Consider the following 144179-nt stretch of genomic DNA (forward strand, 5'->3'; position numbering starts at 1 on the left):
GAAACAATTATCCTAAAAATGTAAGTCAAATGGATCCGAGCAACATAACAAGAGATTTAGTTTTAAAACAAACAAAAACCCCACAGCTTTCTGAAGAATTAGAGAGCTGGCTGAAAAAGTTGTGCTGGTTTGAATAAAACAGATAATTTATAAACTATGTGGATGCCATATGAAGATTGGTGAAGATTTTTAACTCTTTATGATTTGTGGTATGTCTTTGCAACTGCTGAGTGATTTGAATCTCAGAAAGTTTGACATATAAGTTCTCCATGTCGGTACAGCCATATATGCCATTTGCATAAAAGTCTGTGTGAGAGTGGTTAAATACTGGAATAAGTTGCTCAGAGAGGTTGCACAATCTTCAATTTTCACCTGGAGTTGAGTTAAACTCGAACAACCTGATCTGACTTTGGAGAAGGAGCTCCTCTCTTTCAGAGGTTCACGCCAACCTGAATTGTTTTGTGATTCTAAGTCAGTAATAAAATTACTATGGTTGCTAAAAGTGGTTAGCTAGCACAGTTATTGCTAAGAGGAGAAACAGCTGATGTAACAAGGAGTTCTTGGAAGCTGCTGTATATATTTACCTGGTATGTAAATCTTCTTCCTCTGAATGTAGTGGGATCAGACAACACAAAATGATTTCCTTACTATGTTTCATGTTTTTGGTTTTTTTCTGGGAGAAATTTATGCCAAGAAGTTTTATCTTTTGATTTTCTTCTAGGGGTGCAATATCATCGTTTCCTTGGCAACTTTTGATTTACTGCAGGTCTTTATCTGCCTCTCTGTAATTCTTTCTGCTACTCTTTTTATATACACATTCTACTGAACAATAGCCAGCCCTTGAATTTATGAGTCACCCTCCCTGAAACACTTCCACTACCAAAGTTAGATTGTTTAGTGAATCCTCCATATTTTTGGTAATTGCTGCTATTTCTTTTAATCCATAAAGAAAATGAACTGGTGGGGGGTTTTTTGTTTGTTTTTTTCCTAAATGCAGAACATTCTTCCACATGTTGTGGTGCAAGAATTGAAACAAAAACCTCAGGAACAAGAGACTAAGGCAGAAGCAGCAACAAACCAGCATCTGAAGATGAGATTTACAGAAACCTTATGCAGGACACAAAGCGTACCCATTAACTGTCCAGTTTCAGAACTCTTACTTTGAGGGAACTTCCTTTGTCAAAGCCAATTAGTCTAGATCATTTAATTATAATCTTCAGGTTTTTGGCTGCTAAGTTATGCTTCCAGTTACAAGTAAATTGCAAACCCTGTTTCCACAAGGATAGCTTGTCTTCTGGATAGGTTTACTAGAGATTTCTCTATTAGGACAAGAGGTATTATAGTAATTCTGGATATGCCATTTTTGTGATTAATACTCAAATGCCATGCACAAGTTCCAGCTCCATTTTTTCCTGGAGAACAATAATGTACAGAATGCTGTAAAAAAAAAAAGCCACCAGAATACTCTAAAATATTCATTTATGCAGAAAGATTGAAGGACTTCTATCCATTCGTTTAACAAAATGAACATTACCAGGTTATTTGCTTCTAGTCTATGCTGATGCAGAAAACAGAAGCTTGATTAGAACAAAAAAAAACCCAAAACAAACAACTTTTTTCCTGATTTTACTTTTGATAGAAACAAAAACTTAGGATTTGTTCTTCTACAGATTTAGACTAGAAGAAAGATATAATAAGATATATGTGTTTATTGACCATTGCCATGACTTACTAAGTTTCCATTGATCTCTTTAGTCATGACAACTTCTAAAAATAATTAGTTGGTTTTCTAGAAAATATAGAGCTGAAAGAGTAGTTCCAAAAGAAGTTGTATCAAGACAAATTTATATTAGATGAAATAATATAGTTAGTGGCAAACACTGATACACACTTTTAAGCAATTTTTCAGTGCCTAGCTTGATTAATCAGAAAGGTGAACATGTGTACCTCTCAATAATATACCACTGCTGAGATGTCATATAAAGAATAACCGTTCACTTCCGACAGGTTCTAACCCTCATGAAAGAAGGAAAGAAGAAAGGAAATAGAAGAAATATATTTTAAAATTCTAATACAGTTCATAAATATTTGTTACTTAATTTTTTTTCATTAAAATAATTTTTTCCAGAACCAAATGATGAATTTAAGACACAATTCAGGAAATAGTGTTATAGAATGGAGAATTCTTTTAGCACCTTCTAATGCAATGTTTTAAGACTATAAACTGTCACATAGGTGTCTGAAAGTAAAGCTAGAAAGAAAGCCTATCCTTAGTTTGAGTGAGTTCATAATTATATATGAATTGTTCACATAGCTGAAATTTTTACTATTATGAAATCCACAAATATATGTTATTCATTATGCAGCTTCATTTTTTATAGACAGGAATTAACCCCTAGTTGCTTCAGGCAGACTAGGTAAAATTGAATTTGGCTTGAAAACAGCAACATAATGAATGGGAGAGATATACCAGATGTGTCAATTTCACATGTTAGAGTATGGGTTTATATGCTGTAATCATCCACTCCAGTGTGTAATTAGGAAACATTTTGTTCATATATTAGAACTTACAGAGCATTCTTGAGATTACTGACAAACAAGCTTTAAATGGTTTAGAAACTCCTTTGAGATAAGTACTATACCTTCAGTCTAGTAAGGTCAGCAGTAGAAAACAACTTGTGCAACAAATGACAGGCATAAAAAGAATGAAGGATACTTCAGGAAGTATGTAGGAGGTAAAAACCCCTCTTCCTATAATTTAACTTTCTTGATTCTGTTTTTGCCAAGGGAACAATTTCCAATAGTAATGTTACAGTAGTAGAAGATATGAAAATTTGTACAAAATCTAGGTAACGGTGAAGCTAAAATAAGTGGCCATCCTTGAAATTATGACTATTCAGGAAATATGATAAATATATAAATTATGTATTTTATTTATCTAATTATTTTATGTTTTGAAGTCTTGTGTTTTAAGATTGTGCAGGTAATTTCATATAGAGTCATACTGTAGAAAACTGTCTCACAGATAAAAAAGAATAGCAAAGATTATTTTAGGGTGGAAAAAAGTGTATTATATAAAAACACATTAGTGTACAAAATTTGCCAAAACTTACTGAACATCTACGAATTTTAAAATTCCCTCAGTGTGTGCAGATGACACCAGACTGGAGGAGTGACTGATAAGCCAAAGGGTTGTGCTGCCATCCAGAGGGACCTCAACAGGCTGGAGGAATGGGCCGACAGAAACGTCATGAAGTTCACCAAGGAGAAATGTCAAGTTCTGCACCTGGGGAAGAGCAACCCTACGCACCTATATACACTGGGGGCCACCCAGCTGCAAAGCAGCTTGCCAGAAAAGAATCTGGGGGTCCTGGTGGACACCAAGTTGAACATGAGCCAGCATTGTGGCCTTGTGGCAAAAGCATCAAATTGTATCCTGGGCTGCGTTAGACAAAGTATTGCCAGCAAGTCAAGGGAGGGGATCCTTCCCTTTTATTCAGCACTGGTGAGGCTGCATTTGGAGTGCTGTGTCCAGTTCTGGGCTCCTCAGTACAAGAGAGACATGGACATACTGGAGAGAGTCCAGCAAAGGGCCACAAGGATGATTAAGGGACTGGAGCAACTTTCCGATCAGGAAAGGCTGAGAGAGCTGGGACTGTTCAGCCTGGAGAAGAGAAGGCTCAGGGGGGATCTCATCAACGTGTATAAATACCTGAAGGGAGGGTGCAAAGAGGACGGAGCCAGGTTCTTTTCAGTGGTGCCTGGTGACAGGACAAGAGGCAATGGGCACAAACTGAAACACGAGAGGTTCCCTCTGAACACCAGGAAAGACTTTTTCATTACTGTGAGGATGACTAAGCACTGGCACAGGTTGTTGAGGGAGGTTGTGGAATCTCTCTTCTTGGAGATACTCAAAAGCCATCTGGACACAATCCTGGGCAACTGGCTTTAGGTGACAAAGCTTGATCAGGGGGTGTTGGAGCACATGACTTCCAGACAGCCCTTCCAACTTCAATCATTCTGTGATTCTGTGAAATCTTCCTTTTTTCATAATTCAGGTTATTTTATATATTTTTCTGTTTGCATAGAATTTGCAGCAAATCTAGACAGTTTGGTGACATAGAAAAAAGTTCTGGCAGACTTACAGAGTAGGGTAGGAGAAAGTTAAATGTTGTGCTTGTCTGTAGAGTCAGTCGCAAACACAAATTTCAGTCTGCTTGTTTGAAATTTTGTCACCCAAACATCAGTGCTGTAAATTAAGTCATTACAACATGAATTCAATAATTCAAAAGAAAAAAATAAAAGCATAGACCTCTGAATGTTTGCAATTTACAGAAAACACGATTCAGATTCAGGCTCAGAATTTCAACTGGTTCAAATTATTTGGGATATATTTGTTAATAGTAAATCCTGTCTTCCCATTCTTTAGTCACAGAGACCTTTCTACACAGAATAAGTAATCTACAATAGCATTTACTTCAAGTTAATGTCATACAAAACTTATGTGTGCGTGCATCCATGACATGTAATTGACAAAATATGACAATTGGCTTCACCCTTTTCAACTTTCACTTTAAACTGTAGTGCCACTAAACACTACTCTCTTCGGACAAAACCAGTAACTGCTGTTTTCCTTTTGTCTTTAATAGGTAGTTTGTCATTATGGCCTCTATTGTTAAGATGCTTGAACATATGTCTTAAAGTGCCTTAACAGATAACTTGGCACAGAAAAATGCTGTAAAAGTGCAAAGGATTGATTTCACTGGTTATCTCCTACCTCTCTTCTGACATAATGGACTGACTTGATTAAAGCTGTCAGTTATCCGTCCCAATCATCTGCCATGCTTCATATCTCTATTTCTAGCCTGGTAGCTACAATATGTATAAAATCTATTTGATCTATTTGGAATAACCATTCATATGCCTGAGACAAACATACATGTCCTGAGCTGCAGTTGAAGCCTTCCTGTAAATTACTGCTTATAATTCCCCTTTCTCTTCTGGTAATCAGATATTTTAAAACAATATGGCAACTGAAGAATTACCTAGTTGTACCATTCTTACTTCTAATAAGTATCTCAGGAGCTGAATAACAGACAAAAGAAACAAGACAATTGTGCACCATCCCCTCCATTTTTGCTGTACTACTGGTACTCTGGTACAGCAGATGAATGACCAGTTATTACAAATGGATGCTGTAGTCAATGGAGCTACATCCCTGGAAGCCAGTGACTCAGACTGTGTTATCTTTGCATTAGAGAAATTTTATCTCCTCCTTTAAGTTTTTGCTTTAAAAGTATTTATCAACTCTGAGATAAGGCATACGAAACCACCTTCTGACAAGCTTAATGCATATTCTAACAAGGCCTGCTGCTTTAGAAGTAAGCAGGTTGATGGCCTGTGTCTTGTAATATGAACCCCCAAAAACATTTTGCACAGTTGCCATTGGTACCAGCGATAGTCTTTTCCATTCATTACTTCTGCTTAGCATTGAAAGCACTTCAAAGATGGTCAGCACTGACTTCATTCATTCTTGTAGTCCTTGAGATGATTTTCATTCATCTCAAATTGTCTTCTCCCATCTTCACTGCAGAAAGAAATAGTCTCAAATCTGGACTCTAACTTGGAATAATTTGACATATTTGTGTAATACAAATTGCGTAGTCCAAGTGAAATCCTGTATGCTGGACCCACATGCTATTTTGCTTACTGTAAATGTGATAGATTAGTTGACTGAGATTCCTTACAATGGGATCATAGATAATCAATATAGCTGTTTTTCATTCTTTATGCTCAGGACTTGAGCCTTGCCCTGTTTTGAACTTCCATTTGTCTGCATTTGGCCTATTAAGGGAAAAACTATAGGACCTTTAAGTTAACAAAAAAGTTCATATAGATGAAAGTTGAGAGTATTTTGTTTGTTGGTTTGGTTATTTTTTTAGTGTTATTAGATATTTTTTAGGTTCTCCTACTACATAAAAGACTTTAGGTATATGTCCTTAGTAAAGTTCTGCAAAGTGTCTTAGGTACATTGAAAGTCCGAGTCACTGAGGCCCAAACTGTCAGAGGTTTTTAAGTGTCAAACCTCTGCTTGCTTCAGTGACCAAATGAGACAGAAAATGCCTTAGCAACCAATACAGTAAGGTTTTCTGTAAATTTTGCTCTTAGTGTCTTCAGGTACTGAGATGAAGTACTTTATAGACTCATGGACAGATATGCTCAGACCTAAAGAGTAAGAAACAAGACCGGGAGAAATCTTTATCAATTCACTGTAGCATTCTTTTCACAAAGACTGAATCGTATCATTTAAAGGAAATATGCTAGTGCAGGCTTCATCCTTTACGGATACTTTCAAAAATTATATACACTTACTTGTTTTAAAGGAGTGCAATAAAATCATTGCTTTTGTTACTATATCTTAGTAACTGTACTGTGGTCATTTAATGAAGTATGCAGATACATTTTGTGTTATATAAACTGTGTTTTATAGAGCTTCTCTTGGGGAACATAATCGGGCAAATACAATTTAGGTGCCATTTGTGTTTATTAAGAATAATGAAAAGGGAACAAGCTATCTCAGCAATTACCCTTCTTCAGCATTTATACTGAAATTCTTACAATAATTGAGTCTCAAAGCATATAAACAGCAGAAAGAATACATTGTGAATTTTCATTTTTTTTTGTCTTGCGTAAACTTGTATATATTTCACAAGTACAGATGTGAAAAAATGTTTCCTTTATAGATATATACGCGCACAGACACACACACATACATGTATGTGTATATACAGATATATATGCCTGCACATGCAATATTTAACACTGTGGTTCACGGTAGCATAATACCACATTCTAAGAAAAAAAATTAAAAAAATAGAGATAACCTTACTCTGGGTGGGTGTGTGCATTGATAAATTGGAAATAAAACTGTTAAAGTACATAAAGCAAAAAAATTATATATTTTAATGTTATGGCTAAGACTTGTAATCCACTGTCATTGCAGAGAGTATACTCATGAACAAATAAGAAACCCAAGGGTTATCTGACTACCAAAATAATGTTGACTCTACGCTGGATGTCTCTTTGTAAATAAGATACCTTCTTTGTTATAATCAGTTAATTAATATAATAATGACAAAGCAGTATGACTATTACAATAATTTTAAAAATGTAATGTTATATATAATTTCAATATTTTATATATAAAGTATTTTCCTACTATAAACAAATACATTAATAATAGCTTTTTTTACAGAAAATGGGTTTTTAAAATGCTTTATAAGTATAGCTTTCATATGTATAATTTTGTAGACTTCACCACCTTAGATAAGGACTCCTTTGATGCCATTCCAGAAAAGTGTTAAAATCCATGCTTCACTCGAGTTAGACTGAATTAGAAGCCTCTCATCAGACAAGAAAAAATGGGAAAAAAAAGATTTCAAAACCAGAAAAAGCTGTACAAAGTTTTGATTTATTTACCTTTGTAGTAATCATATTTGTATTAGTATGCAAGTAGTATACTGTCCAATAAACACTGCAAATTGTAGGTGCATATTTTAGCCACATCTCATGATTGTTATTTATCACAGCTGCAAGATCTGTCAAAGATTTTTACAAAATGAAATATTATGCAAATCTGACAATATGTAATTTATGAAGAAATACTTCTGAAGAAGTAAGAAAGCGTGTTCACAGAGGTGATTTCACAGGACAGCAGCACAGCTCAGAATACTTGGTATTCAAAGCATCTTCCTTTCAGTTGCATGACATTTGTCCTGCACAGATTTGTTTTTATTTTTAGTCCATTGTGTCTTGCAGAAACACCAAGCCATCTATCTTGAACAATATGGTTCTTATTATCAGCACCCTCTGGTACTTAAAACTATTCTTGCTGAAGTGAAATTAACCTTAAATACCATAAGAAGTATTAGGGACTAGATGCCAATTGGGAACTAGGATAAAAAGTAAATTGATCAGTAAACACCTACAATACATACAATTTTCTCAAGCTAGACTGCATTATTGCTTTGGAGACTTTGAGCCTTATGAGTTGTGGCAGAGCACTTTGCAATATGTGGCTTTCACTAGAACTAAAGATGGGGGTTTTTTTCTTGCCCTTGAAAGATAAAAAAAAGTCAAATCAATGTGATGTCTAAGTAATAAATTCTTTCCACTTACTCTTTAAAATTCTTGGTTACATGGATCAGACTGCCAAAAATCGTGTCTAAAGTCGCTTGTGTGTATTTATTTCACTGGCATGGATTTGTATGAATAACTTTACAGAAAACATTGAGCCATTGACTGTATGAATATGGGCTTTGGTCTTCAAGGCACTGAAAGTAATGGCCATGAAAGTTTCCCTTTGATTTCACTGGAATTCTGAATTCATCTGATTGTACTCTACTAAAGTACGGTCACTGAGGACACAACAAAGTGTTACCTGCATGTCAGCCTCAGGCGGTTCGGACACTGTGGTCCTTACTAGCTTTTGTGAAGCTAAGCCACAAACGAACTCCATTATGTCACATTAACATTCACAATCTGGCTTTCTTTCGATTTTGTGTTTATTTTTATCAGCTACGAGCAAAGGGCAAACTCAGAACTAAGGATAATTGCCAAGAGTTAATACTGAACTGTTGTGCCAAATGTGAAACACAACCCCATCTCAGAGACAGACTGTTTCAGCAGGACTGAAGGGTGGTGATGTTGGGTTTTGTGTTTGCATATGTGTATGTGTGTGTGTACAAAGGAAGGAACTAAATGGACCTTGTCGAGGCAAATATATGTTGGTTAATTTGATTGAATTATGATGTGTCAGCATATGGATTGATACTGTGGGTATCCAGTAGAAGATCACTGACCAAACAAATGTCTTTCAGCTGAAGAATAATAACTGCATGAAAATATCTTGAAAGAAAACCTGAAGTGTTGGGATGTCCCATAAGACATTTGAGGCCACCATCACCATGAAAACCATGTATATCTGTGTTTTTCTTTTTCCTATAAAACTCAGAAGTAAAAAGTAGCATGACTGACTGACTGACTTCACTGTGTTGCTGAAGGTATGGCCCTGTTTTGAAAGAGTGCCTTGGAAAAGGTAAAGGCTTAGTGTGATGTGAGAGTACATGGGGGAGAAAAGGTCTTGCAAGGAGAAGATATAAAGCCCAGAAAAAAGCCTGCCTTAAAAATTTTATGTAATTTCCCAGTCTTAGGAGAAAAGATACGTTTTATTTCACATTTAACTATTTTTCTATGGGTGACATATTTAAAGCACACAAGCTGATTCCAATAATTTCTCACCTTATTTCTTTTAAGAAATTAACATTCTATTTGACAGAGACAATTATTTTGCTGTGATAGTTTTGTAAATGATGTTGTAAGGTCACCTTAAAAAAAACAACCCTACACCATTATTCTTCATTATGATAATGAAATGAAACAAACAACACATAGAACAAAAAGTCATTATTTGCAAAAGTTTCATTTTCTTGAGGAGGAATAATACTCTACGAAACTTTTTATTCACTGGCTTGAGAAAAGACATCATCAATCAAAACCAAGGTATCATTGCTTCATAATGCTAAAAGGTCCTTTAGTTTAAAAAGCCAAGCATTCAAGAGGTAGGGAACGCCAAAATTTAACCATTTTATAAATAAATATCAGGATTTTTATTTCATGATTGTATTTTTTTCTGTTGAATTTCTGAAATATTCACATTATTTCACTTATTTTTAGATCTTCCATATTCAGAGCGTATTTCCATGACTTACTTATTCCATCCCTCAATAATGTGAATATGGCAAGCACAGAAACACAGAAGCACAGAATGGTTGAGCTTGGAAGGAACCACAGTCCAAATAGTCCAACAGTCATCAACTCCCCTGCTCAAAGGAGGGTCAGCTACTGCAGTTTACTCCAGACCATGTCCAGTCAGATGTTGAATATCTCCACAGATGGAAACTTCAAAACCTGTCTGGGCAACTTGTTCCAGTGTTTGACTACCCTCACAGTTAAAAATTGTTTCCTGTGTTCAAATCAAATTTTCTGTGTTTTAATTTGTGTCCTTTGCATGTTGTCCTGTTAGTAGGCACCACTGAAAAGAGCCTGTCTCTGTCTTCTTCATTCCCTTCCATCAGGTGTTTATACACACTGATAAGATCACCCCCAAGCTTTCTTTTCTCCAGGCTGAACACTCTGTCTGTCTTCATATGGATGATGCTCCAGTCCCTTGATCATCTTTGTGGCCCTTTGCTGGACCTTCTCCAGTAAGTCAGTATCTTTCTCACACTGGGGAGCCCAGAACTGGACACAATATCCCGTATGCGTCCCACTAGTCCTGAGTAGAGGGGAAGCATCACTTCCCTTGACCTGTTGATAATGCTCCTCCTAATGCTGCCCAGTATGTTGCCAGCCTTCTTTGCCACAAGGGAACACTACTGGCTCATGTTCAACTTTGTGTCCACCAGGATCCCCAGATCCTTTTCTGCAAAGCTGCTTTCCAGGTGGTTGGCCTCCAGCTTGTATTGGTATTTGGGGTTATTCCTCCACAGGGGCAGGACTTGGCATTTCTGCTTGTTGAGCTTTATGAGATTCCTTCCAGTCTGTTTCTCTAGCCTGTCAAGGTCTCTCTGAATAGCAGCATGACCCTCTGGTGTATCAGTCACTCCTCCCAGGTTTGAGTTGCCTTCAAACTTGCTGAGGGTGCACTCTGTCCCATCAACCAGGTTGTTAAAGAAGTTGAACAGGTTTAGCCCCTGGGGTACACGAGTAGTGACTGGTGGTGTACCCCAGGGGGTTGTGACCAGCTAGTGACCAGCCTCCAGCTGGATTTTGTGTTACTGACCACAACCCTCCAGGCTCGGCTGTTCAGCCAGTTTTCAATCCACCTTACTGTGCACCTGTGTAACCCATACTTTGTCAGCTTGTCTATGGGGATGTTATGCAAGATGGTGTCAAAAGTCCTGCTAAAGTCAAGGTAAAAAACAACAACTGCTCTCCCCTTAGCTGGGCAATATCCCCTCTGCCTAACCTAGTCCACTACTTTTGTTGAAACTGTAGATGTCTAAGGAAACAAGTGCCCAAGTTCCTTATACAATTTAAGTAAAGACAGGGAGAACTGAAGGCCATTAAGGGGCAATCCTGCTGCCTAAAGTTGGTCACTTGAACTAGTCCAAAGACGGCAGGAACTTCCTAAGGAATCTTTCACTGGGTACTGAAAATGAAGGTGTGAGACAGGCGCCCAAGACAAATGGACTAAAGAACACCTGACATTAAGTTTTCTCATGTGTAGTTTCAGCAAAGTCATTGCTGGAACATGTCAGAGTCTCAGAAATTAATAATAGTAGCCCAGTCTCAAAGTGGAGACATTGAGAATTTAGCTGGCGACCTCTCCCAATTTTTAAGTAAAGAACATCTTTGAATATATTTCTAATTTTGTTTGTTCCGAAGAATGAAACTACTAGAGTTTCTCAGTGTAAGAGATGTATAAATACGTTTTAATATGGACAAATATAAAGTATTATTTCCTGCTTTCAAACAGAAGTATTTGTAAAGTTTTAAATAATTTAAGTGATATGAGTGATTCTCAGCCTATAGCAAGCACCTGGCATAAAAATTTCAGCTCAAAATACTTAAAGTCATAAGTTATAAGTAACTTCCAATGGAGGTAGTTGGCAATATTAACTATTGTCAATGCAGTGCAGATTGTAATGGGAACTGAGTGGTTGCATTTCCTGTGGCAGAAAAGTTGGCACTGTAGCAGTAACAAAACGCTGTGGTAATGGAAACCTTGAGGAAGCAAAAAGATCTCTCTCAAAAAGCTTGGGGGAAAAGAATATATCTTCAGGATATCATTTTAGAAGCCTTAATAAAAGTAGCAATCACTATAAATATAAAGGCTACTTTGTACAGAGTGGAGAAATCAATGAATTAAAACACCACACTCACTAATAGCCAATTCAAGCACACACTGGTACCCATCAGTAACTTACCTATTGACCAGTTTAAGTGTTTGCAAGGCTGCAGCCTTTATAAGAAATTGAAATTTAAAAAAAACACTGCTATAAAACAATGGCAAAATTATTCCTGTGTACAAATTAGTTTAAACGAAAGCCTCTGAAACGTTACCTACTTTAATCATGCATCTGTTCGACTCACTAGTCCATGCATGTCTTCACCTTCCAAAGTATTTATATGGTTGAAAGTTAAGGGATCACTATTCTACCTCTGTCTACACATGTAATACCAATGAGACATCGAGACTACAAAAAGATTCACATGATCCTAAATGATGTACAGCCTATATTGACTTTCATTAGGAATATTATTTATTTATTTTTCTGACAGTCAGAACATCACCCATATCAATGAGCTCAAATGCATGAGGCTTCATGTATTTTAGACCTAATTCTTTCTTTTTACACTATCAACTGGTTTTATAAAGAATGTGATTCAGGAAAAAAATGTGCATCACCATCTGTCACATATGTATTCTTTAAAAAGCTATTTGTAATTAAAAAAAGAAAACTGCCACTACCTCTTGCTTAACATTCACAAAGGATGCTGTCCTGATGACAAGTTGAGTAAGGCTCAATCCTGAAAGGTTAGAGTAGCAAATCCTCCTCCTCCTTTTCCCCTCCAGCTGATAAAACAAGAAATCTGGAGGCTTGGGACGATTAAAGCCTCCCTTTTACCTTGAAAGCATGATGCAAAATTTCTTGATGGACATTTGTAAAACACTGAACTCTACTGGGTATAACTAACAGCAGGAATTTCAGCCAGGAAAAGGAGATCAGTGAGTCCTAAATATATACTGGAGGGAAATAATTAGTGAGGCTACAGTAAAGCTCTGTAACGAGGATCTCAGGGGACCTGTGGGTCTCATTCTTTGTAAGTCATGGTAAGGAAAGTACAGGTTAGAATCCATCCAACATCCAACATTAAACAGTAGCAACTCTACACTTTAAGGACTCTTGGTCATCACAGTAACTCTGTAGCTTTTATTGCTGAGAGGGAAGATCAATTCTTTTTCTATTTTGCTTTCATATGCAGGGTTGAAAAAAGTAAAAAAAAAAAAGAAGAAGAAGAAAACAAACTCACAATAAACTAATAGTCAAAGAATGTAAAAGGGAATTTGGTTTCTCAGCTCTGGAGCAATATCCTGAGGACTGCATTATGCCATGTTTCTCTTTTTAACATTTGATCAGATTCCATTCTGAATGTTGAAATCTTTGTACAGGTAAGTCTATTAAATTCATTATGTTTTTGCAAATACTATTTGAATGAATCAATATTTTTTAATGCTTTGGATATTTAGCACATCTCTAATTGCCACCAAATTACAAATTATAAAAATTAATTCTTTCATATAAGACATTTTGTTCTCTATGACCCTAACTTTTTCTCACATGGTAAAATCAATTTCAACTTGTGATTTATTACCATTTGTGGAGAGCAAGATCAATGTATGAATTATTTGCAAAACAACAAGCAAACACTCCTAAATATTTTATCCTCAGTTACAAATTTCACTGGCTTTAGTGTGGGTTCTTGCATTGTATTTACTTTTGTTATTTAGAAGACTGTAATGAAATCAAAATAAATAAAAGAAATAATCACAAAGAACATCAAGTGTATTTTCTGATTGTCAGTGGGGATTAACATTATTTATTATATCAATGTGTATGTGTGCAGGGATGAAATCTAGAGTCCTTGTGTTCTCTGTCCTACTCAGAGACTGAAAGACCACACACCTAAGCACATTGAGAGGATTCATTTCACCTAACTTTAGTTGCCTACAATGTAGGTGTGGGTTGTCAAAGTGACCACTGTAGATGGTAGAGATATAAACAACAGAGTAAAAGTGAGACAAAAGGTGCTATTTATCTGAACCAAAGTAAGTACCTTTGTGGGGCTGAGATGATTCACTGCCGAAACTCTGGTAACCCTATTGATTAGTTCTCCACTAAATATAAGAGCAGCACAGTGTATCTCTGCTCAGACATATCAGAACAGGGGCAGATGTGGTTGCCCACATTCTAGAGGAATCTTATTCAAAATGGATATATGAATATTTTTCATGTAAAGAAACTCTAAATGAGTAGGTTTCATATTGGAACTTGTACATTTCTATTTTGGCCACTGTGAATGTGTTTGTATGTAGACATACACATGCATACAGATTTTTATATATAAAAAATCTGTATATATATTGTACTGGTTTTGCCTGGGATAGAGTTAATTTTCCTCACAGTAGCTAGTATGTGCCTATGTTTTGGATTTGTGCTGGAAACAGTGTTGATAATACAGGGATGTTTTCGTTATTGCTGAGCAGTGCTTACACAGCATCAAGGCCTTTTCTGCTTCTCACCCCACCCCACCAGCGGGGAGGCTGGGGGTGCACAAGAAGTTGGGAGGGGACACAGCTGGGACAGCTGACCCCAACTGACCAAAGGGATATCCCATACCATGTGACATCGTGCTCAGCAATAAAAGCTGGGGGAAGAAGGAGGAAGGGAGAAGATTCACAGTTACGGAGTTTTGTCTTCCAATTAACCGTTACGCGTGATGGAGCCCTGCTTTCCTGGAGATGGCTGAACACCTGCCTGCTGATGGGAAGTAGTGAATGAATTCCTTATTTTGCTTTGCTTGCTTGGACGGCTTTTGCTTTACCTATTAAACTGTCTTTATCTCAACCCACGAGTTGCCTCACTTTTACTCTTCTGTTTTTCTGCCCCATCCCTCTGGGGGAGAGTGAGTGAGCAGCTGGGTGGTGTTTAGCTGCCTACTGGGGTTAACCCACAACACATATACACTATATATACACGCACACACATGCATATATATAATATATAGATATTCTCTCTATATAAAAACATATATTTCTGCATATATGTGCACATACACATATGTATATTTTTGTTTGTTTACCCTGGCAGAAAAACAGAAAATCCATAAACATGCACCAAGACAAAAACTTAACTTTTTAAAGGCTGAATTAGAACAATAGAGAAAATTACTATGACAAAGGAGTTAAACATTTGTAAGTGCATGTTAAACTTCAGTATAGTTTTAGATAAATATTTTCTGTCATAAAAAAGACTGAAGTGAAACCTCGTATTTGGACATTTGCTTTGTTATCTGCATAATTAAATTCCTGTCCTCTGATGACTTATGCTGTTATAAGCACATCAGAATCAAAAATAGGTGCAAGAGACTACCTTGATTTCCATTCCCCTCTTTTAGGATGGACGTATTTTAAACGTGTTTAAATGTTTAATTGAGTAGAGAATTAGTGATGATCTGGGATCAAAATGTCTTCTTTTTTCCTCCTTTTGGTACTAGAGAAAGCAAGCCAGCAGTGATGTGATAACTGCAGTGAATAATCTTATTTCATATGAACTCAAATTGATGCTTCATTGTCTTTGACAAGACGTGATGATTTTTGAATATAGTCAAGGGCTAGAGTATCAGTTTCTGTGGATGACTCCTTTGTTTTTCTAAGATGTATGACTATGTGCCTGGTCAGATGATTTTTGCAAGGCAAATGTGACAGAGCATGAATCAAAAAAAACCCAGATATTAGTGCTGCATCCTATCTGCTGCACAGAAATAATGATTTTTTTTAACCGGATGAAGTAAGTTACCTTCTCTTTGAAAGTTGCCAAAGTACGGGAAGTATATAGTAGACTTAAAAGTACTTACAGAACTCTCTTCTGTTACAGTTACTTTTTTTTTTAATTCTTTTACTCTCAATGGTAAAGAAAATCAGAAAAGGAAGACCATGGGCCTGAAGACTCTGCTATACCTCTGTACAACCATATCCAGTAGCTGAGGCTTAGCCATGTTATTGCCTTTTGTGGTTATGGTGTCAGACTAGCCTGGTAAATACTAGAAGTTAAAGCTCTGCTGGTACATGGGCATGGAGAAGAGGAAGGAAGAGTTACTCCTACAATCTTATTTTCTTCTCAGTTTTCCCTCATTATGTGCCTGGGACTTTATCTACAATTTTTACCTAAAATCTAATAAATATCGCACTGGCAGTAATTTGTTTATTCATTTTGACAAGAGAAAAAAATTGAAAAAGTTACTGTATATTTCATGCAGTGTAGAGATGTCATCATGTTCTCAACTTTCACAACAGTCCGGGTCATTCAGTTACCCTGATATGAAACTGAATGAGTTGAGCTTGAACCATTTATGTACATTTAGTTTGCTCATGATCTGCACTTAGCTATTAGCCTGCACTCAAGTACACTTAACATACTGGCTTCTTGGCAGTATAGAGAGATATGACACTATAAATGAATATAGTGTTCACATTTCAAAACTATAAATAGCACGCATTATAAGTGTCTTTCTGATATTAAATAAGAAACATCAATAACAGGAGGAAAGAATCCCTAGTGCTGGGTTTAAGACAGCACCATTGGATCATATTTATATTATGAGCTAATTTTTAAATTTCTTTGGACACTAATTAAAAATTCTTCTCCCCAAATTGCATAAGTATTATTCTAAAATTATGGTAACCTTTATATGGGAAAATCATCTGGATTTATCTCTACAAGGTGTCATAGAGATACGACAAGACCATAATTCTTCTCCTATGTCAACCAAGTTACAAACTTAGCACTAAAAGGATGCTGTTATGAAGTATGCTGCTGTTAGTTTTAAATACATGTGGGCTTGCCTCACAAAAGAAAGGATGTGCAAGAGAATGTCCAGAGACTCTAGAAACAACTGACAGTCTGGAAATAACTATGAGCTTGCTCACCTTTTACAGATGTGAGCTACATAGGAAGTTCATCTCATTGCAGTTCAATAAGCAGAAACAAAATGTTGCAAAAGAAACAGCACAAACTTAGAGGGCAGGTGAAACACAGAGCTAATTTTGAGCGGCAATGCTTGTATGATTGCAGTTCTTGACTCCCACATGAAACTTGTAAAATTCAGCAATTGCTTCATTGTGAAAAAGACAATGAGCAGAAACATTAATGGAAAGAAACTTGTTATAATTATAGACTTCATTATCATCCAGACATAATAAAATATAGGAAAAGAAATCCAGGAAATTTACATCCTCAATGTGTAAGCCTTATTAGTGCCTACTGTTCAATTATTTTGCATGATCTGGATGAAGTGCCTCAGGCACAGTTCACAATCATGACAATGAAGTTGTCACACAGGAACAATTCAAATTGCTGAGTATCAGAATCAGACTTCATCACAGGCCTTAGGACAAGACTATTATTATTCCTCAAGCCCTCATGTAGCCAATACAGGCTAGAAAAAGAAACAATGCTACTAATGAACTGAGATAGTTCGCTATTATACCCAATCTGCCCATCAGAGCTAGTGAGATGGAAATAAATGCTTTTCTAGATGTAGGAGTCACACTGTATCACTTCTGAAGGAATAATAAAGCAACTAGGAATCATATATATATATTACTGAGCCAATTCTTACTATTTCACAATTCCAGGATGTTACTAATCTTACTGGAATATTAAGCAGCAGGCTATTTTGTTTTCAATAATCCAGTACCACAAGGTTTTTTAATAAACATCTTGATAGTATTTAGGAATTTTGGCAGGGATGGTATGATATTTACAGAAAAACAATGGGATTTATCAGTTAGGAATCCTGGTTTGTATTCTGCTTCATGCTGAGATTTCTTCTAAGGATAAACAATCTGACAAGCATCCCTACTAGCTATCATTACAAATATTTCACTTTCTGTCTAATACTAATCACTGGCATAAAATTATCTGTCAGTAATTCATTCTCATAGGTCTGTTCACTAAAAGTTTTAGGAACAGCTATTCAAAAGGTATCAATGTGACAAAGTCAAATTCCTGGTGATTGCACAACATCATTTGCTTGAAGTATTTATTTATATAAATTTAATGCCACTTATATACTATTATATAAGCAATGTACTCTTACTTTTTTGTTGCTGTTGTCATGAAAAACAATTATTTGGAAAACTGACAAAAGCCTGACAAACTGTACTACAAAAAGGAAATTGAACACAGGTTTCCAGAAACTACTAAAAACTTAGAAAACACTAAGGAGTCTTGATTAATGTCCAGCCACCTCCTGAGAGTCAATTCAGTTAGTCTGCTGGGCAAGTAATGTCTTGCTGGTGCAATACATTAAAAGTAAACAAACCAGACTTTCTTATTCCACAATTCAAAATTGAATGTCTTCCATTAGAAACAGAAAGTCTCGTCCTTGCTCTCCCTCCATGGTACAAGATCATTCACAGAACTTTTTGCTTTTTCCTTTAAAAAAATTCTTCTCAAGTAGCTTTAGAAATATGATAAATTTGGTTGTATTCTACGGATTGTAGATCTATAGTGTTTACTAGTGTTACAGTGGGATTAAATAATAGGTGAGAAAGATTAAGTTGTTTGTAAGGGAAAAAGTATTAAACATATAATCAGCTGACTATTCTTTTTCTGGCAGGTAGTATGTCAATGTATTGGGACTATAATGTTTAAAACACCACTGCCACTAAGTTACCAAGTAATGATGGAATGTGATATCAGAGTTGCATTTGCTTATTGCAGTGTAGTCATCAATACTTTGATGCACCTAACTGAGAGCGAGCTCTAGTAATAGGAAGCATATTAATAGAGGCTGTTGCTTTGTGTATTGCAAGAAAACCAAAGGCTGGTGAGTAGCTGTGGTTGTTCTCTTAAAGCAGCACCTATTTCTTTGTTGAATGAAATATACCTGAGTGAACATAAACATTCATGAGGCTAACTATACTTTAAAAACCTGCTTTTCTTTTTTTCTTTATTATGCATTTCTGACTGGACAGCTTTAAAACATGATGTTAATGAGATTTTCTTCCTCCTGTTATGAAATCCTTGACCCATATATTTGACATAGTTTTTGTAGTTGAAGTGTAGAACTGTTCACTCAAGGCTTCCATCTAAAAGATGCTTATTTCCCAAATGATGGATGAACTTTACAATGTCCCACTTTTAGTTCAGATGTGTCTTAAAAAAATGTGAATGAACTTCTGTGCTGATTAGTTGACTTTAAACTTCATAGAACAGAGGAAAGGAAATACCGTGAGGTAATATTTCTCATTAATAAAACATCAATGCCTTGAAAAATATGAGAGAGGGGAAATATAAATCACAATCCAACTATTTCTGGTGTAATTCAAGGCCAAGCTGAAGACCAGCTCTGTCCAATCTTTCTATCCAGGGAGTTTAAGATCTCAGAATATAGCTCAATTCAAAGATGTCCTTTCAGCACTGATTTCCTTACTAACAATCACAGAAGACTTTAGATATACAAAAGAAGTTGTGCAGAATGAAAATAATTGTTCATAATGTATTACTCAATGATTGCTATTCTCTGTTCAGAATATGTACAGTATCTTAGTGGATAGTAATGACAAAATTTAAAACATTCAGAAACATAACTAAAATTTGAGTTGAAGTCTGAAAGCCAGATCATCAGTCTTGTTAATATCTACCTATGGTTCTCTAGTAGAATGAAGAAGTTGAGGTCGTGGTTCAACTGACCATTTTGTAAACAGGAATCTGTAGGCCAGAAGATAGTATGAAGACCTTAGTTTACACATTTTCTGAAGTTAAGATTACTAAATGCCTCTCTCACTGAAAAAGTCTCCCTTTACGGAAACTCACTGCACACCTTGCTATCATTCAATATATGCAAAAGATTGATTGAAAAGGGAAAAGGAAGCTTTTGCAAGCGTGTTTCTAAATGTTTTAATCAGAAGGAATTTGTTCACTGCTAAAAGGATTGGTTACATTGTATTTGGAAAGAGAAATTTAACTGTATCATAAGCAGAAATACGACAATACAAAAAGTTTGATTAATAATATGTCTTTGCCCTTTTATAATATGTTTTTAAAGTTTCTGTCTGATCAAATGAAGTGGCAAAGCAAGATACCTCGTTACTTTGGTATGACAGACTTTGGTTGTGGTGACTAGCTTATGCAGCATCTCTGCAGATGAAGTCTGCACTGAGGTCAAGAAGCAAGATGGACACATGTAATTTAAGACCCAAATTCTCTCTAACTTCTGCTCTTCCTTAACAAAATTTTTCTGATGGGTTAGTAGAAATAGCATAAAATGACTGTGGCCAGTTGTGGCAGGACAAAACACAAAGGCAGACCAGGAATGCTTATCAACTGTCATTAGCTTATTTATGTATGGAGCTTACTGTTCCCCATTGGCTTCAGATTAGGAAAACTAGAACAGTAATGTAATAATATGCTTTCATTCTTTCTAAATCACCTGTTTGCTGGCACTGATAATTTACGATGTGCATATCGTAGCAGGAAAACTGAGATTCATCCATCGTGTTTCTCGTTGAGCCAAAGAGAGATTAGCCTTAACGCTCCTGCAAGAATTCATAAACCTGTACTGGGAAAGTTTGTTTTGGTTATGACCGAAATTTGTATTTCCCTCATATTTCTCCATCTTTTTCTTTCCCTCTTCAGAAAAAATGCTTTACCATTTTTTCAGACTTGAAAACATTCTTGAAAAATTATAACTCAGTTTCAACATGCCTTATTCAAAGGTGACCTTGATTTGAACCATAATATATGAGGATCATTCTGCTCAACAGGTTTGGATTAAGGATTGATCCATGGAGAAGAATGTGAGTTTTCCTAATATGACTTAAAGAGCTAGAGCCTTTAGACTGCAGATTCATAGCCACTGTGCAGTTAAATGCAGCAGAAATAAACACATGGGCAGTATTAGGCAGGACTGGGAAACAGTAGTTTGAGTTCACAATTTGTTCTCAGGCAACACAGACAAAGAACTGATAGCAGAAATTATTTACTGAATCATTTCAACAAATGGATACAGTAAAGAAAAACATAATGAAGGAAAAATGATACTACAAAGAGTAACTCTCACAAAACAAAACAAAACAACAAAATATCCCCCCATTTATCATCAGACATCATTATTTTCCACTGGAAAATGGGAACATACAATCTCACATGAACAAATACTGCATTTTAAATTATGCCTATTGTATCTCCTGTAGCTTGAGTTATAATGAACAATCAGACAGGATTTTATAAGTAGTTCTACATTAATTTTAACATTTGAGGCCATGAGAGGAATTTAGAAATGTAAAATCATGGAGTCACAGTCCTCTCTATATTGAATAGCCAACACAGCAATTTGAGCCAAGCAAGTTGGATGATCCAGAATTGCTACACTCCCAAGAAATTTTTAATCCTTTCTTAACTTCCCTTGTTCAAAAAGTTCTGATCTTTAAACACTTTTTATCAGAAACTTCTTGTAATGCCTATACTAAAGACTTTACATCTATTCGTAGTTTAAATGTATTTATCTCATTTCCATGAAAAACAGTTTATTGCATCTTAAATAATGAACACTCTTATTTAATTTCTTCCCCATCTTGTCATTTCTGGGCTAAACAACTTCTGTTCTTCCAATCTTTCCTCATAAATCATGTTTTCTAAACTCTGGTTGATCCTCTTTTTCCCTTTCTGACTCTTTCCAGTAGGTCCATGCCGTTTTTGAAACAGGGTAGTAAGAACTGGGCACAAAACTTCAGCTGAGACCTTATTATGAGTACTTCACATTTCTCATATGAAACCTTCCTGTTCATTCATCCCAGTAAGATCTTGGTTTTTTCACAGCCCTGGGGGCTAGGTGACAGATGTCACTGATAGGTGACTGGGGATCATTATACTTTCTTGATCTAAAAAGTATTTATATGTCAGCTGTGTTACTACTTGAAGAACTCAAAAAATGATTGCTTTTGGCTTCCTGCACACATATACACAATGATAACATGTGCAATGACTGTGGAAGTTGCACCATAGACCCAAAGTATTTATACCACATAAAAAAAAGTGATAGCGTTGCCTAGCTGGCAGCAAAATACAGGCACTATTCATTTCTTCTCTGGAAGAGGAAGAAGGACAGAATCGGCACTATGGTGAACTGCTGTTGGAACCCACTGGCAGCAACATCATGTACATGAAGCAGGATGTGTCTTGAAAAGGAGAAAAACAGTAACAGGTTTTAAAAAAAAAAATTGGTTTTTATTCAGGAAAAAAAATACCAATTACTCACTTTAACAGCTGTATATACTGATTTGTATGATCAGAGATAGTATGTGTTTCATTGTAAGCTGTATATTTTGTTAACAGCAATGAACAGCTAGAGCATTTTCTTTTCACCTGAGAAGTCAAGCTGACACATGGAAAACTAAAAATACTATTTAAAATTACACTAAAAAAATACTTAAAAATGACCATAACAACATGTGTTTATATGAGTCTATAAAGACTGCTAAAAGAGATTCCTTCAAACATTTATTCATTACTTCAAAATTCGTAATGGTACTATTTCAGAAATTTCAAAAATGGAAAAGTGAGAAAAGCTATATGGAAAAGTTCACAGAGCAAAGACAGCAACTGAATTATTTATGTTTGCATGAGCAAAGCATTCTAAATATATATAAAGTTTTGGTGGTTTTTTTTCTTTCCCTAGTTTATATATTTTTAGTCCTGAATGTAAATCTGAAAGAATTAGTATTACTATAGCAACCAAGATCCAGCCCTGCATATATACTCCACAGAGAATAGTAATTTTTATCTTAGTGAGTGAAAATCAACAATACCTAACCTGGATTTAAGGTGGAATACAGGACACAGGAAATGGATTTTTTCATAAATAAGTGCGGACATCCGAATTAGTTATCAAAACACCCTTTATGATCATAAGGGATAAGTAGCCATTTCTAGAGTCTGATTCAGCGTATACTAAAAGTACCTCAAATAGATCAGCTGCACTGTGTTCTAAAAATGTTTGGGTTTTTTTTCCCTTGCAGTTATTGTAAAGAGAAGCGATGGTGGCTAGATGTGGAGAGATCTACATTGTCAGCATCTCACCTCAGCTAAAATGAATCCCTCCCAACGCTGTTCACACAGAGAGACTGGTTAAGTAACCACTTTATTGGTTTTCTAAAAATGCACTTATGAACTGTGCAGGTTCTACCTGAAGCTGGATTTTCATCCAGACAGAGAAAATAATGGCAGTGATGGCTCAGTCATCTTCACAGGTGCCGTACGTGTGCTTGAGTGCTCACTTGCACTGTGTTGCGCACAGCACGGATGGACTGCCGCTGGACACTCATTTCTGTGAAGTACACCTGCTTTCGTATAGAATTAGTACCAGGTAGATAGCACATAAATTAATGTGCATTGTATTCCCATTGAAGATCCTGTAAATAATATTGGCTTTTATGTCATCAGATTTGAATTCCATTCCTTCATATGCCAGGGTGTCATAATGCAGCTAATTATAGGGCTGTCGTGGTTTAACCCCAGCCAGCAACTCAGCACCACGCAGCCACTTCTCCCTCCCCCCTCCTAGTGGGGTGGGGAGAGGAGGGGAAAAAAAAAAAAGTAAAACTCATGGGTTGAGATAAGAACAGTTTAATAACTAAAGTAAAATAAAATACACTACTATTACTACTACTACTACTACTACTACTACTACTATAATAATAATAATTGTAACGAAAAGGAATATAACAAAAAAAAAGAAATAACACCCAAGAAAAGACAAGTGATGCACAATGCAGTTGCTCACCACCTGATGACCGATGCCCAAGCAGCGATCCACACCTCCTGACCAACTCCCCCCAGTTTATATACTGGGCATGATGTTCTATGGTATGGAATACCCCTTTGGCTAGTTCGGGTCAGCTGCCCCGGCTTTGCTCCCTCCCAGCTTCTTGCACACCTGCTTGCTGGCAGAGCATGGGAAACTGAAAAATCCTGACTTAAGATAAGCGCTACTTAGCAACAACTAAAACATCAGTGTGTTATCAACAGTATTCTCACACTAAATCCAAAACACAGCACTATACCAGTTACTAGGAAGAAAATTAACTCTGTCCCAGCCAAAATGAGGACAGGGGTGATGAATGACTACCAGCCAGAAATCTCTGTTCATGGTGTACAAAAGTCATGAGGGAAAATGAAAAATATATTGTAAATAATTGAAATAAAATTATAGGTTGGAATTTTAGGTTGAGATAATATAATTACCTAAGGTAACATTTTGGCCAGGAAACCTCTTACATCATTTTTCACTGTGAAATTAATAAGCCTTGAGAAAGCCTTTACAAGAAATGAAGTAATTTCACAAATTCATAATGTAAGAAAGTTCCTTTATTTCTTCCAAGAAAATTATTCAGGGCAACTCCCAACAGATTTTAACATGTCTTTTCCTTGCTATCATTGTATAATATTTGAACATAATTCTCTACATGATACAAAGTGGTAAAAAAAACAAAACAGATAAAAAAATAAAAATCCAGGTAGACTGAATCTTACCTGTACTGTGAAAGAACCAGCCTTTCACAAATGAGGAATGATCCACAGCTGAATGGACCTTTATTTATAAAAACCTCTGTTTGTAAGGAGTTAAATGTAGTCACATTGATCATACTAGAGCACTGTTCCCATCAGTAGATTGATCAAAAAAATAATGAGACTCTTGCCAATGAACTAGATTTGAAGTGCAGAAGCCAGGAAAAATAGTGTCAGTTGTCCATTGGGAAATCTTATGGGAAGTATTAGATCTTACTTTTACTAGAATTTAAAATACTGCACAACACATCATAAAATTTATGAGGCAAATGTTTATATATCTTCTTTGGGTAATGACATAGTTCTTGTTCTCAACACAACTAGAATATTTTTTACATCCATATTATTATTCACTGTACAGAAATACGCTTGTTTCTTGATTCTCAAAATAATATAGAAGATGTCATATTACATACCATAATAAAACTATTTGGAAGCCATTTATGGTATAAAAAGGCTTATATTAGAACATGATTTGGCTATAGACCTCTTCTAGGAGCTGTTTTAAATAATACACTGTCAATTATAAAAAAAATAAGAATTTTAGAAATCACAAATATGCAGAAATATCCAGAAAGACCACTTAACTTACCACACAATCTACATTTCTGAAACATGTCCACAGGCATCTGACAATCCATCTGTACTATGAGGATACTTATTTATGCAAAGAATTACTTGCATTTATTTAGAAATTTAAAGCTCTTATAATTTTCTAGTTCTTTAAAATTATTTGAAAACATTTCTTCTTGCGGGGAAGGAAGGGTTGAGAGCCCTGATTCACACAGGGAAAAAAAGAGGATTTTTTTTTTTTTAATTTGCAATTGCCCATGAATTGAAAATAAGTTCCAGTTGTGGGAGCACTGTTTGAGCTTGAATTGCTTTAACAAATCCAAAAATGAGCGTGATTCACCAGTCTTTAACATCTTTTCTTTTTTCATTTATATAATATTTTCCATGTTGTTATATTAAAAAACAAGCTGAGATATTCAGTGACTTGGTTGAGCCATAAATTCACTGAAAGACAAGGACCTTAATTAAAGACAAAAATTTTCTTTGTATGATGACCAAAATGAAAAAAACCACAAATTTCACAAAGAAAAACCCTTAGAATGTGTTCCCACTTCATATGGTTCGAACAGGGGAAAAAACCCCACCAAAAACCTAAACGTTTTTAAAAGAACATTTTATTTAATTGTTAAAATCTCAATACAGTAATGCTTCTCGTAACACCCTTTTCTCCCTCTCTTGTCGAGGATTATTTTGGTTTTACTTTTTTTTTTTTTTTTAATTTAAATCATTACTCACCCTTTCTTTTCCCTTAAAACTTTGAAATTAATTAAATCCTGAAAAGAACCCTTCACCATCAGAATGGGTGTAACATGAGGTATCCTACCAGGTATTAGCTAGCGACTATAGCTTCTCTGGATTGCTTGGAAGTACATGCATATCCATCTGATGATTAATGCATATCTGACAAACTTATGAAACCATAGCAGAAGTTAGCTACCACATTCAGGTTCATAACTAATTCCTTAAAATACTACTTTGGGAATGAGTATTAGACAGAATGACTTCAAGACATGCTCACAACCACACTATATTATAAGATGGAACAGGATGATTGCCTTCCCTAACAAAGAGTCTCTCTCCTAGTAACACATTAAATAAGACTTTTTAGTTATTCATTATGTCATAGTGATGTATGTGTCATGAATCATGAATGTGTCTTAGTGGACTGGAAAACAAAAAAAAGAGTATTCATAGAATCGCAACCCCTCAATTAAGAAAATGTGTATAGGATCAGCCTGAACTATATATTACAGTAGATTGACTGCGTCCTAGTGAAGAGGTCTTGCTGAAAGAACTAATGTGATCCTTGGACATATACATAAAGACATGCTGAAATTTCTGTACGTAACATTAGGTTTGCTGAAGAACTATGTTCGTTTCTGATGCCAAGAAGGGTATCAAAAATCGAAAAGGCTTGTCTGTCATTAATGACTCTTGTCACTAAAGCAGCCTAAGTTAAACTCAGATATATGCAGATGCAGATGATGCATTTGCACATAAGAGGGGCCAAAAATAACATAGGTACTTTGTGCATATACAAGCAACAGCTTTGTGCACATACCTTTAGTATTCGTGTGATCGGTTTATGCATGTCCTTTAACTCTCATAATTTGATATGTAACTAACATAATTGTGAATAAAGACAGAGAAATAGATATTCCTAATCACGCACCTTCATAAAAGTACTGAGAATATGAGTTTTAAATTAATGTTGTTCCTTCTTAAATTGGGAAAAATGACATCCTCAAAACCAAGCAGTAAAACAGCTAAGCCTCAGAATTTTTTTCCATAAGGGAATTCCATTTCAGAAATAATATTTAGCATTCTCTACAGCTAACTTTATTATATTATTTGCATTCTTCTCTAAAATATGGACTATCTGAGATACCTTTTAAAATGTAAATGTCTCAGTATGATAAAAGTCAGGGCTTTTGTCATATCTACTGCATCTCAAGGCTATACCTCATCCTTTTCCTCTCCCCTCTTGTTTTGCCTTGATTTCCAGCTACTGCTTGTCTTAAGGACAGTGAAGACTAACTCGGTATGACTTAGGATTACAGCTAAATTTTGTTGCCTAATGATCAAGCTTTGCTACCTATCTTCCTGATCTCATCCAGTGCCAAGTACAAGAAACACTCTAAAATCTGCTTTAAAATTCTTTTACCTCTTCTGTACGTTATTTCCTTTTTATTCTGAACTTTCTTAGGCTACCTTTAGGAAGAGTTTGAGTGGTCCTAAAATGAAATTATGATTATTGTAACAAATATACTCAGTTTTAATAAAAAGTGAACCATTATATGTAGTATTTAATGAGAGCATATATAGGTATTAAGGTTCATTTGCACAGATCAGAATTTCCGTTCCTTATTTTAAAGCAAGAAGTTTAACAACATACAACAATTAAGCTTTCCTTTTACAGATTTATAACTATAAAAATGGATAGTAGGTGTAAACCTTTAAGCAGTTAAGCAGCATTTTCTATGAATAAAGATGAAATTAAAGAACAATAAAACTGTTTGATCCAATTTTTTATGCCCTATCATTAATCATTGTTAGGGAGAGACAAGTGCATGTTAAATGAGTTTTATGTACTAAATGTAATGCTTTGAAATATTGAATTAGTCTATTAGAACTGGATAAATTAATTCTTCATTGGAACAGTTCTCTAAACTGATTTAAGATCTACAAAAGCTAGAAAACTAATAAACATTTTCTTTTTTCACTGTACCAGTTCTATGTAATATTGAAGATTGTCACAGCTGAAAATACAATTATTGTATGACTTCTACATCTGTATTGTCATGAAAATCTTTAAAAGCATCTCTATCAGAGAACATGAAACAATTTTGATGCATGTACAAAAAATCTTATTAATTTGAACATGAAGGGAATGACAGCAAGGTAACAGTGTATTATTTAAAATCCATGGGCGTTTCAAAAGAAGAATGTAAAACAGTGCATTAAAAGTACAATCTGTGCATACTAAAACTTCTAAAATCTCTTTTATATTCCAGGCAGGAAAAAGATGTAAGAAGGTGTTGAGGCAATACAGGATACATAATGCATACAAGTTTGGTTCAATTTCAGGGAAAGGAGGGAAGAGGGGGAGGAGTTTTCGTTGTTTAAAACTAGAAGAAATGTCTACGAACAAGAATATTAACAAAAATCAGGGAGAGGTTGCACCAAACTTGTGGTTTGTTTGCATCCCAAAAGTACAGTGCCATGGTGCAGGTTGGTGCTGCACTTTCATCACAGCCTTCCTTCACCAGGACGGACAACAGTGGGAGCACACAACAGGGGCACTAGCGTCTGACACACACCTGAGATAGGGCTGGTATATACAAGCATACACACACACTTGAGTGTGTGTGTGTGTATGTATATATATATGCATATACACATATAAAGATATAAACCAAAGACACACATATATACACATATACATACTAATACGTACATATATATTCATGCATTTTTTGGAGAGAGCAGATTATAGTAGGTATTTTCACTGTGTTGTTTCAGGCTCCACTACAAAATAAGACTATAAAAATACTTAATAATTATAATAATATATAATTAGGCAGTGGACTGGCTTGCAGAATGCCTTGAACTCTATCTTGATTACTATCTTAAAATTCAAATCCTTGCAATTCATTTGTGCCAGCTTAGCTTGCTTACTATGGAATAATTTTAGTCCATTACTGTGTTGACTCTCTGTTATAGAACAATATAATATAAATAAAAATGCAAATGAAAGTATTCAACTCACCAAAAAAATTCATTGATTTCAAAGAAAATCAATAGTATGCCAATGCTTTTGTTTGTTTATTTGTTCATTTAGAACAATTTAAATAATAGTCTTGATTAAGCATACCATGATATGCAGAAGGGAAATTAAAAGGCTGCCAAAGAAAAAAATATGCATGTATACTTATAATTTCCATTTAAAAAAAAACTTCGAATGAAGAAGAAAAGACGTATGTAGTAAAATGTTATGTTCTGCAGATGGGATATGTCTTCAGGTGTATACCTGTCATACCTTTTTATAACATTAAGATGTATCTCATCTGAATGTGTACACTAATCTTCTCGTAGTATTAGTATCATATATAACTCACAAAAATAAAATGTATTTTATCAGTTTATGTTATCGTGTATTATAGAACTAGTTGTGCTTTTATTTTGCTTGCTTATGAATTTAGTCTTTAGATCTAGACTATCTCCTTGGCTTTTTAAGAATGATCACATGTTCTCCTTCCAAAAAGTCAGGACAAATCTTCAGCCAGAGCAAATTGCCGTAGTTCCGTAATTAAAGGGTTATTGCAACAAATGGAGGTGGATGTCATGACTTTATTACCTGAAGCAGATTTTAGTTGCACCTTGTGGAACAGCATGGTATAATTGATAATAAATATAGCTCATATACATCTTTCCATGTGGAAATATTACTGTGGATAAACACAAAGGTAAGAATACCAAAGCTGTAGTAGTGCAGGAATTGAACTACAACATACTTTTAATTCTGTGAGGTAATTCACTTGGAACTTGTAAATATTATAGGCCCCACACAAAGGTCATCAGTGACAAAACTGATTACACAAAGGGCATTAAATGTGATCCTCCTACCCTGGGGCTGGCCTGCTGGTGTGATGTCTTAGTGTTATTCATTATAGGTGTATGTGCAAGATACTGCAGCTGAGTGTTGACTGGCTGTTGATCTAGCTATTTACAATGGTTTTCTCATCCCTTGCTCTTTTCTGTTCACATTATGTAGGACTTAAGAGCTTTTTCATAGGTATTGGTATAATCAAGCCACAATGGGAATATTTACTGAAGACACTGGTAAACTCTTTCAGTTGATGAAAATTTCTTATCTATTCCTTCAAAATGCTAGAAGAGGATTCTGTGGTCTCAAGCAGTGGTAGAAATTAAATAGAGCCTGCAGTCTTTCTTTTCCAAGTATACATGTACACTTAACTTGTGCAGAAAGGACATTACACTGATAAGTAAGCTTTATGGGAAATCTGATATATTGCCTTCTACTTTACTGTATCAACGCGGTAATCTTCAGTTCTTTTGCCTTTTAACATCACACTCTGAAGCATACTTGATTAGGTTGTCTAGTGGTAGAGAAACATGAAAAAAATTTGAATTATTACTTGCTAAAGAAAATAACAAACAGTAATTTAGGTCTGGTCTACGTGCTGTTAGAGCACTGTTTGAACTCCATTACTTGATTTTTTTAATCAAATGCTTTATGATTTTATTATATGTGAGGGTATGATTATGAAAAAGATGTGCTCACATATTGTGCTTTATTAACTCAGTACATATTGTTGTGCATACATAAAATACACTGAATATGTGGAAAGACACTTTTTTATCTCCTACCAAAAGAAAAAATAGATCATTTTTTGTGTAATCTCCAGTAGGGTCTGGCAACCATATTCTGTCTCCATGGTGTAATGTTTTTCTTGATATCTTAATTCACAGTTGTTTTCTTATCCGTATTCATTGTTCTGCTAATAGGAGTAAAACTACAGACATAATTATATTTTTTATTAGTAATGCTCAAGTAATTATTTCTGGTTAGAAATATTGTAAGCAATATTCTGAATTTTTTTAAGCTTCATTTATCATTCAACTGGAAGATCTAAGACTGTCTATTGTTAACTTCTTAAAGATTTGTACCTAACACACCAGGTTAGATTTTTCTGTGCCACTAAATTTCCAATATTTCAGAAGTTTAAATTAGCTGAAGAAATATTATCCTGAGGCCATCTGTATCCTTTAGCTAAGAAGGTTCAGTTAATGAAATTACTTATCTCACACATTCAGAAAAAAAATGAGACAGATAGATAGAGACATCAATTTCCAAATTATTTCCGTTAAAAAAAAATAAGATGAGATTGCATAAAAAGATTTTCCTTAGGACAAATTGTCGAAAGATGTATTTTTGATAAGTGAGGAACCCAGGCAAAATCTCTCTATGTGTTAGCTGTCAGATCCATAGATATTTCAGTACAATATGTCCAACAGGACAACATATAAATGCCACAGCTTTTGGAGGTTGATAAAATTTTTTAAAAAGTCATCAGTCTCAGTAGCTTGAAGCCATCCAGGAAACTATAATTTCTCTTAGCATATGGTTCAGCAGTTTACTTTTAGCATATTCTTATTTTCTAAGAGAGGTAGCAGAAGATAGCTGCTGTATCACCATGAGAACCCTACCACCAGTGTTCTGAAGAGGTATTCAACATCTATTTGCATTATATTAAAACTGTCTGAAATATCTGTATAAAACATCTGACCTATTTCATCCTTTTGATAGTAACACTCCTTCCAGCTAAGTAACACCACAGTTTAATTTGATCTCTCTGTTAATGATGATTTTCAGTTGGGTACAGAGAAAATTTAAGTTTTTTAAAAAATTTGAAAATTTTAGTTGCCCAGGAATTTTGCAATGAAATGTATTTTTCTTAAAAACAAAAGAAACCCAAACCAAAAAGAAGTTGGTCAGTCTAAAGTAATATATTATTGTGAATATGTTGGTCTGGGGAAAAAAGAAACAAAAGAAAAAAATAAAAAAAAAACCCTCTCCCCAAGAAAGCCTCAAACACATTAATTGGAAATAATTTTCCTTGATTCAGTTCCATAGTTTTAGTGCTTCTTTTTGTGATAAAATGCAACAAAACTTTGAAAGGTCTCAGTTCCACCCCATATAGAGTGGGACTTGGAAATCTCACTAAACTTTGCCAAGCAGAAAACCTCTCCATATCTGAGTTCTAGCAAACTCTCTATGCAGTTGAAAAGCATGGTGATTTACAGAAGCTGAACTCATGAAAAAAAGGGTTGTAACCCCTCTGCATTCCTGAATTATGGCTGTTGTCCAAAGTAGCTGGCTGTTTTACTTCTGCACAGTGAACTTCCTATGATAAACCGGACTCTGACTATAAAGGTCAAAGCTCCATACACAGGGATTACCCAACCTCAACTGGTCAACAACTCTTTGTAGTTTCCCATCTGTTGTGGTTTAACCCCAGCCAGCAACTAAGCACCACGCAGCCGCTCGCTCGCGCCCCCCCCACCCAGTGGGATGGGGGAGAGAATCAGGAAAAAAACCTCGTGAGTTGAGATAAAGACAGTTTAATAGGACAGAAAGGAAGGAAAAATAATGATAATGATGATAATAATAATAATAATATGACAATAGTAATACTAAAAGAATCAGACTATACAAAGCAAGTGGTGCACAATGCAATTGCTCACCACTTGCCAACTAATGCCCAGTTAGCTCCCGAGCCGCGATCTGCCCCTCCCAGCCAGCTCCCCCAGTTTATATACTGGGCATGATGTCATATGGTATGGCATCAGTTTGGGTCAGCTGTCCTGGCTGTGTCCCCTCCCAGCTTCTTGTGCCCCTCCAGCCTTCTTGCTGGCTGGCCATGAGAAGCTGAAAAAATCCTTGACTTAGTAGAAACACTACTTAGCAACAACTAAAAACATCAGTGTGTTATCAACATTATTTTCCTGCTAAATCCAAAACACAGCACTATACCAGCTACTAGGAAGAAAATTAACTCTGTCCTAGCCGAAACCAGGACAACTATTAAAGACATAGTTCTTAACCCATAAGGAACAAATTAAAATGTAGATGCTAATCTCTATTTTATTACAGTCTACAATGATTTTGAGAAGGTTTCTATGTTTATATGCAGTGTAACTTTCCAGGGTTGATTAAGACTGTTCTTTCTGTACCTTGGTGGTAAATTTCTCATTTGGGTACTATGTTTGCTGTTGACATTTTTAACCAAGCTCTCCTTTGAGTTTTGAGTGTGGAAGTTTGAAAAGGAAGGCAACTCATGGAAGGAAGAAAGTCCATGTGCAAGACAAAATTGACACCAAACATTTTATCCAGAGAAATGCAGATAGTAACTGCGTTTGAAAGTTAGAAGCTGGCCAGTCACACATTTGGTTAGATCCCATATTTCATGACTTGACTGAGTTTTTAACTTTATTCTGTGGACAGATCACTTGGTGGACAAACTGAGAAGCAGTAATAAGGTGAAGTTTCCTTGTGGAATTGATTCTGGCACACTTGGTTACTGCAAAGTGTCTTCCACAGGCACAGACTAAACAAGGATACTGGTCAGCAGAAGTTCATTTTTAGCAGGAAAGATGACAGAAACAAGGTCCAGGTTTGACAGGTAAATAAGAATTCCTGAGGCTGAACAGCTGAGCTACTGAAAATTTCAAAGACCAGCATGAGGACACCGATTTCCTCTGAAATATGTCAGTCAGCTAATACATACAGATAGAAACATATCCAAAATCCTTTGAAATCAATGGATATCACTATAGAGCTTCAAAGAATCTGTGTATCATATCATAGATCTTCATGTGATCTGAGACTTTGATCACATACCACCAGCAGATTAAAGTAACGAGAACTACGTAGATTGATTTTTTCTGTGAATATGTTTGAGAGAAATTGCTGTTCCAAAGTAATCATGTTGAAAAAGAATCATATATAAAGAAGTAACAGTTAAAAATGTAACCAAATACACATGTAATCATATATAAAATATCAAACTCAGGTACTAAGTTATTTAAGCGTTAGCACTGAGTAGGCATATTAGTACTTATCAATAACAGTAAGTTACTTGATGATATCTCTTGCCTAATAAACTTACTGAAATTTTAATCAAAGTGTACATCAGTCCTTGTGTGTTGCTGCTTTCTGTCCCTGCTGTCAGGATATTCCATGAGTCTTACAGATCAGAGAGAGGCAAACAAAGTAGTAAACAAGAGCTGGCATAGCACTAGAAGCAACTATAAATACAAGCATCTTTATTAGAGTATAAACTAACTGCAAACCACAAGGTCATAGATGTGCTTACGTGGGAATGACAGAACTGTTACTGACACATGGAACTGCCAAAAAAAAGCTCTCATGCAATATCCGCATCTCTCACAAGAATGCTTTTTCCTAATAAAGTGAAAAGCAGTGCTCAGAATATCTGACTTAGAAGTAGCAAATTAGGGTGGATGAATGCAGCAAGTGGAATGAGTTTGCTTGTAACAGCCCATTATGGTAAGCAAAGAAGGTCAAATGTATTTTCTGCTTTCTGTTATGAGGCAGCTCACCTCAAATACCAGACTGCAGACACTTAAATGTAAGCAGATACACATAAGGTAGATGTTTAGGCTGCCTTAGAGCAACCAGTGAACCTGTAAGTCTCTGCAGCTGACTTTCAGTGTCCTTTGGTGCGAGGAAAGGTTCCACTGATTCACCAACACCAGATACGTGTAACATGTAACACCTATGGTTTCATTTATTTGCTTAAACATAGGTGCATAATACTACTTCAGATGCACTGATTGTCCAGGACATCTGGACGGAGTTTGCCAGATACGACAAAAAACTTACAAGAGTCTTTCACATCTGGAAAGGCAGCTTAGGAGCCAGAGGGGATCTCAGATGGGACTAGGCAACTTGTATCCATCATTTAGACACTTCAGGTTTCTTCACTTCAGAGCTCATTTTCACTCTACTTGTTTAAAAGTGAGGCTCTATAGCATACCCAGGAAGGTTAGAGAAAACATCAGATAGAAGCAATTCAAGGAGCCAGACCTTCAGCGAAGGCTGTAACTGTGTAGCCCAATAGTGCCATTGCTAGTAACAGGCCATAAGCTTTGTACTGAGTTTGCAGGGCCTCAGGACTTGCCTTGTCAAGCTTGCTCTGTCGGGACTTTTCAGCACCTGCTTGCAGATTTGTTTTGGCCATTTTCTCTGCAACAGTAAGGTTTACAATTGACCGTGTGACAAAGGCTATTTTGTTTTTCTTGTGTTCATCTTTGTGTAGTACCAGTATAGTTTTATATAGATACCAGTAATGAGCAGTTTTTCTAGACAGAAAGAGAGATTTATGGCTTTAACACAATAATGTAGTGTAGGGCAACACAATACAGTGCAATACTGGTACAATACTGGTAAAACAGCAGGAGTCTTGAGAAGAAATGGCACAGGACACAACATAGAGGAGTGCAGGCATGGGATGATAAGAGATGGGACAGAATCTTGGCACTGGAGACCCCATGGCAATAAACATCTCACCAATGGTCAGTTAAAAGAAATGCAAACCAGGAGCAAGACAGAACTAGTTTTAGGGGTAACAAGGAGAGCAATGAAGTAGTATGTAACATAAGCAAAAAGCACCATATATAGTAAATTTGTATGTAATATGGAACTGCAGACCAATGAAGAAAGCAAAGGTGTTAAAACCTGTGGATTCTACAGTGAGGAAGAAGAAACCATCAACATGAACATCATATTTTCCCAGCGAAGAATTCCAGAGGCTTATGACTTGCTGTAACGCCCCTCCCAGCAGCCTGAAGCTACCCGCCTTAAAAGGAGCTGTGGAAGAGTGAGATTAACATCAAGAAAAAGGGCAGAAACCAATAAGTGTGTGTATTATGATTTTAATTGTATTATTAGTATTATTTAGTTGTTTTTTTCTGTATGGAAGTTATTTTTTTAATAATTAGATCAAGAAAAATAATTATTCTTGACTTAGAATGCCAAGATTTCAATTATATTAACAATAAATTCTTGGCTTTACATGTAAGATGTTTTTCCCCTTTGCTAACAAACAAGATTTTGAGCATAACAAGGATAAATGACCATGTTGTGTTTATTAATAAATAGAAGACCTAGAGGAAGGGGGATTAATTTAGTAATATGTATTGGAAGACTTCTTTTCCCAGCCTTAACTTAAGCACCTATTTGCAATGAAGGCAAAAATCTAGATTCAGTCTGTACTAATGACTCAGTCTTGAGTAATACTTAACGTATTAAGATGCAGCCACTGTCCTGCTATTTTATGAAAGGAAGTTGCAGTTCTGCTCTCATTTGTGAAAAGTGACTGTGGGTACTATATTGCGTCAGTGAAAGCAAGGGAACTAAAGATGACATAAATAGGCAAGTAACCAACCAATACAAAAATTAAGGAAAACAAATAATTAGAGAGATTCTATCACTCCTGTCACTAAGTGATATCTGTATGATATTTTGAAAAGTAAAATATTTCTTTAGATTTGGGTCTAGAAAATGGAAATGTGAATATAAGAGTGAATATTTATATAACTCAATTTTTGAAAGCGTGCTTTGAAAACTTTTATAATGAAACCTGGACACACACTGAATAGCTTTGGAAATGTTCCAAATGTTCCAGGTGTTGTAAGTTTTTTTTGTTTCGGTTTTTTGTTTGTTTTTTTTTTTTATTTTTTTCTTTTTAATCACTTGATATTTTGATGCAGAAATAGTAAAATCTTGTAGGGAGATATTTCATAAGCCACTGCAGTATATCAAAGAATATTTATAATTTCTAGCAAGGCCTTCACTGGAAAAGGTTATATGGCTGAATAACATACCAAACATCCTATTCACTATAATGTCTGTCTTGCATATTACATTTGATTAGAATTATAATGGCATAGAAAGAAGTAGGTATTTTTTCCTAGAGTGTTAACACACTTGACTAAAATTATTAAAATCATGAATAAGACATTTATTTCAATAGTAGGCTAGAAATCTTAGTCATGGACCAGTATCTCCCTGTGCTGCATAAGAGTATTTGGCAGCAAAATTTGTTTATGCCACAACAGGTTTCTTTCGATTTACATTGACTTCATCTTTGTGACCTAAAAGAGGGCTTGTTTTCTTGTGAAAAGTCTTCACTGTAATTCAGCAAAGGAGAGAAACAGATGAGAGGAAAAAGCACAGAGATGCATCGATCTACGTGACAGGAAGTATCCATGGCACATCAACATTTTTAGCAGAATAGAAATATTTTTTAAAAATATTTTTGAGAAGCTTTATCAAAGGGAGGAGGCACACAGGCAACTGTTTGAAAAATCATTCTCTTTTTCCCACTGAATTGGTAGTTTAGTAGACAGACACGTGACAAACACTGACAAGGACTTGCCTCCCACAGCGTTTTGACAGAAAGTGATTGTTCTTCCTGTGCTGTGCACATGCAAAACCCAGACAAACAGTGGCTCAGTCACTCAGGGGATTATGTTGTCATATATATACTAAAAGGGAAAACATATCTGGTTCTTTGAAGTGTGTCTTTTTATTCTGATTTCACTATAAACAAGACTGAGGTTTTTAAGAATGACAAAGAACCTCTCATGATGGAAATAAGATCTGAAGACCCAGTCAACCCAACAAACACAATTATGTTGGACACCCATTTTACCCTGGTAACAAACAGGCTAAAGCAAATGTACTCAGACTGCTTTGGATTCTCCTGCTGTCTTCTGCTTACACTGAAGCTTTTGAGGTTTTTATATTGAAGGTTGTCCTCGTTTTGGTTGGGAATCCAGTGATCTGAGTTCAAATCTCAGTGGAACCTCCAAATATAACAAAAAAAACAAAAGGGGAAAAAAGAAAAAAAAAAAGAAAAACACACTGATGCACAGTGCAATTGCTCACCACCCGCTGGCTGATGCCAGAGCAGCAATCCACCCCTCCTGGCTAACTTCTCCCAGTTTATATACTGGGCATGACGTTCTATGGTATGGAATATCCCTTTGGCTAGTTCGGGTCAGCTGCCCTGGCTATGCTCCCTCCCAGCTTCTTGCACACCTGCTTGCTGGCAGAGTATGCGAAACTGAAAAATCCTGACTTAAGATAAGCGCTACTTAACAACAACTAAAACATCAGTGTGTTATCAACATTATTCTCACACTAATCCAAAACACAGCACTGTACCAGCTACTAAGAAAACTAACTCTATCCCAGATGAAACCAGGACAAGGTCTTCAATCTCTTTATGGAAGTGTTTTGTGTAATTATTCCTGAGCATCCTTCTACACTTATATTACATGACTGCCTATGGGGATAGGATTCAAAGAATGAAGAGGTTTCTACCAGGCTTGCGTAAGCCATTACCCACTGGGAGAATATAAAACCGTGTTTTCAGTGGCATGGAAACATCATTCCAAAAGAAAGCATTCTTTCTAAATTCCCATCCAACTACCTAACCCACATCTCTCACTGCACACTGCACTACTTAGAGAACTCAAAGCTACCAGTGTGCAAGGAAATCTCCTTTCATGTTTCTTAAACATCTATTCCCTGTTCAACCTATGAACTGAACATCTCTTTAGGATTTTCAGCCTTTGGAAAAATAACCATTTGATATTGGTAGGAGCTGTTGCACTCAAAATGTTGTAGTGGGCAAAAGGCAACACACCATACAGACAGAGCCAAAAATTTCTTACTCCAATTAATATCTTAGCAGTATAATAGTCTAAACTATTTAATTAAGGCCCAGAAGCCTTATTAATAAAATAGTTAAAATTGTTACACAAAGGCTTCTGAATTTCTATGCCTTGGGTGTAGTGTTCGGCCCACCCTACGTGTGTTCCCAGGGTCCTACAGCTGATAGTTTCAGTATTCCTTTAGCAGAATAAGGGGGAGGAAGCCCGTTCCCAGGTGTCACCAGCACACTGAGGGCCTCGCTGGCAGAAGATCATGTTCCTCGTGGGGATTTCTCCTTCCTCGTTCTTGAGGTCAGGTTGGGGTTACTTTTACATGTTCTCCTAACATAGTCTGCTTCCTTCTCACTGACTCCCAGTCAAAGTTTGGAAGTTGCGCAGTAGCCTTCCTCAGCCTCAGTTGATCTAAAGGGCTGTTTGTTAAACAGGAACTGACTAGGTATGCCACACTTACACCATGAAGGGGACGCACAGAGCTTAAGCTAATGCAGGTTAGGTAATAGTCACTTGACTAATAGACAATTTTTTAAACAGCTTGGGCCCAGGCAATCCCAGACAGGACCCTGCACTGTAAGTTCAGTGCAGAGCCTATGGCCTTTTACTAGAAATTCCAGAAATAATATTTACTTCTGTACAGAGCTGGTCAGTGCTGTTTGCCATTAAGAGTTATTCCTGATTTCCTTAAATCCTAAACCTTAATTTTACCAAATAGGTTGAAGTAAGACCACAGAGGAATCTAAATAAACTCATGCTAGTATTAGCAGCCAATCTTGTGACTGGTCTTCACGCATTCACCTACAAAACTATCGTAAGGGTGATGTAACATTCAGTGCTTACAAATTCATCATTCTTGACAATACTTACAAACTTGATCATTTTATTCGCTTGTTAGCAGGGGATGAAATGGTGCCTTTATTGCACACAGTGAATGTTCTGTATTTAAGAGTGATGGGTGTAAATCAAGGAAGGATTTGAACGTGGTAAGATTGATGTAAGGTTTCCAGCCAAACTGCTCCTAATTCTTAATGTGCCTAAATGTAAGTAAATACATTTACATCAGCACACTGCTAACTGGGGACAAGATCTTTGTGTCTAAAAAGAGTCATCTCCATCAAAGGGCATGAAGGTATGCCAGCTTCCATCAGCAGCAATTTTTGGACCCATAATTACTGAATGTCTATTATACATCAGAAGACTGATGTATAATAATATACATATTAACATAACATATATAACATACATACAATATAATAAAAGTCCCCCAAGGACTAAATGGTTTCTAGGCATTCATTCTCAGTATTGCATTAACACTGTCTTTGTTCTGGTGCATGACAAATGAGAGCAATCTTGAGCAAATCTCTGATTAGAGGAAGATAAAATTAACAGATTAATCTATTACAGCCACAATTAGTAATATGGCAGTAGACCTCTTCTCTTTGTAGCTTCAGTGCCTTTTAACTTAATAAAATGAAATAAAATCTGGACTTTTATCTGTCATTGGGGCTTTTCAGTTACAGTAGTCCATGAATAAAGCACTAATGTGCTACCTAGGTGAAATGGCTGCTTTTTCAAACAGCGATCGATAATAATAGAACACCATAACATATAGTTAAAGCTAATTGTTTCAGCCAAGTTCCAATAGGAAAGAGCTACAAATGTACGTGAACAGGCATGAAGCTAATTTTATATAACTGGTATGAATATTTCAATTGTTAAGTCCACTATATATAGAAAAAAATAGAAAGGATGGGGATAAATGAGTCACCAAATTCTGAGTTACTGTATAAAAAGCCAACATCAAGGGGCTAATGTTTCAGATATAGTACACGGATGATAGACTTAACATTATTGTGCCATACATCACTATGTGATCATGCTACATACTGACAGTATTTCCTGATGTAATTCACTGTAATTTATTCACCAAACTTGTGATAACTTATGACAGCAACGAGGAGTGAATATACCTATTGTGTTACCCACATTCTAGAAAAGCAGTATGTCTTAAAACGACACTGTCATTTTTTTAATAATTCATTCTTTCCCTATATCTTCCCAAATTTTTTTGATATGTTTGGCTGTTAGCTTGGACACGTGGAAAGACAGCCAAGATCCAACGAATATGACCAGACTGAAGTAGATACAGTAGATAAACTATCATTAACTTGTCAGTAGAATTCATCTACAAACTTCCAATAATCATTTATGATTCTTAACAATTTCTACTTGGTGCATGCATCTGTCAATAGGATCCTGTCTTCCTCTTGTAGGAGATTTATGTGTATCTCTTCATATTTAGGGCTGCGGAAGTATTGTTGTCTTGCAGTATATTTGGGGAGACTGGCTTCCTCTGAAACTAGTTTCAGCTCCTAAACTTGTCTATGCCTTAAGTCTGTTTAATTATGACCTAGGAAATCTCAGTGTGGTGCTTCTAAACCATACAAATATTCATGTATATTAACTTCTCTGTTAAAAATAAAACCAAAACCAAAAAATCCAAAACCAAAACTAGCAAAAGCAAACAAAAATGCAAAACCAAATCCAATAATTTCTAGCGTTCCTCCCTCTTTCATGCTCGGCTGTCTCCTCACATGCTCTTGTGAGGTGAAGGTTGGAAAAATCTCAGTCAACTACTTCCTTCATTGTTAGCTAATTTCCTAATCTTTGACTCTGTAGTAAAGTATCTTTCACTCCACATACTGGCTTTGTTTTGTTCCTGTTCCCACTCTATGTGTTCCTCAAGCAGTGCCTACATTGCCAAATGTCTGTTCTCCTTTGGTGGCATGTGAAAAATGTTAATACAGAACAGGAAAGTCAGTCTTCTCCTCTTCCACATACTGCCCTGTTGTCTACCTTTCCTCCCTCTTCTAGGCAAAGAAAAGAAAGGAAAAACACATTTACCAGACAGGAGAGCTGAAATGTCCACAGGTCCTTCACTTCTCACTGACAGAGCCTAACAGCACCCATGCCCTTAATTTTGCCAGAGGGGAGCCTTCTGTGCTTCCTTCCCTCTCTGTCTCTTTCTTCATGCCTCTGTTGTAACCCTTAGGTTGTATAAAAATGCTCTCACCAGTACTTAATGGTTATGTTAACTGTGCCTTTCCTGATTTGACAAAAGGGTCTGAATTCATGTTTGAGTTCCCCAAAGCAAGTAGTTCAAGTGAGCTGAGAACTCCATTGACCTTGGCCTGTTTATGACGTATTCCAAATAAGTCATCACTGTCCTTCGGCAGGAATGAACTCAGAGCTGTAAATTCTCCTAAACTATTTTGTATTCCATCATGACATTCCAGGTTCCCATGTAAAGGCAGTTAGCCATTCCATGTACTTGCTAGACTGCTATGACTCCTAAGGGAGTCCATCTAAGCTGAGAGAGAAGAGAGACAGAAGGATGTTGTGCTGAGGCCCCCATGATTTGATGCAAGATATTATGTCCTAGATTTTGTAAAAGTCTTCAAAGAAAGAGCATTGGTACTCATAGGTTTCCAAAGAGATGGCCTTGAATTTGAACCTCCAGTGCATCTCTGTTCTGGCATTTACAGATTAGACATCACACTTTTAAACCTTACAAGCAGGGAAGCTGTTGATGTAGCTATGCTCTTACTCAGATTTAACATTGGCTATGTTTTCCTTGGTGCCCTAAGCAGTTTCTCTGCCAGCACCAGCTTTGATGTTGGGAAAGAGTGGTCTTCTGAGCCTTGCTGCACTCAGCTTTTGTAGTGTGACACTGGTCACAATATAGGGCATGAAGGCAGAGAAGTGTGTGTGAGATATTGTGGCCTAACAAGTGTGAGTGCTATGGATGGGTAAGGCAGGTTAAGACAATTAATTACTGTTTGAGCCCACTCTGTTCATAAGAGCAGAACAGAGGTGGAAAACATTCTCAGCCAGTACTGTCTCCTGAGCCCCCACACCTCTCCTAACCTAAAAGTCAATTGGATTTCTCCAGAGTCAAACTAGACTGTGAACATACATCGTAACAGTGTGGATGATCATGCAGGGCTAGTGTGCAACCAGATATAATTAATTAAAACAATATTTATGTTTCTCCAGGTTTTTGAGTAGCAAAAATTTCAGACGTGACTGTGCCAAGGTATTTCTGCTTTGTCCTTTCTACTTTCTTTTGAGTTTGTAGGTGCTGCATTTCATTTTCTCTTCAACATTTAAATTTAGTGTTGTCCTTCTGAAAGATTTCAGGAACTTCTGAAAAGCATATACACATCTAATAAGCATGAGAGCCCCACACTTATTTCATTAGGTTTTGCTTAAGCTCTCTAACAGTGAGGATCTGTGAGACTAAAAGAGCTGTTATATTTGTAATGGGTACATTAATGTAATGTTGCAAAAATCATTAGCTTCAACCTCCACCAGCGTTAAAACATATACTAGCAAAAGGCAAAAAACCCCAGCCGACCAGTCTGTTTTTATGAAAATTATCAACAGCTAGTCTGTGACACCCCCCCCCCCCCGCCCTTAAATGAAAACCGTTTAGGAAAAGCAATTCTAAAGTCAAATCAGGTTACTTGGTAACATGCTGAGCACAACAAAGCAGTTTCTACTACCACACCCTAAATTGTCAGAATGAAATACAGAACTAATGTAGGTTTGAACCCTGCTGTAATACATGTTTCCCAAGCACATTACTCCCTAGAATTATCATCAGTGGCTACCAAATTTCTTGTAATCATAAATAAATTATGTTTAAATCAATAGGTTCTAAAAACTTCTGTACATTTGAATCTTGCTTTCAATGTCAAGTGAATTTAACAAAGTATGTGAAAGCTATAATCACCTTATACTCTGAAAACTGAAAACCTGTGTTTGCTAGTCTGTAAAACTATCATCAGTCCACTTTCAGAGAACAAGCATTACTCTCCCACTTCCTCAAACAGAATTTGCTTCCCGGTGCGGCCAAGATGTGCTCACTTATGTTGAAAAGAAGATGAACCAACCAGTCAAGTTCTGAGCCCGATAGCTATTACTTTATATTTGACACTGTATGGCAGTTTTATGAAACAACATCAGGGACTTTTTTTTTCATATTGATGCCAGAACTAAGTTAAAACAAATGTAAACAGGATTAATATCATTTTATATTATATAAATTACCATACACAGACTTAATATTTATGTTCATTTGAGCAGAAACACAGATTGGAATTTAGATTTATACAGCACCTTTCATATTGAAGATATCTTAGAGCACTTTACAATCTAAGTTATACACTGGCAAGGCACTGACTATGAAAGTAAATATGTGTTCAGCAATAGCTCACATATATCTCTAGAGCTATTTTTATTGAGGAAAAGATGTTGGACCTCTATTCATTTTCAAACATGCCACAAACTGAACAACACAAACGAACAATTACTAGAGATATAGAAATGCTCATTAATTAAATTACCTACAAACATAGAAGTTGCCAGGTTTTAAACTTCCAGGCATTTCACAAACTAAGACCGTACAGAAATACTTGGTTCTTTCAGTAGGCACTGACCTGCAGAGGCTTTACTGGGTTAACATGGTCTTGTACAGACATGTCCTTTAGGGGCTGACCTTTCTCCTAACAGTAGTCTTACTGAGTTCATGGAATGATCCATATCCTAGTGGGACTTCTGTAAGCTTTGAAAGCTCATTCTTTGCTTGGAATTCATACATCACATTTTCTAAGAAACAGCTGCTCCTTAGAAAAAAAGCAGATTTTGACAAGTTTTGCATAGCTCTAAGGATTTTTATCCCTCCCTGTATTGGCTTTTTAGCCACTATTTGTAAACTATTTTCTATTTCTTGCACACGTTCATATCTTGTCTCTGCTTTCAGAGACTGCCCGTTTCTCTTTTGTATTCTTTCCCAGGCAGCAGTTAATAGTATTGCTAGACTAGGGGTTAGAAATCTTAGAAGAATATTCATAAAAATTCCTGCCTGTAAGCCAATGCCAGCATGCTTCTGAGAACTGTTCAGAACTTCAGATATTCACAATATCTGCCTTGAAGACATTATTTTTCTATGGCCCTTGTAAAGCTTTCAAGTCTTAGAACAACTGAAGATATGAACCAATAAAATTCAAAGTGTTCCTCGAGGCCTGTCAAGTAATGTCAGCTTACTTTCTCCTAACACTTCAGCAGAAATGTCAGTAGTTCTTTCCCACACACAGATCCAAGGATGGACTTCAGGAGGGCCAAACAGAAGCTGAGGTATTGGTCTCTGCTTTCTCATAAATTTGCTGTTAGACCTCAGGACAGCCCATCTTTCTTGACAACCCTCTCTTTTACTGTCTATATGCCAGATTTTGTTTTCATGCATGCCTTGAACTCAGTCAGTATTCAACAAAGAGCAGAACAAAGTGGCCTTTTCTTTCATTTTCATTTATCTCTACTGCCTCCTGACAAGATTTTCTTTGTGAAAAATCTCCCAGCTGTCCAATGGCACCAGTTCTCACTAGACCTGTGTCCCACCAGATGTGTCCCTGGTGTTGAACTGGCAGTTTTTTCTTATCTTGACAGTGAGCATTTTCAAGACAGCAAGAGCAAGTATACAGAGACTCAGCCCCAGATGGCTTTTACATACTGCATAATTCTAAATCCATAAGGCTCAGATTGTAATTATTAATTACACTTTCATTTCACATTGCACACAAATACATTTCACATTCACTCCTGCTTATCTCTAGTTATAGTGTATTTACAGGATTATGATATAGCAACACATTTATGAGGTATGGTAAAGCTTTCCACAGAAATGATATCCCCATTTTCTGGTCCAGAAATAATCATGTCATCCTCATGAAGTATCTTGGTCATTTGCTTACAAATTTTAGCTAGTAAAGAAGTTCGGGGGTTTGGTGTGCAATTAAATTCCATATTATTAATATTTATGTGATGCACTTGACCAGAATTCTCCTAGAAAATTTGAAAAATATCATTGAGACAGAATTGGGCAAGAGAGAGCATCATTTCCTCAGAAAACTTTTCTTGAAAACTCACTATAGTATGTATCCACATATTTAAAAAAATATTTAAACTACTGACTTAGTAACTGAGATTTACTATTCACAACAAAGTATAATCTCTTTCAAGCTAGCATGATATCACAGAATCATAAACTAGATGGATACACTGGCTTATGGAGTATGAAGAAGCAAGACCTGACGAGCATCCTATCTGGTGATATTAAGACTTAAATAAGAGACATGAGCATTTATAAACTATCTATCATTTTAAATGCTTTGTTTCCACTGTAAGAATAAATAACAACACTTTGTCTTAAAGAGAACTGTCTCAGCATGAGATATGACTAGTCCACACATTTCATTCAGGAAAAGGAAGACTTACCCTCAGTTCAGGAGGACCAAGGAAGGGAGCACTTAAACAAACTGGCCATGCACAAGTCATAGAATCATTTAGGTTGGAAAAGACCTTTAAGATCATCAAGTCCAACTGTAAACCTAACATCGCCAAGTCCACCACTAAACCATGTCCCTAAGTGCCACATCTACACATCTTTTAAATACCTCCAGGGATAGTGACTCAGCCACTTCCTTGGGCAGCCTGTTCCAATGTTTGACAACCCTTTCAGTGAAGAAATTTTTCCTAATATCCAATCTAAACCTCCCCTGGCGCAACTTGAGGCCATTTCCTCTTGTTCTATCGCTTGTTACTTGGGAGAAGAGACCAACACCCACCTTGCTACCACCTCCTTTCAGGTTGTTGTAGAGAGCAATAAGGTCTCCCCTCAGCCTCCTTTTCTCCAGGCTAAAGAACCCCAGTTCCCTCAGCTGCTCCTCATAAGACTTGTGCTCTAGACCTTTCACCAGCTTCGTTGCCCTTCTCTGGACACGCTCCAGCACCTCAATGTCTTTCTTGTAGTGAGGGACCCAAAACTGAACACAGTATTTGAGGTGCAGCCTCACCAGTGCCAAGTACAGGGGGACAATCACTTCCCTAGACCTGCTGCCACACTATTTCTGAGACAAGCCAGGATGCTGTTGGCCTTCTTGGCCACCTGAGCACGCTGCTGGTTCATATCAGCCGGCTGTCAACCAACACCCCCAGGTCCTTTTCCACCAGGCAGCTTTCCAGCCACTCTTCCCCAAGCCTGTAGCATTGCATGGGGTTGTTGTGACCCAAGTGCAGGACCCAGCACTTAGTCTTGTTGAACCTCGTACAATTGGCCTCTCGGCCCATCTATCCAGCCTGTCCAGATCCCTCTGTAGAGCCTTCCTACCCTCAAGCAGATCAACACTCCCGCCCAACTTGGTGTCGTCTGCAAACTTACTGAGGGTGCACTCGATCCCCTTGTCCAGATCGTTGATAAGGATATTAAACAGAACTGGCCCCAGTACTGAGCCCTGGGGAACACCACTTGTGACCAGCCGCCAACTGGATTTAACTCCATTCACCACCACTCTTTGGGTCTGGCCATCCAGACAGTTTTTTATCCAGTGAAGAGTACACCCATCCAAGCCATGAGCAGCCAGTTTCTCCAGAAGAATGTTGTGGGAAATGGTGTCAAAGGCTTTTTAAAGTCTAGGTAGACAACATCCACAGCCTTTCCCTCATCCACTAAGCGGGTCACCTTGCCATAGAAGGAGATCAGGTTAGTCAAGCAATCAAGTCAGATTGTACTTTCATGCATATATTTGACATGTACTTATTTTGGTCACAAGAAACAATTATTTCGAGCATGGACAATTCAGTGACAAAGACAGATTATTATAAATGCACATTCATTACAGTCTCCATTGGAATGTGTTCAAAATCTGCAGCTAGATCCCATCTCAGATTATGTAATTGACTATTCCCCTTCTTGTATTAAAATTAACTTGGCTGACAGGAAATATCCTGTTGCATATACTGTGCTGTGATTTAAATCAGCTGCGAAAGAATGATACATTAAATATATCTCTATGCCCAACAACTGATGTATTAGCACATACCATGGACATTAATTAAAGTTCTACATTTTGGTTAAGACTATATTGCTTCTGCTGATGAGGCAGATCTGGCAAAGGGGGATTAGGGACACCAGTAGCCAGCTCACCTCACCAGCATGCACACAAAATTAACAATTTATTTACAAAAATAGTTTGGTTACTTCCAAGACATTCTATAGATAAATATTTATTATTTGTTCTATCTAGAAGTTAGAGGAATGTTATTGCCCATAACATCAACGTAATGTTAGTAACACAGAGCTCATGTTTAAACATGTTTATAAATAATAATAAAAAGCATACTGTTTTTTGTTATTGTTATTGAACTTCAAAATTAAGGAGAACCAGCATTAATCCACTGCTCTGGATACTTATCATGTTCATTGAAAATAATTCTGCAAAGAAATTTTTGTAATACGTCTGTCTCTAAACACATCCTCCTGAAAAACCTTAAAAGATTATCAATGAAATTATTGTTTGCTACATGCCATGTTGGAGAACAAGGACTCAAAACCAAAGTTCAAAGTGCTCCCACAAAATTATCTTGATAGCAGTTTTGCAACTGAGAACTCCACTCAAATATGTCAGCTATCTCAGCTGTTGTATAACTGAAAACAAAAATCCTCTCATTCAAGCAGTTAGACTACTTACAAATTTATATATTAAAACAAGTAAATTCAAATGCAGTGTTACAGAATTAGCAATCTAGTAGAACATGCATATAATTAAATGTTCATGTTTATTTTCAATTCATATTTATACATTTTTACATCATATTTATACATGTGTATTCTGGCTTTTATACATGTTTATATCTATAGAGGGAAGATACTAAATGTCAGAGAAAAAAAGCTAAAATAAGAAAATCACCATCTTCAAAATAATAGCTCTGCATCTAAGAGAAAATGCAGATGAAGTGAATTCTGAGTTGCTGTGAACTAAAATACTAGACTGAAATAATTCAGCATTTCTTGGAAAAAGACCTGCTTTATGAAAAAAATTGTTTCTCTCAGAGTTCCCTATAATATATGAGGAAAACTGCTAATGACTGAATAATAAATTCAACTTGCCTAAAAATCTTTTCTGACCAGTTTAATCTTTTGTGGCACCGAACAATTGCCATGGAAACTTTGGTTTTCTGTTCAGTATTTAGTAGGATACACACAAATATGATAGCATGATTTCAGCAATTAAGAGATTGGAACAAATGCTTTTCCTAGTATAAGACCAATTAATTTAAAGGAAAAGTGTATCACTATATTAAATAATGATGTTCTAGTGGTCTAAAGTGTCTTATATCAAGAATGTGAAATCTTTACCGGATTTATTCTGGCTGAATGTTAAAGGCTGTAAGTGCAACTATACACATATATTTGCTTTTACCTAAGAAAACATAATCTGGAATGAAGTGCAAATATTTTAAATGACTGCTCCCTGAAATTTGGTATTTCTTTTAAAAGAAAAAAATTAATTAGTTATAAACTTGTTGTCATTCAAAAGTAAAGTGTCAATGAATTGATAAAGAATTATTTCAACAAGGATTTCTTCAGTCTTGCCTCAGCCAGAAACCTCTCAAAATCTAGAAATAGTTACGCTATGATATTCGAAATAATTCTACCAAATAGATTCTTATAGAATTGTCGTGGTTCAACCCCAGCCAGCATCTAAGCCCCACACAGCTGCTCGCTTACTCCCCCCAGTGGGATAGGGGAGAGAATCAGAAGGGTAAAAGTGAGAAAACTTGTGGGTTGAGATAAAGACAGTTTAATAGGCAAAGCAAAAGCTGTGTGTGCAAGCAAAGCAAAACAAGGAATTCATTCACCACTTCCTGTCAGCAGGCAGGTGTTCAGCCATCTCCAGGAAAGCAGGGCTCCATCACACCTAACAGTTACCTGGGAAGACAAATGCCATCATTCCAAACAACCCCCACTTCCTCCTTCTTCCCCCAGCTTTATATTGCTGAGCATGACGTCATATAGTATGGGATATCCCTTTGGTCAGTTGGGGTCAGCTGCCCTGGCTGTGTACCCTCCCAGCTTCTTGTGCACCCCCAGTCTACTCACTGGCCAGGCGGTGTGAGAAGCAGAAAAGGCCTTGACTCTGTGTAAGCACTGCTCAGCAATAGCTAAACCATCCCTGTATTATCAACACTGTTTCCAGCACAAATCCAAAACATAGGCCCATACTAGCTACTATGAAGAAAATTAACTCCATCCCAGCCAAAATCAGCACAAGAATACAATAAATAATTTAGCATTAAGGGTGCTTTTGCAAAGCTTTCTACATAGCTCGGTTATACATATGCCTGCAAATGAATTTGTTTAATTTTATTTAATTCACCTTGTAAAAAGCAACTTGGTAAGAACCTTGTAGTTATGTATTTTAACATTACAGTGAAAAAGCCTAAGAGAATCTTAAGTTCTTGAAGAACTAGAGATGGAGATTCCATTGGGTCTGGCTGGGATGAAGTTAATTTTCCCCATAGCAGCCCTCATAGTGCTGTCCTTTGTATTTGTAGCTAGAAGGGTGTTGATGACACACTAGCATTTTGGCTACTACTGAGCAGTGCTCCCACAGCATCAAGGCTGTCTCTCCAACATCCCCCTCACCCCCAAAGGCCAGTAGGCTGGGGGTGGGCAAAATGTTGGGAGGGGACATAGCCAGGACAGTTGACCAAAGAGATATTCCATTCCATATGACATCATGCTCAGCAATAAAAGCTAAGAGAAAGGAGGAGAGGGAAGGAGGGCATTCATCATTAAGGTGTTTGTCTTCCAGAGCAACCACTATGCATAATGAGGCCCTACTTCCCAGGCAGTGGCCAGACATCCCCTGCTGATGAGAAGTAGAAAATAAACCTTTTTGTTTTCCTTTGCTTCCGCGCAAGGCCTTTGCTTTTTCTTTATTAAACTGCCTTTATCTCAACCCATGAGTTTTTCAGTTTATTTTCTCCTCTTGTGCCTCTTAGGAGAGGGATTGAGAGAGCAACTGGGTGGGTACCTGGCAGCCAGCCAAGGTCCACCCATGACGTTGAAGTTATAATACAAACTGGAATGGTTTCTTAATCTTGTACATAGTTCCATATTTTGAAAAGCAATCAGATGAAGTATGTGTGACACTCCATCCTGCTTCAAAGTAATTGAACATGATTGAAACAGTTATATATTATACATTATTTAAAAAATACTTGGAGATAACACTGCATTTCTTAGATATGGGGAGAAGGAAAATGAAAGTGATTTTCAGTTCTGAATTTTGTGTTTTATGATTTGCCTGCATAGACTTTTAATACAAAAGTCCAAATAATTAAGGCACTGTAGGTCACATATTTAGGATGCATGCTGTTTCAAAATCTCATTGAGTTACTGGTGTGGGGCACTGAGAGAGTTTCAGAATTTCATTTTACTTTAAAGTAAATATTTTTAAAAATTTTTATTTCTGCTTATCGTCTCATGAGGATTTGAACAATTATAATAAAGACTTACATTTTAGTATGTTTTGCAGTGATAGATTTTAAAACAATAATGCACATGCACTGCTCTTGAATGTACCTTTGTGGACGTATTTAAAATATCTATTTTTCAGTCTGAGCACAAGAGAAAAGTTTTTGTGTACTTCATGCGTTATGTACTGCTTATGTAAGCATTATTGTTCTACCTGTGTCACAGATACTGAGATAATGAAAGCTAATATTTTAAAAATCTAGAAAAAAAAAATTATTAAAGGAGAGTTTTAAAGTCTGCTGTAGTCAACGGGAAGGTTACCTCCTGATTTCACTCTGGTTTGAAGTCTTGAATTCCAAAGTTATTTAGACACTTAATGAATAAATTTTTGAAGTGAAAAAGTTTTCAATTTGAGAGAGATTTTCAGGTGATTCAGAGGATTAAATTTTGTTCTTATTCCGAGAGTATTTATGGGGAACCATCTCCATTGACCAAAGTTAGGCACCTAAAATTAGGCCTTGTCTAAATTTGCCCTCTGAAGTCTTGTATAGACAGTAATTTAACTGGCAGTTAAATTCTTAAATAGTTTTTAAGATCTGGGCCAAACTGTTCCAGGTTTTTGATATTTTTAACCTGCTGCGATACAAAAAAAGACAAACTAAGTTTGCAGTACTTTTATCTCCCTTAACCCAGCATTGGCATTCACCTGAAGCAATCTCAGTCTGAAGGTTAAACTGACACGTGCTATCCTTTTTTGTAAGCTGAGTTTTCTTCTGGGTTAATACCCTGCAGGGGTTAATCTCACCGTGGCATCAGGGAGGAATAAGTATCATCACAAGGAGAAGGATTGTGGGCAAGTAGAAGTGGGATAGTGGCAATGCTGACCTAAATTGGCATAAACTGGCACTGAACAGCACTAACAGAGCCCTGATTTCACAGCATATTTATAAATATGGTTACTTATACTGTGGGGTTTGGCCTCTCTGGGCTTTTGCTTTAAATAAAATATGTATGTACAAGTTATATCAGAAGTTAGACGAGCTTGAGATACCAAAGGCAAGTTGGTGAAATACTTTGAAATCCATAGTTTCACTAGAACTAAGACTTCAGCCCAAATCCATTTTCTCCAACTGAGTAAAATGAAGAACAAACAATGCATTTTAAACTTCATATGTAGGAACTACAATTGAACATAAAATTATTGAACACACTATTAGTGGTAGAAAACCTCTCTCTTAATAAAGAAGTAATACTAATATTTTTTATATATTATTTTCCCTATTTTCTTTATTGTTATGAAGAAAATAACATTCAAGAAATTCCATCATAAAAAAAATATGTTAAAACTCATTTTTATTAGCTGTCAGATTTATTTATCTACATGAAGTACAGTGGAAGGTGGTTGCCATAGCTACAGCAGAGCTCTGGAATAATTTTGCTTGTTCTTAATTGTTGCATATTTGTGTACAAACAGCTTAAGAACATCTTATATTTTTAGTCTGAGACCTTAAAACCACAAAAAAAACTTTGAATTTTAATCTCCTGCTGACAGAAGGGTACTCTATAAAAGGAAACATGATGAATGAAAACTTGTCACTATAGAAAGTTATCTATAGTTGTCTGTATAAAACCAATTTTTTTTTTCTTTGTAATATGCTGATTAAGAATCATGCACTATATTTACCTCTGCAATCTTTATAATCATATCAGACTTTGCAAAGTTGAGGTACCTATAGATTTTTTTCCCAGGAAAATCATATCAAATCTTACATTCTCAGAAGAATTTCAGTGGATCAGATGGGTAGAAAGAGCAATTCTTCTTCAAAGCTTCCTGTGACATATGGCATCTGATTTTTGCCTAGTTAATGTCTTCATTGTCCATTTCTTTAACAGAATAATGCTACTAGAAGTGTACTTTCAACTTGTTCAGTGGCATATTTATTCTTACAATTGAATGCAGACATGAAAACAGACTTACCATGAAAAGGGAGAAGACTATTGAATTTTAATAAATTACTTTATAACACATTTTTCACTAATATTATTCTTATACATGTCAAGCAGCCAAGGAGATCAGTATAGCTATGCTCATGCACGGAACAGTGAACTCACATATATTGGTGTTAAGGCCAGTATTCTCGTATCTGAGGACCAAAAGTTAATGACCTAACTTCATAACCAGGCATTGCATCGAAACAATTTCCTGGGGTTTTAGATGGTTCTAAGTGCGTCTACAGTCTCAGGACTAGTCAGAGGCAGGTATGAGCAGAATACAAAAATACAACTCTTTCTTCTGATACATTGTGGGTAATAATATGTAACATAAATGTGCTGAGGTCTTCTACCCTTTCTTCACCCCTTTTTAGTTAAAAGAATCAGGGAACATAAGAACATAGAAACTGCATTTCAGTTTAATGGAGGCTCATTAACCTTTTTTCCCTTTTTTTCTTTTTTCTGAACATCAACAAAAGACCATTTCTAATCATGCAGGTTACATGACTGAGTACCACAGGCAGCCTCTATCATGGATTATCAGAAGGTTCTGGTATTTTTCCCTGACCTATGTATAACATATCTTTAGTTTGACTAATAAGCTATCTTTACTTCTTCACTTTCTCAGTTGACTAAAGTCTACTTAAGACTTCCTTTGCATATCAAAATTTAATCCCATCTCTACCCTGGGAGTTCAAGGAGTTCATTGTTCCCACTGCCTTCCAGTGCCTGCAATATCTTCCCATGGATACTCTGTTTCTGCCACAATCCACCACTGAATTCTCCCACTTTATGACTTTATCGAATACTTTTCCAGAGTAATGTCAGGATTTGGTCCATATTGATCTATGTGAACTGAAAAACTGCTGGTGATACACAACCACATTTCAATATTTCTATTTCCTAAGTAACCTGGCAAAACTGAAATCTGGCTCTGGCTTTATGCAGTCACACAAACACAAGCTTAAATGAAACCCTGCTTTCTAGAGTTTAAAATATCCAATTATAGCAATTATAATCAATTTGGAAATTGGCAGACTTCCAAAAGTTGTTTGCTGTTATATCAAACAGAATAAAACTTTTTCTTCTCTGTATTCAGGAAGAGACTCATTTAGTAGTGATGGCAAACTACTGATTCTCTCTTCTTTCTGGCTCACAGAACATCTGAACTCTACCAAAAATAACATATGACTTTAAAGGATTTTATGATCTAATTTTGTACAGATTTTTGACATCTACTACACTACATTAAAATATAGGTTTCATTGTAATTGGAATTTTATACATACGTACTACCAGGGTATAAAATTTGTATTAAAAGGAGTAATAGTCTTCATTTCATACCTACTGATTTTGATCTTACTGAGAAAAATTCAGTCATTATTTTATTTGCTCATGGATTTAATCATTCATTTACTGGCAGTGCAGTTTAAACAAATTGAAATGAGATATTCAAACACATCTATCTCAGATGATAATTTATAGTATTTCAGAATCTGGATGATTTGCTCTTTAATAGCTCTTTTCTCTTCATGGATTCTATATTTATGGCACAAAAGTTGATTTCATAGCACTCAAGAATAATGAGGTTAGTAGGAAATAATTTTTAAAGGTAGATGACTTCTTACCTTTTAACAATGTTTTTGAGTTAATCTTATGGGTTTCATATGGTTATGAAAGTAAAAGCTAAAAAATGATGTCAAAGAACACAAAACTGATTATGTAAACTCAGAGCTGCACTAACAGGCCTATGTAGACCTGTTTTGGGATACATGTTGCTCTTGCAATAGATAGAGTTGATTGTTCAGCACCTTGCAAAACTAAATTTACAGCAAATAATATTTTCCTTCTTCTTAGGATGTGAAGTCGAATTTATGAGTACTGTGTTCTTGTATTCCCAGTCAAGACATCTCTACGTTATACATTTTCTACTACCTTTCTAGCCTTATTGTGTCATTTTGATTAAGTCCTTTTCTGACTTGCATTACAGCAATGACAGAAGTTTCAGTCAAGAAAAAAGTTTCATTATTCTGGCTTCTGTAGAAACAGAACCAAAACATCTCCCTTCCAAAGCGATATGTTTCACCATTTCTACTGGCAATTATTTGCCTCTTGCACTCTGTGGTCATATTCTCCTCATTCATGGCTGTATCTCTTTCGTGATTCATTATATTTTTCATTGTCTTTCATTAATTGATTGTATTTCTCCCCCTCTTTTGCTTCTAAGGGATTAGATCACAGCTCCATTCTGAATTCTCATTATTGATCTCAAATATATGACCTTGAACTTTACACCCTTACAATCCACCTCATCTCTATTACTCCAGTTTCCAAGATATCTTTTCTCATCTTGCTATGTATAGATGATTCAAATTTGTGTCATCAATACCCTTCATTGTACTTTCACACTTTGATCATCATTGAAAGTATTTTTCAAAACATTTCCAGAATTGATTCTTTAGGACTCCACTTGTAAACATCCAGCCCATAAGTTCTCCTTTTCAGGATCAGCAATGACTTCCAACATGCAGTAGGTATTTTAATTAACTGACAGTTCTTGTATTAGATTACATTTTCAATACCTTTACACATACACACACAAAAAAAAGTCATGTGGCCTAATTATTTTATTAACATTCTGACAGATGGTGTCTAACACATTTCTTGTCAAGGAATATAACTATTTTAGAAAAAGAAAGTAATACTGTGGTCTGACATACATACTCTGAATAAGACCAGGTTGCTGTGGCGGGTTGACCCTGGCTAGATGCCAGGTGCCCACCAAAGCCGCTCTATCACTCCCCCTCCTCAACTGGACAGGGGGAGAAAATAAAACGAAAAGCTCGTGGGTCGAGATAAGGACAGGGAGATCACTCACCAATTACCGTCATGGGCAAAACAGACTCGACTTGGGGAAAAATTAGTTTAATTTATTGCTAGTCAGATTAGAGCAGGATAATGAGAAATAAAACCAAATCTTAAAACACCTTCCCCCACCCCTCCCTTCTTCCCAGGCTTAACTTTACTCCTGATTTTCTCTACCTCCTCCCCCCCCCCCGAGCGGCACAGGGGGACGGGGAATGGGGGTTTGGGTCAGTTCATCACACGTTGTTTTTGCTGCTCCTTCCTCCTCAGGGGGAGGACTCCTCACGCTCTTCCCCTGCTCCAGCGTGGGGTCCCTCCCACGGGAGACAGTCCTTCACGAACTTCTCCAATGTGAGTCCTTCCCACGGGCTACAGTTCTTCATGAACTGCTCCAGCACGGGTCCCATCCACAGGGTGCAGTCCTTCAGGAACAGACTGCTCCAGCGTGGGTCCCCCACAGGGTCACAAGTCCTGCCAGCAAACCTGCTTCAGCGTGGGCTCCTGTCTCCACGGGGCCACGGGTCCGCAGGTCCTGCCAGGAGCCTGCTCCAGCGCAGGCTTCCCATGGCGTCACAGCGTCCTTCAGGCATCCACCTGCTCCGGCGTGGGGTCCTCTACGGGCTGCAGGTGGATATCTGCTCCACTGTGGACCTCCATGGACTGCAGGGGGACAGCCTGCCTCACCATGGTCTTCACCACGGGCTGCAGGGGAATCTCTCTCTCTGCTCCGGCACCTGGAGCACCTCCTCCCCCTCCTTCTTCCCTGACCTTGGTGTCTGCAGAGTTGTTTCTCTCACATCTTCTCACTCCGCTCTCTCTCGCTGCAACTGCAACTCCCCTGTAACTTTTTTTGCTTTTCTTAAATATGTTATCCCAGAGGCGCTACCACTGTTGCTGATTGGCTCAGCCTTGGCCAGCGGCGGGTCCGTCTTGGAACCCGCTAGCATTAACTTTATCAGACATAGGGGAAGCTTCTAGCAGCTTCTCACAGAAGCCACCCCTATAGCCCCCCCCACTACCAAAACCTTGCCACGCAAACCCAATACAGCTGCATATCTCAATGTCTTTTATATATTTTTTTTTAATATCATTTCTTAGTATCAGTAGTATGTCTTGCTTGTTGAATATGTCTTTTGCCTAAAACACTGTGCTTTTATTTTTTTTCCCTTTGTTCCTATTAAGACTCAGATTCGATGTTAAATGTCATGAGCATGTTAACATATTACCATGAACCAGCTAAGCTATTAAAACTGGATACAAGGTAACTTTAGTTTTTGTTAAGAAAATGTAGACAAGCAAAGTCAGTTGTATTTGAATTTTCCATGGCATTAGGGACATTTAATCAGATGCAACAGGTAAATTCCACTGGATTTTTTTTAATAAGGCCTTCCTATGGACTGAATGAGTTAAGTGTTTAGAAACTATTCCTGGGGTATTTTAGCAGCACTTTTCCATGCACCATAATGTATGAATTCCAAATAATCAGGGTTTATGTCATTTCTTGAAGCTTTACACACCCAGCAGCAGTATTTCTTGTCATGACATACTAGTACTGTAATGAAACTTTGACCATTTAGTCCTTTCTGACAGAGTCTCTCTTTCCAGCCTAACTACTAACATAGAAATATTATGTCATCTGTACCTCATTGTATAGCTTCCTTGTTGGGGACCATAAGAGGGGTTAATTCACACCTTCTTATGTTTGAAAATAACTTCTCAAGGCATTCCACTTTTCTAATTGAAAGCATTGCTTAACATGCTTTATTATTGTTTGCTGCTTCTCTTTCAGAGAAAGACTGCTGTAATGATTTCTTGGAAGAATTAAGCACCTTAATTTAAGTAATGTTTCAGGAAACATACATTTAGTGACTAAATAGAGCAACATAATTCAGAAGTAAATGGATGGTTAATAAACCATTCAATTTAACTCTCAACAAATTTTAATTATATTTCCAAGTTAACCTTCATAAAAGTTGGCACAGACTTTACTTGCACATTAAAAACAGACAGAACATTTTAATATGAAACAGTATATTCATGAAAGATTATTAAAAATGTTAGTACTTGAACTGCTAGACAGATTCACAGTATGTTAGGAAAAAAAGAAATATGAATTATTAAACTTCATAAAGCTTATTATTAATTCTAATTTTAATAAATTATACTAAGGCCACTAACAAATATAAACACATTAGATGATACATAAATACATATATGCAGAGAAAAAGACCCTCTACTTGATTACTTTTTCAGCTGCAGCATTGGTATCAAGAAGAACAGAGAGAAAAACAAGCAAATCATAGTCCACTTGAGATCAAATTAACAAACCTCTGGACAGAGGTATGCTGGATATCATTTACATTATGCAATTTGGCTGAGAAAGACATGTAAATTTTAAAATGTGGAGAAGAGTATGACTCTGTCCCCACTGAAATCAGTGCAGACCCCTATTGACTTCAGTGGGATTAGAAGAAAGCAAAGATTTTTATCAGCTTTATTAGAGTTTTGTCAGAAACCCCTTGGACAAGAGGCAAACAGTGTTCAGTAATGAATACTAAAAATAATTACATACATTCAACCATCAATTAAGAAACTGACTGGGAATAGCTGACAGTAAGCAGTCAAAGCATTTGTTTTATTTTGCTTTTTGTCTAATGTCCCTCATCACCTTTGGTAGCATTACTAGAACAGACTTTCATTCTAAAAGAGGAGAAGGAAGAATTGGTAGAGAAGGTCCACTTAGAAGACTGAATGAACACCTCAGAAAAAGCAAAAGGCATTATTAGTGAGGGAAAAAATAAAAATCTTTAAAAGTTGGAATTTCCCTTATTCTTATTTTCAGTTTTCTTTACTTTGGTGTGAAGTGGTAGAGAAAAAAGGAATAAAGAAAAGGAAAACCAAGCGCAGTGCCCTCTTTACACAAACACCTACTTTTCCTTCCAAGAAGAAGGATATAAAAATTCGTAACTATTCCACGCATGATAGTATGGATGCAGCAACCTTTTATACTAGTAGCAGAAGAAATTTCACCCTTTGGACCACATCATAACTGGATTCTTAAAGAGGTCTTCAGAATGTTTATATACATCTGAAACTATTGTGAAGTCATTTACATCTACATTACTGAAGAATCAGTCCTTGATGTCCCCCAAGAAGTCATGAATAATAATGCTACACAAAGTATACCCAAAACGAAGGACACTAATGTACTCAGAATTCTCTGTGTATTTAGAAGTAATATTAAACAAGTATGAAACAGGAAAAAAGTATGTTGTGTAATGAAGTCTTTGACTGTGCTGTATGACTGTTTGAAGAACAAACTTTAAAAATTTGCCTGTTTGCCTCTTTGAGGACCAGCAGCTGAACATCACAACTCTTCCCTCACCACTGATTTTATAATAAGGCTTTGAATATCAAATACATTTTTAAGCATCTATAGCTTCCATCAGTCACACAAGTTGAATATGAGGAAGCATCACCTTGAACAAAGTTCCAATCACACAACCTCTTACCAGAAGAAATGGTAAAACACTTCGGTACAGGGCAGAGATTAAATCCAGTTCTTAAAATATTCGGAAGGATAACCATAAATAAGCACCTTAATGTCCACTTGGTACCAGATGGGTCTTTTGTGTTAATGTTTATTTGGATACGGGAGCTATAATTAATTTGCTATTGCAAGAGTATATACTAAGGTCATGTTTATCATCAGTTGCTCATAAAAAAGCCTACATATATTCTTCATTAATTCAGTAGGATCTCTTGTTTAAAAAAAAACAACACAACAAACCTAACATAAAAATTAAGATTAGCCATACTAGAACAAAGATCAAAGTTAAGTCCATCCATCCCAATATTTTAACTCCTACGATAGTCATCAGCGGAGTCCTAAAGAATATAACGACAGGGTAAATACACAAGGGTACCTTCCTATTACATTCTCCCAGCTTCCAGAGGTCATTAGTGAACGTTAGTGTTGTTTAAGCAGTTTTCCTTCCATTGGAATCAAGGTTGAAGTCAGTCATCAGCATGTCAAATTCTGTGCCCTATTTGCCATGTCACAAAGTGCCTCCCTTGTAGTTTAGCTTCTACAACATATCTAGGATTCAGTTAGCAACAACAAGGAAGGTGTACAGAAATACTTTGCACATTGTCTGCACGCATTACATGTGCACCTGTCCAGGACAGTGAACTTCATTGCTGGTAAACATTTAATACGGACATACAATACAAGAACTGTAATGGATTACGCTAGGTAAAACTCAAGTCCCTTCTTCTTTGTGCTGCACCAGTCACTAAGGTGTATATACTTTTTGCATCCAGTAGCCTTCAGTGGTTATTTTTTTTTTGCCCTCTTGATTTGTTCCATGTAAACTTTAGGATTTACAGCATCTCATGGCAATGAGTTCCACAGCACTGCGGGTCACTTTAGTTTGTTTGGAGCAAGTTATCTGATAAATGATTGTACTAAAATAAATAAGCATTAATATCCATTTTAAAAATTAATGACAGAATTTGACTTGCAAGCCCAACTAAACAAACATCATGGCATGGATAAAAAGGTAAAAATCAATGTCTTCAAGGGTATTTATTTGTGATCTAATAAGTAAATAATTATATATTTACAAAGGTGTTGGAGATTCATATTTAATTTCCAAAATTAAAAGAAAAAAAGAAAGAAAATATAATCAGATTTCTATGTACTGACTTGGAGTGAATATAGTTCAATTTTTCTTAAGTGAAAAACAAAAGCAGGAAGGAGAATCAGGAACATTTTTATAAGATCATCTGGAATTAATATCATGCAATATATAGAATAAATATCCAAGATAAACCATCAAGCACAAAATATAGGAGTTATATGCTGTAAAGAGTGTCACAGAATAAAGATTAATCAGGAAACTGACTTTAAAATAAATCCATAAAAAAACCCCAAACAAACAAGAAACTCTACTTTCCTTTTCCAGATAAAAATGTCCATGGATATACTATCACAGAAGACTAGTTTGCAAATAAACTCTATTTTCATTTCACTCTTCTGTAAAAGGATTGCCTTTGTTAAGGCAGAGATGGGTTATGTTAGTCTCACTGACACCTTAGGCAATATTAGAAGAACTATATTCTCCAGCAAATTATTCCTTTTTCTAATTGACCTCACTATCACAATTTTTTTGTATTAATATGTAAATTAATATTTCCTGTTTGAGTTTCAGGTTGCTACTTTTCATTTTATCACCTTTAATCATTTTAAATAATTCCTTCCCATATTCTTTGTTCCCACCTATTCAATTTTTTTAGGCACTTATAACCTACTAACTAATCCATGCCTCCTCTTCTTCACCTTTTTTCTCACATCCCTCTTCCCAAACACCTCTCTGTAATTCATACTAGTGTTTTTGTCATACTGATATCTTAATGTCCTAATATCAAATTTGCTAGTTTTTTAAAAGGAAATACAAGAGCAAAGAACAACACTTCAAAGACATTACAATTACACTGCACAGAGTAACCATAGATAGGAATTACTACTTCGAACAAAAAAGTTTTTTAAAGAATGTTAATAATGGTTGAAACCAAACCTTATTAACTCTTACACCCTCCCAGGATGGGTGCAGCAGTTTACTGTCAGGGAGAGGCATCCTCCCTGCTCCAGCAGGGAGCTGAGAGTCACTCCAGCACAGGGAAGAGCAGTGTCCCCTCCTGCAAGGCAAAACGGGCTCAAGCAAGGTGAGCAGAGAAGGGCTGGTGAGCTGGTGACAGGAACAAGTCCTGTCAACAACCCAATGGTCATCATACAAAAGTAAGGTGACAAAAAGGACCTGAGGTGAACCCGGGAAGTCCAGTCAACAAGTCAGGAATACCAGGGGACAAACGGGCTAGAGGTCTCCTTGCAGTATGTCTCAAACAAATACTTGGGGAACAAGGCTAAGCTGAAATGGAGCCCTGAGGCCCATGGGCAGGGGTGTGGGTGCAGGTCCAGGTGAGGCTGTTCAGGGCTGTTAGGGCCTGTCACTGTGCTCAGGGTCCTGATATTTTTTCATACTTTACAGTATCTGGTAGTTTAAAAAAAATTCCTTTTTCTCACCTTACATGCATTTTCCCCACTTTTTTCCTTGTGCTTATGCTTTTGTGCTTTATTTTATTACAATTTCTTATTTAGTCTTTAAACATAGCCATCCAAATTTTTCCTGTTATAGCAAAATCCTTATATATTGATGTTGTGGTTTAGGCCCAGATGGCAACTAAGTACCATGCAGCTGCTCGTTCACTCCTTCCCCCCATGGTGGGAAGGGGACAATAATTGGAAGAAAAAGGTAAAAACACATGGGTTGAGATAAGGACAGTTTAATAGGACAACACAAGGAGAGAAGAAATTATAATAACAATAACACTAATAAAAAATATATAAAGCAAATGATGCACAATGCAATTACTCACCACCCAGAACCCAATGCTCAACCCATTCCCAAGCCACAATCTCTCCTCCCCACCCCCAGCCAACTCCCCCAGTTTATATACTGAGCATGACATCATGTGGTATTGAATAACCTCTTGGCTAGTTCGGGTCAGCTGTCCCGGCTGTGCCCCCTCCCAGCTTCTTGTGAAAATTAACTCTATCCTAGCCAAACCCAGGACAATTGGAATATATTGTTTAGTGCCTCGTAAACAGTCAGACAGAAAAAAATGCTACTGTAAAAATTACTTCAAACTTGAATGTATGACCTCAGAAACTAAGCCAGTAAATTAAGGGTTTGTTTTATTCATATAAAGAACTAAAATGAAGATTAATTCCATTACTTCTGATTTTTGTATTAGCTAGCATTTTCATGTAGATTGATAAATTTTCTTCTTGTTGCCAGAGCATGTGGCTATCCTGACAGATCAGTAACTAAGTCATGGATCAGCTGATGGGAGTTAACTCTCACTCCATTGTGCCCTTGGTACCTGTCTGAAGGGTCTATAAATACCTAAGCTTCAGGTTGCTGTGGAGAGAGTGCCAATGGCATGATAACCTACTGGGGAAGAAAGTAGCACACTGTCCTGTTCTGAAACTCTTTTCCAGGTACAGCTTCTGGGATGGGAGGGGTTTGTTAGTATTTGAATATGTAGCTAAACCTTATGAAATATGGGATTATTAAATAATACACCTCTATGTGTGATAAACAACCTGTTGAAAAACACAGTTTACATCCTTACTAGATACTGGGGAAAGTGGTCCTTTGTCTATGTACTTCTATATTTAATGCCTATTTTCTACTTTTATGAGCTTACTGCTTGCATATTGGTGGACTTTTTAAAGTGTGTTTTACAAATCTTCTTCATAAACCTTTGTCATTCAAGCTTCCTAAGAAGGAAAATCTTTAACTGTGAATAATCTCTAATATTTTTAAGGCTAGTTACAGCTATCTTTGTTTTTGCAATTTTCTATCATAAATAAGACTTCACTTTTCTAATGTTGTTCATTGACCTTTAATGTAAAGCTGAAGCTTCTTCTTAGTAACTTCACTTAAATAATGACAGTAGAGAATAGGCGCTATAGCTGACATTCCATTAAGATTAATGGATGCAACTCACATCACTACTACTATTGCTTCATTTTTTATAGAAACTCAAAATATACAGGATTTTCAATTTTCCATTCTGAGTTTAGAAGTTAACTGTTCAGAGAAAAATAATAATATGAAGTTCTGCATGGAATAACTAGAATTAGAATAATTACTCAAGTAATTGTTTGGGCTGGGACCACTGTTGTGGGGGCAGCTTCAGCAGTTCTTGGCTTCTGCTCAGAATAGCAGAACACTTCTAGGTCAGCTCCTTTTTTCTAACCTGTGCTAGTGCTACAGCCCTTCCAACCGAAAATATTCTATTCTATTTTACATCTCCTGCTATGAAATATGCTCATCTCTTCTTCTCTCCCACAAAAACTTCTGTGAGCTGGTCAAGCAAAACAAAAATTACTTTCTTTGTTCGCATTTGGGGATCCCCATGCTTGATTTTCTTGCACTGCAGTTTGAAGTACCAGGTGAATATTTGATCGGAATACCTGGTTAGCAACTGTCTCCTGTTCTTGCTTATGTAGACACATGCTATAATCTCCATCCACAAAGACTGGATTTTCTATTCAAAACTGCAAGTATTCCACTAGGCAATTTTTACATGCATTGACAGAAATAGTCAGAATTCATTGGCTGTAGTCAGGTAGATGTTCCAAATTATCACTGCTGACTTGAGCATTTTTGAGCTGGAAAGGAGTTACTGTATCAATCTAAACTTTTTTTTCCCCACCTCTACTGGAAATACCAATTATGAAACTCACATTAAAGGATAACATTTACAATGATATATCAAAAGACTTTACATTTATTGAATGTACACAGTCATAAGTTTCTCATCAATTCTGCATAAATCTGATTACTCTCAGGAAAGATGATGATGTGAATTTGACTGTTTATACTGTAATTATTTATCTCTTATTTTTGATAGGCCATAACCTTTTTGATAGTATCACATAATATCTTGACCAGAATAATACAGCGTTTAATCACAGTTTAATTGTTTTTTCCATTTTCCATTACATGTATTTATTTAAAGAATAAAATAACTATCATTTGCATGAATTAGTTTGATATTAGGTGGCTATTGTATTAGATAACTGATCATTCTTGAAGACCAGGATGGCTAAGACTCCCTGCATAGTTTCCCTCCATAAACTTTTCCCACTTTGTATCGCTCTGGGAGCCACTGTCATCGTGTTCAGCATTCATAATCTGAGTATGTGTTTGACCCTATGTATTGGGTTTGCATGGCAAGGTTTTTATAGTGGGGGGCTGCAGGGGTGGCTTCTGTGAGAACATGCCAGAAGCTTTCCCCCATGTCCAATACAGCCAGTGTCAGCCGGCTCCAAGATGGACCTGCTGCTGGCCAAGGCTGAGCCAACCAGCGACTGTGGCTGTGCCTCTGTGATAACATATTTAAGAAGGGGAAAAAAAAAAAAGCTAGGCAACAGCAGCCAGAAGAGAGGAGTGAGAATATGTGAGAAAAACAACTCTGCAGACACCAAGGTCAGGGAAGAAAGAGGGGGAGGAAGTGCTCCAGGTGCCGGAGCAGAGATTCCTCTGCAACCCATGCTGAAGACCATGGTGAGGCACATTGTCCCCCTGCAGCCCGTGGAGGACCCCATGCCGGAGCAGGTGGATGCACCCGAAGGAGGCTGTGCCCCCTTGGAGAGCCCACACTGGAGCAGGCTCCTGGCAGGACCTGTGGACCCATGGAGAGAGAGGAGCCCATGCTGGAGCAGGTTTGCTGGCAGGACTTGTGACCCTGCGGGGGACCCACGCTGGAGCAGTCTGTTCCTGAAGAACTGCACCCCGTGGAAAGTACCCATGCTAGAGTGGTTCATGAAGAACTGTAGCTTGTGGGAAGGACTCACATTGGATAAGTTCGTGGAGGACTTTCTCCTATGGGAGGGACCCCACGTTAGAGCAGGGGAAGAGAGCGAGGAGGAAGGAGTGGCAGAGACAACATGTGATGAACTGACCGCAACCCCCATTCCCTGTCCCCCTGTGCTGCTGCGGGGTGAGGAGGTAGAGAAATTGGGAGTAAAGATGAGCGTGGGAAGAAAGGAGGGGTGGGGGAAGGTGTTTTTATTTCTTATTACCCTACTATAAATTAGTCAATAAATTAAATTAATTTCCCTGAGTCAAGTCTGTTTTACCCTTGACAGTAGTTGCTGAGTGATTTCCCTGTCCTTATCTTGACCCATGAGCCTTTTGTCGTGTTTTTCTCCCCCTGTCCAGTTGAGGAGGGGGAGTGATAGAGCAGCTTTGGTGGGCACCTGGCATCCAGCCAGGGTCAACCCACCACACTGACACACCTATAGAAGCCCTTCTTATTATTCTTTGCATCCCTTGCCAAGTTCAGCTCCAGCTGTGCCTTGGCCTTCCTGACTCCATCCCTACACAACTGGGCAGCGTCCCTGTACTCTCCCCAGGATACCTGTCCCTGCTTCCACTGCCTGTGCATTTCCTTCTTGCCCTTTATTTTGACCAGCAGGTCTTGACTCAGGCATGCCAGTCTCTTGCCATCCTTTCCTGATTTCTTATACCTGGGGATCGAGAGCTCTTGCACTCTATGGAAAGCATCTGTAAAGATCTCCAACTCTGTTCTGCTGCCTTGTCCCTGAGGGCAGTTTCCCAGGGGGTCCTATTGACTAACTCCTTGAACAGCTGGAAGTTTGGTTCTCTAAAATTCAGCATCCTGAGTTTACTCTTCACCTGACCCATATCCCTCAGGACTGTGAACTCTATCAGTGCATCATCACTTCAGCTTCATTCTTTGTACTTTTCCTCAGAGCATCGGAAGGAGGTAAATGGCAAGTTGAGAGAAATAAACCAACCCTCATTATCACTCTTCCATGAAGGCTATCTCCGTACCATGAGGCTTTCCGTTTAGAGAGACCATAGGGACGCCTCAGCCAGGACCAAGGCTTTCAACACTGCTTTTGGACTCTCGTCACTCTCATCATCGCAAAGGAGAAAGGAACTGAAGAGAACTGAAGACTGTAGATTCCTAAGAAAGATTTTCTAATAAGAGAGGCAATCAAGCAAAAATGAGGTTCGCATGATATATCTTATGATTAATATTTTACTTGATAATTCATTTACATAAAAAGGCTGTATCCTTAATCTGATTATATAATGATTGTGAAAGCCAAATTACATGAATAACATTTTCTATCACAAACTATGCATGGAGAAAAAAAGTACAATTTTGATGCTGAATATTCAGAAATCAAAGAAAATCATGCTGTCAGCTCAAATAAACAGGAAAGTTATATGCTTTAGGCAAAAACAACACAGAGGACATAGTGATGCTGTAAAGGCTATAGAAATAATACGTTAGTGACACTGATGAAGTAAAAGCAGCAATGGCTTAGTCACAGTCATCTTAATCTAAACCTTTTCTGTCTTTTTAATCTAAACTCTTTTCAGTCTGAATAGAAATTTCTTAGTAATTTCATTTTAAAACACTAAAATTCACAAGCAAATATTTATATCATACCAAAGTTCATATACCAATTGATTTTTAAGAGTTCTATAAAGAAGAAATATACTAAATAGTGTTTAAATTCTATTTTATTTATAAAAAGCATCTTTTTTATGTCCTTGTATCTATTATTTTTGCAGTCAAGAAGGCAGATTAGCCTCTTATTATCTTCATAACTAGTGCATGATCAGTTCATTTATCATCTCCGTTATTTATTATTGTATATATGGGTCAGGAAGAGATTCATTACTTCAAAAATTACAGGCAATGAACAATCAAGAAAGATATAAGGCCTTTACTGAATATATTTAAAAAAAACCCTCCTGAATTCCAAAATCTAATCATTCCATGTGTATGAGGACAGACTATTCTATAATGTTTAAAGATTAGAACATCTCAAATTACATATTCATTGCTTTTCAATACTGGGCTTTTAGCTTTTAATGTATTAGTTTTCCAGAATAGATATACACACTAAGCAAATGAAAAATCTTTTTTTTTACATCAGGCATTGGTCTCTATTGGAATCAAGGAATTATTATTGCATGGTGTAAACACAAATAAACATCTGTTTCTTTTGTCCTTGTACAAGTAATTAACACAAAATCAGAAAGTACATTTCTCACAGGAGGAATTCTTGCAACCTTCTTACAAAAGAGATTTGCATTTTGACATTGCAGGGTTTTTTTTTTAAACTTCCAGATAGAAAAACCTTGTACCAAAAAGACATTAAAATATCCTCAGAACAAAATGCACAAGTAATAAACTCCCCTAGATTATATATTGCCATGTCTTATCATAAATTATCAAAACATCATTGCACATTGAAAGCGACTCTTCTAAATGCTGACACCTATCTTTTTACAAATTCTCCAAAATATTTTTACAATTGCAGAGTTTGACCTTTGTATCAGAGTCACTGAAGTCAATCTTTCTTTCTTGTTCCCATTTTTAGTGTTCTTCCCTGGATGAGGGATTACTTCAGAGATGCTCAGCACCTCTTGTGAAATGCCTGGCTTTGTCACCCATAGTAGAGCCCTTGCTTAATGTGGTGCAATGCCTATTGCAGGATGAGAGAGAGAGAGACAGATACTGACAGCTATATTATACTAGAGCTGTGGGTGTCCATGGTTCCTTTTTATTCACTTTTTTAATTACATCTCACATACCTTGTTTATCATAGCTAGATGGATTTTGGAAATATGTAACCTATCCAGCGCCCAGTGAAGTAAATGAAATAAAAATCAATTGGCTTCAAGAAATTTTGGACTAGGAAATAGAGAATAGCATTATGTATTTAGGCAGGTGTTCCTAATATCAATTTGAAAGCACAAATGAAGACATGATAGAGGCAGTGAATTTAGATGGCACAATGTGTGTATGGAAGGCAGGCAGGAATCAGGGAGGCAAAAAGTTATTTATCAATTATGAAAATGATAAATAAGCCAGCTGATAACAGCCTGTCTTCCTGAGGAAAGGCAATCTCTTCAGTAACCTTAGCAAACACTGGAATTGAGACATGCCATAGTATGTATTGTGCGAAGAGTGAGATCACTGATTTACCAGCCTCAGTCCCAAACACAACAGCAAGGCTGGAGGAGCAGGATGGCTAAAGAGCCCACTGCTGGCACTGGTGAAGAAGCAGGGCCCTCCTTTGAGCCCACCCTCTCCTCCCATTCATCTGTTATCTCCCCTTTTCCCAGTGCACAGACACGTACTCAGAGGAAGCTGCTCCCCTATCTTCTGTGAAGCCACAGACTAAGCTCTTACACAATGCCTCAAAGTATTGAAACAGATTAATGGGATTTCAATGGAGATGCTAACAGGTATAACTGAACTGAAAATTAGTATTTTGAAAAACTTCTTTTTTACTAAGCAGTCTATTATGTCACCTCTTTCTGGTAACCTCAAAAACCTTTTGAATTTGTTTAGCAACACACGACGTGAGAAGTCAGACAGGAAGGGACTGAAGTGCATGAGCTAACGAGGATTTCAGCATTATGAAAGGAGAAATATCCAGACCTTGGAGATACTACATGGGAAGAATCAGCGAAGTTTATACCTGCACGACTTTAAAAGGCTTAGTTGAAAAAGTGGCATTTCTTTACCAGTGTACAGACAAACCAAAGCTGCCCTGGGCTGCCCTAACCTTGCAGAGAGCAATGCAGGGCCAGCTGTGCCCAGCCACTTTCAGACCCAGACTGGTAGGTGTTGGCAGCAGAGTGCTGAACTGTGAGCATTTCTGGGTATGAGTTAGTGCTGGCTAGGGGATCTTTGAGCTATTCTGTGCAGTAAAGTTTTGACTGCAGATTGAGTCTCCTGCTAATCTGTTCACAGGCTGATCAAACTCTGCCTTGAGGGTGAGGTGGAAGAAAGGTGGATGAGACTGTCTCAAACTTGTAGGTCTGCAGGACCCCCTGGGAAACTGCCCTCAGGGACAAGGCAGCAGAACAGAGTTGGAGATCTTTACAGATGCTTTCCATAGAGTGCAAGAGCTCTCGATCCCCAGGTATAAGAAATCAGGAAAGGATGGCAAGAGACTGGCATGCCTGAGTCAAGACCTGCTGGTCAAAATAAAGGGCAAGAAGGAAATGCACAGGCAGTGGAAGCAGGGACAGGTATCCTGGGGAGAGTACAGGGACGCTGCCCAGTTGTGTAGGGATGGAGTCAGGAAGGCCAAGGCACAGCTGGAGCTGAACTTGGCAAGGGATGCAAAGAATAATAAGAAGGGCTTCTATAGGTGTGTCAGTGTGGTGGGTTGACCCTGGCTGGATGCCAGGTGCCCACCAAAGCTGCTCTATCACTCCCCCTCCTCAACTGGACATGGGAGAGAAAATATAATTAAAGGCTCATGCGTCGAGATAAGGACAGGGAGGGATCACTCACCAATTACCATAAAGGGCAAAACACACTTGACTTGGGGAAATTAGCTCAGTTTATTACCAACCACATCAGAGTAGGATAATGAGAAATAAAAACTAAATCTTAAAACACCTTCCCCCACCCCTCCCTTCTTCCCAGGCTTAACTTTACTACTGAGTTCTCTACCTCCTCCCCTGCCAGCAGCACAGGGGGGCGATGGGGAATGGGGTTGTGGTCAGTTCATCACACATTGTGTCTGCTGCTCCTTCCTCCTCAGGGGGAGGACTCTTCACACTCTTCCCCTGCTCCAGCATGGGGTCCATCCCACAGGCTGCAGTTCTTCACAAACTGCCCCAGTGTGGGTCCTTTCCACGGGGTGCAGTTCTTCAGGAACAGACTGCTCCAGCGTGGGTCCCCCGCGGGGTCACAAGTCCTGATAGCAAACCTGCTCCAGCATGGGGTCCTCTCTCCACGGGTCCACAGGTCCTGCCAGGAGCCTGCTCCAGCGCGGGCTTCCCACGGGGCCACAGCCTTCTTCAGGTATCCACCTGCTCCGGCGTGGGGTCCTCCATGGGCTGCAGGTGGATATCTGCTCCACCGTGGACCTCCATGGGCTGCAGGGGGACAGCCTGCCTCACCATGGTCTTCACCACGGGCTGCAGGGGAATCTGCTCTGGCACCTGGAGCACCTCCTCCCCCTCCTTCTTCCCTGACCTTGGTGTCTGCAGAGTGGTTTCTCACATATTCTAACTCCTCTCTCCAGCTGCAATTCCTGCTGCACAGCTTTTTTTCCCCCCTTCTTAAATATGTTATCCCAGAGGCGCTACCACTGTTGCTGATGGGCTTGGCCTTGGCCAGCGGTGGGTCTGTCTTGGAGCCGGCTGGCTTTGGCTGTATCACACATACGGGAAGCTTCTGGCAGCTTCTCACAGAAGCCACCCTTGTAGCCCCACCAGTACCAAAACCTTGCCATGTAAACCCAATACAGTCAGCTGGAAAAGGAAGGTCAAAGAAAGTGTACCCCCCGATGAATATGACTGGCAAACTGGTAACAATAGACGAGGAGAAGGCTGAGGTACTCAACAACTTTTTTGCCTCGGTCTTCACCAGCAATCTCTCTTCCCACACCTCTCGAGTGGATGGACCTCCCACTGTAAGAGAATATCAGGTTTGTGACCACCTGAGGAACCTGAACATATATAAGTCTATGGGACCTGACAAGATGGATCCCAGAGTCCTGAGGGAATTGGCTGATGTACTTGTCAAGCTACTCTCCATGATATTTGAAAAGTCATGGCAGTCAGGTGAAGTCCCCAGTGACTGGAAAAAGGGAAACTTTGCAACCATTTTTTAAAAGGGTAGAAAGGAGGACCCTGGGAACTATCTACCTGTCAGCCTCACCTCTGTGCCTGGGAAGATCATGGAACAGATCCTCCTAGAATCTATGCTAAGGCACATGGAGGACACAGAGGTGATTCAAGACAGCCAGCATGGCTTCACCAAGGGCAAGTCCTACCTGACCAACCTAGTGGCCTTCTATGATGGAGTATATCAGTGGACAAGGGAAGAGGTATGGATGTCATCTAACTGGACTTCTGTAAGGCCTTTGACACAGTCCCCCACAACATCCTTCTCTCTAAATTGGAGAAACATGGATTTGATGGATGGACTATTTGGTAGATAAGGAATTGGCTGGATGGTCACATCCAGAGGGTAGCGATCAATGGCTTAATGTCTAGATGGAGATCAGTGACAAGTGGTGTCCCTCAGGGGTCCGTACTGGGACCAGTACTGTTTAATATCTTCATCAATGACATAGACAGTGGGATCAAGTGCAGCCTCAGCAATTTTGCAGAAGACACCAAGCTGAGTGGTGCGGTTGACATGCCTGAGGGAAGGGATGCCATCTAGAGAGACCTGGACAAGCTTGAGAAATGGGCCTGTGTGAACCTCATGAGGTTCAACAAGGCCAAGTGCAAGGTTCTGCACCTGGGTCGGGGCAACCCCCAGTATCAATACAGGCTGGGGGATGAAGGGATTGAGAGCAGCCCTGTGGAGAAGGACTTGTGGGTACTGGTGGATGAAAAGCTGGACATGAGCCAGCAATGTGCACTCGCAGCCCAGAAAGCCAACCGTATCCTGGACTGCATCAGAAGAAGCGTGGCCAGCAGGTCAAGGGAGGTGATTCTGCCCCTCTGCTCTGGTGAGACCCCATCTGGAGTACTGTGTCCAGCTCTGGAGTCCTCAGTATAGGAAAGACATGGACCTGTTGGAGCAGGTTCACAGGAGGGCTACAAAAATGATCAGAGGGGTGGAACACCTCTCCTATGAAGAAAGGCTGAGAGAGTTGGGGTTGTTTAGCCTGGAGAAGAGAAGGCTCCGTGGAGACCTTATTGCGGCCTTTCAATACTTAAAGGGGGCTTACAAGAAAGATGGGGACAGACTTTTTAGTACAGCCTGTTGCGACAGGACAAGGGGTAGCGGTTTTAAACTAAAAGAGGGTAGATTCAGACTAGATATAAGGAAGAAATTTTTTACAATGAGGATGGTGAAACACTGGAACAGGTTGTGCAGAGAGGTGGTAGATGCCCCATCCCTGGAAACATTCAAGGTCAGGTTGGATGGGACTTTGAGCAACCTGATCTAGTTGAAGATGTCCCTGCTCATTGCAGGGGGCTTCAACTAGATGACCTTTAAAGGTCCCTTCCAACCCAAACCATTCTTTGAATCTACAATTCTAAGCACCGTTCCTGGGAGTTTCTACTTTCACTATCTTTTACTACAAAAGGGACAAATATATTTTGTATATGAAGAAATAGATTATCTGTGTTTAAAAACATGTAATTCAAAAAATTTGCTTTACACTCAAAATTCAGTGACTAACACATGCCATACAATTAATTACTTCAATTTCTCCTTATATTATTCTGAGGTGTATTGAAAACCTCTAATCATCAAGGTCATTGATAATTACCCATATAGTAGAAGCTGGGAATTAACTTTTTGATCTGTCAGTCAGACATTTATTTTTGAAGAAATAATTTATAGAAAAATACTTTTCCACAAAATGTTCTGATAAGATCGGAGAAGTCAAGAAAAATATATGTCAAGCAATGCTAAAAATCACTAGGGGATGTTGCTTCTAGTCATTTCATATTTATATCAAAGTCGCTGTTCAAGCTGAGAACTAAAATTCTCTCTCTAGTAAGCTGCTTCAACTCAGGTTAGTAGAAAAACACAATTAGCCTTTTCTGACAAACAGTTTGTTTGCTAACAATTAAAACTTTTTTTTTTTAACTATCTTCAGCATCTTCTTTCCTGTATAAATCCTAAAGATGTCTCACCAACAATAGATGTTACTAAGTAAAAGGCTGTATGCAAAATTTAAGGTCAGAGAAAACCTGTCTGTTCTGACCTAGAAGGGGGGGGGGGGGGGGAAATATGCAATGATTTTAAAAACTGCATTCAGAATGCAGTTATTGAGGAAATGCTTTTTAATATATTTTAAAACTAACACTCTTTAAAAAAGAGGTCAAATTTTTTTTAGCCCAAAATTTCAATCTCTTTGAATATCTTTTCTCCTGTGCATACTCCACTGTTTTCTTATCTCCTCTACGTAAAAATACACAAATAATGAAATAACAATCAAACCAGTGTACTTTTTTTTTTTCCTGGTTAACAGAACTATATTCAAGATTGTCTTGGTTTTGGAAGGCATTCTATGTATTAATATTTAAATTAACAGAAATTAACTTAAAGAGGTGTTTTCAACTCTTGATGTGAGACAGCTAATTCCCAATATTGGTATACCTACATCACCATAGAGCAAAAGAAAGCCTACTGAGAGTTGATTTGCTTTATTTAATGCTCACACACTTACTAAACATAGTCTACAGATGTCCAGAATTTCCAAGAAAAAAAATTGAAAACTACTTCTCTAAAGTACTCAACTATACTTACTGAAAAACTGGTAATCTGGTTTTGGCAATAGTATTTATTTGGCAGTACAAGACTAAGCACATAAAAGCACATCTAAGACACTTCCCCAGAGACACTATTCTTACATTCAGGATTCAAACAGATCCTGCAATAGTAGTAGGCAGTAGTTACTCCTGTCACACAGCTGGAAAAAATAAAGTCCCAGGCATGCATGCACATCTTGTCTTTCAGAAGTGAAATTTCTGATGGGCAAATTTCTTTTACTGCATTTCAGTCTGTAGTGTTATGCCATACAGTGAATGAAATAGCTGTAGAAGAAATATTACTAAAAAATTCCAGATTTATAGTGGGGCAAAATGAATGAGGAGCCTGGAAAGTTCTTTATTGGATTTTATTTTTTATATTTCTTTTATGAATAGAAAAAAGACTAAGATTCTCAAAGGAATTAATAATATGTCCAGGCTTTGCTTTTCAAAATGTATCTTGAGAATCTCAAAGAGGCCAGATATTGAAATTAATTCTGTTTTGATCCACCTCATGAGTTGTGCCACTAGTCATTGCTGACAGGCTGGGTGCTGGTGCTGGCTTAGCATTTTAGAAAATAGGACTTCGTTCAGATTAAGGTCCCAGTGTGACAGATACGGACATTGTCAAACATTCTCAAAAAATTAGGTGCTCTGCAACCATGTTAATTATTAAGGTATAATGACCATTTCCACTGGAATGAGAAATATTTCCTCAATATAATTACATTCTCCTGCACATTAAAACTGTTTGAAAAAAACCTGTGAATTACAGTAGCAAAAAATGAAACCATCCTGCGGATTGTGCAAAATGAAGAAATTAACTCTGAAACAAGGCACTGTTCCTTGAAACCTCTGAGTGTATCCCCAGAAGTACTGAGTCTGCTGAAATCAGGTTCATTTCAATAGAACTTGCTAGTCTCTTGGGAGGTGCTCAGCACCTTGAAGGACTGAGTTTTTGAGAGATGCTTTAGAGGTACATTATGCTCTTCAATCTATATTTTCCCAGCCCACACTTCTTTACACCTCATCACTAAGTGACCTTACAAGGTAATGACTGCTGAACTGAGTAGACATCTGCAATTTTAGAAAGTAATCACAGCTTCTGCTTTAGTGCCTCCCTGCTGCTTTCAACAATTTATGAACAATAGCTGATGATGGCTACATAATTAATTCAGCTGAAAGAAAAAGAAATCTCTAAATAGATTTCATATTGTTAGGAAAAGAAAAATGTCACAAGAGGTAAAGAAGAAGGAAGGGAAGTCTTCCTATTCCATTTAAATACTATAGTTTCCCACTTCTGTGTAGAAGATGACAGAAAGACATTGGAAAATCATGACGTCCTACCCTCTTTCAACAGATATAGTGAGGGGGTTTTCTGCTTCTTGGTCCCTTCTACCTGAATCAAAATTACATTTATGCCTATCTTGGACTAAGTATTAGTCTGAATTAACTCCTATTAGTCCTTGGTTTTTACTTCAATGTTTTATTGTTAACACCTTTTCTTGATGTTTCTTGAGGACAACACAACTTTAAGAAAAGAGTTTGTCTGTGAGTGTTTATCTACTATAAACCATCTAAATGACCTTCAGGTTTAAAAAAGAGCCAGCATAGACATGACCTCACTGTAATTTAAGGTACTTGCAAAATTTCTATTCATTTCAATTAAAATCATTAAGCGACCTATTGAAAGAAACACAGAGTGATCTTTCTCCTTTCACTCATGTAGTAGCTGAAGAGCAAATTCTATTCTTTGGACTGCTGTGATGTGAATGACAAAAAAAAAAAAGAAAAAAAGAAGGCCTAATTCAGCAGAGCTGATAACAGCTGCTACGTACAAGATACGTGGGCCCAGAAGACACTCTAAAGAAATGTGAAATTACACTTATGTCACTGGGCAATATACCCTGATTTTCATTAACACTAGGACCATTTCATGGCAGGTAGACAATATAGAAGAGAGTGCAAATGAAAATTGCTCCCATTTAAAAGGCTTTTTTCTATGAAAAAGCAGCTGCATAATAACATTTATTGTCCTGCCCTAAATATAATTTCCTTTGTCACTCTGAGAGACAGCATATTGGGCTAGATGGGCCAGCAGTCTGACTTAGAAGGACATTTCCTATGGATTACAAGGGAGTAAGTAAGATCCATACTCTTCAGCATATTGCCTAAAGGATGTTATGAGCGGACTTATGTATTTGCTGGATGAGAGACGGTAAATAAAACTCAGAGTAGAGAAATGCCACGTTTTAGTTCACACTGTTAGGAAAATATTAGAAGGAAATCAATGTTAAAAGTGAGAAAAATTAACTATAAAATGTTTTTACGAATCATGAAAGGGACCAGATCATATAAGTGAGAATTTGTTAATGTTGGTTCATCAAATATAATGTACAAACTCAGATATGCTGAATTAAAATAAACTGGAAATGAGCAACATGTAAATATATATTTCTTTTGCAATGATCAAATGTCTGAAGGAAAAAAAGCTTACAGGAGAAGTTATTCATCCATATTTTAAATATAATTAGAATGATTCATTAAATGTTTAAAAAAAAAATGAATGAGAATAAATGGCCTGAAAAATATCTCCATTTAAATTAGGCTCGAAGCTTTCCTGAAAATGCTGTTGCCCTCTTCTCTTAGCAGATTTCGTTGCCATGTAAAAGGCATCATTTCTAGAACAAAAATGAACGAAAGTTATATACTGATCTTCAGCACCTCTAGGGTTTGTACTTTTTCTCTTACTATAAATCTCTTACTCATTTCTTCCTACCCTTCAATGTTTAATCTTTCTTTCAAGAAATAACCACTACCATGCTATTTGCTACTCCCCCTCTCCCTCAGTTAAGAACCTTTTCTTCCTTCTCTAAGCTTGCATAACTTTGCCTATCACATAAAAAGACACAGGTGAGATAGCAGGAACATAAGGAGAACAGAAAAATAATTTCCTAGAATTAGGAGTTTAAAAATTGTGCCATCCTCTACTGGTGAAAACAAAGCACCATTACCTTCTAAATTAAGCCCTTAGTAGATTTCCTAGGACAGATTCTGTAGGTTTCATAGTGATTCTTTTCCTTTTAGTAACTGTTACTTTTCGAAGATTGGCAGAGTTGCTATTTCTCTTCATCTAGTTTAGTGATAGCAACAAAAAATATTTTGTTATACAGAAAACTGTCTGAAAAGGATGGCGTGCCTCCAGCATATTCACCAGAGAAAAAAATTTTGCCAACACACTTTGTTGTAGAAATATAACAACACATCCAAAATTCCTTTTTTTCTGGTTACACTAAGGAGAACTGACTTTTCTCTGACATCTGGAACTAATGCTCAGACTTCCCAGAATTCAAACCCTCCGTAGTTACAGGAGGTACCAACTATCCACAACAAAGATGTCTACTTAATATCTAATCAACTTTGTTTAAGAGTAGCAGCAATACTACGTTTTTCATCAATGTTGATAACTGGTTGTTCTAGTTATACATGTAAACATCCACTCACTACCAAAAAACCTATTTGAGGTGCATGTTTGCTGTGACACTCTGCCCAGAGGCTTACTTATGAAGAAAAAACCTTAAAATTTGTTTCCACTGAAAATAGGAACAGATACACTCTGAAATATCTGAATTCAAGAAAAGTTATTTTAAAAGCTAAATTAGCCCTAAAACCGGTATTTGTCCTCTGAATCTCAAAGTCACCAGGGATACCCTAGAGTGACACTATGCCTATTCTGCTTTGAGAAATAAATTCTCTTCCATCACTTCCCCCCAGCTATGCAGCAGATTCACCTCCTCTCTATTTATACTTGCTTCCTTCATTGTTGTGTAGCATACCTTGTTATCTTTTTCAATATATTTGTTATCAGTGGTAGCTGCCCTCAGATACATAATGTTCTGTTCACCTGTGTAAATTCAATGTCAGCTTGAGGTCAAGTTGACACATACACACAAATATGTGTCAGAAGTCTAACTGAACTCTGCATCTACATTTAAAATTTCTCCTGACTTCTGGGACAGAGCCTGACAAATCATATTTAAAAGAAGATAGCTCCAAGCTCAGCAGTTTGTTCATCAATTTAGATTCAGTTTTCAAGGTAGACAGGACACTATTCTTGAAATACCTATGAGGAAACTAGACCTGGATAGCTATTTTGAGTTAATGTGATTCAACGATTGCCTCTTCAAAATGTCACTTAAAGTATCTGCCCATTCATCTGAAGTCTGCTTAATGCAGAAAACAAAATAAAAAAGGATTTAGACAAATATTTTGAAACTCAGCCTAAAGTCAGGCCTATATTTAGATTCTTAGCCATGTGGGACAAATATTTAGAAAAACTGATCATTCAGTTTCTCAGGGAAATCAATGTGACTTGCAGACAATCAGCTGTCTAAAATACTCAGGCCAATTTTTAAGTGTCTTCAGTACTTCACCTTTATCAGTTTTGTACATTGCATTGCTAGTAAAGAGAAGATTTTATCAAAGGCATGAAAATTCTGATTTATTTAACTTTTTCTTTCACATTAACTCTACAAAATAGTACTAACTTTTTTTGTTGTTGTTAATTTGGGAACTTCTTTTGTATTAGTATTTTTCTCTTTCTATTGTCCATTAATATGTATTAAGAGATCAAAGAAAATGAGTAAAACACTTTCTCACACCCTGTCTTTTCTTATCTAGGCACTGACTTCCAAAGAGCCAGGTTTTCTTCATGGAAGTCCAGCACTTTAGTTGGAAAATACAACCTGCTGCCAACTGCAATTTCATCTGGGAGTAAAGCATCTCATTTCCCTTGGCAGAGGTCTGAGAAAATATTTCAAGAGTATTTGCTTGTCTTGCAGCATAACTACTCTACTTTCTTTATATTTAATGCTCTTAATCGAGTACAAACTCTTATCTCTCATCAACTGATTGATTCTTATGTCTGTTTTACCTATCATGCCTTTATCTATTTTTTTATTTTTTAAAATGCCTATTTTTTTACCAGGAATGTTTCTTCCATTCTGGAGGAGTTAATTCACTCTTCTCTTGCAGATTGCTCTTAAAACTGTTTATTTACACAACCTATTAAGAAGCAAAACAATATAATGATAAGAATGTTAGGGTTATTTCTAAATCACATTATTGTCTTGTTTCCTTGTACTCCCCCACTAGTCCGTCTAGACCCACCTTTTACTTCTCTTTTGAGTTTAAGGGAGACTTCTTTTTTAGCTATTGGTAGCTCACATAAGAAAACAGAGTCCTAAGATACATTAAGTGTTCTAAATGCTATGATCATCTGAAAAACAAATATTACTGAAAGTCATAATGGATACAGGAGACTCACTTTCATTACAAGAAAGAAGGTTTGGGTTTGTTTTTTTTTTACTCAAGTTCACTAACTTACAGTGAAATCCTACTACTAGAAACAAAAAAACCTGATAGTTTTCATCTCAATTCACAGACTGAAGTAAGTGCTAAATTGAAGACTCACCTTTAATCTGTCTTGTTATATGGAAGAAATCTGAAAATTGCCTTTTTTGTTTGTTTTGTTTTTTGTTAGAGAGGACATGGCCAATAACTTCTATGATCTGATGGAACCTACTCAGTTTTGCTGGCCTTTCAACATACTCTATAGAAAGATTTAATGACATTTCATTCACATAAGAAAAGACTGAAATGAGCACTAGCACTGTGTAGTTTATACTCCAGAAAAATTTCCATTCCTTGTGATTTTAATTTTCTGATGATTAGCACATGACACTTATCCTTTTTTTCTTTTAAAAGAAAAGCAGCACAATTCTTTGATTTCATTAAATAATATTCAGAACTTGTTTTTTAACATGTCTTCGAATCCAAGATTAATATTAGGCTCAACAGATAAATGAGCAAATGGAGGATTGACTCAAGCTTTACATTTTAGACATTAAAATTGAAAAGATCCATCTGAAGAGTTTGATTTTCATCTTCATGACTATAAGCATTATTACAAGGGGCTGCTAGAACAATACAAGCTTCTAGGCTTTTTTTGTCTTCATATTTCCTGTAGTATAATCTTCATACTAAAACTTTTCAAGGAAGTTAAAAAATACTTTAAACAGGCTCAGGCTCTGTGCCTGAGAAAGTACACGACTAAGTAGCATGTAGGATTTTAATCAATGGACTGGTGGCATTATTATGACTGAACTACAAAAATTCCCTAATTGCTTCCAAAAAAATATTTACTTATCTAGGGGTAAGCCACGCCATTATGTGTACTAGTTGTATGGATACAGTCATCTGAAAACAAGCTATTTTAACATACTGGAAACATTTTTCAGAATTGTTTCAGTTTCTAAGAAACAAGACTCCCCAGTCACTGAATTAGTAAACAGTCCTCAGAAACCTGGATTGAAAAACTGACTAACCAGAAGAGTCACGCTAACACTTAATCTTTCAAAGTTAGTAAGTGTAATTACATGCAACTCAAAGAATGTAAAGAAATGCATTGTGGCTCCTCTTAGGCTTTTCAGCAATAACTGTTCTCAGTCACAAGTAGAGTACTAGGTATAGAGGTGCACCAGAAAAATCAGAAACACTGTTTTTTATCAGGGTATATGCATTTTACAAAGTATTGATATCTCCACTTTACAGAGGAAAGCAACCAGTAAAAGCAACAGCAGGCAGGCAAATAGTGACACAGAAATGAGTTCCTTCTATAGTAAAAATTAAAATACTATCCCAGTCAGAGATTTCTCTTCTAACATCTTAGTAGCTCTGAGTTACACAGTTTGGAATATATACAGGAAGATCTCAGGTTCAGAAAAATTAACTTAGGCTTATCATTATGTTTATTAGTTCTTGGAATTAAATTAGGAAACATTAAATATAACATCTGGTAGCTCACTTGCCTAGACTCATGAGGATCAAGAGAAGTTTCTAATTATGTAATTAGGACTGCACTAGCAAAAACTTTGCTTAGCAGGAACACATTTGGCCAGTTCTGTGGCATCTTTAAGGGTTAAATATGTGACAGTAAATTGTCATATCTGTTCTGTGATGTCACAAGCAAAAGTATAGACAATGTACCTTGACAGCTCCTTTAGCTCTAGGAAATGGAGAAAAAAAGAAAAAAAAAAAGGCAAAAAATTTTTATCTGTCTCAGAAATTCCCACGGCTAAAACTACAAAGGGACCCTGGTGTCCTGCTGCCTTGTGAAACTCATCAGAGTTTAGACTTTTCATGCAACTTACAGAGAGTTAGTCTTCTAAAAACCCCACAGATACAGAAAGATGAGCAAGTTAGTTACGACTTAGAACTCTGAGCAAAATCAATAGTGTTAGGTACCTGGAAAAATTGCTTATGGCCAATGGTACAAATTAAGGGTTAGATGACAGTTGAGCAGTGTTTGGCAGAGCTCATCAATGGCTAAATATCAGATGCAAACATCTTAGCCACACTGGGAATATATTTGCATTAATTAATGAGAACAGATATCATTGGAGTGAGAAATTCTGAGGTTTTCAGAAATGCCTACAGTCTTGGGGATACTTTCTTTGAAAAGAATGTATTCTCAGCTATTTTTTTACCTTATTAAAGGGTATGTTGCAAAGAGGGCTGACATGGCCACATGATACAATACATAACGATGTATTGAGCAGTATATTGAACTGGGAATTCCAAAATACATGGTTGCATTAGAGCAATATGGCATCAAAAAAGAATGAGCTTCACATCTCCACAAAGCTAATTAGCCTAAGCCGACAGCAAGCATGATATGGCTGTATTGCTCCAGTCACAGAACTACAGACATTATGATTAACTCTTGTGTCTCTGTCTTCTTCTAAGCACCGTAAAAATCCCCTTAAACAGTCATGAAAAATCCCACCTTACAATGCAGTTTTTTGAAAATGAAAGAAGGAAGATCTGACTATATCTATCCTTCTCCACCCCTTTAACCTGACAAACCTTCTCAGAAGTTTATACAATATTTTATAATGTGTCATTATCTAGGCAACCATTAATTAGACAAAAACCTTAGGCTTAAATCCATATAATTAGCTATATAATTATTTTAAAGGCTTGGAAGCTGAAACGTTTTAGTACAATTAGTATAAGTACTAGCAATCAAAATTACAATACAATTTGTCATATCTCAAGTCTTTGTGTTGGAACTTAGAAGACTGAATGGATTTGCTTTCATCATATGGCTCTGCATAGATGGAAAATTGAGAAAAGATAAACACAGTTCAGAAGCAAATCTGTACAGGTAGGGTCCAAGAGACAGGGTAATGATTGTCATCTAGTAGTGGATGTTACAAAATGCTCTCAGACATTAGGAAAAAAGATACAATACACTATTATTTCTCTCCTTGAAAGGTGACCTGAAATCATAAATGCTTTTAAGCTTCAACTGAGAAATTTAATATAAATCTGAGTGTTTAGAATTGAAAATTCAATCTTTTTTATACATAGGTCTAGGCAACTTTTATCTGACAGGTAAATTCTCAGACAGATGTAGGAATTTTTCCTGATAGATGCATCCTGAGAATCCAGGTGCACTCACAGACTGAAACCCTGATCAACGCCTTCTCTGGAAGAAGAGTCCTTGGGAAGAGGAGGAAGGCTCAGGGAACTGGGGAGAGAAAAAGAGAGAGTGAGAAAACGAGAGAGAGAGGGGAGGGGTGTCTTTCTGACAGTATTAGTGGCAGTAGTCTGTGTAGCTTTGCTTTCACTTTATCTATCATTTACCTTTTTGAGAATTCTTATTGTTTTGAATTTCTATTTTACTTTAACCAGATGTGAATTGTGTGATTTTAATTAATAGAATAACTAGGTATTCCTTGGCCATGACTGTGGAGTATCAGTAAATCAAGGCACTAAGAAACCTAACACACATCTGACTGCTCCCTCATACTTTTCAAGGTCATTGAAATGTAACTACACTGGGCCTTTGTTTCCACACCTCTGGGCCAGATGTGACTGGCACCACTGGAATCAGGGTGGTGGTGGGGAAGCACTGCTAGCCACAGAAGGGCATCTGGCACAGGCGAGGAACCAGGGAATGAACGAGGGCAGAACACCCAACTCTAATGCTGTCAAAGGACAGCAACTGCAATGTCGTTAAAGATCCCAGGCCAGGCTGAGGTGCTCCCTGTCAATGCTCACAGGATTGGTGCTGGTGCAAGTGTATACAAGGAATTGGCTCATGGCGCATCTTTGCAGACTTTTTGTAGAACCACTTATGGTGATAGGACTCTTTCCAATGCATTGTTTATTAATTTTTTTATATATATATTTAAGCACAAACGTGTGTTCAATTCTCCTCAAAGGATACAATAAAAATTCCCCAACAATACTCACATCAACTAGTTGCTTCTATAGGTCCAATCCTATCACACTGCACCATTTGCAAATCTAAGTAGAAATAGCTTTAGACCTTCAGCGGTTAAATAAGTCACAACTAATTGGTCAGTTCTATCCAGTCAGCCATGCAAAGAACCAAAAATCATATAATGGATGTGCTTACAAAGGAAAGAATCAATTCAACATCAAGACTGGGAGATTGTGTGGGTAAAAAACTACAGTCCCATTAAGCAGCAGGAACAAGCTCCAGCCCAGCTGGGGTCTTTGAATCACACCAGTTAAAGCTTGAAATGAGGAGAAAAAAAGAAAAAAATATGCAAAGAAACCCATACAAAAACTACAGATAGAAAGCTAGTCCCTTGAAAATCAGGACACACAGCACAAAACTGAGAATAAAAGGCAGGATAAGCAACAACAGGAGGTAAATCAGAGTTTACCTTCAGTTTAACCTGAATTAGGGCAAGTACAGATGAAGAACTAGTCTAAAACATGAGTGGGACTAGGATCCAGAATGCCAATTCTGTGTGAAATAGGGAAGAAGAAATACTGTAGCTACCTTTGGACCTGTTTTTTCGTTTGTGAGTGCAGCTGCAGAACTGTGGAAAGCCTGTTAGGTGTAAAGAAACCTTCAGTCAAACAGAAGGAATGAAGAACTGAAAGCAGAGAACTGCCAGAAGTCTCACTCTTTAAATGTGAATTGACTTTTGGGGATTGTAATCAAAAAATGGAGGCAGTCTTCGAAGCACAACAGTGTAAAGACAACGAATCAGACAGAACACTACTTTATACCAGAAAACAGAGCAAAACAGGGGGGAGGTAATGTATGAATCACTCATCCAAAGTTTGTCAATATCCAGGCTGATGGATTACCCCATACATATCAATCCAGGGTTACTATGATAATAAGTCTTCATTTTACTCAATATTTTATTGCATAACAATTAGAGACCACCTTTATCATTCTAGGTATCCTAATGCACACAGTTAGTGGTCTGCTGATGAATCTGTATTAAACTCTTTTTAAAACACTTCTTTCCAAAATACTTTTTCTCATAATTTAAGCATGGCTTGCATGGCTTCCATTTTCTCTTTGGAGCATTGGATTTAGCCATTTTAAAACAAGTTTGAATGAGCCTCACTTCCCAAGAGATTCAGGTCATAATGTGAAAGAGACCTGGCTTTATTTATCCCTAAAAAAACCCACAACATCTACTGGTAATTACTTTCTGTCTGTACTCAATGAGTTTTTTGTTGGGAAAGTCTATCACCTATGTGTGTGTAAGTGCATGGGCTAGAAATATACATATGCAGCTGTAAGTTTAAAAAGTCGTATCCACTCAAGTGAAAACCAGAATATAAAACAAGACAAAACTTCTGTCTTTGCTTTCCTGCCTCACACAAAGAGGCCAAATTCTTTTTCAGCTTCTTTGTAAAGTCTTGGACTTGACAGGAAAGAAAAACTGAAATGCATGTATTGGCTTTATTATCAGCTTGTATAAATGAGTACTATTATGTAAACTTTAATGGAGAGACTCTGTCACATGCCAGTTGAAGATGTGTCCTGCTTACAGTAATTTCAAGCATTTGTCAGGCTGTCGAAAACAGAGGTGATTACAGCCCTGATGTCTTGTCTTCTTCTATCATGTCACTGAGAACTGCAGAAGGGAAAAGCATGTGTTACTCCACTTGCTTCAGCACCACCGATTCTGTTTGGCTCCCTGCATCTGATCTCAGAGTTCAAAAGCCAGAAGAAAACTATGCTGCTGTGACAGCTTTATGTTTAGAAATAGGAGTCAAAAAGTGCCCTCCTCTCTCATAAATCCAGAGCTGATTATAACAACAGCAGAGAACCAATAGGACCATGTTATTTAAGTGCCAAATTTGCTGAAAAGAGGAACTGATGCTAGAAATGTAATATGGTTTAATATTTTCAAAGGCCTGAACATGAAGCTCCACACACACACATCCCCATGCATTTGTGAGCAACAATGTTTTTCTCACTGCAGTACTCCATGTCTGGCGGGAGGGAGATGGAAATGGAGAAAGGAAGAGTTGGGTCCAGAGGGTGATTCCCCAGAGGGATATCCAAAGCTCTGGTTTTGGTGTTCTGCTTCCCTGTGCAGAAGGGAGGGCAGACACTTGAAAAATTCAGAAATCTATAAATGAGGGACTGCAGAGATGCAGTTCCTGCTCCCAGAATTGTGTGGTGCTTCGATTTTATTAAAAAAAAAAAAAGAAAGAATATGTGTATATATATATGAACATAGGAACTAAAATCTGTCTGCATGTTAAGGTCTGACTGTCCAAGCTGACAGGTTACAAAGTCACCAAGCTGCATCTTGCTTTTTCTGTATTCTAGCTTCATTACAATCACACACTTCTATGGCACTCAGTTCAGCAGAAAGGTGCAACATCCCTTCTACCTCATAACGTCCATACTGAACTATTGAAGACATAGTCCTGGAAAATGAGAGATGAACGACTGAATCTTCCAAGTTAAAAAGGAAATTAATGACAAGAAATATTGAGGTATAATATTATTGCATGGCTTTTCCTTGAAAAGCTTTTTTTTCAACCATGTTAATTTTATTTAATTGGTCATATATTTTATATTTCATGGTAAACTGGAGGCAAGACTACAAGCACAGAGAGATTTTTCAGCTCAAAAGCAAAAGTCAGTTTATTTGCCTAAGGGTCATACAACTGCTAAGCAGAGTTTTATCAGCTTGAAATTTTGGACTGAAGCAGTCCAAAACCATGCTGTGAACCTACGCATATGTAGTTGAACCAACACACTAGGTACAACTGCTTTACTGAAGCGTTCAGTGAGACAAAGGAATGACTAAGGTTTTATTTGCTGTAACCTCTCATGGTTTCAGGACAAGTCCACAGAGCAACTTTTCTGGCAAGAAAGTTCACACCAGTTTCTAGTCCTACGTGTTCACTGTGCATGCATGGAAAGCTACATCCTAGAGGGCTTTGCGTGTACTGTGCATACAGGCATATATCCATGCATGTAGGGGATGATATTCATTTCCCTTTGCACCCTAAATATTGACTGAGAGCAATGGAATTAGAAGTATAATGGGTAACTTGGCAGGCATGTAATGAGAATTGAGCTTCCAAAATACATGAAAGAACAGCTATCGCATCGCTGTTTTTGTGGACTGTGAGGTTAGTACAAGCCCAAAGTAGCACCTGTGCAGCAGACGGAAGACATCAAAAGCCTAGAATATGACAATACCATTTTTTTTCCTAATTATCTCTCACTTCATCCTATCAACACCCTGGCTAAAGGGTAGAGGTACAAGAAATGTCTTTGCTGATTTTAACCACAATGGAATAGATCCCTGGATTTAATTTTAAAAGTCTTGGTTCCATTTAAAACTTCTTTTACACTTACTTTTTGGGTATCTTCAGAATAAACAATGTCAATTTATGTATCAACACACAATATTACTATTGCTTTCTACAAGAGAGAACTGATTTGATATGGTTCTTTTGCTTTTGAGATTGTCTCTCTCCCCATCAGATAGGCATACAACTTTTACTTTTGTAAAGCATTTGAGTATCCAGGAAATCTGTGTTTGAACTCTATTTCAAGGCAAACAACACAGTCTAAAGTAAAAAGATCAAAGTTAAAAGAAAGGAGAGAGAAATATTTCTAACTCAGAGAAAAACTATTATAGCTTGAATGACCTCTTAGGAGATTTTGGTTTCTTTATTAAGCTTCAAAATATTGTGCTGCATAGTTTGATACCCTGAATTTCCTTCTTTTTCTTTTTTGGAAACTACATCAAAAACATCAAAAGAGGCGGTTGTGTTTAGAGACGGAGAGTATGGGGAGCATAGAAGCAGATTGCCAAAAAAATAGAAAATAATCAGAAGTCCCTACTCTTTAGAGACTAGGATTAAGGTTCAGCCAGTCTAATAAGTGGGTATTGGATTTAGAAAACCTGGTAACCCTTGTGTAAAAGAAAATAACCTGAATCTGCACCATATTGGGAAAAATATTCAGGAAATCAAAACTGTTAATTGTTAAGTCTTTATTAAATCAGTTATACTGGCATCTGGTTAACCATTCCAAAAAAGACATAGCTTTCAGATACTGCTTTTTAATTTTCACCTAGGGAAGATTTTCTGGCCCATGGGGAGGGAAGTTCATTATAAATCTTTATTTGTAGGGGCATTATGAAGTAGAACTGCAGACTGGGCATCAGAGGGCATTCACAAGCTGTCATAAAGTATGATTTTTTTATTGTTATTTATTTAGTTTTAAGAATTATTATACACTGGGGTAAGTTCCTTTTAGGGTAGCCTCCCCATATGCAATGTGTAACACATCAAATGAGGAACGTTAGAAATATCTAGACTTCTCCCTCCTATTAAAAAACATACGTTCTGCTTCCAAAACCTACATGGAAGTGACTAGATGACCCAATCTGCAGGACAATCCTATTACTTGTTAGTCTTTACAGGAAAGTTAGAGCCTGAACAGGACATTTAGGTAGTAGAATTGTACACTGAAGTTCCACTTCACTCCATTTCAGAAATCATCAGTTATAAATGTCTGTTATTCCTAGCCCTAGTCCTTGAGCAAAGTATGGCAGGCAAAGCTTGGCAGTAGTATTCATTAGTAATGACACCTCTTCAGGTCTGTTGGCAAGTGGCTAATATATGATTCGGTGATCCAACAATTCCATGAAATCAACAAAAAATCTCAAACTTTGCATTGACATTTCCTAAGCTGCCATAAATTCCTTGCAGTATTGCCACAACATTTTTGAAAAACCATGGAGGGGGAAACAAGTGGCAAGGTATTCCTACCAGAGCCTTGACTAGATGTTGAAAGAAGGATTTACTGCTAAGGACCAATCTGTTTGTATTAATTAGTTGCTTGCCCAAGGGAGATCAGTTCCTCATTTTCATGACCGTTGAAGTTTACTGTATTGGATTTGCGTGGCAAGGTTTTGGTAGTGTGGGGGCTGCAGGGGTTGCTTCTGTGAGAAGCTGCTAGAGGCTTCCCCTACGTCTGATAGAGCCAATGCCAGCCAGCTCCAAGATGGACCCGCTGCTGGCCAAAGCCGAGCCCATCAGCAACGGTGGTACCGCCTCTGGGATAACATATTTAAGAAGGGGAAAAGAAGTTACGGGGCAGTAGCAATTGCAGCCAGAGAGAGGAGTGAGAATATGTGAGAGGAACAACTCTGCAGACACCAAGGTCAGGGAAGAAGGAGGGGGAGGAGGTGCTCCAGGTGCCAGAGCAGAGATTCCCCTGCAGCCCGTGGTGAAGACCATGGTGAGGCAGGCTGTCCCCCTGCAGCCCGTGGAGGTCCACGGTGGAGCAGATATCCACCTGCAGCCCATGGAGGACCCCACGCCGGAGCAGGTGGATGTCTGAAGGAGGCTGTGATCCCGTGGGAAGCCCGCACTGGAGCAGGCTCCTGGCAGGACCTGCAGACCCATGGAGAGAGGAGCCCACGCTGAAGCAGGTTTGCTGGCAGGACTTGTGACCCCACGGGGGACCCACGCTGGAGCAGTCTGTTCCTGAAGGACTGCACCCTGTGGAAGGGACCCACGCTGGAGCAGTTCATGAAGAACTGTAGCTTGTGGGAAGGACTCACGTTGAAGAAGTTCGTGGAGGACTGTCTCCCGTGGGAGGGACCCCACGCTGGAGCAGGGGAAGAGTGTGAGGAGTCCTCCCCCTGAGGAGGACGGAGCAGCAGAGACACCATGTGACGAACTGACTGTAACCCCCATTCCCCATCGCCCTGCACCGTTTGTGGGGAAGGAGGTAGAGCAAATTGGGAGTAAAGTTAGGCCCGGGAAGAAGGGAGGGGTGGGGGGAAGGTGTTTTTAAGATTTGGTTTTATTTCTCATTATTCTACTCTGATTTGTCTGGTAATAAATTAAATTAATTTTTTTCCCCAAGTCAAGTCTGTTTTGCCCATGACGGTAATTGGTGAGTGATCTCCCTGTCCTTATCTTGACTCATGAGCCTTTCATTCTATTTTCCCTCCCCTGCCCAGCTTAGGAGGGGAGTGATAGAGTGGCTTTGGTGGACACCTGGCATCCAGCCAGAGTCAACCCACCACATTTACAAAATGAAAAATGGAAAAAGAAATCATTAGTGCAAATCACTGAAGTTTGTCATCATGACTGATTTATCACCTTTTGTCCTTTTCATAAAACTGTAAAAACCATTATTTTCTGAGTGGCTTACTTTGTAAGCCCCTGTTGTCTGACATTGCAAATAATTTAACTTTTTTTTACACGTAAATAGAAAAAGCATCATTAATAATCATGATGCTACTCTACTTGGGTTTATTTTGGCAAAATTCTTTTATAATGTATTAAAATGCCCTAGTTTATACTGTATTTACCCTGGGGGAATGGGGTGAGTAATTGTGTTTACACACAGTTACAGAACTTCAAAGCCCTTATTAGACTAAATTGAAACATGGTGATTAACAATTTAGGTTGTGAACTGCACTAGTTTTCAGTTTGTCTGCCCCTGCAAAGAGGATATTCATCTCGGGGCTAGCACAGTGGATTGCCTGAATAGTGCCTCACTAAATCCAAATGGGGTTATCCCCTCCAGCTGGCTGAACTGAACTGAATGTGGTAAAATCAGCTGTTAGATATCACCAGGATTTGCACCATTTGTTTGTGTTGCTTAGTGTGCTTACATCCATTATCTAACATTTTTATGGTAGTCTGTGCCTTTAAATGGGTTTCAGTGAAGAGCTCTCAATAAACATATAATTGACTTTTGGGATGTTGGTTTGATTTAGGAACAATAAAATTAATTCATTTTGAGCAGCTGAGTGCAACTCAGTTTTGGGAAGAGAGAATCAGTTGTCTGTATTGCTATTATCAGGATGAACACTTTGGCTACAGCATTCCTCACCAATTTAGCTTTTTTTTTCAGGGTGTAAGTAGTTATTTGTCCTACACATGTAACTCCAACAGACTATAGGCTATGCTGTTCAGACAGACAGTACACGTTGCCTTTAAATTGTAACAACATGCGGCAATTAAAGAGAAAACAGTTTATATGCTGTTAATGTATTTCCCAATTTTTCAGTTTTCTGATTGAGAACGCAGTGTGTGAAAGAGTAGACTAGAAATGCACAGAAGGCAATAGTAATAAATATATTCATTAAACTTTCTGAACACTTCAGCAATTCTTGAATTTGTCACAATGTTAGACTGAATTATAATGATAAATATAATACAAAAACCCAAGTCTGAGATGCGTGAGAATTCTGACCTTCATGACCTTACAGTAGGGTTTGTTGTTTGTGTTTGGTTTTTCAGCATTGTTTTGTATATAATGTTAATGGTCTAACAAATAATGCCAGACAGAATTCATGCCATATATACAGTGGAGGAAGCATGGAAAGAGAAGCTGTTAGATAATTTAGGGTATCGGGAAGTGTTCTACTCCTCTTTGAAAGGTTTCCAGGTAGGTAGGATCATCACAGATTTCTAGTCTGAATCTCTCTGGCTCTAACTCTGTCTTTGTTCTTTTTGCATCCAGACTACATCTTGACTTGCTTAAATTCTCATCATTTGTTGCTCTTAAACTTGGGCAGTTTATGTAGGCTAAAGGAGTACATCTTATATAGAAATACAAGACTTTATTGCTAGTCTAACTGAAACAGTCTAATCAAAGAATTCTTTTCAGCCCAGATTTAACTATTACAGAAAAAGGAAGAAAATATTACTACTAAATAAAAAGTCCCAATAATATCACAGTTAAAATTATTCTACATGCTTTTTGGGCCTTTCCACTGCTCCACTGGGTCCCAGGATTGACAGCCTCAGTCTGTGGGAAGGTTGTATTGAGTCATTGGCATCCTAAGTTCTTTCTGGAAGGAGTAAGGTGTTGATGGTGAAGATTTCTTCCTCTTCACTCTGGGATATACTTGGGATTATTTTCCTACATTTCCTACCATGCCCTACATTTTACTCTTTCTTCATTGCTCTCTAATTCCATGATCCAAATCCAAATTTGGTATATATGATATTTTGTATACAATACCTACCTATTCATTGTTATTCCTTAAATTGTTTTACCCAACTCCCAAAGTTGCATTTATTTAATAATGGATATTTAACCACTGGTAAATTGTTTATAGCTTTAAGGAGTCTGGTAACATTTTGTGCCCATGCTTTCAAGGCCTTTGCTATAATCCCCTGTACTCCTCTACGCTGCATTTTTATTCCAGCATCATAAATAGTGCATTCTACACAGCATAGCTGCTTGTTATTGCTACCTATTATTTACAAAAAGTACATATAACAATACATGTTATACCATGCAATTGAAAAAAGCTAAGCAAAAGCTAAAGCAAATGAGAGAACAGTCACCTTGTTAGACAGCTGTTACAGCTAAACAAGCTTAAAGAAGCTTCCATGTAGTCCAAGTCTAGGTAAAGCCTGATAAGCCCTGAGGTCTATGTTGTTAGCTTAGCGCAAAGCCTGTGGGCTGTTGCTGTAAAGGTTACACCATATTCACTGAGCTACAAGTCTACAGTCTCTTCTTCTGTTAGATGTTAGTTTTCATCACAGATATGATACCAGGAAATGGCTGTTCTCTAGGCAGCACTTAGGCCCTTGTCTAAATCTCACAATTAAGATTTCAAGTATGACATAAGAAAGAAGCATTGTAAGGAATGGAGAAAGGTTCAAGTATGAAATAACAAAATCATGTATTTCAGCTTTATACACAACTTGATCATTCTGATTTCTTTTCATACTGGTTTGAGTTTGTGCCATAAATCAAACATAGGTAAGCTGCATGGAAATTCTGCAAACTTCCCTGTGTCGCTATAGGGTCTGATATGGAAATTATTGCATAAGAGTGCTGTCACCATGCAAGATTACAGTAATGGTCCCTTTTCATATTCAAATCAACAAATAACAAACATCGATATCAGAATATTTTCACCTTACTACTTACTCATCAGCCAAACATCAGTATATATGCCAGATCAGAAGCATTTGCTCACAGGTTTCAAACACAAAGTACAAGTGTTTCACTACACAACCCAACAAGCAGAAATTCCCCTCAGAGAACTCCACTATGCTTTGTAAATCTTCATGCCTTTATAAGCTATGGGAACATGGCATACAGGTGGCTAAGATCAGAGATTTAGCAATAAAATACCATTTCATCACTTATCTTTTTCAACCCAAAATGAAGTCCTCTCTTTTATGACAGAAATTCATCAGTAACCTGCCACATTCAGTCTAACCCGTGTTGAACGGATGTCTGCTCCACATGGATAATTATTTTCACTCTGTTTTCATCCATATTGTTAGAACAAGAATTTAAGAGGAATAGTTTAAAAACCCAAACAAGCTAACCTTATCTGTAACAGGCATTTCCTCTAAAAGCTGTTGGAGTAACACGCAAGTTCTCACAATCACTAATCATGAATTACTAGTTCTTCTGTGAAAAGAAGAGGATTTGCTCCAGGGAGGTCAATCAAGGCCTTTCCCTAAGCATTGGTATTTAGATTTTTATTTTTCTCCTTTTTTTCAGACATTTAGTGTATGATATCCACCAACAGGATGTTTTCTAAAAAGAACATGATAGTTGGATGCTGTATATATGTTCGCATTCAATAAATGTATAGCCTAGTTCAGAAGTCTTCAATGTCAGCAGGAACAGATGGCTTCATAGGCATTTATAATTATTCTAATGAAGTATTTCCTGCCTGCATTTTCATTTCTTTATTTTCTTTATTTAAGCAAATAACATTTTCTAGCAAAGATCAGTCCTTTTACTATGTGGAATAGCACACTCTGCACACGTTCCTGGGCAGGAGTGTTTCACCTCTATAATGAGCACACACAATGTGTGCACCAGTGACTCCTGTAAAGAGACAAATAATGAAATATGCTGAAATTCAATTCTCAGTAAAGGATTGTAACTAAAACTTCAGCTATTGAGGTCCTACAAATGAAAAATGTGAAAAAGGACAAGATGTAAACCTCCCTTACTAATTTAAGTAAATTTCATTCACAGACAGCATTTAATAAATCTGTAATTACTGGTTTTGCCATACAATAAATCTGAAAATTAACACTGTCATTTGTAACAGCGTATTATCAACGGAGAATCTTCAGAAGTTCCATTTTCAGGTACCTGTTGAGAAACTGTGAACACCTACCTTAATTTGAAGCTTTTCACAATGTCTGCAGGGTATATCTATGAATCATTGTCTCAGCAAGAACTGCACTCTGCAAGATTTAACATTAAGCCATGTGGGTCTTTTTCTGATATAGTATCAATCTATGTACACAGTGCAGAGGCAGGAAAAGGTGAAAACACCTTATAGGTGCACTGGGATTGCAGGTATAGAGGTTGCACGGGGTGCTGGTGCCCAGGTGTGGGCAGGGGCTGCAGGATGGCCTCTGTGAGGAGAGGTTGGGGCTGCTCCCTGCCAGACACAGCTGGTTCCAGCCAGTTCCAGCCAGCTCCAACAGACCCACCAGAGGACACAGCTGAGCCTCTCACCCAAGCTGGTGGTGCCTCTGTGATAATGTGTTTTAGAAACGCTAAAATGCTGGGCAGGCAGAGTGGAGTGAGGAAAAAGAAGTGAGAGAAACAGCCCTGCAGACACTAAGGTGAGAGAAGGAGGAGGGGGAGAAGGTGCTCCAGGTGCCGGAGCAGAGATTTCCCTGCAGCCCGTGTAGGATGACATCGGACCAGATGATATTCCTGAAGGAACTGCTGCCTGTGGAGAGCCCACACCAGAGCAGAGAAAAAGTCTGAGCAGGAAGGAGCAGCAGAGAGAAACCACCACATACTGACTGTCACTCTCTGCCCTCTATCCCCCCTGCACTGCTAAGGGAGAGGTAGAGGAGTGGAGTTGAGCCTGGGAAAAGGGGAAGGAAAAGCACTGTTTTAATGTCTTTTTGTTTACCACTACCCAAATTAGTCTGATTTTATTTTATTTTAATTGGCAATAAATTAAGTAAATTTTCTCCAGATCAAGTCTGTTTTGCCCGTAACAGTGCTGTAATTGGTAAGTGATCTGGCTATCTTTATGTCAACCCATGAGCTTTCTTGCTCTTGTCCTTATTTTCTCCCCTGTCCTGCTGAGGGGGAAAGTAAGCAAGAAGTTTGGTGGGATTTTGGATGTTAACCACAACTAACCCACCAGAGGGGAAGAAAATTTAATGTTAGTACATTGTGCCCATTTCAGATTAATAAACGTGAAAAAAGTAATACTGTAATGAAATAGACAACAGTGGTAAAAAAATAATGACATAGTTTTGTCATGGTAGAAAGCGTATATATAAAGATTGTTCAAAACAGTCTAGCAAGGACGTAAGGTACATAAGCAGAGTGGCTAGTTATGTTTTAAGACGTGTAATGGCTCAGTTACACAACTTATCAGAAGCCCAGGTCTGGCATGTTGTTTGCAGCCTTGAACAGAAACTGTTGGTGGGGGTGGGTGGGCTACAAGGCTTATCTGGGGATTAAGAGTCCTATTAGAAAAGGCTTCAAGTGCTGAATATGCTCATTCTTCTTTTTTCAAGGATGAAAAAGGACAGGATTACAGTGTATAAATGTTTAAAAGGGTCACACATGAAGACCCTGGGTAAAGCCTGTTCTGATTCCAGGGGATTATTAAAGCAAGAAGTCATTGCTCTGAAGCTAGTAAACAGTCCTTCAGAATCAGCAGTATACTGGATTGATATGTACATGGATTTCAAGAAAATCTAGAGTGGGTTTCAAGAAAATCTAGTTATAATTATTGTAATGAGTTTGTAAGGAGTTGTAAATATCATAGCTGAAGTTTTAAAATTTATTAGCTGATGAACATTAGGGTAAAACCTAATGAATAGATTATGTTGCTTATATTTTCCTCAGTGCTCTGAACATCTTGCATCTGCCCCTGAAACTTTTAACAGTAACTGACAAAATATTGAATAAGACTGGTTATGGCCTCAGCAGGGCAGCAGACACAGGTATGACAACTCCTTTGAGAAATCCAAAGTGGTGAAAGAAACTCTTCTTCACAATAGTAACAAGAATCTGCACCTCATTGTAAGATCAAAGGAGGTGTACAAATACGTTTATGAACATATGTTGTTGACCTCAAAACAGTTTTTTGCACTACTAGAATTGTGAATGTCTATCTCTTTTGCTTCTCTATTTTCAGTAACAGTTACACAGTCTGATTTATATTTGTGCAAGTCAAAAAAATAACAAAAATTTGGAGATAATAGCGACTACCACACATTTTGGTTTTTTCTCTGATGCTTTTTCCAGATGCTTCTGAAAAATATTAATGTTTGTTTAGAATTTTCTAAGGTTGGCTATTAGCACACCTAATCTGCTGAAGCCCTAGGCAGGTCCACAGCAAATTTTCAGGTCAATCTGGCAGTGCTGGAATTACTAGGAGTACACGACAATTGCTGTAGACCTGCAGAGTCAGCCCAGCATTCCTGGGAGACACATTTTACTCTTCATCTGATCATCAGTAGATTAATGCATGTGTTCTTCCCACAGACTAAAAGAATAACTGCAAAGAAACGGGTATCGAAACTGGTCACTTGAAAAGCACATACTCTAGAAGTGACCTTCACTCTTGAAAGTTCTTCAAAAAGTGTAATTTCACTGAAACCATCAATGAAAATCGGTATCACAAAAATGTAAGAAACCCAAGGTCCTTTTTTCTCATTTTTTTCTCCTGATGTAATTTAGCAATAATAATAAAATGTAACAAAAAAGACATATTCAATGCTTTCTTATTTGTTTGCAAAGCTTTGTTGTTCAGAATGCATTGATGCCATAAATAAATATCATTTCAGCACCCTATAGAAATCAAATTTACCAAGGGTAAATCATGCCAGACTAACCTGATCACATTCTACAACAAAATAACATCTTCTGTCGATATGGGGAGAGCAGTGGAAGATGTTTACCTGGACTTCAGCAAAGCATTCAACACTGTTTCTCATGGCATTCTCCTGGACAAACTGGTAAGATACAGATTGGATGGGTGATCTCCGAGACGGGTAAGGAATTGGCTAACAGGCCATACTCAAAGGGTGGTGATCAATGGTTTTTACTCAGGCTGGCAGCCCATCACAAGTTTGGTCCCCCAGGGAATGATACTGGGTCCCACACTGTTCAACATCTTCATAAATGACCTGGATGATGGGATTGAAAGTACACTCACCAAGTTTGCTGATGACACCAAACTCACCACCTGGTGAGATGAACACATCAGAAGGGAGAGCCATCCTACAGAGAGACCTGGACAAGCTGGAAGAGTGGGCAAGCAAGAACAGTATGAAGTGTAACAAAGACAAGTGCGTAGTCCTGCACGTGGGACAGAATAACCAAGAGCCCAGTACAGGCTAGGATCTGTGTGGCTGGGGAGCAGCCTTGCTGAAAGGGACCTGGGGCCTGGTGGACAACAAGCTGAACATGAGTCAGCAGTGCACTACTGCAGCAACAAAGACAAATTGGATCCTGGGCTGCATCTGCAGGGGTATTACTAGCAAAGATAGAGGTGTGATCATCCCACTCTACTCAGCACTGGTCAGGCAGCACCTGGAGTCCTGTGCCCAGTTCTGGTCTCCACAATTTAAGAAAAACGTGGGCAGGCTGTAGAGGGTCCAAAGGAGGACCACGAAGATGATCAAAGGGCTGGAGAACCTGCCCTATGAGGAAAGGTTCACAGTATTCCAGTACTTAAAGGGCAGCTACAAAGAGGGTGGAGGCTCTCTCTTCACAAGGAGCCATATGGAGAAGACAAGGAGTAACAGGTACAAGTTGCACTGGGAGAGCTTTCATATGGACATAAGAAAGAAATTTTTTACAGTAAGAACAATTATTCACTGGAACAACCTCCCCAGGGATGTGGTAGAGTCCCCATCACTGGAGGTTTTCAAGACATGACTGGACAGGGTGCTAGATAATCTCACCTAGGCTCCCTTTCCCAGCAAAAGTTGGACCAGATCTTTTGAGGTCTCTTCCAACCTGGGCTATTCTATGATTCTATGATAATTTTAGGTAATTTTTAGCTAATGTTACCTATATTGTGTAGTGTTCTAATACATGTGCATGTACGTGAATTATGAGTATGTCTTTATTGGATGTTATAAAAGTACAACCAAAATAACTCTTAGACTCTTACTATTCATTCTGGTAGGTATATTTAGTTGAATATTTCTTATATTCTATGCTGTTAGACTTCTACACTCAGTTTAGTAAGGGAAAGGTTTCCTGTCCACTTTACCCCTATTTTCTGAAGTAACTTAAGGATAGGTTTGTGACTGGTTATTTTAACACAAATACATTTGAGGTGGCGCAACAGACTTATGTCAGGGTTACAAATAAAAACAGTAATTAAAAAATAGTTTAAGATACTATATTGTAGACTGAATGGAAAAATGTGCACTAAAAATAATGCTAAAAATATAGTTGTCAACAGTTAACTTGCACTGCGTTCTTAAATGTGATCTATAATGTTTTACATTCATTGTGACATATGTAATGATAACATACACATCATCAAAAAACTGCAGCATCTTCCTTTCATGTTCTGAATGTTTCTTACAATTACAAAAATTGTTTTCAGAATGACTTTAATATTCACATTGGAATGGAGCATCTGCCATAGCAGATGGAGAATATGACATCAAGTTCAGCTGGTATAATAACCCTTTAGAATCCTTGTAGTTTACAGAAATAATGTGTAATTCCTTTTGGCTATACTAAAATTGGAACTGTGCTATACATTCAAGACAGGATATTGCTGATCACAGCTAACTATTTGCTGGGAATAAAAAACTAGCCATCATACCATTTAATAATTATCCTCATACAGAGGATAGAAATACTTATCCTGAATTCTTCATTTAGGCTAGAAACAACAGCAAATAATTACTTTCTCTGTAAACATTGATGAGATTGACCTGAACCACGATTTGTAAAAACATTGAAATGTCCAGAAAAAAGATAATTCAAAACTATAAATATAAAAGGAATTCTTTAGGCTAAATTTTATATAGCATTTTTAAGTTATGTTTCTTCTGCAAAATCATTTTAACCTATCCAACACATTGCCTTTATATATATAAAAATAAATATTTTAAAATGTATTACAATGTATTAATTTCAGTTCAAATGAGATATTTTGTTTTGTACAAAGTTATTATTTTTTATGTTTTCAATTTTCCAATGAAAAAATCCATTATTCAATCAGCTCTGCTTACAAGACAGGAAATCAACAGATAACTAAAGAATGTTTGATGATATTAAGATTGCATTTTTTGTTAAGGCCTCTTGAATGTTTGATAACAGAAAGATTAAATTTCTTGGTAAGGCATTTTGTGCTGATGAGCTCAGGCAGAGATCTACCCTTTTCAGCCAGAAGACATTTCAGTTCCATTAAAAGACTTAATCCATTCTGATTCAGGGAAGGATTATTTTTCAAATAACTCTCCTACAGGTTTTGCCAGTGATATCTTTTTAATGAAAAACTCCAAATTGGAAAATAACAATGCAGAAAATTTTTGTTAGGTCTTTGTTGTTTTCAATGTAAAGTTTTAATTTATCCTGAGAATTTTTGCATGACAGGGAAAAATAAATAAAACTCAAATTCTTATTATTTTCTGTAGTAAGATAGGTAGTTTTTAGAAAAGGTTCCTCCAACCCTAACTATTACCTCCCTATTTCTGTGTTCATTCTAGTGATGCCATGGATCTCCCTGAGGTTCATATTCTGCCCACCTCACATTGCTGAATCCATTTGATCGCAAGAAAAAAAGCCAGTATAGCATAGCCTTTTGGTATTCAGCTTTAGTATGTATCCGAGCATGTAGAATTCTTTTATGACTGCCTTAAAACCAGTGTTTGTCTGTTTATTAGAAAGATCAAGGCCTCTCAGAGCTATTCTTTTTCTGATTGCTGCTGACCAATACTGCAGTTGTCCATTTTCAATCTTTCAGTTGTCGGCTGTGGCAATCTACCCAGCTGCCTGTCAGGGACTTTCTTCCAAAATCTTTGAAGAGGATCAGGCAAGGCGAGGAGTACTTGCAGATGAGAACTTTATATAAATATAATATATAGATATATACATATATATATACAAATGGTGCACAGATATACACATTCACATTTATATGCATACATATATATATATATGCACGTATGTGTGCATATACACACACACATACAAAGGCTATTTGACATAATGATTTTACTTCTTGTGCTGACCGAAAAGATCACAGGCATGTGGAAGATGGTTTTCCTCACTGAAAGTAATTTTGAAAGTAATCATCCTACTTCATAAAAAGTCCATGGTGCTTCCAAATCACTTCATTAACAATTGTAAAGTATTGGCTCAGCCGAGCCAGCAAGTGTCCAGAAATAGGATATCTGCAATTTTCCTAAAGCATAAAAAGAGTAATATTCATTACTTTCTCTTGTGAAAACTTTGATTAGAAACCCAGATACCCTGGTGGTGATGCAGTATTTTTGGTGAGAGCATTGCAGGAGCCAGAAAGATCATCTATCATTGCCACCATTTTTAGATTTAACTGATTTTACAGGTTCCATTTAAACCTACCGAGACTGAAATTGTACTTAAATAGCCTGGTAAGTATAATATCATTTTTGATTTTTGAAACAGAAAAACAAAACTAATGCTTCTACACCTTCATCCTTTTTGCTTTAATTAAAATACCACTGGATTGACTGTACCCTCTTAAGGTTTCTTTCTAGGAAAATAATGCCTTTATAGTCCTAAACTGCATCAGCTGCCTGTAGTGCAAGGTCCAGAACTTCATGCTTTCCTTCACAGAGAACTTATGCTTTTCTGTTCTGTATGTGAGCTCAAAACAATTCCAGATTTCAGTCATAAATAATCTTTTTACATGCAGACAAGGGAGACTATCAAGAAAGTTTGGGGTTTTTCCCTGTCCTGAGATGATTTCATTTACTGTTGGTATGGTACCACTCCAGTAATATAGTTATGCATCGTCTTTGCTTTCCTCTGAATTAAGAAGGTCTCAAACAGTGTTGTAACATCTCCCCATCCATTTCCAATGTAATGACATTACAGAGATGTTAAATGTGAAAGCTCCACTGCTCTTGGTACTGATGTTCTACATTCAACAAACTAAATTCACTATAATTTAATCTCTATAATGTCTTCTGATGGGAATGTTACTCTTTCTTGTAGAAATCTTATACGTAATTAATTTTAGGAATTAGTGCACGGACTTTGGGAGGGTGCAAATAATCATTTTTAATGTTATTTTTAAAGTAACTTAAAAATGTTCTTTGTAAACACACGTAACAAAGCTCTCACTGACATAAGGAAAAATGGTAACAATGTAGATGCATGTAACATATAAAGGTTTAATTAGTTCATTAATTTAATTATAAAGCCTTTAATTCATTAGTCGGTATGCTGTGGGAATATATTTTATATGTTCAGCAAATATAGAAGATAAATAATTCCCTATGATTCAACTTCTGCAATTCAGTTCTCTAGAAGACAACCAAACAGGAAAAACAGTGAATAGGTATATCCATGATGAATCTGTCACATTTGATGTACTGTTTGCTACAGTGGGTTCATTTCTTCTTTCAAACTCAGAATTTAAGAGCAGATCCCTCTTTAGAAATATTCACAAAATGAACAAGCACTCACCCTTGATAAAATCCAAAATTTCTATGACAACCAAGGAATCTTTGGCGAGGGCAGCCCCATAGTTTTTTTTCTGACAGGTGGGAACACAAGTAGCAAAGTACAATAATGTGACACCATCGTTTGGAATCTTCCAGTTTTGCATGGCCTCCAACTGGAATGAAGAAAGCACAATTAGCGGCCTGCCCATTTCAGTTTCATGTTGCTGTTTTTAAACAAAGCATCAATGTTGAGATCTTCAAAAGCCCTTACCATCTTCAAGGTCAGATTTAATCCCAGATTCCTGAAATACAGAGCAATATTGTGTAATTGTTCTGAACTGAATCTGTATACTGACAAATTGCATAAATTTTATGCTGCAGCACTGGAACTGGTATTTGCCTGTCTTCTCTAATAAGCATTTTCATCGTGTTAGAAAAATGGCAAGGTTTTCACTACTACTGTATGCAAGCATGTTCTACATCAGCTTCAGCCCAGTATTCTGTACACTTTTTAGGCTTAGTCTTTGCTAGCCATTTTAATTTACAGGTGCTTTTCAAAACCTCCTGCTTTCAGAGCAGTCCTATTCAATTTCTACTTACTATATTCTTGAAACTGTACGTGTGATACCTTAAGTTCTTCGACGTTAGGTTTCATTTGCCATGTGTGAAGCCAATTATACAATTAAGTCATCTACCTGAACTTCTTTTGATGCATACAGTCTTCATTAACTCCTTGTTCAAAGTTCTGAATCATCAGAAAATTCAACAAGTTTTTAATTGGATTTTCTGCCAAGAAATTTACACATAACTAGAGGGTTTGAGCAGTGATTTTCTATCATGTGTTTGGTATATTCTTTCCATCTATGTACCACTCCCTGCTTTGATCGTAGGTAGTGAGCAGTGCAACTTCCCATTGATACCAAAAATGTCTTTATATCCCTTGACCTCTTTCACTCCGACTGCCAAAGCAAAATAAAATATGTTCTTATAATTCACCAAAGGATTAAGAAAATCCCAGTAAATGCTCTCATCTCAGCTACCATTGTCATAATTTCTTATCTCTTTCAAAAAGGTAAAGAGGTTAGTTAGGCAATATGTTCCTTTTCTATATTCATTTGGGAAATCTTCTGTTATCTCATTACTGCACAGGTGTTCTTTTATGCTATTGCTCAATATACTCTATTAGTTTGCTTACTCTAGAGAAAAAATGCCCTAGTTTAGAAGATTGGTGGAGGTTGACATGTTTGAAAAATGAAATGAAAAGTGTATGATCTAGTAAAGAAATTAGTTTCTGTAAAACCGTCAGTCCATTCATTTGTCCCTGGCTTGCAATGATATGATCCTTTTCTTTTTTTTTTTTTTTTTTGTCCCCTCTAAGAAGCTAGCAGGAGGACTAATCAAATGGTAAGTAAGCGAAAGTTATAGCCACTGAAGTCAAATGACCCACACTGGACAAAAAGCTACTTTTAGACACTCATTTTATTTCCAAACTCTGACTTGTACTCCTTATTATATTAAATACAGAGAATGATCTGTGGGCCAAATTCTGAATCTGCTTCCACTCTTTTAAAGCCTGTGTGATTCTACTGATCTAAACCTACAGACTTAAGCTTCAGTTTACAGTTATTGAGAACAGAAATGGGAAGGAGATAGAATCTGCACTGTGAAAATTGCCCACAACTTCAACTGTAAAGACTCACTCTTAATAGAAGGTTTTATCCCAAGGAGTTTGACTATGCAGTTCAGAGGTCTTCTTAAATAAAGACCACTTGTATAAGGACCATGTGAAGAATTTAAAGGCAAAGCAGTAACTGCAATACGTGTCATTTTGATTACAAAAATGTCATGTGAAGAGGAGAGACTCACTTTTAAAAAAATAGAGAAAAAATTTTAACACACTACAGAAAGTGAGATGAAGCTGTGATTACCTTCCCATATTGGTGAAAAAATACGTGACTAATCCATTACTGTTACAAGAGTTGAATAATCCCTGAGAAGCTGGTCCAGCCCATCCCTAAATCTCTCTTGAGCTTGGTGTGACCCTCTTTCCCTCTCTTTTGATCTGTTTTCTACTTTCTATCTGTTTTCTTCTTTCTTATTACTTGCAATACCTTTGATGATTGCATTATATATTTTGGTACATTTTGCACATACATAGAATCTCAGTTTGAAGGGTCTTTGGATATTGCACAGATAATAACATATCGTAAAGATCATCACACCGTGGTTGTACTGGAACTGCCTTTCTGTCATTTTCTGATGTGTATGTTTCCAGTCATATTAATGCAGAGCTTTTAGACTAGCAAAGCTCACTTCTAATGTGCATACTGTATGTTAGTAACCATAAGGAGAGTAGTCAAAGGTGGCTATGGCTATTACACTACACAAGCTAAGGAGTAAGTAGGAAACCAATAATAAATCAACATTTTGCTGAATTCTTGCTTTTCAAAAGAAGTCTTTGCAACTCTGAAACTTGACAAGATGAAAGTCATTGAGAGGGGAGGTTCCCAGTAAACAGGATTCAGGGCTTTTTTGTGAGAAAAAGAATAGTGCAAAAGGTATTAATATGATTTAAAGAAGGGTAAGGAGAAAAATATAAAAGTCAGTAAGAGACTACTATATCTTTTCTCAAGTTTTCTAGGAAAGTGGAAAGAGAACTTTGTTTAATGACCCAAAGGACATTGTTATCACCCTGTAAAGATCTCATCCAGGGAATTAAGTAAATTTGGAGGAAACCTGTGTTTAGAAACACATCAGGTGGTGAGGATATGTCTGTTGACCTCTCCTGCTTGAATTTGTGAAATAGGTTTTGAAAATGAGATCTCTATTGAGGGGACTGAATACTCTCAGTAGTGTACTGGTGACACTGAGCTACATACGCTAGAGAAAACATTAAAAGCAAAAGCAAGTAATAACTTTAGAAGCAGAAATCATAGTCAAGTCTATAAAAACAAAAAAAATCAGGGCCTGGAAAGTTTACCATATGACTTTTCTAATGTTTTTATATGTTTGTGTCCTTTCATACGTCTCTCTTCCTAATAGCATAATCTAATATTACTATTAATTCTTAATATGAATTCCATACTCTTAATCATTTATTCTATAGCCTCATAAGACTTTTGTATTTCCTCTATAACTTGCCAGAGATAGAGGGGCCAATGTCAGACAAAATTTCAGAAAACAGCAAAAGGTTTATTCAGAGGTTATTATATGAGACAACAATCATCACTTAGACCAATGGATAAACAGCAAAAAGAGAGGAATCATTAGTACCTCATCCTAAGGGACTAACGAATAAGAGGACATATGCGAAAATTGTTGTTCTTCATGGAATGGAAACAGAGAAGGCTGGTAAAAGATACAGTGACAGTATGGCAGGCTATTGAGTCATATTTAATAATTAAGTTAGTCTCCCAAAGAATGTTAGAAAATGTGTGAAATTGTAAGAAATGTTTTCAAAATACATGTTTCTTATTAAGCCTAGAAGAGACCTCCTGCCAGCCAAGAACATCTATAAAAGTCACTTCTGTCCATACTGAAGCACATCTTCATTCACAGATGAACAGGGGAACTACTTTATTTTTCAAATACAAAAAACTTCGCAGAGCCCAAAGGCAAAATATTCTCTGTTTTGCATACCAGGATTCAAATTCAATATTCACTCAAAAGCTAATTTTATAGTTACAGTCCATGCAACCTGGTCATTACTGCTTCACTAATATATTAATAAATACTTAGAAAACAAGTTACCTCAGCTTGCAGTAAAACAAAATACATTTTGATATATTAAACACTTTATATTCCTGTAGCAAAATCACACACAGACAAATGAAATGCATTTAGTTTGACTGTGTTTAAAATATCAGGAATATACCAGTCTGGTAGAATAACATAAAATGAACAAAGAAGTCTGTTCTAACTTCAGCTTCCTGGCTTTTGACTTCATTGAACCTCATTTTCAACCTTTACAGGTTGCTGTAGCAACCTATAGCAGCCAGCTACAGTTTGAGTCTCCATCCATGCTAGATTTCACATTTGCGATAATGGTACTGTAAGTGAATTCCTGACCTTTATCTCAAGCAAAATAGCTTCTGTTAAATATTAATACTTGTAGTACCTTGAGATATCCTTGATTCGTTTCATTTGGTTAGGGGGTCGATTCTGGGTTCTAGTAGCACATGCTTTTTTCCGTATGAGTATATTCTCATGTGGGCTAAAATACAGTGGTAGTGGTTTGTGGTTTTGTTTGCTTTGTTTTGTTTGTGGTGAGGTTTTTTATAATCATTCTGCACCACTATAAAGATTCAAGCAGTAGACCTAAAGAGGCTTGCTGTTACCACTCTTCACATACCTTTGGAGAAATACTGTTTGCTGTTCTTTCTTCTCAGTTTATATCGTTCTGAGCTCTACTATATGTTCATAAACCACCTTTATTTAAGAGCATTCTGCTTTACAAACTTCATAGTTCTCATATAGCCAAAGAGGAAAGTGAGGCACAGAACAATGAGGATCATTTATACAAGATGGGCTCTTTGGAGCTGATGGAAAGATTCCAACGCCGTCTAAAGGAAAGGGCATTACTTCTGTGAGCAGTTGTGCCTTTCCTAGACTGGTGAAGGACTAAATAGTTCAGCAATAAAGGAAGCCTATGTCTGGTTGAAAAGACAAACAACTAAATCGAGCTCTGCTGCTGCTCCCCAAAGAGCACCTTGCCCTCAACTGATCCTGAAACATTGCTGAGTTCTCAGTGATGAGGTGCCTCTGCACAGGAAACACGTGGTTTTAAAGCCAGGAACGCAAGTTACATTTAGGAGGTATTTGCTTTAGATCAGATCAGAGTTCAGGTTATAACTTCTACTCCCAGTGACTTAGTTCTGAAATAACTCATTTTCCTTTATAGTTTCCAGTACTTTCTCTCATTGTCTTTCAGCTAGACATCTCATACTCCCAGAGCCCTCATTGAGGCACAAAAGTTTAGTTCTTACAGTGCCACTGCTGCCAGCATGAGGAAAATCAGGATTGTGGATGATAAGGATCTATCTTTAGGAAGGAAAAATATTTGTTTCTCAAATAAATTTTTGATTTGTAGCTATAGCTATTCAAACTCCTCCCTGTTGTGGATTGCTGATGTGTGGTGACAATTCTTACTGTTAAGTTTAGCAAAGCAAATATACCTCGACTCCAGGGAGCTCCAGGAAGCTCATGTTTTATTGACTAGAGAAACTAGACGGGTACTATTATTTTTCAGCTGTACCTTCTAAATCGATGTCATAGATACCAATTCATCCTCACTTTCTTGAACTGCCTCTGCATGCTAAGAGTTCTGAATCATATTTGTTTCACAGATTCCATGGTAGCCACTCATTTTGAAAATTAACGTTTAGCTTCTCTCTGAAACAGCAGTATATTTGAAGTTCTCTATTTGTTACTGCATCCTTTTAACATGCTTAATTGTATTGCATACATACATAATACACACAGCCTTTAAATCAGGTTTGTGTCATAATAACTATGGAATAGTATGCACCTCTGTAACATTTAGTGTATACAGTTATTTATAGACATGCTTCTCTGATATTGCCAAGAAATTATGTTTCTACCCACTACCTTAGTGCAAGAGGGGAGAACGGAGGAGGTAATCAATTTACAGAATAGAGTATAACATACTGTGATTTTTTTTTTAAAGTTTTCCACTAAGAATCAGATAATAACAATTTTCATTAATATGAGAAATTAATAATCTTTAAAATAAAGTAAAATTTATTATTGAATACTTTTAGTTGTATTTGTAAAACTGTAAATGTGTATACCAAGTATGCTTGATTTTAATTTGCAGTGACTTAATATTTTATTTCTTAGTAACAGATTTCCTTTTTTTGTATTAGGACAGTAGTTCATGCTTAAAAACCTAAAGAGTAGGAAACAGCTGATTTTCTTGTCCTCTAGTAAAAACAAGTATAACGCTTCCTTTAGAAAAGAGGGATTTTCTGCTTTCTTCAGTTCTATCAATGATTTCCCAGGAAAAATTAGGGGAAAGAAGTTCAGTTAGAAACCATGAGATTATGGCACCCTGAGTCTGGTAAAGGTGAGATACAGACAAGTGTTAACAGACAGTAAAGGAAGAAAGAGAGCAATTTTATTGTTTTGTCCAAGTCACATGACTTAAATAAGCTATACAAAAGTTATTGCTCTTTGAAAGATAAGAATTAATATGCCCTTACTTTGATGCCAGCTCTTTAATGGGAGATTTTCTAAATGGTATTTTTTTCATCTCAAAATAAAAATTGTTGATTGGTTTGTTAGTTGGTTGATTGGGTTTTTTTTATTATTATTACAACATCAGCAAAGTCTAAGAAAGTGAACAGAATTTCAGACTTTTGGAGGTAAATATTGGCTATGTGGCAATGCCTTAAACTATATGGAGAGGTGGATATTTCTTTTTGAAATGCTTGTTTTTCCAACAAATGGTTCTCTTTGGCACAACTTTCCAATTTCTCTCTTCTTTCAAATGTGTTTTATTACACAGATTTTAAATTGAATACATTGATAACAGTAGATTTTTATATAAACTATAAACTCAATATAAAATGTGAAAAAAATAGAAAATGTTCCTGAATAGAAAGCAGTGCACTTTGTTATGAGCAAATTTAAATGTACATAAATGTCATTTTTTGTTAATATGTGTTTCATTGACTGATTGATGCTGGAAATAAATGTGATATTTTCAGTGTTACATTTGAGTGCTCTAATCTCCACTAAATCATTTTCCCCAGGTGTCACCTCCAAGACAGTGATTAATGACATACTAATAAAGTTCACTTTGGCAGTCTAAAACTAAAATGTCATTTCTATTGGGTATGAATAATTTTCAGCTAAATAGAGCCTTGAATCAGCACCATGATGTTCTTTGTTCAAGGACTTTATTTTTTAAATATTTTAATACAGCTGAAAGTGAAAAAAAAAAGTGGATGTGAGTTATCTACATGATGAAGTGATGTTTTTGTTGGCTGATTCTTCTTTTAGTCTTGGCACTGTGCTCTTCGAAATAAATTAACCATTATCAATCACTACGTATAATCAGGTTTACAAATCACTCTACAGTGCCATTAGCCAATCGCAAATGAGAACTCTAATTCCTGTCCTCATACTAATACATATATTCTCTTGTCTAGATGGTGTGTCTTGCATGAAAATGGAAACCAGACCTCAGACTCTAATATTACTCCTTAATTGTAAAGCATTATCAGCTGCACAGAATGAGCAACAGCAATCTGTACCCCAAAGAACCTAAAATCTTACAGACAAACAAGGATGTCAGGAGGACACACTGAGAAGTCTAGGGAAGAAATGGAGTGGACAGTTTTAAAGCTAATATTAGTATTCTTCTGTATATTGCAACTGAAGTGATTTTTCAGAAAGGACTTAACAGTGAAAGTGTTGCCTAACAAACAGATGTTGTGTGTTTAGGCACAAAAAGCAAACAAAAAAGTGGAAAAAGGAAAGGAGGGCCACCTGTACTGAGATCATGTGAAAAAAACGAAGACAAAAGGATATGAGAGGAAAAAATATGTTACAAGATACAAGCTCTTGTGAAGTACAGAATGCTAAAGGAGAAAACAAATCACAGGTAAGGGAAGGGAGAGTCTGAGAGGAATTTAAGGAAGGCTTGGTTTGATCAGCTCTACAGGCACTGTGATCATTAGGAAAAATGTGGGATTCTCAAAATCACCCATGTGTAACTTGAAGCACAAATCACATTGATTTTTGTTTTGATTCAAGTTTTTAAATTTGATATTTCCAAACTGTGGTACATATCATGCCAGTGAACCTACATCAGAGTACTGTTGAAACATACATATTGGGCATGCTGGCACAGAGGCAGAACCAATTCTACAAATACTGCCGTCACTTTGTCCTCAGCCTTTACATCATTACTTCTAGATTGTTCTGTTACTGAACTTTCTGGATTTTGCTATTCCTTTCATTTACTTACATTTTCATGTGCTTAGTGACTTTTCACAGAAACACAGAATCACAGAATGGCTGAGGTTGGAAGGGATCTCTGGAGGTCATCTTGTCCAATCCCCCTACTCAAACAGGACCACCTAGAGCCGGTTGCCTAGGACCATGTCCAGACAGCTCTTGAATATCTCCAGGGATGGAGACTCCACAACCTCCCTGGGAAACCTGTACCAGTGCTTGGTCACCCTCACAGTGAAAAAGTGTTTGCTGATGTTCAGAGGGAACCTCTCGAGTTTCAGTTTGTGCCCATTGCCTCTTGTCCTGTCACCGGGCACCACTGAATAGAGCCTGGCTCTGTCCTCTTTGCACACTCCTTTGGGTATTTATAAACACTAATAAGATCCCCCCTGAGACTTCACTTCTGGCTAAACAGTCCTAGCTCTCTCAGCCTGTCTTCATAGGAGAGCTGCTCCAGTCCCTTCATCATCCTTGTGGCCCTTCGCTGGAGTCTCCAGTATGTCCATGTCTCTCTTGTACTGAGGAGCCCAGAATTGGACCCTGCACTCCAGGCGTGGCCTCACCAGTGCTGAGTAGAGGGGCAGGATCACCTCCCTCGAACTAGTGGTAATACTTTGTCTAATGCAGCCCAGGACATCACTCACATTCTTTGCTGCAAGGGTACATTGCTGGCTCATGTTCAACTCAGTGTCCAACAGGACCCCCAGGTCCTTTTCTGCAAAACTGCTTCCCAGTCATGCACTGGTGCATGGGGTTGTTCCTCCACAGGTGCAGGATTTTGCCCTTCTCCTTGTTGAACTTCATGAGGTTCCTGTTGGCTCCCTTCTCCAGCCTGTCGAGGTCCCTCTGGATGACAGCACAACCCTCTGGTGTATCAGCCACACCTCCTTTTTCATTGTTTTCTTTCAGTCATTCTTTGCATTTTTCTACACATTTAATGTTGTTTAGTTGCTTTACTTTTCTAAACACACTTTCATTACTTTTTTCTCCTTTCCTTGTCCCCTTGCCCACATGTTGTACTGTTTGCATATTTTCATGGCTGACTTCTCATGTTAGCAAGATAACGTGCTGCAAATTACGTATGTTTCAGGAACTCGTAACAATAACAAATTCTGTTCAGTAGAGTTCAATAAGAAGATCTGGACCTAAAAGCATGAGGAAAATAGTATGCCTGCCATTGTACAGCATATCGTTTAATTTCTGTATGTTCCTATTATTGCCATTGCTTCAAAATATGCTTTATTCCCTGTAAGATTTTCATGTTTTCTTCCTCAATCATAGTCACTTGTGGATATAACTTTACTACATTTTGCAAAGGGCACATAATAAAATAACCCATTGTCAGTATCATAAATATTGCAGAAGCTGGTGAATAACTTGCATGTGGAACATTATTCATAAAGATATTTATTTTTTATAGTAAAAGGTGCATAATTTAAATAATATAGTAAGAAGGCACAAGAGATATTTGTTTTATTGCTTACATAAAGCAGGTCATTTTCTCTAGATATTTTCACAATAGAATAAAGGATCTACTTTTTTTTCAAGGTCAATGTGAATCTCTAAAAATTTTGCTTATCTGAAACAAAACTTCCTTTTCCTACAAAAAGGCTGCATTTTGCTTCCCCAAGCCAACACTGTTTAACATTCCATTTTGGAGTGGAGCGTTAGGACATTACCTCTCCAATCTAGACTATTACTGAACAGGCCACAGTAGTTGAGACATAATTTGAAGTGCCCTTCAAAGAACGGTCTTTAAGTGGCCATCAAAGATGTGACTAAGAACTTTTAATTTTTAACTGGACTTCTATAAATAATAAAAGAACAAAACAATATAGAGACTGCATTTAGTTTTTCCATCCTTCTACGTAATTCCAGAAAACAACTCTAATAAGGAGAAAATGAATCAAAAAATCCAAAGTCTTTCCATATCAGATTCTGATGAAGTTCTATGAACCTCTCCAGAAAGCCTTCTGATATTGTTTCTGATCTCTTCTTCTGGTCCAATTGCCTTTCCATCCCAACTGTTATTTATTTTCCTGTTCCCTTTGATATTACCCACTCAGTGATATATAAATTACATCTTCATCCTCTTATTATAAGAGTTTGATTAAGCTTGCTTAAGATTTTAAGAACATTTAAATTATTGTAGCTTATTCAAAGTATGGAGATTTTTCATTTGCTCTGGACTGGTGAGGAGAGTTTTTAGTATAAATATGTTTTATAGCTGTGCTAGAAATACTAGTATTGCAGCCTTATAAACTGCTCAGACCTCAAAATGTAGATTGTAAAAAGATACCATAGTGAGTTGACCCTGGTCAGCACCTAAGCCCCTACCAGTCACTCACTCACTCCCCTCAGCAAGATGGGGGAGAGAATTGAAAGAGCAAAAGTGAGAAAACTCGTGAGTCAAAGTAAAGACAGTTCAACAGGTGAAACAAAGCAGGGGAGAGAATTGAAAGAGCAAAAGTGAGAAAGCTCGTGAGTCAAGGTAAAGACAGTTCAACAGGTAAAACAAAGCTGTGCACGTGAGGAAAGGAAAATAGGAATTTATTCACTATTTCCTATCAGCTGGCAGATGTTTAGGTGCTTCCTGGAAAGAAGAGCCTCAGCACACGTAACAGTTACTTGGAAAGACAAATGCCATAACCCCAAACATCCCCCCTTCTTCCTCCTTTCCCTGAGCTTTTATTACTGAACATGACATCATATGGTATGCAATACTCCTTTGGTTAGTTAGTGTCAGCTGCTTGTGTCCCCTCCCAACTTCTTGCACACCCCTGGCCTACCTGCTGGGAGGAGGAAAGTGCGGAGTGGGAAAAAGGTTAAAAAAAAAAAAGAAAGAAAAACGAGAAGCCTTGATGATGTGCCAGCACTGCTCAGCAATAACCAAAACATTGGTGTGTTTTCAATGCTGTTTTAGCCACAAATCCAAAACACAGCACCATGTGGGTTGCTGTGAAAAATATAAACTCCATCCCAGCCAGACCCTGTACATACATTCAGACCTCCTGAGACCAAAATAGACCAGTGACAGCCTCATTTCTCCTACACAAAGAAGCCAAACATTTTCTCTAAAAAACTGCTTCAAAGTATATCTTTTTGGAAGAAATTCCATTTTGCCGAAGACCAGGGATTCCACCACCTCTTTTAATGAGTTGTTTTGCAATTGAATCACCTGTCTAACTAAGATACTGAATCTGATTTTGACAATAAATTTTTCAAACTTAGATTTCTAACCATAGGTGCTATAAAGCTGCCAAGATCAAAAAGCAAGATATATCAAAAAACTTTTCCTGTGTAAGTGCGTACTCAAGGGATCAAGATGAACTCTTTAACCTAATGGGAGAACTACGGCATGAAAAAACCTGGATCTAATCAACCTTGCGTACTTTCAAGATGGAAACCAGAACAAGGTTTCTAGCCACTAGAAGATTTGTAAATTCCCAGAACAACCCTCTGAAGGGAAGATTGAGACAAAACAGAACTAGTTTTAAAATGGGGTTGGTCCATTTTTTAAATGGTTTCTTTCTGTACTTTTGATTTCTTCTCTATAGTTTTGACTTTCTGTTACAGTAGAGGACTAAGAGTTCATGATCCAGTGTTTCCTCCCAGGACTTAGCAATACAAGCCTCTGAAGATAAGGGTTATTTCCCAAACTCTTGGTTATTTATGTCATCCTCCTTTGGGAACTCTTCTCTATTTCCACATTCTTAGAATGAGGTCACAAGACTTGTACACAATATTTTATTTGTACAATGCTGAATACTTAAAAAAGATTACTTCTTAGACTACTGTCAGTAGTGATAATAAGTACACAAGTAGGTCATCTAGGATCAAGACCCAAATGCTGACAGCCAAAAGAGAATCATTTTTGAATGCTAAACATGTTCAAGAAAGTTATAAAGTGAAGAAGGGGGTCAAATCATCATCTAAATAATTCACAATTGTCTGACTCTATTAAAGCAGACTGGTTTTGAAGATAGAGTACATGACAAAATCTATGCTTTCAAGCAGTAGAATGATTCGTATCCAAATTATAGAAGCTCTGCAAAATAGCCCTTTCCACAACAATTTTTTTTCAGCATACATCAGTGATACTTGGTTTTCAAATTACTTCATGTGACCTGATGGGCTTTGGCCAGTAGAACTTTCCTTTTCCCAAGAGTGCAATAAACTTTATTCCTCTCCTTCTTTTCAAATTATATTGTATTACAGTATTATAATTGTAAAAAGTGGTGAGTTCACCCCAGTCGGCGCCTAAACCCCTACCCAGTCGCTCACTCGCTCCCCCCAGCAGCTGCCATTAACTTCTACTGTACATCTTGTCATTATTTGAAATAAGCCAAAATGCCATTTCAACATTTAAGACGTTATATTGCATATCCGTTCTTCTTTCCCTTTTTAATTTTCACATTTTTTTTTACACTGCGTGTATATACTAAACCTCAAGATCCTGGCAAAGCAGCACAACAGTTGTCTGTGTCTGATATAAAGTGCTTTGAGATCCCCTTTTATGACAACTGCATGCAAAAAGGTAAGGTATTATTAATCATTAGAAGGGAAGTTATGAACCGGGTTTGTAAATCAAGACCATTTGGAATTCAAATAACATCCACTGTGTCAGCTTTCCACTGTGACTCATTATATACTGTTAATTACTTTTGTAGCACCATAGGTAAGCATGATACTTCATAAATAAATACAATATCAAGACAGCAAATCGTATTTGTCAAAAATATTACATGTAGTCTTAGTCCTTACTTGAAATTGTGAAAGGAGCTAACAGAATCTACAAGATAAGGTACTTTGCCAATATTTAACACAGGTATTTTGAAAAAATAATTTAAAAAATACATTTGTGTATTAAAAACAGACAAACAAAAAGAGTGAACCAAAAGCATCTGTACTGTAGTCAGATAAAGACAAAAGATAATCTGTTCCAAACTTTTCTATGGTACTCATTAATGTACCCATATTTCAATCATTTTATTCTGGCAGAGATAGAATGAAATATCAATGCACTTGACCAAAATTTAAGCAAATAAAAACCTACTATAGAGATGCTATCAGTGAGGTACAGGGAAAAAATGGGGAAAATTAAATTATTTCAAGACTATTGGGGTGTTCTGGTTAGTCAAAATCAAACTTTTTGTACAACTTTAATTTGGAAATTTCATGAGTGTATATATATTTCTGCAAAATTAAAGACTGCTTTTTTATTATAAAGCTATAAAAGTGTGATTTTCCAATGATTTTTTTTCAGATTTTTTTCCCTTCATCTTTCTTTTAAAGCAGGATTCTATGTATTTTTTTGCAATGCTTTTCCATTTAGTTGAAACTTTATGTCAAGGAAAAAAGGCTTTAGAGACGTTTGTACAATCATCTCTAAAATTTTAAGTTTGGTTTTGAAAAGTAGTGATCAGAACAGAAGAATAAGAATTGCTTTCAGAAAGATAAAGAAATTATTAATTATCTCATCCATTGTGGAGAAAAATTCTAATAATGATCCAGGATTTGTGTTATTGAAATAACATAGGTTTTCACTGAATTATTAAAATTTAATTGAAAGCACATAAATCTGGTTCACTATAATGTGCATCATTTTTGGTGGTATAAGCAGAACAGAGTTTCTCCACCTTAATACTCAGAAGGCAAGAATTCAGAATTTAAACTTGCAGTTTCTAACTAAAACAATGAGTTCTGTGTATAAAATGCCCTGAGTTCTACAAACAAAACCGTGGAGTGATTACACAGTATATGTTTTTAGTGTTGTTACTGTTTTCAGAAATTAATATATACACCAACTTCTGTAAAACCTACTTGCCCTTCTTGAATTCATAGACCTATTGAATGTTTTAGGCTGGAAGCCAGCTCTGGAGGTCATCTAATCCATCCTCCTGCTCAAAGTCAGGTAGTGTTTGAGCATGTTGCCCTGGACCTTTCCAGTCAAGTTTTGTGTATCTCCAGGGATGGGGATTCCCACAATCTCCTGGAGCCTCTGACACTATGCATAACCATGCTTCTGAGGAAAACTCATCTCCTTCAGTCTCATGGGAACTTCCTTTGTTGTAGCTTGTGACGGTTACCTCTTCACCCTGCATCTCTGAGAACAGTCTGGCTCCATCTTTCCTGCAACCAAAAAATGGGGAGTTGAAGACAGCAATGATATTCTCCTTCAGTCTTCTAGTCTACTGGCTAAGCAAAGCTGGTTCTCCAGTCTCTACTACTCAGCTCTCTCCAGGCTACCCTTGTCTTGCTCCTGTTGAGGAGCCCAGAATTGCATACAGTACTTCAGCCTCAGCATCACGAGTGTGAAATAGAGGGGAATAATCACTTCCCTTGGCCTGCGGGCTGTCCTCCTGCTAATGCCACTCAGGGTGCACTTCCTACCAGAATCCTCTGCAAACATTTAAAAAATTGTTTGACCCTACAGACACCATAGGCAGTGGGACCTTTCAGATTTGCTGAGCCTATGGGTATGTTTGATTTTTTAAAATCCTTTAGCTCTAGAGATTTCATATATATAAGAAAAATTAAAACTACATGAGAGAAGATAGTAAAAGTTGCATGAACCATGCATAGTCAGGCCATTCTGATTAAATAATTATTTAACTGAGTGTTAACTATGCTTTCAGAAAGCAAACTTTTAAATAAAGTTAAAACCTATGTTTTAAAAACAGAATGAAAGCAGAAGCAACTTTAGCTTAGAAAAATTAGAAATATGTAAAATCTTACCAATATCTGAGAGTAGTAAATTGTTTTGTTTCATTATAGCCTGCAGCCATTCGTCATTGTGAAAGTCTATTTGATAGGAAACTTGAATTGTTTCTGGGATAGGTTTGGATTTTTTTCCCCTTTACTAGTCTGTCACATTACAAGTGCAGAAGAGTCTGTAGCAGTGAGATGTGCTTTTGCTTGCAAAAATTCTCCATGGTGTTTGGTGAAATGAGAATCAAGCCCTTCCAACTTTATTTCCTTCTTTCTGATATTCAGCAATTATTTATTTGATAGCCCAGATGCTCCTCTCATTAATTATGTCATAGTACGTTAAATGGCATATTTTCTTTATTTAGCTATTTTTTATTAAATGGAGTGTTATGTACAGTATCTGACGGCATTTGGGAGATTTATGAATACTTGCATTCTGAATATGCAACTGGTAAAATATTTCACTATAATTAAATATACTAGTTGAGCACTGAAAGGAGGTAGTATATTCTCATTTATTCTGCTGTGTTTTATAATTGTGGCTAATTTAGTCCATGATTATTTGAAGCAGTGAACTAAGAAGATAAGCACCTGCACAAGGAATAGTGGAAAATAATAAGGTGTATCTTTATAAATGGCTAGTTATGTAGCAGCCAGACACAACTCACAATTTATTCCACAAACTGGTAGAAAGTAACTCCCTTTAAACACATGCCTAGCCCCACTCATATCAATTCACTGTTTACAAAGGCTGAACCTTCCTAAATGCCTACAAGAAAAAGCATCTTTCAAAGTGAGAGGCTATTTGAGAGAGAGAACTACTTGGTCTTGCTTTTTGTCTCTGTAAATTATTAGCTGTATGCAAGGTATTTATCTTTTCAAAAAAGAAAAACTTCTTCATATGGTAAGCAATACTAAAAGTGAAGCTGCGAATCCTGAACATATCAGTAACATCCAGTAATACAGTCCTATGTTCCATCCATTGCTTGTAGCAAAACCACATTTAAAGGACAATTCCTTCTTGCCTTTTTCCTTATTTGTCAAAGTGATTAACATTGTTGTTAAGATATATTTATTTGAAGTTGTGGGATAGTCAAATAGTGCCATGTTTAATGATACAGAAAATGAAAAATAAATTAATGTGTATATATATGTATATGTGGAAGGGTGCTTTGTTTTTAGGGGGAAAAAAAGAGACTAATAGCTAGTAGATATAACTCAGGGAACAATCATGAAGTGGGAAATGGACTAGACAAAATAACAGGCCTTTGATGTCAAGCCTTTTTAGGAGTAGACAAAACAGTGGGAATAAAATAGTTGTTATTCTGGAGAGTATTTCTGGAGAATATTTCTTATTTCTGTCTGTAAATATTCAGCTGTACTTAAAAAAAAAAAAATCCCCAAACAAAGAAAAACGCAGAAAGTATTGCAGAACAGCTCCAAGAAACAGTATTATCTCAACAAAACATAGGCACCCTAAATTTTAATTTATTAATTAAGAAACTCTGGGGAATTAGAGAGCAATGACTACTGGCAAACCTCCTCTAGGGATACATTTATTTCTGTGAATCACGGAGCTCAACGAGAACTGCTGTTCTAAAGCAGTGTGGAAAATCAATATTCACCCCCCACCACTACCACCCTTCCCACAGAAACTTCTTTATTGTTCACAGAAAACAGAAAGATATTCTAGCAAATCAGAAGTGTGACTCAAGTGTCTAGGATCACGAATCTTGATGTTCAGTATGTTCTATTATCATAAAATAGACATAGCCTCATAACCATCTTATGGACCTCCAAAAACATGTTCAAATCATAAACTCCCCTCTTGTGTTTCACCACCTAACCCCTGGGTTACCTGGTGCTCTACCTGCTGTTTTCTGCTCTAGTATATCCCAGTCAGCTCAATTTGGAGGAAGAAGTGTTGGCACAGATCTGAATATTTTGTTTCCTCCAGCATTCAAAAAAACCTTCAGGAAGTTGGAATAAACCATCTTGTACAGGGTACCATTTGTTTCTTGTCTTAAAAGGAATCATAACAATTTTCAGAATTTGCTTGTGTGCTTTAGTCTCCATTTCCAGCCTCCAATTACTTTCACAAAATAGTTATCTTTGTTTTGTGATGAAAGTTAGACATTTTAAGGACCCAGTCTGGCCACTGTATTTCTTTCACTCAATGCCAAAACCCCCACTTTTATTGTTTTGTGTAAGAAATGTAGAAAGTCTAGCCCACTTCTGTAATTCCTTTTCTAAGTATGTCAGTGTTACAGGAGAGTCTTCCCATTTCTTTTTTACATTGCCTATGGTAAAGTTCCGTCATTCCGGCTTGTACAAAAGCTAATAAGTTCTCTAAAACAAGGAGATGTAACAAGTTCTCCAGAATCTGCTATGAGCATGAACAAAAGCAGTATTATTTTTTTCAATCTAGACTATTTTGTTAATGGCTGTTCTAGTATGTTACTGGATTTTCTAACGCTCAGGAAAAACACAAGGCAATAATATGATTTTATTAAATACAAGTAACTTCCAAACTGCAGCAACTGAAATAGAAGTGGTTTTATGTCGGAAGAGGGAAATTGTAATTTCCCATCACCCAGGGGTCATTTGGACAATATATAGGATGTTATTTTCTTACTTGTTGTTTTAATCCTTACAGTAGGAAACCTTCAAACATCTTTCCTTCCTTCTGAAGAAATGAAGAGTTGTAATTTTTAATCTATGACAGTAACCAACGTTTTTGAGGGACAGAACCTCTTAATTTTTGTTAGAATTTTCTATCACAATTTGTACAGAAGTAGATCTTAATGGAAAACCAAACTAAAGAGGAAACTGAAGTTTATTACAGCTATTTTAAAAATAGAATCAAAATCCAGTGTGGGCTTGTATCTGGACAATACATTGACTTCTTTTAGAATAAACCTAAAATAATAATAAAAATACACCACATAAAATAATTAGCAATAAAACTTCATGACTAAATTACTGTTCTATTTCAGTGAAGGACAATACAAGCTATAGAGTTTGGCCTGATGTGTAAAAATAAATATTGAAGATTTCAATATGATTTTTACATCATACTATTAGAAATAGTACTGGAAATGAATAATATGGCTTCATCTTTGTCAATAGGTAAACAATTTCATACTGCTGAAGAAGATGAAAAGCAATTGCTTATGCAAACCCAAAAGTCAGTTTATATAATATGCATGCCTAACATCAATTTAAGCTCTCAGAAGAAAGACACTTCCTGAAAATACTCTGTATTATTTTGCAGGCTTGAAATACACTTAATTTTTTTGAGGGTTGGTGGTTTTTTCCCTCCACATAAAATGTGCAGGTGTAATTTATCTGCTAAAAGGCAGGGCTACAGAATCAGGAGAACAAAAAAAAAAAGTGGAAGAAGAAACTACAATTTCTCAGAATTTTTTTATTTCATTGAATATGATATTTCTCTTTTGCACATTTAATCAGTATTTCTTTCCCTCAGGTCATATAATTTAACTGTTTCTATGTGTGGAGAGATTCTGGCACTGCTTATTACTACCTCTAATCATTGTAATGAATGTTTCAAAGTGTTGCTTTTAATTAGGAAGCCTCTGATATAATTCCATTTTTAGATGGAAGTAAACACACTGAAGTTCATAAAATATTCTAATAAATGATCCATGCAGATTAGCCCTCACTGTCTGAGTCTATAAAGACAATCAAGAAAGCTCATACAAATTAAACAAAATTACACATTTTAAATGGATTAATTAGATTACATATTAAACATTTATTGTGACTCTTTTCTTCCCAAGGAAAGTATTCTTTATTCAACTTAACTCACTTCATTTCCAGGTGAATTAGAACCCCTTTCATTTACTTCATTTCTGATTTTGAATGTCTACACATGGAACAAATAGTGTTTAACTAGTCCTCCATAAATCAAACTTGTTAATTGATTTGAATTAGTTTCCCTAAGCATCTCTCTGTAGATAGACCCTAAAGGGAAATATCTTGACAACTGGATGTTGAATTCAAGATGAATAAAGGAAAAAGGGTTAATAGGCTTGTGAAGCTTTAGTTTGTTTTCTATTTTGTGGAGTGCTTTCCTGCTTCTGTGTTTTTATGTAGGACTAATGAAAAACAGATCGATATTTTCTTCCAAAAAGAACTTATATATGTCGATTTATTTCTCAATTCTGCATCAATCTCTCAATATGTCTTAGATATTTACATAAGCAGGCAAAGCCTTCTTTTCTGGTCTGCTTTTTGAATATTTTGAGATTATATCAGCCATAGTTGAAAATTGTCCCACCAATCCTGAACATTAACAATTCTCTGTAACTATTTTTATTAAATAATTATCACCCTTATTTAATAGCATTTAACAAATTCTATGACTACTGATGCATTCTATGCTTATGATAAAAAAAAAAGGGGGGGAGGGGGAATTCGCAACCAGTATATGAATAAAGTGGTGTTCAGATAATCTGAATTCCACCAACCCAGTTATTTAATATATATGACAAGATTTCTCAAATCTGCTTCCTAGAGACTATTTGGGTCCCCAGAAATGGGATATTTAGACCTGTATGTGAATGCAGACCAAAGAACTTACTGCATTCTGTTCAAAATAGGAAAGGCTGTTTTATCTGATGTGCATATCTAATACTCTATATATCTGCTGCAGAAGATCATGCCTTTTTTTGTAAACATTGAACGAGAGTACGGCTTCATCTCTCCTGCCACACTCCAGTCCTATGCTTAAAAGGAGTGATTATGTGTTAGACTTTGAGATGAGGGAAGTTTACGAACTATGTTGTCCTTGCTTTTTTTCCATGACATTTAATTACTTATTCATTTACTTTTTTTATGGTGACAGACTATAGATCAAATTATCCCTGTCATTTGCAAAAAAATTTTAAAAAGGAACAATTTGGCAATTCCTGTGCTCCCATAACTGAGATTTTTCACACATTGAAATAATATGAAGTCCAACTTCAGAACATGGAATATGTGATAACATTCTGCAGACTTGCTCTGAGGAATGCCAGACTGCTGGCATTTTCAAATGAGAGTTAATCATTGACTCTATGCTGACTAACATCACTAGAAGTTAACAAACAACATTGTGTTACAAATGTCATTTTCTTTACATTTCATATTAGATTTGTTATTGGCAATGACAATAAATGCATCAAAAAATAATTGGTGACCTACCGTTGCCCAGCAATTTCTTTTTGCTCTTTAATTCATCATGACTTCCTGTACATTGAACTAGACCTCTTTTACAGCTCATTAATTATATCAACATTCCACTTTATTACCTGGGATAATAAATTACTTTCATAAAGTTTGCCAATTTTCACCAGTGCATTTTCAAATTTACAATTTCTGGCCAAGTTCGTAGTATTTCAGTCATTGATTCACGTATGCTGAAAATTCTGTTGAATTTCTATCAGGATTTTGACAAGGTAATGGCAATGAAATAATTCTGGACACATTTCTGTAATGAATCACTTTTTACTGATCGTGTACTATCTGCTATCTTTGTTGTTAGATTTATCCTCCCTCTTTTAGCTTACTGATCATAGGTGTTATTAGCAGTCCCCTTAAAATATACGGTAAACCTGACAGGAACAATTTTTCAGCAACTAATCTTTATTTTTATTTCTGTGCTTAGTTATTAATACATAGTCCTCTCTTTCTTCTCTGAAAGCTTGATTATGGTACTACTTGCTTCAAGTATCCACTATTTCAGATGGCAGAAATTCCATTTTGCAACTATTCTCACACCTATAATGAACAAAAAAAAAAGATATATTCTCTGCTAAAATGATCTCACTTGCTAAAGTAAAATGCAAGGATTTAGATTATTCTAAACATTGCATTTTAATCTACCTTCTACTTTGTTACTTTGCTTTTCTTTTTAAAATAAGATGTTTCAGCATAGATAACACTTTATTTTCTTCCTCAAAATAAAATTTTGATGAATGTTGTAATTTTTCAAATGTCATGATGGCTGAACATCACAGTTTTTTCTGTTGAATTCCAGTATTTATATGTTCTGATAGGTTAATATGAAAAAAAATTATCCTTATATTAAATTCCTTGGCTGTATGCTTCCTTTTCATCCAGTATGCAGATTATAGATTCATGGTTGTCACCTAGTATACTCTGATCTGTGGTGCTCACCTCCAAATTCTATCCAATTTCAGTAGATTAAAGTTGGTGACTAATCAGGCATCTTATTCACTCTTTTGGTGGAACAGAGCAAAAAGTGCACAGAAACAGAACATAACATAACTTCATAGGTAGAGCCTGTTTTCTTTTTCAGAAAAGATTCAGATGAATGTTCCCAAATCTTCCTTATCATCAAAGAGTTTATTTTTAAGAACAAGGAAAATATTTGCCATCTCTCATCTTATCATTTGCTTGCATACCCTTACTGATAATCAAGACTACATGGATATTTTTGGCCTTAGATGAAAATATTTGTGCTACCAGCAAGTTGAAAGGACACAAACTCCCATTTATGCAAGCCTTCAGTTATGAACAGATGAAAGGTTTTAGATATACAAGAAAGTAGAATCTCTTTCTAAAGAGCCATTTATTTTTAAGTAGTTATCTTTGAAATAAAAATGGTTAATTTAATTAACCTTCGTCTCACACCCATCAAGCAAAAAGTTATAATAGGTGCTATCCTTCATTACAAATCACACACATTATAAAACATATAAGGAATTGTCTCTTTTAGGGGACCTATCTCCTCGAGTTCCAGTTATTGAGCAGAATGTATAAACATCATAAAAGACAAACTACAGTATAGTAGATGAATAACTAACAAGTATAGACCATATCTCTAGATATTGCACTCAATAGATGGAATAGACGGAAAAAAGGGGCAGAAAAATAGGATTGGACCCATATTTTACAATTTTAAAATTCCTCTGCATTTTTTTAATACTTTGATTAATTTTAAAATTATTTACATCTGTAAAGAAATAAAATTAAAAGCATGAAATGAAGGTAGTTTTTACACTTAATACATTTCTCCTTGTTTATTGGAAATAAATGTCACTTGGAAAATTATTTTAGCTTATTCTTTTTTTTTTTTACAGAAGTGTATCCATTTTTAATTCTTTAATTATAATGTTGAATTCAGTGATTCATAAAAATTTTATTATGAACACCTACTGTCAGAAATTGCATATTTGCTCCTTATTCTACAAGAAATTCCATGTACCTTCAAGGCTAACATTGTCCTTGCTCTGTGATCTTGGACAGTTTACCAGTTTTTGAGGAACAACATACACGAATGCAGCAGTGTTGACCTGCTGTAACTTAGCAGAGACAAAAGTTGGTATGGCTAAACCAAACTGAACACTCAACTACCATATTTATGAGCATGTAGGTTTCATTATCGGCTTAAAAAATAGGAAAGAAAGAGATTAGACAAATAGATACGCTACATGCACTACCATTCACAGTGCGGAGAACAACGACAGTAACCTAACAGTAGAAGACTATCAAAACTTGACAAAAAGCCAGTCTGAAAAGTCAGTCTACTTTTATATGTCAGTTTTTAAACAAGAAGAATATCCTTATAAGAATCACAGTCAGTTCAAGAGCCGTTTCCACTCCCTGCCCCTTTTTATGTTAAAAGATATAGAATTCCTAAAAATCTGACATAATATTGAAATAAAAACTAAAGTATATTTCAGTCTCTATCAATCAGTATGCTCAGAAAATCAATACCTTTTAAAAGATGCCTGGTATTGTGTTACAGACACACTCTTAGTCCTGCATTTTTGCAGTCAGTAGCCATTTTTCTCTACAAAATCTATCGTAGTGTGTCAACAGAGAGCAGAGAATTCTGTACTATTTTGGGAAAGAAAGAAATTGCAAACATGTACTGGAGTCTTTGGAGACAAAAAAAGAAGATCGTGTATAATTATTTTCAGGTTCTTTTGTTTTCTTAATGCTTTTATGTGAACTGAATTCATCAAGAGGACAAAATAAAATCCTAAACTTTGAAGAAATGCTGTGGGGAAAAGCAGTATGAAACACACAAGTTCTGTTGAATAGTTTTTCAATATTTCTGTATTTTTGTCAGCTGTGATAAGAAAAGAAGTTATTTGATAAGGAAGAGGACTTTTATTCAGAAACTCAAAACTGTAAACTAAAGAAGTCTTCGAAAACAAGGTAACAACGCAAAGCTGTTTCTTCAAATCTAAATATATTTTCTGTATGATCTAAAAGACTCGAACTATTAAAAGTTTAACTGCTTACTTGTGTGGCACTTTCAGTTGGAAGAATACCAGTGTACAGAGAGAAAGGCAACATGAGGATTTTATAGAACAACCTTTTAAGAACACATTTTGCTCTTAAGAGTTGTCAGCTGCACTCTGCTCTGACTTACTCTGCTGAGACTCAGGAGGCAACTTTTTAATCAGCAGTCAATGGCTCTTTCTGAAAATCACATCTATTTTTGAAATGTATCAAACTGGGTACCTGAACCAGAGGAGAGGAGAGGAGAGGAGAGGAGAGGAGAGGAGAGGAGAGGAGAGGAGAGGAGAGGAGAGGAGAGGAGAGGAGAGGAGAGGAGAGGAGAGGAGAATACCAAGTCTCAGTGATCAGTACAGCAGACTACCTGTTGTAAACTATTAGCAGAAAAGTAAGTCAAAATTTCATACTCTAGCCGTAGCCATTGCTACTAAAACTCAGTATCAGCCAATATATAGGCAAAAAAGGCTTTTATTCAATTATTTGCAAAAACTTGAAATAAATTGACAAACAATATGCATTTAATAAACCCTGCAACTGGTTATGCATAACTGTAATGATAGTTTGTTTATTCAACTTTTGTCAATAACATAGGTACTGTGACTAACTAGTTTACACTACCTTTTCTAAATTCATATATACATAGCAGTGTTTACCAGAACAGTAAAGCAACCTGAAAAATACTTCTGGATTTGTGCATAACTGCAAATTAACATGAACACTTCAGGACTTGCTATCTCTAAAAACATAGGGAAATTATATATGTGTAGTTTGAACATATCATTGCAAATACTGACCATATGTTAGTTTGTTACAGATTTACATTTCCCTTCAACACTGCTAAATATTAAAGAAATGTATTTATTGTTTTATATGTCAAAATCATAAAAATAAAAACATGCAGTTCTTTTCTCCTCATTAACATTTTTGAAATAAAATGTTGCTGAATAATGATGAAAATAATGTTCATAAATGACAGTAGCACCACCATTTTGTGGAACTGACCAATCTGGCACAGTACTCCATTAAATTCAAAGATTACAAGGATTTGGGGGAGCATTTTGGCTATTTGGAGTTTTTTAGTTTGCAACTGTCACTATTATATGGGAAAGCTATATTTAGCAAGATGTCTCTCTGTACTATATTCTGTCAAGAAAAAAAAGCTAAGAGAGAAAGAGTCTTGTGGGTTGTAACCACGAGCTCTTACTGGCTTACCAAACCTAGTCCTGAAGGACTAGAACACCGAAAATAAAAATACGTATTTCTAAATAACTTTTATAAGTGAGATGGTGTTTATGTGGATTTTGTTATTTCTACTAGTTTTATTAAATACTAAGCCAAAAAAATCTACATATTTCTCCCTCCTTTGTGAGAAATTGACTTTATTTTGAATTTGTGTTATTCATACCCTTATACTTCATCTTATATGCTTCATTTATTTTGCCAACTTCACAGTCCCTCCTTCCATAGTTACTGAAAGCAACTTCATGGCCCAGGGTTGCAGACTGCCTGAGCTCTTTGCCCTTGCAGCATGACTCAAGAAAGCATGAAAAACCCTATGGAACATTGGCAAGAAACCTCACTTGGCCTTACAAGTGTTTTTCATGTATTCACCACAACCCAAACCCCTGTCTAATCTGAATAAGCTTTTGTACACCTGAAAGGCTGTCTTTTCCTCCCCCCCGCCAAGATCGTATCATTCTATCTAGTAAGAGACAGCTCTAAAACCATTATATGTATAATTATGTGAATCTGGTTCTAAGGAAGCTTCAATACCTACACATGCAAGAGTGAAAATTGTGTTCTTTCCCCACACTTACATAATCTGCCTTCATAGACTACCATAGTCAAGGAAATGATAGTGAAATTGTTGGAGATATGCGAGAAACAAAAACAAAGGATGCTACTTAGTTAACGAGGCGTGACCTTGAGAAGAGAAATACGATGACACCGTAAGTCAGTGGGTAAAGAAATACCAAGATAAGCACAGGGGCAATCAAAGAGCTACTTGAACTTTGAGTGAACTATCCTAATTAACATACTAGAAAAGCCACCCTTAGGTAGGGAGAGCCCCCTACCAACAGAAGCCCCTTCCTCACAGAACATGCGCACTAAAAAAGAGGATGCTGCGACTTTAAGTGGAGATGAGACTTCCGACAACCAATAGAAACGAGAGTAACTAAGCAAAACTGTAAAAATACTGATAACTGTTGCTTGAAAGGTATAAAATGCTTTACCGTGTGTTAACCAGGTGTGCTAGCTTTGTGGAGTTACCACCTAGCACCCATCTCTGCGCAGACATGAAATAAACAAGTATCTCGACTCTGTGTGTTAATTGGCTTTTTTGCACACTGGGTGAAAGAATCCTGATTTTTGGGACAACAAAATCACAATTGAGGGTCTGAATGTTGTGCCTGAAGAGAAACAAGGGTCAGTTTATACTAATTGCTTTTTTGATCTTTATTATGCTATTCTTTTTTCAAAGGTGTGTATACAACTAAAATATTTAGATTTCCTATCAGGACTTGTTTTCCTGTACCAGGAGGACGATTAAAATGCTCTGAATTTATCTACTTACTCTATGCACAGTGAATTTGTTAGAATGCTAAGAAAGAGGCAGAACATAAGAACACTATATATAGTAACCAAGATTTAATTTCATTTGAAAACCTTTCTCTTTGTTGAATAGGTATATCATTTTTCTCCTCAGGTGGAGATAGTTCTTGTGTGAAATGTGAAAAGATAAATACAGCCGTGGTTAAAAAGAGGTTTACAACAACTTCTATGAGAAAACATGGTCTCTACAATGTTGCAATGTGCTAGTATCTTTAGGTACACTTAAAGTGAAAGTGTTTGGTTTGAAAAGAGTGCAATGCCCCAGCAAGGTACTAGAGTTTTCCTATGAATCATCAAAAATTCATCTAGTTCATTTCGATCTTACTCTTGTTATGTCTTTTTCTTTCTCAGCATCAAACTGATTCAAAATCGTTCAAAATCTAATTCAAGTGAGTGGATCCAAAGGGTATAAATCTTTCATCAACTTTCAACTTCATTGAAACTACATAAACTAATGCTAAGTAAAATGAATAATATGAATGGTATTTTCCAGTCTTTGTTTTGAATACTCTGAGCTATTATCAATATAATTTATTCAATGAACATAAGGAGTAATATTCAATATTTAAAATTTACTAAAAGCCATATTTTAAAGGATATTAGAGCATTTACATTCTTGTCCTAGATACCTCAGTTACATGCCTCAGGTGGATTAGGTCGACTCCATAAATGCTGTCAGTGAAAAGTTTCCATTAGATTTCAGTTGATGTCTCATAAGGATTGTATAGACAATAGATATAAATAACATATAAACAATAGATAAAATTAGGATTTTTCAAGTGAGGGATTGGGACTTGTGAGCTGAAAACCTACAATATCTTGCACAATATTTTTAAATTTCTTTTAAAAAACTGAATGTTCAACAGTTCTTCTCTAACTGCCTTGTCAGTTGTGAATTACAACAGAATTTAGCTGCACTTACAGACAAGAATATTTGACCAAAGGGTCTCTATCTCCCTCTGTCACTTTATTCCAGAATACCATTGGCACATATACTCCATCTGACTAACGAATTATGTTTATAGGAATTAGCCTGTAGTATTGTAGGCAAAAGTCCTACATGATTTATTTATATATATGTTGTTTGGGTTTTTTTAAGAAAGATTTTTGTATATATATGTATATACATATACAGTCAGTTTATAAAAGAGGGTGATATTTCATAAAAGCTAATAAAAAATATTTTCCCTCTCAGTTAACCAAGAAAATTTTTAGCAGTTGAAAGGCAACTTCCCATATTTTGTCATTCCCTTCATTAGCATTATAAAAAAGCCTATCACAATTAAAATACAATTAGAACAAAGGAAAAATGTATTTGTTATTGCAAGGTGTTATTAATTTTATTCTTATCATCTTAGGGGTTTACTCAAGTCCTTTTCAACTCTGTGGGCACCTTTAAACTGAATTCTGTGTAAATTAGATCAGACTTTTAATCTTTGAAAGATTAGTACTGTACTATAGCTAGAAAATAAGCTATAATAGAAAATAATAGAAATATTTTATATTATAGAAAATAATTTTCATTTTAAACATCTTTTACATAATTAATGAGACAAGTTCCATCAAAGCTATGTCTTTTGGTAACTTATACAACAGTTTGTATCAATTTCACCTCTAACTTGAGGCTGAAATCTATGCCTTAAGCCAAGCTAAAAACTTGGCAAAAATGGGAGCCTGATAAAGTAAAAAAAAAAAATAGTTGGATATACCCTTGGGACATGAAAAACAGACACACGCTTCTACAGTGATATTTGAATCCTCAGAACATTAATTTTTGTTCTCCTGTTTCTTAAAGGAGGTGGGAACTGAATAAATCTGCTGATCTTTAATGCCACATGCTCTTACCACCACAGAGTAAAAACGTACTGTACATAAAGAGTGAGGGCTCAATTCACTTGAGCAAGCATAGGTGCCCAGTGTCTTTTGAGACTCCAGAAGGTATACAGTCCAGGCTCTGGCTGCTGCTGCAGAAGTGTGCAGATCTCTTGGAGACTTGTGCCTTACCTGTTCATCCTCTATAGTCAGCTCAGAAACTCTAAAATATCTCACATAGCACTCCCTACCTGTGCTTAGGTAAGTAAGTGAATTGCTCCCTGTGTGTCATTATTATTTCTGTTTTCAGTTTCAGGAAAAGAAAGAATTGGTTTTGAAGCACTATGGAGAAAAATATTTCATCAGGTTTATAACTTGGATCAGTGGCACTAAAAGATAGAAGCATTTTGAGTGCATTTAACACATTTGAATAGTTCTACAGACACACCAGATTCATTGCAATAAATTAATCATCTCCACTCCCGTTGGGTCTCAGATCATTCCTTAGGGTTAGGTCAGCCAAACAGTGTTTTGAAACAGTATGTTGTGGAACTCTTACATGGCTCGACTTTAAAATAGCCTAAACAGATAGGTTTTTCTTCAGGATAACCACCATTTTAAAATTAATTTCAAATGGAAAAATAAAAATTGAATATGCCATGAATTTACACAACATTCCTACTGAAGTAAAACGATGAGGTCTTCCCATATTCTTTCTATGTAGAAACACATTTAAAAACATACTTTATATAATACAGAAATCCAGTGTGACACAGAGCATTGGAAATTTATATTTGTGTTCCTTCCAAGGAAGTTAAAGAATCATATTTTTAGATATTCCAGCTATACTAATAGTAGAAGCCATTAAACATATGTGCTTGCTGAATAAAGAGGCAAATTAGACATCTTTTCTTTCAGGGAACAGATCTGTCGCAGTTGTTTCATGACAGATAAAGAAAATAAGAATTCAAAATCACTGAAGTTACTGGAAGGCTAATACATCACAATTAGAGGCTGACTGATTGATGCTTTAATACTTTTTTGCATCAAAGGATATTTTTGGAACATATTTGAGTTAATCATCATGATCAGCCATTGTGATATGTTGGACAGAATAGTTTTAGCAAGAAATGAGTTATGTAAAGAGGAGTACTGTTAGAAAGAGAGATGTGATCTGTATTTCTATGTGGCCAGTCTGAGTACTGTAGAGGCCTATAGAAAGAGGCAAAGAGTACATAGAGGAATAAACTAATAAAAATTCGAATACAAGTATTAATTCATACTATTCAAAACTGACAACAGCTATAAAAGCTTACAAAAACACATTTTAAAAAGTATGCCAAACCTTTTTCCATAATGTTGCACTACTCAGTTCACTTGCTATTCCCCCCTGATAGTTTGGCAGTCAAGTTTTCAGCTTTTTTTGCTTCCCTTCTAGGTGCGCTTCAGCTCCTATAGCCAGTCATCCTTTCAAAGCCTTCTGAAAGATATGGTCTAGTTTAATTTTTTTTCCCAAACTCCTTCTATTTTGCCCTTCAGGATAAAAAAAGAACCTTCTTTAATTCATTTAAGAACTGTCTTAAGAGAGGCTGTTTCCCTAAATAAGCTTGCAGTCATCTCCTTCATGTAACTAATTAGTAAGCAAACTTTTATCTGCTAGAAGAATGAGATGCTCCTCTCTGATGAATGCTTGGCATTACCCAGTAAGGAGCGTATCTTTCATTCTTATCTTATATTGTGACTACAATAGATTTTACATTTAAAACACAGTACAATTAACTAAACAGTTTAGTTTTCTGTTGTGTATAACTGGCTCTTTACTGAGAGTAGGTTCAGCAGCAATCCATTGCTTTGAAGTAGTAACTGTTAAGAGGTTTCTTCAAGATCTTTTAAATGGAACAGAACTACAGTGATTTCAGAATGGATCCTAAACATTTGTGTAGGTTTAGTAAATATTTCATCACTGTCATTATCCATCTAATAAAGATGGTGGTCTCAGATTTAAAAAAAAAACCAAAACAGGACATAGGGCTACCTGGTGCATAAATGTGACTAAATGTACAAGTGATTCCCTGACTGGACCTAAACTAACTGTTATCACAGACACAGCACTTTCTAATTCTTTGATTTTATGCTCTCTGGGAAGGAGCTCTGTGGAAAAGGTCATAGGTGTTCTGGTAGGCAGCAAGTTGAACATGGCAGCAGCATGCCCTGGCAGCAGTGAAGGCCAACAATATCCTGGGCTGTATGAACACAGTTGAGCGAAGCAATTATCTCCATTTACTCCACACTCATTGGGGCATATCTAAAATACTGCATCCAGTTTTGGGCCCCCAAGACAGGAAAGGCACTGATAAACTGGAGTGAGTTCAGCAGAGGGCCCCTGGAATGCTCAGAGGGCTGGAGCACTTGCCCTGTGAGGAGAGGCTGCAGGCACTAGGGTTATTCAGCCTGGAAAAGAGATGGCTTGGGTGGGGGCAGGGGAAGGGGGGCTAACAGCATTCCCCAACACCTACAGGGAAGTGACTGAGGAGTTGGAGCCAGGCTCTTCACAGCAGTGCATAGCAGGAGGATGAAACTGAAAGAAGAGGGGTTCAGAATGGAGATAAAAAGATCTTTTCCCCTGGGGGGACAGGGGCACAGGTTCCCAGCAAGGCTGTGCTGGCTCCATCCTTGGAGATTTCCAGGCCCTGGCAGGGCACAGGTCTAAGCAGCCTGGTCTGAGCTCACAGCTGGCCCTGCCTAAGGAGGAAGCTGGACTGGAGACCTCCTGACCTCCTTTCCCACCTCTGTCATCCTGTGATCCTATCATCTTATTACAGCGCTAGCAACTAAGTCGACCAATGAAAAAAATGGATTCTTTAAAGACGAGTAGTATTTCAAGAATGCACTGTGTCTAAATACAAGTATTATTAGACCATGAATTATATATCAGGTAGATCTGACAGACAACCACAGATAATATGCACAAAGTAAATTCATGTTCTACACTTGAAAAGTTCCTAAGCCTTGAATTTGTCCCAAGAATCAAACCACTTCTCTATTGCTTCTCAGAGGAATCAATACCATCTGACATTACATTGGCAAAATTATAAACAACCAAAACAGGGTCATGTAATGAAGACTGACAAAACTTAGGAATACATAGAACTATGTACTATTCCTGTAAGGAAGTGCTAATACCAAGTTTTATCTTGTATTTTCTGTTAAATGTAAATCAGTTGTTGTCCTTCATTAAGGACACTCTAATTCTTTACCTGTTAATGCCTCCACTGGAACGTTGTCCTTGTCTATTGCAGATGTAGGTTCAATTCCAAATGGAATAATTAAGGATCAAGATACGTACTGGAATATATGTCCTTAAATCTCTCTCCTTCAGGTTACTCTGGCAATATATTTAACCATAATACTGGATTTAATAAAAGCAATATATTTACATCTGAAAATTTATTGTTTGTATAGTAAAAGTAACATGAAAATTTATTCAAAGCTCTTGAATTTCTGAAGATTTTGCTATTTATTTTTATTGGTCAGGAAATTTTTATTGGATCAAACTTCATTATCCCCAGTGCTGCTATTCTGTTACGCGTATATCTCTGAGCCAAAATCAAAATCCGATAAAACTTTACCATAAAAATATAATAAAATTTTCAAAATGTAGATTTCAAAGTTAAATATTCCACATTCCAACACCATTTTTAAACAACATTACTGGAAGGGCACATTTTCATTTGCAGCATTCCTCAGTTAAGTCAATACAAATTTTGCAGCTGACCTCAGTGTGAACAATTTCTCAATGAAAACATGACGACACATTATAGACCTCAAGTCAAGTTCTACACTTAAAAATTTCCCAAGGATTACACTGATACTTGCTAAAACAAACAAAGAAACAAACAAATACACAAAAAGGTTCCTAAAATAAGAAGTATTTTGCTTTGTATGCGTATTTCATATAATCTTTGTACCTTTAAATTTCCAGTGAGATTTTGAAGCTTCTGTAGAATTGAAAGTGAATGCAGGGCATTTGAATGGTATGTTAATCTGCTGACCCTCAAGTTTATTTTACATAATAAGTAAATCATTCTCTCTAATCAAAAGTACTTTCTTGCTGAGCAACCTTATTGGTGAATTTCAGTTCCCTACTGACAATCCTTTATAATAAGAATGGATTATTAAATTTTGATTAGCATCAGATTATACTCATTTTATCCACCAACTGACATTTCTGCTAATTGAGGATAAATGCACTAGTCTGATACCTCCCCAAAACATAGAACATATTAAAAGTCTCAGCACAAGCTGAAAACTTAATTAATATTCATTGTGTTTCCTGGAAGCTACTGGTTGCCTAAACCAGAGTCTTGCAGATAAAGTTGAAATTGCAGACTCTACAATATCGCTATTTGGCACATTTTGTTTGAATTATTAAATAGAAGTGATATATCTAAAGTTATTAGCAAAATGTTAATGTAATGACTTTAGTCATTACAGACCTTTTTGTGATAAACTGTGCTCCCGTGTAGTCATTAAAGAACACCAGCCAAATGCTGATTTCCCGGTCAGGAAAATTTCACACACACTTGAAAAATGGGAACAGAGTAAGAAGTACAGAACTGGGCTTTTTTTCTGGTAGTAATGATTAGGATTGGTAAAAAAAATAGACATCTTTCTTTCTTTGATTACTTTCATCAAGCCTGAGCAGAAACCTTAAGGCAATAATTATTGCAAATGACAGATTTTTTTTTTTTTTTTGTGAGGCCACTTCCCCCAATGCTTCATTGTCATGCTCTGAAATTACTATATTTTGATGTGAAATATCGTTATTCCAAAAGGTTTACATTACCTAAAATGCAGAGTCCTTCTTTAAAATCTTGTATACCTCATAGTTTAATAATCAGCTGCTTAGCTATTTCTCAGTTTAGATAAGGAATCCAGGAACTGCAGCTTTTAGGTAATGACTACAAAAATGAAGCTGAAAGGAGAGCTCTTTCTTTTCAAGGATACACAAATGGATAATCTCCAATACCCTTTTTTTGTTAAGAATAGGGCAGATCACATCAAATGCACAACACTAATACTTTCTCATCTAACTGCAACTGTCTTAAAGATAATATTGATTTAGATAAAGGTGAAAGAGGTTGAAGAAAGTCTATGCCAAATTAAATACAAGTTTATTGTGTCGCTGATTATGAATACAAGTATATTACTGGATTTATTTGACCAGCTAATCTCTGGAATATGCATTTCTTAAGTAATCATTTTTTGTTTGTATTAACAATTAAATTAGAACGGAGTCCAACTGAAATATAATTAGCAATTCAAATCAGATTCAAATTTGTGAAAGGTACCCTGAATTTCAATTGTAAATAATTCACAGGCATGGTAGGAATTTTAAGGCTTTGGAATTTCATAACATTTTCCTTTTCATGTGCTGGAAACCCAATATTTTACAGTAACAAGCTTCACACCAATCAAAAAATATGATATCAAATGAGTTGGAAATCTCTGTTACCATTTTCTGTGTTGATTTGTCTGTTACAGTATAAAATGATTGGCAACAAATTAATTAAAATGGATGACAATTAATTTTAAAATCATAATAATACATTTTCAGTTGGCCAGGTTTATTGTAATTCCTTCATTGCATATTGTGGTAAATGTTAACACAAAAGTTCCTATTGTTCCACAAACTCAGAAATCCACTTACACACTGATTATGACTTTCATTTCATTAATAGTATTTTCACCTATTTTTATACTTCGTGACATTTTGCTTCAGATTTTTCCCCTGGGAATTTTGTTAAGCATGGCTTTACTGAGAAAATAGAAGGAAAAAGGAACACATATTTATAGGTATAGTAACTTAATGCACCAAAGACAGTATTCTGTTCAGACTGTGGCTGTCACAGTTTACTGCTACTTTCTTTGCCTGTAGTTTTCTTTTAACAAACATTTAAGAGGAAGATGTTTTTTCTTACTGAAAGAGATATGCTAATATCATGACTATTGGTATCGTAACTCACTGAGAAGCTCTGCTTAAATTTGAAGAACATAGGTTGTTCTGCCATTACAGGAAACACTCACAACCTACCAGGATCTGTCTCATTGCTTTTTTATAAAGAAATAAGATAATAAAATTTTAATATTGTCAATATTTGCTAGGATTCTCAGTGTAGAACCAGAAACTTGTTGGAACATGAGCAGAATGGAACGAAGGATTCCAGCTGCAAAGTTTCCTGATTAAACTACCCCTTTTTTGTTGAAAGTGGACAGAACTGGTACACACATAAATAAGCTGTCACACATGCTCAAGTTGTATATTGTTCAGCTATGTGCATATAGGACCAAGCATATGGAAGAACAATAGCATTATAAAAACACCCTGCATTTATTTGATACAGCTGGCTCTATGTAATGTTCCTGTAGCATACAAAACTGTAGCATCTGGCCTTTTGCTGCCTTCTTTGAAGTATTTTTCAGTTGTAATTGTGAATCAAATTTATAACAAAGTAGATGTGACCTGCCTATCCTGACATAAGCAATGGGCAAAGTGAGCAAACTCAGTAATGCTTTCGGAAGAACCTAAACTTCTTGTTTTTCCCATAATGATGCTCATTTGGGAAGAAAGCAGAAGAGAAGTGGTATTACCATCAACCTGGGCATTTCAGCGAGACAACTGCTGAAGTTATAAATGTTTGAATTCCTGCAAAAAATTTTATTATCATTAAAAGATGAAAGCAGCAATTTTGTTCAAGTTCTAACATCTTTTCTGCAGCTCTGTCCTCTCTAAAGAGGTCTGCACAATCTGCTTCCATTATTATCTAAATAATAATCATTAAGGACTCTATCAACAAAGTCATTGTTTTCTGTTAACTAAAGAAGGTTACAGTGCCCACCAATATAGTCTCAAAATTACCGAAACTCATGTGAACACCAATAGCTTAATTTTAATCTGTGGTACTCAGCAAAGCTATCATTAAACACAATTGCTTGTGAAAACATGCACTCTAATGCCTTTATTGGCATTCACTATTTCAAAAAGTAACAATTTTGAGTATCAGTATCAGAACATATCACAAAACCACATTTGCTAGTATCTACAGTTATGAGCTTGGTTGTAATCCTACAGTTACATAAAATGGGATTATTCCTGCTATAGATGGTTATATATTATATATATGGTTATTCCTATTAGAAGGGATGTCAAAGTCCTTTTCAAGAATAAAATAGAGTCTTTCTTAATGAAGACGTCTTTACATATGTGTGTATGGTTTGTGTAGAGGGGGAGGGGCTACAGGGGTGGCTCATGCGAGAAGCTGCTAGAAGCTTCCCTGGCTCCAACTCGGACCCGCTGCTGCCCAAGGCCGAGCCCATCAGTGACGGTGGTAGCGCCTCTGTGATAGCATATTTAAGAAGGGGAAAAAGACTGCTGAGGGAGAGTAAAAAGGTGGAGGAAGGAGGAGGAGGAGGAGGAGGAAGAGGAGAAGAAGAAGAAGAAGGAGGAGGCGGAAGAGGAACAAGGAGGAAGAAGGAAGAAGAGTTACAGTAAAAAGAGAAGGAGAGGAAGAAGAAGATGGAAGAAGAAGAAGAGGAGCTACAGTGAGGAGAGGAGTGGGATGTGAGAGAAACAACCATGCAGACACTGATGTCAGTGCAGAAGGAGAGGGAGGAGGTGCGCCGGAGCAGAGATTCCCCTGCAGCCCCTGGTGAGACAGCAGGCTGTCCCCCTGCAGCCCATGGAGGGTTAATGGTGGAGCAGAGATTCCCCTGCAGCCCGTGGAGGACCCCACGCCGGAGCCGGTGGCTGGGCCCAGAGAAGGCCGTGACTCTGTGGGAAAGCCCACGCTGGAGCAGTGCGTGGAAAGGACTTGAGCTGGAGAAACTCGTGGAGGGCTGACTCCCGTGAGAGGGACCCCATGCTGGAGCAGGGGAAGAGTGTGAGGAGTCCTCCCCCTTGAGGAGGAAGGAGCAGCAGAGACAATGTGGGACCAACTGACTGCAACCCCCATTTCCGTCCCCCTGCGCCGCTGCGGGGGGAGGAGGTAGAGGAATCGGGAGCAAAGCTGAGCCCAGGAAGAAGGGAGGGGTGGGAGGAAGGTGTGTTTTTAAGATATGGTTCTATTTCTCATCATCCTACTCTGATTTGGTTGTTAACAAATTAAATTGGTTTATTTTTCCCCAAAATCGAGTCTGTTTTGCCTGTGACCATAATTGGTGAGTGATCACTCCCTGTCCTGGTCTCGACCCACGAGCCTTTTCATTGTATTGTTGTATTTTCTCCTCCCCGTCCCACCGAGGGGGAGGAGTGAGCGAGCGGCTGCGTGGTGCTTTGTTGCCGGCTGGGCTTAAACCACGACAATATGTTTATTGAATGCAAAGAAAACACCCAGAGCAAAATGTACCTTTGTTCTGAAATTGTGTTGAAATGTTTCAGAAGCAATTACAACTTAGAGTATATGCCGTTATTTCTTTTTCTGATAAAACGCACGCAGGCATGCAATCAAGTTTGTATTTCAAATATGATGACAATTTAACTTGACAGATATATTTGTTGAATTAGCTTGTAATACATTTGGGGAGACAGACACTGAAATATCATTAAAAGTCTAATCCTTATCCAGATCAAAATCAATCTACAAAGAGATTTAAGTTTACTGGGTTTTAGCAGTGTTTTAACATTTTAGCACTCTGATTGCAGGTTAGAATCTAGAATTCCAAATTAGGCACCTGAATTGCAGATGCATTCATAGAGCTGAGCGCCTTCAGGTAGGACTCACAGCAGGGACATGCTAATTCTTCTCAGAAATCCCAATGTTCTCCAGATGTCAGACATTCAACATAGCAGACATCCAAGCCCCAAATCTTTTCTCAATGTCAGCAATAAAGTTTTCTATTCCTTAAGCTCCAAATGGCCTGCTTAATTAAAAAAATGCAGGAAGGAGAAAAGTAAGTGCTGATAATAGTAATAGTAATACTGTCACCATTATTACACATCTGTGAGACTTTGTCCTAAGCTGAAAGCAGTAACTTCTGGCATCGCCTGCTGGGATATGTAAGTGAAAACACGACTGGTCCATTTGGCAATAGACAAATGAGGAAAATCTCAGCCCTGAAAGGCTCTTACCACGTAAGCACAGAACTATAGGTGATATTTTGGGGGGGCTTGCCCTCTCAGATTTAAATATTTGCATTGTAGGGCTAATTGCAGGAGGTTATATAATTATGTGGTAGTACTGTAGATCTAGTTAGAGCCAGTTCACTGTGTTTCTAAAGGCAGATGTCACTTAGAGGTGGTAGGAGAACAAACTGTTGTTGGGGTCACAGACATGCCAGAGAGCCTGTCCAAAAGTGGGTGGGTGTGGAGACTATTAGATTTTCCAGGGGTGAATTCAGCGTGGATCCGAGGATAGGGTAAGGAGAGGATGTGAAATACTGCCTCTATATTAAACAGACTTTCCCTATTGCTCAACCTGTTTTGCATGCAGACCCATTTCCAAAGGTACTTCCTGTGCTTCTTTTAGGAAAACCAAGCCCACTTACCACTCTTCCACAAAAAGTCCCTGCCTTTATCCTCCTCAGTGAGGAGAGGTGTAGCTGTACTTGCTCCTGCCACGGAGGTGAGCAGGGCAGTGCCTGATCACCTGGAAGGCACTAGGAGAGCACGGGCTCATTGTTTCTGCTGCCAGGGTCAGGGTGGATAAGGGTAACATTGCTAGGAGCAGAGCTAGTTCTAAAGAGCTGTCTGGAAGTAGAGCAACAGAAAAGCAACACCTGCTGTATTATACGTTTGTTTTTCTTCTCTGGTGTTCTTCATCTCGCTTTCCCCAAGTAGCATTGGAGTCAGGGTTCAACTAGCTAGTGCTGCACTCAGATTTAACAACTAGTCATTGAAGGCTGGTAACCAGATCAGTCAAACACAATTAACAAAACCTTAAACCAGTTCCCTTTTGTGATATTAAAATAATATGTATGTATGTAGTAGTACAATACAGGACAGTTCTGTATAGCTCTGGTCAGTTCTGATATTAGTTCTGATGTCTCTATTAGTTCTAACTGTTCTGATTAGTTCAGTTTATCTGATTTTGAATCATGGTGCCAGCACAACTAGCTGGTTTTGGTATATATACACATTAAAGCAAGCTCTCCTATGCTATCAGATGTGAGCAGCTTCATTAGGCTGTCACACAATTCTGTATCAGTAATTGGTCATTTGTGTGAATAGCCCTGGGGATGCTGTTATCATTCCGTTCCTGTATTTTCTATGCCTCTGCTATCTTTTAATGTCAAAGTTCTGTGCTACAGCTTTGTGACTATTCACTTTTACACATATTATTACTGTAATGACATTGATAGCTCTCTTTATATACTAATGGTGTTTAGAAGCATATACATGCACACACACACACAAACATATGTATATAAAATACCTTTTTAGCTATTTGTTATTAATATTGAATTATAGCAATGTTATTGGTATAAAATAGAATTTAGTTCTTTTCAGTTATAAAATTAGCAGCACGTGCTGCTTTAATCCCATGTCCTCCTTCACAGACAAAAGTAGTAGTCCCTTACCCCTGGTTTTATTCAATACAAAATCACTGACTGCTGGACTGAAGTTTGAAGTCAACCCTGCAATAGTAACGCAAGTTCCTCCTACTTATTCCTGGATAAATCTCATTTCTTATTTGCAATGGAATCTACCATGAAATAACCAGAACTGGACAACTCACTTAGAGCAGTGATAAGTTTGGGTTTGTGTTCAAACTAGAAAAAATACCTGCAAATATTTTTATAAAATGGTCATTGCAAATTCTCTCCAGATTCTCTAACAATTCTTTGCATCTAGCACATCTTGCAAAAAATCGCTGCTGTGCTGGTTATTTTTAATTGGAAAAAAACCCAAACAAACAAACCAGATCCCATATATGTTTTACTGTTCCTTGATTGAATAAGATTTTTGGTAAATATACATGCACAATGGATAAATATTTTTGTTTGTTTGTTTTCTTATCCCTATCATTATTATGAACACCACTGGAATTGATCCATTTGAAACATTTATTACTCTTTCTCCATGTTCCTACTTACTATGGCAGTTTTCCAATTTAGAAAGAGTAATTTAAATTTCTGTATTTTAACAAGATAACTAAAAAATATCAGGAAGTGGAAAACATATTACTAAAGATGGGGGGGGTGGGGGGAAGGAGAGAAAGAGAAAAAATAAGTTTTGTTTATAAACAAAAGCCTAACTGCCCCTGGCAGACACAAAATTTAAACGACTTTAAGAAGTGGAGTAGCTGCACACTGAAACAAAAACATCAGCAATCAAACATGAAAGTTCAAGAGACTAATGCTAAGATAGCCATCAGACGTCAGGTCACACTTCTGTTTCCTTGTCATGGGCAGTCATTAAGATTCAATGTAATTTTAAGTGGATCTGAGTGGGTTTTTTGGGGGGTTTCCTGGGTTAAGTTAGCTGATCCTAAATGGGGATTTTTTTGGCAGTAGCTCTTAAACAGAGACTGTAATCTATAGCCTCACAATTGTCTTCAGGAGCTTTTGCATTAAGGAAATCCTTGTTCTGATGAACTTCAAAAAGAAAAGCTGAAAAGCTTTAAATGCCACTGACCAAATCAATGCTCTGGTTGATGAGTATCAATGGCTTTTCAGTACAGATTGATTTGTTTGAAGCTTTCAAAACAAAATTCTCAAGAAGAGAAAAAGCAAGTCATACAAAGACCAAAATAGACAAAATGTTTGCTTCTTTTGTTTTAATATGTTTACAGGAAAAATGTTTTACTTAACTATAAAAGTGTTTTTCAGTTTCCTTTACTTAGAAGAAGGACTTTTTTTTAAAAAAGCACATCACACATTCTTCAGGAACATCTTTGCTAGCCCATCCAATGTGTTCCTGTTACAAATATCTGTTCCATCTACCCAAAACTTTTGGATATCTAGAACCAGATTCTCAACTGATGTGAATAAAATTATGCATGTATACATTTATACAACTAGAGTATCTGTCCCTCACTGTTTTGGAATGCTATTTTATAGTTTATGATTTAATTCTGAACTAATTTTCAATTTCATTTTTTTTATATTTTAGGTATGTGATATTAATGTAAGTGAACCTTAGATAAACACAATATTACCTTACTCATAGAGTAGGTTTTCTTTGCATAAATGTTTTATGTGGTTTAAATGTATGGTAAGTGTTCAAGGAGGTTTACAATTGAATGCAGTTCTATTAATCAGTTGAACAATTTTAGCTGCTGTTATTCACTGCTGAAAGTTCTGTTAAACTAAGGTTGATATAATCCTCATTAATTTTCTCACCATCTGTGCAAGAAGGATATGAGATTATGTGATTTTGTAACGAAATCTCACTTAGACTGCACATATATCATAAATACTGAGAAAAAAAGATTCAGATTAACCAATAAGGCCAATTCTGAAAAACTTTTTGACTATTATTTTTTCAAAAGCTACTGTATGGGGTGTCGGTGGCCAGGTGCTGGCAGTGGGGAGCTGCAGGGGAGGCCTCTGTGAGGAGGCCAGGGCTGCCCCGTGCTGGACACAACTGGTTCCAGCTGGTTCCAGCCGGCTCCAACTGACGCACTGCAGCGCACAGCTGAGCCCCTCAGCCAAGCAAGTGGCACCTCTGTGATAATATATCTAAGAGAGAGGGTAAAAACCGCTGTGCAGCAGCTGTGAGAGAGAGGAGTGAGAAAAAATGTGAGAGAAGCAGCCCTGCAAACACCAAGGTGAAAGGAGGGGGAGGAGGTGCTCCAGGCGCCGGAGCAGAGATTCCCCTGCAGCCCGTGGTGAAGACCACGGTGAAGCAGGTTGCCCCCTGCAGCCCATGGAGGTTCACGATGGAGAAGATATCCACACTGCAGCCCGTGGAGGACCCATGCCAGAGCAGCTGGACGTGCCCTGAAGGAAGCTGCAGCCCATGGAGAGCTCACTGGTTTGCAGTTCTTTTTCTTCTTCTGGACTATTCTGATTTTTAACAGTCATATCATAAATGTTTAATCCTTTGTCTGTACTAGCACTGAAATACAGATAAGCAAAGTCCAGTAGTATGACAACTCTTACCTTTTCAAAGATCCTTAACCATCAAGGAGGAGCAGGAGGAGCAGGGACTCCTGGAAGATGCAGCACTGCATGAGACAGTGCAGCATGGGCCATGTATACCAAAAGGTCGTAAGGATCAGGCAGATAAAACAGTTTCCCTACATCCTAGGAATATAACCAGTTTCCCAAACTTAGAAAAATAAGTTTTAATGCTAAGTCTACCGTACTTTTCAGATTCCCTCCTTAAAGAAAACTATCATTAAATATAAAACATCTCTTAAAAAAACCCCACAGATGTACATTTACTTTAAAATGCTAACAAACAGATGTTTTCAAATCAAACCTTCAGATTTTTTTAAATGGTGAAATCTGGTTGTGTCGTGGTTTAGGCCCAGCTGGCAACAAAGCACCACGCAGCCACTCACTCACTCCTCCCCCTCGGTGGGATGGGGAGGAGAAAATACAATGAAAAAGCTCGTGGGTCGAGACCAGGACAGGGAGCGATCACTCACCAATTATGGTCACAGGCAAAACGGACTCGATTTTGGGGAAAAAAAAAAAAAGAAATCAATTTAATTTGTTGCCAATCAAATCAGAGTAGGATAATGAGAAATAGAACCTTATCTTAAAAACACACCTTCCCCCCACCCCTCCCTTCTTCCCGGGCTCAGCTTTGCTCCCGATTCCTCTACCTCCTCCCCCCGCAGCGGCGCAGGGGGGCGGGAATGGGGGTTGCGGTCAGTTCATCCCACATTGTCTCTGCCGCTCCTTCCTCCTCAAGGGGGAGGACTCCTCACACTCTTCCCCTGCTCCAGCATGGGGTCCGTCTCACGGAGTCAGCCCTCCACGAGTTTCTCCAGCTCAAGTCCTTTCCACGCACTGCAGTCCTCCACGAACTGCTCCAGCGTGGGCTTTCCCACAGAGTCACGGCCTTTTCCAGGCTCCAGCGTGGGGTCCTCCACGGGCTGCAGAGGAATCTCTGCTCCACCGTTAACCTCCATGGGCTGCAGGGGGACAGCCTGCTGTCTCACCAGGGGCTACAGGGGAATCTCTGCTCCGGCGCACCTCCTCCCTCTCCTTCTTCACTGACCTCAGTGTCTGCATGGTTGTTTCTCTCACATCCCACTCCTCTCTCTGCTGCAGGTTTTTCAGCAGTCTTTTTCCCCTTCTTAAATATGTTATCACAGAGGCGCTACCACCATCACTGATTGGCTCGGCCTTGGCCAGCAGCGGGTCTGACTTGGAGCCAAGGAAGCTTCTAGCAGCTTCTCACAGGAGCCAGCCCTGTAGCCCCTCCCCTGCTACCAAAACCCTGCCACACAAGCCCAACACAGGTTGTTAAAAGTTATGTAACACAAATGACCACCTTGCTTTTTGCCTAACAAGTTTTGTGCCACAAAATGTTTGTAATGAAAGTTTACTTTTTTTTCTTACTATTTTCCTCCCTAAAATATTACTGGCATGTTTTTTTCAAATAAGTCACTCCAGTCATTTTGTCAGTTTTGTAACTGCTTCTGTCCATTTTATAATTTCATGCATGACATTTTCCATTACCTTTAAGTAGCCAGTGGCAGTTATTTAGAGAGTTTTTCCCTTCAAAATATTTCCATGGAAACTAGAATTAAATAGTCATTAAAATGGGAGAGTCCTTTTGTTCCTGTAAAATAGCTGTTGCACTGTACTGAAGTTGCTGGAATTTACAATTACATGTAGGAATCTAGAATCTATGTGTGTGTGCGTGAATGTGTGTTTGTGTGATGAGTTGTGATGGTGATAGCCTTAAAACCATCAAGATCAGGGTTTAGACAATGACTAGTTCTAAACACAGACTGACATAGCTGCTCCAGTCCTTGTCAAGATTAAGGCACCAACGTACTCAAGAATTTGTGTATTGCAATACCAAATCAATCTCTCTTCATTTGTCCAGTGCATTCATCTACAATAGCCATGAAGAACAAACAGTGAACATAGGTGCTTGTGTGAAAAAAGACAAGAATTAAACTAAATGTACTGTGGAACAAAAACCATGTAGTAAAACAGCAAAGGATACTGGGAAAAAGAAACCTCAGTATTGCTGAACATGAAAATAATTTGAAACTTAAATGCAATTTAAAAAATACAAGAGCTGTAAGAGAAAAGATTTTCCTTTTTAAATACAGAAACCATGAAAAAAAGTGTTGTTTATCTTTCACGGGGCCAAGAGAATAACAGAAATGGGACAGCAGCCAGCTGTCTTTTGTGAAGAGGGAAGGATTGACAAAGCTTCAAGCTGAAGGAACTTGTGAAATCTGTACTTTTAGTTAGAGTATATTGTGAGATTCTAAAATATTAACTGCACTCTCCAAAAATGCTTTGTACTTATTTAAGAAAAAAGATTGTAACAGCACAGCAAACCAGCAGATACAACAAATATGAAACCAATTGGTACCACAGATATTCCCAAAATGAAAGTGACCAAGACTAATCATAAAATCAAGGCAGCTGAATACATTTAACTACATTAATCCTGCCTGTAAGGTACATCTCATGGACATTAAAAGCTTGATGGCATCTGCCATCATCATGTGCTACAATTAAAAAAGGCTCCTAGAAATTTCTTCTGAAGAAAATCATATTTGTTAAAAATATCTGATGAAGTGAAATCTGTAACCACCACACATTAAGCTGACACCAAAACATTATGCGCTCCAAGATTTTTCTTTGTATTTTGTAAGTTTTCGAGTAAAGTTCCAAACAAGTCTCAGTTTGGAATGGATAATAAAGTTTTCCCTGTTTCTGCTGTAATACAGAAAACAATCTTCAGAATGAACAACATGTAAAACTAAAAAACAGGGTGCTTTTAATTTACGTCTATTCACATCTTAACTTGACATACGTTATAGCCAAGCACTCTACAATACAAAAGAGTTGCATAGTCTTTTGGTAACTTTTCTAGACTCCCTCCCTAACATAAAACTCTCAGTTTCTTACGTGAAACTCTCAGTATGTTGGAAAGAAAAATCCACAGTTGTGAAGACATGAATTCACATTACAGATTAAAATATTGAAAGATCATAAAAAAGCAAACAGTAAAAAGGTAGGGTTATCTGAAGGCTTCCATTTAAAACTGTTTTTAAAGGGAAAAGTAGATTTCCCACAACTGAACTTTTTCACAGGAACATTTCACCATGAATATGCATTTAACTCAAAGCAAAAAAATTTTACTTGAGGAACAAGAGATACAAACCAGAACAAAAAGTCAATTCAGCTTTCTCCTGTGACCATCAGAGTTGCCTCACTGCCTTGTGAAAAATGTAGTTTGGATTCCTCATGCTGTTCTTTGCTTATGAT

The sequence above is a fragment of the Gymnogyps californianus genome, chromosome 2 (assembly GCF_018139145.2).
Source record: "Gymnogyps californianus isolate 813 chromosome 2, ASM1813914v2, whole genome shotgun sequence".
Taxonomy (NCBI): domain Eukaryota; kingdom Metazoa; phylum Chordata; class Aves; order Accipitriformes; family Cathartidae; genus Gymnogyps; species Gymnogyps californianus.